This window comes from Python bivittatus, unplaced genomic scaffold (genome assembly GCF_059951505.1).
Source record: "Python bivittatus isolate LINGU-HERP-01145 unplaced genomic scaffold, Pbiv_v1 ctg000480_np1212, whole genome shotgun sequence".
Classification (NCBI taxonomy): domain Eukaryota; kingdom Metazoa; phylum Chordata; class Lepidosauria; order Squamata; family Pythonidae; genus Python; species Python bivittatus.
In genome coordinates, this window is record NW_028277075.1 from 66,799,837 (window position 1) to 66,938,204 (window position 138,368).

Below are 138,368 nucleotides of genomic sequence, written 5' to 3' on the forward strand. Positions count from 1 at the left end.
GATTTTGCAGTGTGTTACCACTAGCGTGCTCTTGATGATGGGCGGAGGTGCAAACATCAGTGGAGGCGGGGGAAAATCTTTGTGTGATAGAGCTTGATATAGATAATAGAATATTACTCTCCCTCTTGCATGTACCACTGTTGAGATTTTAAATTGATTGCAAATTAGAAACCCAGCTAATCACAGATGATCCCAAAATTACCACACTAGGATCAAACAGATGACAGATGCCTTGAAAACACATTAGAACAGTGCTGAAATGGTTTGTGAGGTTAAGATACTTTCTTATCCTGTGCATGTGTTCATGCGTTCTTTTAGATTGAAGTAAAAATAATACACGCACAGATAAAGTGTTTTATGTTTTACAAATTGTAAAATTAATAAAGAGATTACTGAGTGCAAATACATCATCCACAATGTTTTCAGTAACCATGATTTTTTTTTATCGGAGAATTTCTGTTCAGAACCCTGACAGTGGCAACTTTGAACAAATGAGTTTTTGCCAGCCATATACTGACATACGTCATCAGGAATTTCCCACCTATTTTTTGCTTTTGCACATTCTAGTGTCATAATGTGTGTGCATATTTGTGCTTCAAGAAGACAAATGATGCAAGGGGGTAGTACTTTCTTCTTTCTCCAGTGGGGACCTATGGGACTTTACAGCATTTGTCTAAATAGTGCAACTGCCTGGACAAGTCCTTGCAATTTTCTTGGCAACATCTTCAGAAATGTTTTATCATTTTCTTCTTCCTAGGACTGAGAGTATGTGACTGATCCATTACTATAGGCCTACTCGAAGGCTTATTGAGTTCAATGTCATGCTGTTAGATAGGTGGATGTGGGATTGTGTTTTTAATCTGGCTCAACCACTTGCCTTTCAAGCAGTGAGCTGCTACTAATAGCAAGGAATTAAATGTAACCCAATCAGAAAGAACATGGGCTTTTCATACATGTTTAGTAATAACATATTTTGAACAAAAAGTATAGTTTTACCTTGCCAGGAGTAGAGTTGTACAGAGAATGATTGTCTTCTAAGCTATAATGTGTTGTATGAACCCAGGTAATTATATTCAACAAAATACAGTTAACACATTTATGACAATAAAGTGCTTTTCATATATGCTTAGTAATGAAAAGCAAATGGGAGGCTGGAGGGCCATCTCATTGTCTGGATGGAAGGTTTATGTAAATATGCAGCTGTAATACATCCCATGCAATTAAGTGGATTGCAGACTTAACATCATGATAATATAATGTTCATGATAATGTCATGAACTTTGCATACATCTTTGTCATGATGACATATTTTCTTCTTTAACGTTTGTCAGTAAGCTCATGGAAAAGGACCATTATTTTGATTGCCTAATAAAAAGAACTATATTGCCCATAATGTAAAAATGTTTGCTGGTAATTCCAGAAGGTAGAATATTTTCTAATAGTGATATTTGATGTTTTTCCTGTTTCTCTTTACTTTGTGAAGATTTGTCTGGGGAGCTCTCCCAACTATTTCTACTGACTTTAAAGGGGTAAAATATATTGAGGTCTGCATCTAGATGCTAAGTTCTAAGCGCAAATTCTATTACATTAGGTCTTGTTCACACATTATGCCTGTCCCAAATCCCAGGCCAGTTGATAAGCGCAAGGCCTCAAATGCAAAAAATGATTAGCAGATAATGATTATCCAGATTTCCAGCCAGCTGCATTTGTCAATAAAGCCAGATTAAAACAAAATGATCAGAGAGAGGTTTTTGTTTTTTAATTTTCTGCTTGGGTATAACAAAAGGAAAAATGGGAGGCTCCTCTTTTGTCACAGCTCAGATGGAGACAATCAGATGTAGGAATGAGGAACCAGATGATTCTTGTTCAGAACAATGGAAGAAAATACTACCTCCAGATCTCCCTTAGGATGGCTGACCTAGAAACTCCCCAGCCCTATTCAGGGGGTACCAAAACACCTGCTTCACCCACACATACCTGCCTGTAGGAAAGCAACAGTAACTAGTAAGAGAAATAGTAGGGCTTATAGCCATTATAGACTTTTTACGTGAAACAGAAAAAAAATGGATGATTTATGATTTTGATTAGACAGGATAGATTATAGAAAAAATTGAGTTATGTTGTAACCATAGAGCAAGAGGTAGATTTATAATTGTACTTATAACTGCTGTAAAAAAACCCGGAAGGTACTTCTTTGTATTTTCTTTCTTTGCTTTTGCACTTTCAGCTCTTTGATCTTTTTCTTTCTCTTTTTCTTACTTTATACTAGTTTCTATTCATTTTTTATCTTACTTTAAAGTTTTAATAAAATTATATTTTTAATTTTTTAAATTAAATTAAATAATTACTATTATTTAAATAGTAGGGCTATGATGTCCTATTCATGGAATGCTTTCCTCAGGTCTTTTCTCAGCCAGCTGAATTTGGTTTTAATCTTTCCTTCTGTTTATTTCTGCTGCTTTGTTAATTTAATTCAGATTATTTTGTTGTGATTATTTTATTGTTTTAATTAACAAAGGGATTCAGACAGTGGAGCAGAGTTAACGAAATTCACACTCAGGTCATGGAACTCATTGCGGCCACTAAATCTCCTCTTCAATCCTGTCCTTTGGCTGTAGCAGAGTATCCAGGATGAGCACATATTCACAACGGCAAAACTATTCTTAAAAGAGTCCTAGAGATGCACAAGCTCAGTGAATTCAGCTGGCCTTCATTTTGGCCAAGTGCTAAAGCTTGTCCTGTGGCCATAGTTGGTTGTGCAAAAGGATCCTTAAGTAGCTGGTTTGCTTTATTAAAAGAACTGGAAAATATTCTCTCCTCCAATCTATGCAAACCTATCGAAACACAACTCTGTCAGGTCTTAGGGTAAAATAAAAATTGACTCATGATTGAGTTTATTAAGCTGGAAGAGACAGAGGATTTAAGTGCTTTAATTGGAACAGTTATTAAAATGTACACTTTTATAGGATTACATCTAAAAATGCTAATAGGTGAGGTCAAAATACCAAGTATTTTTTAGTCTGTAGGGCTTGACTTTTTATTGCTTTTTAAAAACTGTGTATGATCTAGCAAAAAAGCCAGTTCTTGCAGGTGCTCTGGAAGCCAGGCTTTCTGGCTTAAATTTAATGGCAGAAGTGGCCAGACAAATTGTGCTAATATTTCATCCCTTGCACTTCTATTAAAAAAACTGTTCACATAGTTTCATCAGGCTCATTGGCAAACAACTACTCATTACTTAAAAAGAAATGATTTCCCCCACCCCCATCCATCAAAACATTAATCAGCTTTGCGGATTCCCCTACTAGAATTTGCTGAGTTGCAATATATTTTCTGAGGTACATTCATTTTAATTAATTCATGTTGATTTTGCTTATGATGAGAGATGAAAGCAGATAATAAGCCATGGGGGGAAAATGAATTACTTATAGACAAACTTTCAATTAAGGTCCCATTTGAATTACAGAGCCTTTGTTTTGCTCAATTTTTTTATTTTTCAAGCTGCCATTCCTTATTTCTCAAAATACAAATATTTAGTATCCTATGACCGATGTGGCCTTGAATTACAAATTACCTACCCAAATTTACTATTCTAAGGATGGACCTGTCATGCATGACACACCTGTATCCACATCATTTCCTCTCCTCTTCTGCTCTGCATGATCTCAACTGCTTTTGAGGTCAAGCACACATAAACTGAATAAATAAAACATCTGCACTGAACAGACAGGCTGGTCTCCATTTGCTCATAACTGGTGAAAAGGGGAAGGAAAAGTCCATTGGTTGTTCAATTCTGTGCTATATATATGTATTTAGAAGTAAGGCCCAGTGAATTTACTTCTCAGTAGATAAGCACAATATTGCATCCTATGTAATAATGCTGCTATTGGGACATTGGAATTAAGTAGGACTACACCAGAGCCCAGGTGAGTTTTGGATGAGCAGAGGTGGTCTCTGTGATGATGCTGTGGTCTGCGGGATTACATTTTTACCATAGTTCAAAGAGAGGAGAAAGATTCATGAATCTTCAACAGATTTGTTGAGCTTTTATAGCAAGAAGTAGTCCTCTTCACATATCTAATGATGCACATCTTTGTTTGTAAAAGTTTGTTCTATCGTATATTTATTCAATTATGAGCCTTTTCATTTTCTTCTCTAGAACAGACAAACAGGGCAACATTACTAGAATTTCAACCATGATAAAGACACATGTGATTATGGTTGCAAAAAAATGTGACTTAAGCAACTTTACTTGGAAATAATTTGCCCAAATTTATCTGAAATCATCAGGACTTGATTCCCAACAAATGTGACAAGGAATGAAGTATAAAATTGTGATCCAAACACAATTATATCAAAGCAGGACCCATTCAATCCAAGGAATCTGACTTCCAAGTCAACTTGGCCAAAACACAGATGATGTCAAGTACATAAAATACCATAAACATTCCTTTCAAGTCATCTTGAATAGAGGAAAATAATGTGGAACTGCAAGATTTGGTGTAAAAGAGCTTCAAGAATGACTGGTTCTCCAAGCTGGTGATGTTAGACTGATGGAATCAAAAGACTACCTTACTTGTCCACAGGCTACCGGGCACCCACCTGTACTTATATATCTTCTCTTATAGCTTTAGCTATGATTCTTTCCCAAAGCTTAGGCAGTCTCATTTGGCAACCCATCATCATCATCATCATCATCTGTCACTGCTATTCTGCTTTGTGAAGAATATTTAGAAAAAAATTTTTTTTAACTCTTAGGGTCTTACAAAGTCATTGTTCCAACAGCATTGCTCTCCTGGAATTATTTACGCACCATGTTGCATTATTTTCAGTGAGGTGCAGGTACGCCCTTAGCTTTGTCGAAGTGGGTGCCACATGGATACAGGTTTCCTCAAGGTGGCCAACATTTGATTCCAATGAGTGATGCCCATGCCTCCTGCAGCCGGGCCTATGACAACATGGCCAATATTTTCAGCTCTCCCATCTTCACAGCATTCTGCGACAGTCACCCGAAGAGACAGTTCCTGTAAAGTCATAAATTAGGATTAGCAATATTGATGGCACAAAGTACACTGGAATTGTGGTACCTTCAACTGACAAACTACACTCAATTATGTAGATTAGTTTAAATAAAACAATGCAATTAGAAGGTTGAATAGAAATTTGGGGCACTTGCCCAAAGTCATGAGGTTTGCCCATCTTACCCTTTGCAAAAGCTCTGCAATGCTGGCCTAGTGTTCTCACTCCTGTGCTCCATCATCCTGTTGACACAAAAAACAGCAGCCAACAGACACCCCACCTCATTCTCTCCTTGTTTGCTTTTTGTGATGAGGGGGAAAAAGGTAAAAAGACCAAGTTGGCCACTGTATAAGGGGAGTGGCAAAGCCATCCCTCAGAGCAACTGGGCAGGATGGAGAAGACACCAGTGTGTTTTGAGGGCAGGAGGCAGGGAGGAATTCCAGGAAGCCGGTGTTGAGATTTCCCACCAATGGGACGTGACCTGCCCTGCAGCTCCAAAGGAAATGCTGAAAAACCATCTTCACAATGTTTCTTTTGGCACAGAAGTTGCACAGCTCATACTTCAGCTTTTCAAGAGCCCTGAAAGCCCCACAACATCATAGGAAAATGTGGTACTCAGTACGTTTAGCCTAAAGAAGAGAAGGCTGACGGAAGGCATAATAGCAGCTTCCCAATGCAGCACTTGAAGGGCTATCGCAGGGAAGAGGGTGTGGATTTATTCTTCACAGTGCCTGAAGACAGGACAAGAACTAGTTGGAGGAAGCTTTCAGGAGATCCAAACTCAAAATAAGGAGTAATTTTGTGACTATGAGAGCTACTGAGCAGTGAAACAGCCAGTTCAACTCATGTAACTGCAACCCCTATAAACAGAGACAGAAAGTGCAGCAAAATTTCCTCAATTGGATGTTCTGAACAGTTTGGAGCTATTCTGCTGATAATGGACTAGCAAAGCCAATGGTTGTAATTAGGAATTATGGGAAGTCAACACTTTTGCATGGCATCTATTTAGAGAAAACTGGCACAGAACATGAGGTATAATTCAGTTCGTTATTCTTTCAAGATTATCTGAGACATTTTAGGATTTTAGGATATGACTCTGCATTAGAAATTTGTATGTCCTCTTATAATCAAGTCTCATTGAAACTTGAATTTATCTATACATCTGTGTGTCTGTCCATCTGTCTGCATGCCTGCCGACCTGCCTGCCTGCCAGCCTTTTATGTGCAATTTCAGATTGTAACTTCTTGGCAATTATAACTAATTCAGATTAAAATTGATTATCTGCCATCAAGTCATTTTCAACTTCTAGCAACCACACAGATAGGTTAAAATTACAGAGCAAGTAATGCAACTCTCCAAGTTTCAAACTAGAAAGCTCCAAATAATAAACACATCATGGTGTATCAAAAGTTAAAGAACATTAGGATATTGTTTTCTATATTCTGGATGTAATGACACAAATCATAAGTTCTTTAAGATTGTATCAACCAAGAAACACACTGTTTCTTATTAGAATGTAATGAGCTGGGAGAATAACCTTGGGAGACAGAAGGAAGAGCTGCAGCCTACACAACAGTCTGATAAGAGAGATCCAACTCCAAAGGAGGGATGGGAGTGGAGAAAGCATCTCAGAAGAGACCCTCCCTAGTTCTCTGGAAAATAAAGGCAGGGGAGGGGGAAGTGCTTTCAGACTTGCAAAATTCTGTTACAGCAGTCTTACAATAAAGGTAGTATTAGTATTCATGGATTTGGTTTCCTCTCTGGACTATCTCGAAGGACTGTCAAAGAATGACAAAATTTGCCTGCAGAAGCAGTAACCAGGGTGTCTACAGGGGGATCCAAAGGGTCAAGATGGTGGCCACGACCACATGGTCAAAGCCCCATCCCTTTTTTAGATGCAGTGTATGTGTGACTTTGATTGCACAGTTGGTCACCATCTTCATTTTCTGACCTTTCCACAGATAGCCTTGGCAGTAACTTAAACATTAAGCTTCTTACAGAGAGATATTTCATATGCCTGAGTAAAAACAACAACTTAGATAACAATAAACAATGGATATGGTTTCGTTATATGTATAAAGCCCAATTTTCTGTTTTGTCCTAAGCTATTCTGAAAAGCCAGCAACCATGCAGTGGAAAATGAACTGCACAGTCTATGATCTTGCACCACAGAGGTCCATCAAGACGAAGGGAAAGAGCCATGCTTAGCATCTTATCAGAAGCCACTGCTGTTGTACAGGGATAGCATACACTTTTTAAAAAGCAATCAAACCAATTAAAATTGGTTTGGTGTTTTTTTATCCTGAATCTGACCACTCCATTCAAGAGCCAAGTTCAACTTTTATCTTCCCAAAAGATTGCTCACTGTGATTTAAATAAAGCCCTCAATCTACAGTCTTGGTTTCTGTGTTTTGGGGGAAGTTGAAGATATGTCAGGAATAGAAGGGGCAGAAAGGAAAGAAAAGAAGGGAAAGGCTGATATGGAACAAGGCATTTGACACTGAAGATGTGCTGGGCTTGAAAAACTTCATGGGAGAAATAAAAGGCATTCATCTGAACAGGTCAAGTTTTAGCAGCTTCATTTGAAGATTATTCTTTTAGATAGGGTACATTAGATTCCAGCACAAAAGCTTTTGAATGACTGAAAAGCAAATGGAATTATATATTCAGTCTACCAAGTGACATGGTGATTCCATTCACATCTCCCATGTCAGCTTTCTTCCCTCAGGATTTAATTTGAAAGCCTCTGCCTTCATGCCAAATCCTTTAAGGCAGAATCTATTTTCCCATCAAGAAAAACTTGTGAAATCACCAGGACTCAACCAAGACTACAGATGTCTGCAGAAGTGAATGCTATACATCTATTCTTTTTTAGTTTATTTACTTTTGCTAAATAAAATTTTTGTCTGGATTTACTACAATCCCCTCATTTGCACACTGCAGCGGGCTGCCTTTAATTTTAGTCTGTGGTGCCTGCAAAACCTAGATTCAGTCCGTATGATCACTGACACAAGCAGGGGGTTCAGCATGGGGTACAGGATAAATTGCCCTGTACTCACATCTGCATGGCCCCAAATGGGTCCATGAATTGGTTCTTGACAAAACTACTTCTCAACTATTTACAGACTTCCAAAGTACGGTTTTTGAAATGAAATTAAAAAATAATTGAACCCAATTAACTTTTTATCATTTCTGCTACATTTTGTAGTTGAGCATTTTGTTCCAATGATCGGGCTTTAATTGCTAAGAAAGCACAGTGATGTACTATAAGGCATCAGCTAACCCAGTGGATGGGACAGACTATTTTATTCTACTCTTGTCCTTCAAACCCTGGAGCAGACACAGAGGAGCCACAATTCCAAGTTCTGAGGCCAATGACAATGGTTCTGTTTAAGCAGTCTGTGGCTGATGTAAGTCTAGCATGGTGTGCTTACACGTAAGATAGTTATATTGACATGCCAAAAATTAACTTATGATCACACATCTCTTCACCTGACTTAGCATAAGCTGAAACGGTTGCAAGAGGAGAAAATGCACAGCTGTACATGCACAGGAGAGCAAGTAAAAGGTCTCAAATTCAATCCCTGGCATCTCCAGCTAAAAGCATCTCAAGCAGTAGGGCTGGGAAAAAGTGACTGCTTGAGTCACTGCTGACAATACTGACTGTAATGACTCAGGATGAGCTCATTTGTACTTTCACATGCAAATGTGAACCAGCCACACAGATCAATATAAATCCAGCTAGACTCTAGTAGATAATCCGATCATTATAGATAAGGGCAAGAAGGAATGTGTATCCTTCAACACCACCTGCACAGCAGCACCAAAGGTCCCAGCAATGCTTGGGCTACAGAGATGGATGCCCTAACCACCAGCGAGTTGCTGCACTGCACATGCTTGAGGCCTGTGCCTATAGCAGGGTAGTGGTTCTTTGGAGGGCACCATGTGCATCATTTGAACCCAAGGGCTCTTACCTGCAGGACAATTGCTGGCACTGAAAAAATCATGGCCTCGTTAAACACTGGATTTGTATCATCTCTCTTTATTGCAGTTTTTTTCTTGCTGATCTTCCTTCCATCTTGCAGCAAGTATACTTTGACAAAAGGATCTGAAGGGAGAAGAAGAGATCCATGGGTTCCAAGGAAATGGCTTTGGCCGTGCTGATTTTATCTTTGAAATTCTGCACAACTTCAATGGGTGCGGTTTCTGCTACTATGTACTACCTCTGTCCTTTTTTCTCTGGACATCAAGGACAGATAGAAAATATACTACCCCATGGTGAAAAATCACACACTGATTTTAAAGCATTGTGATCACTTAGACTCTTCAGGGCAGAGTGGGCTAACTTCTACATGCATGCTTGCTGACCATAACCAAGAGAAATCCAATTAATTAAAACTGGAAACTAACTGATCATTTCTTAATTCCTTCAAAGACAATAACCTCCTACAGATTTTCAATTTCTACTAATGGCTATTTAAGTAGCTTGATGCTTAGAGAGACATTCCAGAATATTCAATGGCTGTCCTGCTATGATCACTTTCTGGAAAAGACCACAGAAACTTGGCAACACAAAGCGAATGTCTGCATCCCTCTGCCAATCTCCATCTTTTCTGCCTTGAATCTTACAGTATTGGAAAAATCAATGATAAATCTATAATTTAGATTTAACAAATGTTAAAAGTTAAAGCCATGGAGGGGCATGATTTTTCTATTCTACCTGATGACTGAGATGGGAGAAATGAGATTTTCAGCCACTGTGTTTGTTCCCTTTGACCCTATGAATCTGCTTTGGAGAACTGAGGCACAGTTGCTCAGCACTCTGCCCCAAAGCTTTTACTGAGTGGTTATAATGGATTTCAATCTCCGAATTTGGGTGGCAGATGTGGATTATTCACTGCATTTAGAAATAAAATCATTTACTAATAGCACAGAGAAACTGGAATTCTACTCATAAGCAATGTAAGTAGGAACTTCACTTAATTATTCATTTTTCTCAAGATAAAGACAAAAGCTTTCTCCTCTTTGTGATGTATTAAATCGGTACTGGTTAGTTAAAAATCAATACATACCTTCCTAAAAGTTTTCGTTCCTGTAATTTCTGGTTTTAATAGGGCAATCTGAACTTTACAAAGTCTAACAAAGGTCAGTCAGTCCACCAGTTAGTAATAAATGACTTTTTCCATATTTCAGATACGTATTGTATTGCAAAGTTTTATCACGATTTATATGAGTCGCAATTTCTGGAAATATTTTTAATATTCAAATGCCATTTCACCAGACTGCAGCATATAGAAAGAATCAGTTTTACTGAGACAAGGGTACTGCTTTCCTATAGCTCTATCTCTACTGTTTTGTTATTTGCTAACATTGTGGATGTCATAGTATAGAAGTCCCTAGAAACACATTATTGCTTCTTGTCACCTCCAAAATAATTAAAATAACCAAAAAAATCTTGATTTTAATATTTGTATAACATACCAAAACATACCTGAGATTACAGGACAGGCCCTTTAAGAACATGATGTAGTCAGACACTTTTGATGTGTTACTTGCTTGGCTAAGAGCTATGAATGAACCCATCAGGGTTCACCTTTCATTTGTTGTATGCAACTGACAGTGCTAATTTGAGGTACAAGGTATTTGTGAAACACTGCAAGATGAGACCCTGGTCTTGGATGCCCAGAAGAGAATTTTTGGCTTTGGCAAGATTGCAAGTACCAAAACATGGAGCGTGAATACAGTTCAGGCTTTCAAATTAACTAATCAAGCCACTGTCTGTCCCACAAGGATGAGTAGCTGGGCTGTTTTTTGCTGAGACAGGGGCTTCATTGGACAATTATCAGTGGGGAAAAAGAAACTAGCTTAGCAATCCTCCCACTCCATCCAAATTGCTCCATACCCCAACTCTACAGTATCTGAAAAGAATGTAAATATCTGGAGATAACATTCCTGTATCTCTTTCAAAATGTGCAACATGGTCCTCAGGATTCTGTGAGACAACAGTGTAGCAGAGCTTATCATATTTTTACACAGATCTTTATAATACAGAGAATGTATTACAGACCATTAGTATGTGTGTCAGTTTTTCAACTTCCTGGTTTTGTAGGAGAACAAAATTAATCCTTAAAGAAAATATGATAAAATAGATTACAATACATTATTATTCAAACTCTTCTACTCAACTTGCAAGAGAACCAGATTGTAGTCTCAGCCATTGTTCATCCGTTCACTGAACGCTGAAGCATCATGTTTATAATTTATCCAGCATTGAAGGGGAGGTGGAAGAGGGGTCCTACTGACCTGCTGTCATTTTTCCATTGGTCCTCACAAGATTCTTGGCTTTCACCACAACCACAGTCAGTCGCTCTGCTGTGGGTAAATAGCTAAGACACAGCAGGATTTCACCCACTGAATCAGTTGCCTATAAGTAAAAAGGAGAACATTCATTACTTCATTATTCTACTAGCCTTGCAAAGGAACTAATGGCATAATCTATTTTCTTCTCTCCTGAGTCCTAGCAAGGGGAAAACATTAGAATGCCACTGAGAAAGGTGCCCTAAAATCTGAAGTTAGAAAGTTACCAAGAGGCTGAAGAAGCTCCCCTAAATGCTTCAGTTTCATCTAGTCCTTAGCAATCTATTCTGCCCAGTCCTTCTGCAACCTGACGCAACTACAGCCTCGTCCAAGGAGGGGCTTATGAGTGAGAAGCATAGCTGGTGTCTGACTAGCAGCAGAGAGATTTTCCTCCATTGCTCTTTTGACCACTAACTCATTTTCAGAGAACAACGATGATAGGACTGGAGGCTGAGATTGCTGCCTGAAGGAAGGCATGAAATGTTAAGAAACAGCCAAGTTATCTTGGCTCCTGAGGCAGAAAAATCTTGCAAGGGTCTTTTCCCTTTCATGATGGTAAAAGCACAATAATAATAAAACCAGCAATGATCATAAGTGATATGCCTTCCTTCCAGGACTCCAAATCAGTGTCTAGTGGAAGGATGTACCACAGGAATACTCTTACCTTATTCATGTCCTGCAGATAAAGCCAGGCATTGAAAGGCCGGACTAAGATATCCAAATCCGACAACTTTAGCTCAGCCACACCAGTGCTGATGTTTCTCTCATCCTCATCAATGCCAAAAACTGAGAATCTCAAGCTGTTTTCCTCCAGCATAGAAGGATCCAAGGGAATTGAAAACTTCTCATCAAAGAAGACGGAATAAGCACTTCTCTGGATCTGTATAGAGAAAGAGGATGCAGTAAAAGAGGGTTAAAAACGTTCAAGTTAAAAAATCACCTACAGCAAGGGAGATGGGTCTTTCTTTTTAAAGAGAAGTTTAAAAAAATTTTTCATGAAATAGTAGCCCCTTAATAGATGAGAAGACCTAAATAAATTTGAGCTACCCAAAACCGTAACTGAAAGTTTGTAAAAGACGTTTTACCTCATTGAACTTCTTGTTCCCTGAACTGAAGAATCCCCCAAACAAAACTTTAATAAACAAAAGTTACAAATGCCTCTAGCAGAAATCCACAGAGGCATAGGAGAAACCCACTGGCTATCATTTTGCGGGGACTGTTCCTTATCCCCACGCATAGCAGTGATATAATTATTAAAACGAGTCAACAAATCCTCTGAAGAACGCAATGATCCCAATTCTAAATTACAGGGTTTCTACACTGCAGTGCAAATTGCTCTATGGGACTGTTAAATCCTGATCTAATGAGAAACATGCTACTCCAGAATCTAGAAAATAATGAGGGGAGAGAGGGAAATCACAGCCCATTTTCAAGCAACAGCACATCTTGAATTTGCACTGCTTTTCAAATACAGCATGGCCTGTGGAGTGTCCAGGGAGTGCTTAAACCAAGAGCAGGGCAGAAGACACTGAGCCAGCCTTCCTGCAGTGGGGTAAAATGAAAGATCTATGCACAGGCTGGAAGCCACAACTGCTATAATATGTGCAGCAATGTGAATGCTACAGGGATCGCAGTTGCTGGAGGGCCAGCCAAAGAGATTCCTCAGAAACCTCAGCTCTCAAAAACACTAATGCACTGGAACAGAGAAGGCTGAGTGAGGACTTACTGTTGCAAGACCATCAAATGACAGTGGACCCCGTCAGTATATTTTCTAGCATTGTAATCACATATATGGATCTACCGCAAGAAGCACATTTGCTATTTGATGCAGAATCCCCCAGAGAAGTTCAATTCTGTTTTAAAATACTTGCATACTGCCCGGTTTCTAACTTTTATGTTCACGAATCTCAGAAGCCAGAAGGAAACTTACTGGAATGTTTGCCCTGTTTCACAGCGTGCAGAACAGAGTGATTATTTACAATCTTGCTAACAGATGTCAAAGCCCTATATCCCAATTCTCTTACAGATGGCCATAGTGTTCTCCCTTGTATCTATTTTACTCCCATAATAATCCAATAAGAGAAGGTGATAGCCTGGCCTAAGGCGAAGAGGTGGGTTTTGTGGATGAATGAAGATCTGAACCCACATTGCCCTACTCTGTTCTATCTACTACACCACAACAGCTCTCTGTATCTAAATTTGCTTTGTCTGATCATCAAAAAGATGATCAGTATTTGGATCATCTTTTTGGCTCCACTTTACATATTATCCTGAGTTACAGGGTGAACCTCAGAATTCAAGGAAGAAAAAGGTGGTTTTTATGAAAGACTTAAACTATCAGTTAAAGCTCTGCCACCTTCAGCTATTTGTCTCAGGTATCCACAGCACATCTTGTATTTCCATCTGCCAGAATTTCAACGTATTGAAATTACAGTAGCATGTTGATCCATGCTAATTACTTTTTAACTGCTTGCTGATTTTCTGATTTCTGGCCCCATACTGACAGGTCTTAGTTTATAGCTACCATCTGTTGCCAGCAGCACCACTTTCTATTAATACAAAAGCATTTTCCGGTCCTGGGGCAGAAGGGTTAGAGAAAACTCTGTACTTTTGGCCTAGGCATTGTGCAAAATCCATAGCTTTGACTTCTGTGTTTCCTCTGTGAAAAATGTGCAGTGTTCATTTTGCTGATTAGAGCATTTTCCTTGCGCTCACTCTCCAAACCATTTGCATTAAATCAGTCATGATTTCACTACTTAAGCAGTAATAGCTCCCAAAATTAGAAGTGTTATGTCAATGAATGGCTACTGGAGGCAGAGCCCCCATCATTATCTTCAGGGAGACACCACACAAGGTCATTAGAGCTATCATTATATAGTCAACAGCCTGGAGCAGTTCATAGGATTAATTTCCTCCTAGGACAGCCACCTAGGATCTCTGCTGTTATAACTTGTAAGAGCTGAGGGAGAGATGACACTTGTCATATGGCCTGGCTTTGCATGATTTAACAACAAGAATAGCCGCGCGTGCACAGGTGTGGTCAGAATCAGGGCTCTAAGCAATTTAAGGATCTGCTTCCTAAAAATGGGACCTTTCCCTTCCCTCCTGTGAGCCCTGCTAGGTAGACCAGACCAGGAAATCAATTCTGCAGGAAGTCTAAAGCTACTTTTATTGAGATTGGCTATAAGAACTGAATCTTGCAAGCCTGCCTATGCTGTACCTCCTCCTCCTCCTCCTTACAGTTCAGTGAATTAGGGAGGCGTTTGTCTCAGCCACTTCCAGATGTTATTTCATAATTCTGGATTTCAAAGATGCTTGAGTCCCTTTTGCGTAGGTAACAGTTCTTGATTATTTCTGTCAAGATCATCTTCCTTACTCTCTACACCTCCCCCCTTGCTATTGGCTCAATGGGACCTCTCTCTCCCTGCAAACAGTAGGTGCAAGGAGCTGATTCCAATCAAGATCACCTTTTGAAAAGAGCACTGGCAGAAGAGCTCTCTATTCAGGCTGCCCAGTTGTGTTGGCAGAAGGCACCCCTATCATTAAAATTCTGGGGAATTCAGCAGGCAGAGTTTTCAATCTCTTGATGCAGACAACAGAGAGGAGAGCTGCACTACATGAATAGATCTTCTAGTTTGATGTAAGCATTAAACATGGCGAAACCCTTCCCCCTTACAAGAATTCTAAATTCTAAAGAAAGCCTAAGCAGCAATGGAGAGATTTTCTTGAGTCTATGCAAGATTTGCTCCCCTGGCTCTCCTCTTTCATTCTAGTAGCTCTTGGTTTCATTTTACTGCTGTTTAATTTGCAGTTAAGTTGCTTGCTTTCTATTAATTTCATTTTGGTGGCTCTATATTCATAGGGTTATCTCTCTTTTTTTGAAAAAAAAAAGATTTCAGAGTTTTTTGATTCAAACTAACTAGTTAAATAAATAAAATTTTAATATCTGTTAAGGCTGAATTAGATGTGATGGGGATGACCCATAATCTACTCTCCAGACATCATTTTCCTTTGCATAAAAGCAGTTATGCAGAAGGAGAGTGAGGACCTCTGCATTAAGTAGTTTCCCTCTGCATTATTTCCTGAAATTAAATCACCTCCAATTTTTATATTAACGATAGAGGAGGAAAATCTTAGGCACAGTATAATAGGGACATATATAACCAATTAAATATACTAAGCAAGTATGGTCATTGGCATTTCCCTAGCACCCACTGCTGCTTCTCAAAAAAAGTGAGGGCATGTTGCAGAGGTGTTCTTCTTACCTGGTTTCTCCTACTCTAAGGAAAAAGGCCTCTATACATGCACAGAGAACTTTTGATTGTTCTTTCTGTTAGAGTGCTGGATCCTAGTTGAGCAGCAGCCTGGGATAATGATTAGTGGAGGCCCAGGTTCAAATCCCTATTTCAACATGCAGTCCACTGGGTGTGATCTTAATCTAACTGCCCTTGGAGGGAGTACAGTCCAAATAAAAGATGGGGAGCCTTGAATGGAATTAGGACTACCAGGGAGGAAGGATGGGACTAAATGTTACAAACAGAACACAATATATTTCAACAGAATCAGAACCACATATTAGAAAATGTAAGAACACTTCAGACAAAGAGACAGTTCTCTTTTTTTCTCACCAGTAAGAGAGGAACACTTCATTCCCATCTCTCTATTTATCTGCTGCAATTAATTAACATGAGACACAACACGCCAAGAGAATTTAGATTAAAAGGAGGTGCTTCTTTTGGCCTGCCCCTGAAAATGCATGGATGACATGAGCCTTCCTCCTGCTCCTCTGGCGGCTGCTCCCCCCCCCCCGCCGCTGCCTCCCAATCTTGGGCGCGTGGGAGGTTTCTGAACGGAATGATTAAGTCTGCAGTGCTCTGCGGAGGAGGTGGACTTTTTGATCTTGGAAAGCAAGTACAGTAAACAAGGTCCATTCACAAGATGGATTCCTGCTCCACAAACCCTGTCACCATCTCCATCAGCAGCTGGAATCAACTCAGCTACACTGGGGTTCTCATTTCATCCATTTCCCCTTCGGTGAAGCAAAAGCTGAGCCTTCAGGGAAAAATCAAGGGGAAACAATTTGTGAGGTTACTATCCACAGAACTACCACACTCTTCTCTCTCCCCCCCCCCCCACAAACACACATTTCCTGTAGACCTTTGCCACTGAGTTTGGTAACAGCCCTCAATCTCCCTGCAGCGGTATCTCCCATACAATGTTCAAATGGAACATTTCTCTAATGATGACTCCAGGGCCCAGTGTACTGTCTGCTACATGGTTACGCTTCTTCCATTCTGTTTCCTCTAGTGTCACCAACTGCTTGACACAGCCTGGTGCCTGGAAAAGAAGAATGAGCCCAGAGAATATCGCAAATGTTTACCGTGAAGCAAAGATTAAATTTTTGTAATTTCTCAACAGCAGGTCCCATTGCAATGGGAATTATCTTCTCTATGTATCCGGGTCTGCTGTCACAAGATGACAGTGCAGGAATTATCAGTGTAGAAAGAGATTCCAAAACTGATCTGAAAGATTTTCCAAGAGGAAAAACAACACAATTTACATGCAGGGGATTTTCATCTACCTTGTTGGGAAACAGCTCCCCTTTGAATCAGTGGCATTTGTTTCCAATTTAGCACTAGATCATAAAATAGCTGGGGCTTAGAAGTACAGAGATATCTACTCATTTCTGCAATGCCTTGTTACAACAACCAAAACCAGAATCCCTTCAGGATTCTATCTGAAACGCATCCTCCAAATGGAACCAATATATTCTAAGCTGTTTGGAAGGGTGTCAATAAGCTAAGAATGGGTGAGGGGTAACATTAAAGTTGGGAATTTTACAAAACATCAGTGAATAGATGTCCCCTGCTCCGAGCCCTAGGGAAAAGCCAGGATATAGAAATCAAATCGTAACTGACAGCTAGTTAATCTGACAACTCTTACGAATAAACCCAAATGGGTGAAAAAGAAACAAAATCCCAACAGCCCTAAGTAAATTGCTCAGTAAGATCCTACATTTGAAAGGAAAATGTATCTTCAATAATTACCCCATTCCCAAATTCTTAGCATCTCCACCCCATTTCTGGGGGGGGAACCTTTTTACTTTTCCTTTTATTTCTATCAAGGAATGACTCCATGTATTATTGTTATACACTGTCCAAGTCTTCAAGAGGGCACTGCCTTATGCAACCATACAGCATTATAAGAACAGCCAGTGAAAATAATCAGAAGCTTTGGTGAATTCGCTGAAGACAAAATCAATGACATGAAAACAAAGATAATAATGAGATATTTAACCCCAGCAAAAGACTTTTTGGAAATGGCTGTAAGGTAACAAAAACCCCAGTGAAATATATGGGATTTTATTTGATAGGATGCAACATATTTCAGAACAATTATAAGAAATTATGGAAAGAAATAAAAAAGACCTAGAAAAGTAGAAGAACTTAAAACTTTCTTGACTAGAACTCATTGCCACAGCAAAATTGAATAGATGAACTTTCTATTTCAAATGGCACCTATTCCCAATTTCAGACAAAATCCTGCAAGATTGGCAACCATCCACAGATATGTATGGAGTGGAAAAAAAACAGAGAAAGAAGGAGGGATCTTGAGAAACATGACAGAATTTGAAACACTTATACAAAACCATGATCATCTACAGGTTGTCCTTGCTTAACAACTATCCTGTTTAGTGACTGTTCAAAGTTTCGACGGTGCTGAAAAAGGAACTTTATGACCGGTCCTCACACTTACAACCGTTGCAGCATCCCTGCAGTCATCTGATTGTGATTCAGGCATCTCACAACTGGCAGGTTTTTACGACTGTTGCAGCGTCCCACGGTCATGTGATCACCATTTGTGACTTCACAGCTGGCTTCCGACAAGCAGAGTCAATGGAGAAGCTGCCAGTAAAATCACAAGTCACTTTCATGTGATGTTTTCCTTAATGACTGTGGGTGATTCGCTTAATGACTGCAGCGGAAGTGAGGTCGTAAGTCCATCACAGTCATGTGATGTCTTGCTTGACGACTGTATCACTTAGTGATGTGCTGCTGGTCCCAATTGTAGTTGTTAAGCAAAGACTACCTGTACTAGGGTATGTATATAAACTTATTGAAATATGACACAGAGAAGGAACAAATAAAAAGTTGTATAATAAAGTGGATGCAAAATTTCAAAGAGGTAACCACAGTAGAATAATGGGAGCAGTTAGGGAAGAACTCATTAAAATTCATTCCAAACTATAATTTGAGCAAAAATTAGTATAAAATGTGTTACAAATTATATATAACTCCATCAATAATTACCAAGATAGACAAATCCTATAATAAATTTTGGAAATGTCATAAGAAAGAGGAACATGTTTTAAAAAATCAAAGGTAGTGGAAACAAATGCATCGAAATATTTTAAAAATCCCAAAAATAAAATTTGGTATAATTCCAAAAAATCAAGTATAATTCCAGAAAATATAAATGAAAAACAATGCCATTTACTAAGATGTATCTTGACAACTGCAAGAACAAGCTTAGCACAACACTGGAAAAGAGGAACCTTGTCAACGATATCAGACTGGGGGATCAAGGTAGGAGAATATGCAGTAATGGCAAAATTGACAATATATATCCATAATAGGAGTTTAACCAAATTTAAGGAAAAACGGCTCCTTTACATATGACTCATTACACAGCAAGGCAAATTTAGGCATTTGGAACAGAGTTTCTAATAAAAAGTTATGAGACCAATAAAATATAACAGATGAAAGTACTTAAACAGAAACGAGAAACAATCCTTACTATTCACTGGAAAGTATAAATATCCAAATTGTGATTAGCAGTTGAGGACACAAACAACAGGGAAAGGGAAAAAGTATCAGGTTTCCCCCCAATGCTTTTTATTCATACTTAGTAGTCCTCCCTCCCTCCCTTCTTTTCTTCTCTATTTTGTTATCTTGATAATAAAAATATATTTTTAAAACAGGCATTGTTGTTCAGGTTTTGTTTTAATTTTATTAGAATCCATTCTTTGTTATACTTCACATTTTTCCTTCAGTTCATAATAAATCAAATGCTCCTTCTTCAGTCCGCTATTTGGAGGAAGAATGGTGGACTGAAGGCAGCTTTGCAAAAAGTGGAGCCAACAACTGCAGTGAAGAACGAAGAGCTGGCAAGTAGACTGGCTCTTTGAACCTCTCTGGACAAAGGAGAGGAGAGATAGCCCACAAGTGCTCCAGAGATCACCCACAAGTGCTCCAGACAGCTGCTCCTCGCAAGGAGACAAGACAGTGGTCTCCAGCGGGTTTTGAGCACTGGGAGATGAGGGAATAGCCATCTTACTCAAACCTCAGTCAGTGCCTTTGCAAGGACACTAGGTTTGCATACTTCCTTTTCTAATCACTTTTGGAAACTGCTTGTTAACTACTTTTCAGCTATTAGAAACCTTTGGATCAACAAGTTTGAAAGCACCAGGTGAGTTTGCCTTCAATCCTTAACATAAGAAAGTTTTAACTACAAGCCTAAAAACTTAAAAAAAAAAAAAAAAAAAACCAGCAAAAGGTTGATTAAACCTTTGATTTTGGAAAGCTACAAATGGACTAAGGGTCTAGATAAATTTGAAATAAGACTTTAGAATTAATTATAAAGAATCCTTCCTGTTGCAAAATGCTTTTGTTTTGAATTAAAAAAAAACATAAGATTTTAAACATTGGACACTAGAGAGAATTAAATATTTCAATTAAAGGAGAAGAACACACAAGCTTGATTAACAGATACAGAATAGTGCAAAATATTTTAACACTGAAAATATTGAAGGGCACTTTTGAAAAATGGAGTCAAAAGTTAATATTAACCATGTCACAGCGACATCTGTCTCTATGGATAGACTGTGTCCAAAAGATGTTATGGAAAAGGAACAAATTTTACCTGACAAGACAGAGACTGAATTGAAGGTGGATTTACAAATGGCAGGTTACAAGAAAGACACGGAAAAATATGTTACACTGGACATACAAAAGAAACCAGCTGATGTTTTAATAATTAAAAGGGACACACAAATAATAAACCAAGAGAGTGACCTGAATAATTTTTCTATATTGGACTTACAAAAGAGACTTGTTAAAGCTTTCAAGAATCTCGTGAGAAGGGACAAAGAAAAAATGAAATGAAATCAAGTTCTACAACATTATTTGAATGGACTAAAGATTAAGATTGTTAGAAGTAAAAGGAAGGAATATAAAGTTGGTTTATTTGATCAAGGTTAAATAGATATGTTGTTATTTCTGGTAACCCTTAATGGGCTTTTGCTGCCACCAGGACTGAAATGACAATGCTTTATGGATTTGTTTATAGGTAAGAGGTGGGATATGGGAAAAAGAGACCATTTGTTGTAATTTAAGAGGAGGTGAAAAGTTACTAAAATTGTTTATACTTGTGATGAAGGCTGGAAGTCACTTCTTTATATATTTTTCTTTTTCTTTACTACATTCTTACTTTTATTTTTTCTATTTTTTATGTCTTTTCTTTTTTCCCCCCTTTGCATCTTTTACTCTTTCTTTTTATTTTTCTATCTTTCTTTTAATTTGCATTATTTTTTACTACTGTAATTATACTCTTTAATAAAATTACTTGGAAAAAAAGCCCCTTCTTTATGACACATCCTGCTCAAGGAACTATCTCAGTGGCATTTTAACATTGGAGCTTTTGGGCAGAGTCACTAACAGCCCGGGGTAGTTAATCACCTGCATAACATAACAGAGCCTCTGTTGTAAGAACAACCCTATGCTGTTGAAGCTATGCGCTTATTTACGCTACATTTTGTATTGAAAGACTTATTGATCATTTAGCTATTAATGTTACAAGAAAAAATACAAAACAGGAACATTCAGCATTGAAGTTTTAACATTCACAAAGGAAAAAAACAAGCCAAACTTTTCTGAACTCTTTCTAAAATGTGCATTTCTACATTCTGGAGGATTAGAAAAATGGGCCTTCCCAAAACCAACTCAAGCAAAGAATGAGAGATGGCTCTGTCCAGATCCAGAGAGTGCTCCAGTGTCTTTAAGATTTACAGAATCTTACAATCTTACAGATCTACAGAATTTACAAAATGTTCTTCTTGTGACATTCTTAAGGGCGTAAAAGCCCCTTAGTGTGAAGCTTTGCCAGTGAAGAAGCCTTTATGATTGCTTTCATACCAAGTCCTAACTAAAATTAACTTAGCAATGTAATATCTTCAGTGTAAGTACACAGTCATTACACAACATTTTCCCAGGGAACCAGAGGAAAGGAAGAGAACCTCTTTTAAGGAACAGCTTAACAGGTGAGATAAAAATTAACTTTGCAATTAAGATCCTGGAGATTAAAAGATATTATATTGAGCTCAACTAGCTTTGCATAAAAAATATAGCCAAAGGAAAGGAAAGAAGTATTGAATCAGAGAAGTAAGAAACATGACCAGCCCAGGTTTCAGATTTTCATGGAACACTTTCTACAAGGATTCATCTGCCAAAGAAGTTATGCAGTTCCTTACAGTCTTATGGCATATTTTGGGAGCCACACAGATTGGATTCACACATCATACTAAGTCAGCCACACTGGTGGCTTCATACATTATGCTAAGCCATACATCATGTTCACAAACCACAGGAGTCAGGTTCATAAAATATGTTAAACCAAAACCAAACTAACCATAATATGGCTTAGTATCCTATATAAGCCTGTTCATTCTCCTATATGAAACCAATGAGATTGGCATGTACTAAGTTAGACTGCAGCTCCATCTAGCCTAGCGTTGTCTGTTCTGACAGGCAGCTACTTTCAGAGATCTCAAGCAGTAGTCTATTCATTCTTGAGGGCTAAGATCTTTTTAGCTGGATGTGTTAGACAGTAGGACTTGTCCCAAATTATCAGCTTTGTCTACATAACTGATCCAGGGGATGCCCAGGCGTGTATTATTTGATAAATGGAGCTCTCCCCCACCCGAGTTAGTGCTACGCAGCAGGGTCCACAGGCGGGTTGTGTCATCACAATCAAGGTCTCACCCCTTTGTAAGTGCATGCAATGTGCGCAGAAGGGGTGGGGCCTGGACTGTGATGCTGTGACCCCCATCTTTTGACCCTCCTGTGGATGCTGATGCTACTATGCATCATACCCTTAAGCTAGTAGAAAACGGTATCAGCCCCGTGTTTGGACTGCCTGCTGCCCTGATCATGCAAATGCAGTGCATGGTAGGCAAAATGATTGATTTAGCCATCTAGCTTTACTGCCTTCCCTCTTTAGCACCTAACTGTGAGAAAAACCTCCTCTAATCCTCGTGCTGCAGAAGAGAGGGGACAGTTTATCACAGGACCCTGTCATCTCTAAGCTGCTTCCTGTGCCCCTCCTCCTCAACCCATTCTTGAGGAACCCAAGTGGAATAAAGTTCTGAAAAAGAGAGATTGAGTCACGGAAGGGGTTGAGTCAGATGCATTTTTAATCACAATGTCTCCCATCTTCCCTTCTTTCTTTATATAGGCAACAAATGCTGAATTCCAGCTTCTTCAGAGAATGCTTGGGTTCTCGTAGCACCTCTTGAGGGGTAGGGCCACTAAGCAAACATTCTCCATGCGCATACCTGTTATTAGTGTTATGGACTGGGAATGAGATGATGGTTGAAAAAATAAGTTGCAAGGGCATGTTTGTGTCTTGGACTGCATGCAAATGGGGACGTGGCCTGAGAGCATGGCTTAAAACACCATCCAATCTTTCCTGAATCTGACTTTTTTGAAAGGCAAGTTGCCTTTCACAGAAGATCATCAGACATTACTGATCTAGTATTCTTACTCAGAAACATCGGATAAGCCTCCTTGATTCCTAACAATGAAATGCTGGTGAGCACTACTGTGGTGCACATTTTGCCCAAGATACGTGCAGCTGCTTTAGTGACCATCACAGAAGAGAAACAGTTGATTGGGCAGTTCTTTTTAAAAAATCTGAATAAATTATAATCTCTCTGTGCAAAGAAAGAGAGTATGCTGGGTTCTGAACAAAGCAAACTAGGGGGCAAAAGGAGAGAAAGAGGAGGGTAAAATAACAACATGAGAACTTTAGCACTGACTACTTATGTACTCAGTTTCTAATCAATACCACAGTAGAGTTTGCCCTGCGTATGATGTGGGGAGAGAACTTGTTTTCATTCATTTCAAAGGCCTACATGAGATGAATGTCTGCAAAGATTTGAAACAGAACCATAGTTCAGAAATGTATACTTAGCAAACACTGTGTTGTCTCCTTGCATATTAAATATTGCATATGAAATTGTAGCATAAATAATATTTCTGGGAGGACATATCTTGTCTGCAAAAGTAATTTTTATTCAGTGCCATGCAGGGGCACAATATGATCATGTATTCATATTTTTATGTCCCATATTTCGAGTAAAATAGTGCTCACTGCTGCCAATAATGCAGTATAGATAAAATAACATGGTAATAGAAATATTAATGCTAAAACAAAAACATCTAATGAAAACACATCAAATAAAAAGAAAATTCTACCAGGTCCACTTTTACTTTCAACATCAAGTGTTCCACCCCAAGCTTGCATTCTCCTCTTTGGATAATCTTGCAGAGATGTGACCAGTCGGACCACAACAAGCAGAAGAAAATCCTCTGCCACAAGTCTGTAAAGAACACTCAGACTGTAAATTGCTACTTATTTCTCATCAGTAACACTCCTTTCAAGTAGTTCAGCTCTCTTGAACATTTATGGTCTGGATCTGGACTACAGAACATCTTTAAAAAGAAGCTTACAGAACCAGGAACTGAATGCCTTCCTTGTTTAAATGGCCAAGTTAATACACAAAGTGTATTACATTCTTATGAATGACAATCGGAAGCAAGGCTATGGACGTAAGCCACCATTATCAGAAAACTATCAGCTTACCTTCTGGGATTTTCCATCACTGTACAAACTTTAGTAGAGACAGCCTCTTATTACACTTTACCTATGTTTCTTTCTACTATGCTATAAAGCAGGGATGGACAACTGTAGTTCACAACTCAGAGTCCCCTGTGACTATGACTATTCTTCACCCAGGCAAGGGAGAGTGAGAGCCCTCACTTCATTGAGCTTGTCATCTTTTATCTTTATCTTTCATGTTTTATTGATTTTATTGAAATTTCTTTGATTGTTGTGAGCTGCCCAGATTCATGGAGAGTTGGGCAGCATCCAAGTTTAATAAATTATTACTGTTAAATTATTATTGCTGAAATCTGAAGGTGATTTCCTGCTATGTTAATATTGGAAAGTGATGAACACAGTATTATAAGCCCTAAAACAGACAATTTTAAAAACACAAAATTCCCCCAAACCTGCTCCAAAACCAAGCCTCACCCACATTATGGTTCTCAACTCTGCAACAATGTTAAGTGGAGCTTTGGGCCATCAAATGGTAGCCCATCCCTCGTAGAATATAATGGAATAAGTATAAAAGGGTAATTTATAGATCTCTCTAAATATTCATCTTTGAAAGGTTTATCATAGTAGAAAACCGATTTGCTTGAAATGTTTGTTTCCCACATTGTACAAAAGTGATGTGCTAATAAACAGTGAGGGAAATAATTTACTGCCACTTGATCTATTTCATAGGTGCTGAGCGTAATGTAAGAACAGGTCACAACTACCAAACAGTAACCTTCTAAATATTCTACCAGTATACTTGTAATGGGATGTGAGAATGACATTGGGAGACAAGAGACAATTATCATGCAAAAGCAGCCCACAGAAGGAAAAGGGACATGAGAAGTGTCTCAGAAGGGGCCCTCCCTAGTTTTCTGGAAAGTAAAAGTAAGGGAGAAATGCTTTCAAACTTGCAAGATTCTGTTACTGTAACCTTATAATAAAGGTAGTGTTAGTACTCATGGTTTTGGTTTCTTATCTGGACTACCTCGAAAAGCTGACAATATTGTAGGAAATCTAGCTTCTGTTGGGCTGGCTTTTTTCCAATCTTGATCTTTGCTTCTCATGATGAGAAAAGTAGTCATCTCTCCACCATGCCTCCACCATCACTCTGCTCATTGCCATACTTGGATTCTTAGACATTCCACAATAAATTCAGTGATTTAAACATGTTCACATTAGAAAACTTCTGTGCATTAAGTGAAGAACCATTACTGTACAGAGTTTTAGCCAAGAATTTCCTGCTTTAGTGAGAATACTGTGGCCCGTTTGTCAAAAATATAGCTCAGGAATAGGGTGACTTGTAGTTTACAGAATATGGAACATGATTGGGAAAACATGGGATTCTATGCCAGTCTAAGTACCTTAAATAAGATACAATCATGAAAGAGTGAATGTTTCAACCTATCAAATAATCTGAGGCTTTCCCCGTTAAGTTGAATAACTTCTTTTGAAAGATTATTTATTCATTCCTGGACTCTTGGATACACTTCCTTCAGGAATTTGAAACTTCTAGTTTCCCCAGCAACCATGGTATGTGTAAATTGTCAAAGGATTGCATGATATAACACAGCAGGAACTGACTATTTTCTCCCTGGATCAATATGAGCATTTCTCAGCTGTGGTGATAAATAAATGTGCTAAAAATCAAATGCCTTCTATACCCTCTGAAGTCCTTGACAGATTTCCCAAATTTCAAGTCTTATGGAAGCTGTCAAAGAGAGCCGCGCTGCAGCAGGGGCCTTGGTTGCACAACCAGAAGTATGCAAAGTGACAGAACCAATGTGATGTGGAATTAAGACAAGCAAGGTGCCAAGAAATGCTATGGCGCACACATAGCAAAGCATTAGATCAGATTTCATCCTTGTGGTACTGTACAATGGTTTTTCCTGTGTGTATCTCAATAATGAATTCAGATGGAATCAAACCATCTATAACAACCACCCTAGCACATAATATGCTCTCCAAATCTTAAAGCCTTCTAATTTGATATTCTACCATAATGTAGACGGGAATACAAAAGGCTCTGGTAGCTCTGGACCAGGAACTACAACATCATTATTCATAGTACACTTTGGTGGAGGAAGCTTCAAAACCTAACTTCAGCAAGCTGTCCACCAAAATCCTACCAAAGAGAGTCAAGTATGGGATTTGAAGAGGACCTTGCCCTTTTACTCAGAAATTAAGCCCCACTGCATTTAGTTTGGCTTTATCTCAGGTAAGAATACACTAGAATGACCTTTTATCATTAAAAAAAATACTCTTGGAAAGTAACTGATGAAGCACTGAGCACATGGGAAGAATAGAGGGAAAACAGCCTCATATGTCAATAACAGAATATTCTGGAATCCAAGGCTAGCAGAAGGTTTCTTTAACACAAACACAAAATGCCTCTGCACCCACACTGCTGTGGGCCTTGTTTAGAGCTTGGGAAGCTAAGCCTATTGACTGAGCTCTCGCTCTAAATAAAAAGCTGCAAGGGCAGTCTTCAGCATTTCCACTGCAGATGTGGGGTGAGCAGCTTCCTGCTGGCGGGAACTCCCCCTTTATCATGCCTTCAGCTTCTGGGGTTTCCCTCCTCCTGCCAGAAATGCAGGCAATGTGGCATCATGGCTTCTCCCCAACTTCAAGAATGGGGATATTTAGGCACACACCATTGGTCTGGTCAATTCCCATTAGAGTGGGTTTAAATCAGTGTTTTTCAAAGTTGGCAACTTTAAGACATATAGACTTCAACTCCCAGAATTCCCCAACCAGCAGTACTAAACCATTCCAATCTGAACCCAGATGGTGTGTGCAGCAATCAGTTTAAAATATGTTCTTTAATGCTGTAACCTGCTCACTGTAAGGTGTTGTGGAATTGGAAGCTTGGGAGCAAGGAAATAGTGGAAAAAGTGGAGGGCAATACATGGACTTAATGCTTGCTTTTTTAATAGATCAAAATTGATATTTTGTAATGGGAAATTTTAAAGCTGCATTTAAAATTTCAGTTTAGTTGCAATTGTGTGAAACACTATTCATCATTCTGTTTTTCAAATAACTGGGATTATAGACTCATCTGCAGAACTTTATTTCAAGTAAAATATTCTACCTGGAAGCAATACAATCTCAACCATAATCTCTGTCTCGCTCTCTCATAACTGCTATAGTTAATAGCCACATTTTCCGAATCTTGGAAAAAAACAGTACCTGACTTTGTAAATCTCATCAAATCAAAGCTCATGATTGAAATGAGTTAGTCATCAGAGATTGTAAGTCTCTTTTACAGGCCTTCTTCTACTGAATACCTTTAACAAGATTTCATGTCCACTTGTTCAACTGATGTGACATATCCCTTTGTGCAATTCAGAAAATGAGATCTGATTTGAGAACAGCATGTTTCTGTGACAAAAACAGACTTTTTCAGATGGCTTCCAGGAACACTAGGCTTCTTGCTCATTGATCTGACATCAGCAACTTCCCATGCCTGTTTAGTTAGAAATATGTCTTACTGTGTTCAATGACTCCCACACCTAGTAAGCCTGAATTTTCCTCCAGTTCAAAGAATTGTTTTTAGTTGCTTGCCCATTTGTCTGGAGCTAAGTCTGTTTGTTTGTTGCAATGGCCAAATAAAGAACAAAAGATCATGGCTCACTGCTGCAACTCAGAGCAAATGGGAAATAACATTTGCAATATCGTACAACTGCACAGAGTAGAAAGCTTCTTCCTGTGGTTCTGTTTAAGTTTAGATGCAGGAAAATCCAGATTTAAAACCAAACTAATGAACGTGAAAGAATAAAACAAATTTCTCAAGTCCTTATGCTTTTTGCATCCAGGCTCCAAAATGTTCCCCACTTTTGCCAAACTCTTGCCCAGAAACAACATTTAAATAAATTGTTCTGCCTATAATCCTCTCCTCTGCTTGCAGGGGAAGGTAACTCTCATTTTCAACAGGGGAACAGGGCAGAAGTAAAGACAGCAATGAACTACCAGAGTAGAGTTGCCAGTGGGATGAACAGAACTGCAGCTGGCACCCACGCCAGGGACCTACAGAGCATGGATTTTGCAAATGATCAATAAAACTGCTAGCCAGCCATACATGGCAAGGAAATGGGAAACGTCACAAATTTGCCACAGAGGAAGCAACTAACAGTAAATAAACCCTACAAGCCCAGGTAAATCACAATTGTACATTATAAGAAAGACTCTCATTCTGCAGTTAACGTCTATACAAGTCCCTTAGAGCACTATTTTAGTAAAAAAAACATACTATTTCAAATATTTTAAAACAAACTGCTTTGCACCCTTGACAACTTAAAAGTGCAAAATTACTGGGAATTTTGAAGTAATAAAAAACCCCACCGCATCTTTTGGTGTTTTTTTCTGGGATCATCCAGCAGGTTATTGATGATGTTATGACCATTAGATATAATAGCAGAGACCCAAATTTTGTTAAATAAGCAGCTCTGGACACTAGCTGGATGCACTACCAGGACATCTCTCTCTCCTCTCCAAGAACAGCACTATGGCCTGTCAAGTAATGCTGCCAATATATAAGCACATCCCTGGTAGAGGGCAGTTGCTCTCCCAGTAGCGACTATAAGGGGAAGCCTGGAGTAGATGTAGTAGCATATACAATGTTTGGTATAGTGGTTAAGGTGCTAGGCTTGAAACCAGGAGGTTCCAGTCCTCCCTTAGCCATGAAAGCCAGCTGGGTGACTTTGGGCCAGTCATTCTCACTATCCCAACCCACCTCACAGGATTATTGTTGTAGGAAAAATAGGAGGTGGGAGCAGGAGATACATATGCTGCCTTGTGTTAACCAAAAATAAAGGTGGGATAAAAATCTAATAAATGTATGCATGTTTGCATGTATCTTGGAGATAAAATATGTTCACATGGTAATGTAGCAGCAGTACAGAAGGGAATGGAAAACCACTGTACCATATTTTAACAGAAAAATCATCAGTGGTTCAAGAACCAGTATCCAGGGGCTCTCAGTCCCTGGAGTATCTTAGATGGTCAGAGGGCGCAAAGAATCTCTGGTTTAGTCCTGGAAATTGTAAACTGGAACATTACGAAATTATACAAAGTGGGAAAACTTGTGAATGCTGCTCAAGATTTGGAGATATTTACTTACTAGGAATAAGAGGAATACATTGAACTGTATTTGGGCAGATTAACATGATAAAATCAGAATATATTACCGTGGAAATAATAAAAATACAAACAATTATGGAGTAACAAGAATGGTGAATAAGAAAATCCAAAGTTTGTTCTTAAATTTTATGCTATAATTGGATCAAATCCTATTACAGTTAGCACATCCTGTCAATATTATTATCCAGATGTATGCCTGTTCAGTAGATAAAATGAGAAGATATTAGTGGTTAAAAGCATGCTACAATTAATAAAAAGGCATGACATCTACATAATAAGTAACAATTGGGAAAGAGTATATATGAAGATCTGATATTAGAAATGAATGGGGAGATTGTATAGTTCCACAAAATAAAATATATAGCTAGAAATACCTTCCATAATCAAACATGTAAGAGACTGCAGAGTTAGAAAAGGTAACTGATACATAAGATGATTAACAAATATAAAACTATGTATGGCATGGAGAAAGTGAACAGGAAAACGTTTTCTTTCCTCTCTTAAAGCACTAGGATCAGAGGTCATCAAATGAAACTGTTTGAAAGGAGATTTAGAACAAAGTACTTCCCATACTGTATAATCAACCTATGGAATTAATTACCACAAAGCATAGCAATGGCCGTTAACTTAGATTCTTTAAAAGGGGATTGGATAAATTCATGGAGGACAGGTCTATTGAGGATTATTACTTCTGAAGATTCAATATTACCTTTGGTCTTGGGGAAAGCATACCCCCAAATACCAACTGCAAGGAAGCAATGGCAAGAAAGGGGCAAGTCCCCATCTCTTGTTGGCCCAGAGGCATATGCTAGATGGCATTCAACTGATCCAACAGTGCTATTCTTATGTTCTTACATTATTCCAAATATGGAATAAAAAGCTGAGTTGATTTGTTTGAAAATAATCTCCATGCAAACTTAAATATCATGAAAACAGTAAAGTTGTGAAATGATCAGAACAAAGTAGCCAATGCTTTTAATAGCAGACCCACTGCAGAAGTGATTTTTTTAGAACATTTTTACAATATGGTGGCACCACCAGCTGTTAAGTGCTGCAGATCAGCTGTTTCAGATGCTGCCAACCCTACTTTTTGCTTTTTCTTACATTGGAGCATTGGCTTTTAATTTTGGGACCTTCTACTATAATCCATCTGGACATAAATAGCCTCTCAACAGTGGCAATCTACTGTAACTACATAAATCATTTAAGAAGTTGGTTCCCAAATGTACACACCCCAGTGCTCTATATACCTGCCATGCATGCCAACATCAATTTGATAATGTTGAGCATGAATGTATGCCACAGTGAAGCTGTCACACATGCAGTGGTGTGAGCGTTGGCTTCCACATCACCCTGGACCCTACAGTATTAAGACCAAGTCTTGAAAACAGCCAAACAGCTTTGCTGCAGGCATGCAGGCCAGATGTACAGGTATCTCCTGAGCATTCCAAATGAAGAATACCTGAACTAGGATGAAGTTTGAGTGAAAAATAGGTCTTAAACCTCAGAAAGTTGAAGACTGATGTCTTAGAAACATTTTTTTTCACAGTGCCCTGAATCAGTCAGTTGTACTGCTAGTGAAACAGACATGTAGTGATTGCAATGCAGTCTATTTAAAACCTAGACAAAGTGAGGAAGCATGGGAAAATACCCAGAGATCTCACTGCAAAGATGATGGTTTAAAATGGATCTCATTATTCAGCTGAGGACAAAGAGAAGGCTTAGATTCACAATCAATATATATAATTATCCTTCTGCTCATAGGAACAAGAGAATCCTTTCCTGAAGGATCAATTAGGATGGGGGAGAAGAAACAGAGCATAAAAAAAGCTTTTGTTTTATCTCCCAATGTTGTTTAGGATTCCACCTATCATTTTCTAACTTTAATGGGAGCAATTAAATCTGCATGTTATGATGAAATCTAACATTGTTTTTAAGAGATAGGCATATACATCTTGTAGCTCCAGGTACACAAAGGCCAAGTGTAGTTCCTGACCCAGAAAAAAATGTACACCGCTCTGCTAAGCCATAAGCTACTGCTTATGAACTACAGTGGCTGTACATACACTATGTGAACCTGCTTCATGTGTTTATTCATGATAAGAGCTAGAAAGTCACTTATCATAAGTGATTAAGTGATTATCTGTCATTTGGTGTATTCACTTAACACATTCACCAGGATTTATTGCTTGGCATAAATTAATCCAAAACCCCCATCTGGTTCCTTCCTGATAATGGCTTGTTTAAAGTTTTGCATATAGTCTGCCAGAGACTTCCACTCACTGGAAGAATGAAGAGAAACAAAGAAGCCATGGTTTCTTTTAGGTTTGTTAGCAATAATGCAGTAGTAGCCAGAAAAAGTCAATACTGTAGTTAATCAATGAGCTACACCAAATAGTGGGGATGAACTTTCAGCCAGCTGTAAACCATGGTAAATGAAATTAAATGAAGTGAGATGAGGCCTGTAACCAAGGATCAGTAGGTGGGAAGACTGATTGTAGGATTCCTACAATGCTGGACCAAAGGACGCTTGAATGCTAAAGAACATTAATTTTTTTTAAAATGAACCTCTGAATATCATAGTCCCCTCCATGTATAATTACTTGAAACAATGTTCATGCAGCCCAAGACAGCCAGGAAAAGGAAAGTGGAGAAATTCATTTCTATTGTCAATACATGATTATCGCAGCAAGACTTCTCTATGCACAATTTTGGAAAACCCAGACACTACCAACAATACAAGAATGGTTGTTAAAACTGATGGAAATGGCAGAAAATGATAAACTGACTTGCTTATTAAAAGAAAACTCAAATAATTATTACCTTAAAGAATGGAAACCATCGATGGACTATTTGCAAAATGCAGGTGGGGCGAAGCTTACATGGGGATTTGAAGATTAGATTATAAATGCAATGGGATATGTTTTGACAAAGAATTATTCCTACTTAATGCATTAAAAACTAGCACTTATGATACTCTTATTATTCCTAAGACCAGAGATAGATTGGAAATTATCTATTTTTCATATCTTTTTCTTTTACTTTATCTCACTTTTTCTTTTCCTTTTCTTTATAATTCATATTTTCAATTTTCTTTTTCATTTCTAACTTTTAACTTTGTAATTTTAAAATTCCAATAAAATTTCTATTGTCAATCTGAATTTCTTGAAGTCTGTATTTGAGGAAACCCTGCTTGGTCTACATTGTAGGAACTAGCGTCCACTTTGTAAGTCACAACATTGTTCTTTTTGCCTTAACAGATCTGGCTGGAAATTGTTACAACAATTCAGCTTTAACATGAATTTTAAAGTAGGGATGCAAAAAGACCACAGAACTCTAATCTAGAACAGTCTGATCTATTCTTGGCCAAACTGCAGACTGTCCAGCCTGGTTGTGTTTGCATATGAAGCATTATTACCTAAAAAAATAGCTTTATTCACTACCTAGCCCCAAATAAACACAAAAAGCTATATTTTTGTTTGCTTCTAAGCAGATTCTGACAAAATTGGCAGGTAACATAAAATGGAATGGAGCTTGCCAAATTTAATCAAAATCAGTTCAGGGCTTTTAAAGCAATGGTCCTTTAAAATCTGGATTAGAAAAGGCTGTAGAAGAAAACAGAATAAAATGTTCTTATTAAGTGGAGCACTAAGTTAAATGAGATATATCAGGCCAAAAAAACTGCTTAATGCAGCAAGCTAAAATCACTAACAGCCAGCCTAAGATAGGAAGAATTGCTAGCAAGAGTTTGCCGACCAAAAACAAGAACCCTTTGGCCAAAATCCTATTAAAAGCAATCTTGTCTAATCTTTAAAATACTGGGAATTGGGCTGGCTGATTATTAGATGGACTCCCATTTGAAGGGCCATGCGTCAGTCACTGAAATCTAATCACTGCTACTTTTGGTTCAAAACAGATGCTGGCTGCAGAGAATGGTGAGGTGATGAAATGGTAGATAGACCACAAGGAATGTAAAAAGGGCTATAATTTTTAATTGCTTCAACCGTATGCTGATGGCTGGCAATCACAGCTTCTAATGGAGGACTCCATAGATATCTAATCCCTGCAGGGAATTCTGGGATAATTCTGGATTACACTGCAGGCTTCTCTAAGCACCACAGGATTTTAGGATTTAAGTGACTGTGAAGTAAATAGTTACAGTATTGACATGAAAAGGACAATCAGTGCTAGGCATGGCAGAATAAATTAAAAGGGCTGCAGTACCTTGCAGAATAATACAAAACCCTTGAAGGAGATCATTCCCCTTTACTGTATTCCTTAATATCCAAGAAAAGCATTTTCCTTCATAGCACTATCATTGTGCCTTGAAGCAGCAGAGCTCTAAGTGGGATCAGAAATTTGTGGAGATCTAGATCCAAATAAAAGTCAAACTAGGATAATGCCACTTCATACCAGATATCCTCAAATTGCTCTTCTTTGCCTCTGGTGTTAGGGACTGCATGAATCCACTGTATCTCTCTAGTACCTGAATTGGGACCAACAGGATGAAGCAATACTCAACAGGATGGATTCTGCCAAGGAACTGGATAAGGGAAAAATTGTCCAGCTGATCATTGTCTGCTGTATCATTTGATGATTCTGGGACACTCAACAGCTAACAACACAAGCTTATATCATGTTATATGGCTTTCATAATCTCTTGAACTATGAGAATATATGGAAACAAAAAGAAATCAGTGGTACATTTTCTGTGTGCATGTGTAAAAGGGCTATAATTTTCAGTTGCTTCAACAATTTTCCTAGTTTATAATCAACTGGGAAAGACTAGTTCTTTTCAAGCAAAAAGCTGAGAATTCAGCAAACCTGCATTTGCTTAACATTATCTGTTTTGTTTAGGAATGAAACTCTTCAGTGATCGTGCATAATCCTCATTTTCCTGTCTGCTTCAATCCATCCTGGTTTATATTCTGTGATTCTATACACCACCATAGATAAATGACATGTAACCATTTAAGTGGATTTGTTGTTGTTCAGTCGTTAAGTCGTGTCCGACTCTTCATGACCCCATGAACCATATCGCGCCAGGCCTTTCTGTCCTTCACTGCCTCCCTGAGTTTGCTCAGTTTCATGCTCATTGCTTCAGTGATGGTATCTAACCATCTCATCCTCTGCCGTCCTCTTCTCCTTTTGCCTTCAATCTTTCCCAGCATCAGGGTCTTTTCCAAGGAGTCCTCTCTTTGCATTAGGTGACCAAAGTATCTGAGCTTGAGCTTCATTATCAATCCTTCCAATGAGCAATCAGGGTTGATTTCCTTTAAGATTGACTGGTTTGACCTCCTAGCAGTCCAAGCACCACAGTTCAAAGGCATCAATTCTTCAGCGCTCAGCCTTCTTTATGGTCTAGCTCTCACAGCCATATATTACTACTGGAAAAACCATAGCTTTGACTATGCGGATCTTTGTCGGCAAGGTGACGTCTCTGCTTTTTAATATGCTATCTAGGCTTGCCATAGCTTTCCTCCCAAGGAGCAAGCGTCTTTTAATTTCATGGCTGCAGTCTCCGTCTGCGGTGATCTTGGAGCCCAAACAAATGAAGTCTGTTACTGCTTCCATTTCTACCCCTTCTATTTGCCAGGAACTGATGGGTCCAGATGCCATGATCTTAGTTTTTTTAATGTTGAGTTTCAAGCCAGCTTTTGCACTCTCCTCTTTCACCCTCATCAAGAAGCCCTTTAGTTCTTCTTCACTTTCTGCCATGAGGGTGGTATCATCTGCATATCTGAGGTTGTTGATGTTTCTCCCTGCAATCTTAATTTCGGCGTGTGATTCTTCCAGCCTGGCATTTCTCATGATGTACTCTGCATATAGGTTAAATAAGCAGGGTGACAGTATACAGCCTTGTTGTACTCCTTTCCCTATTTTGAACCAATTGGTTGTTCCATGACAGGTTCTAACTGTTGCTTCCTGGCCCACATACAGATTTCTCAGGAGACAGGTAAGGTGGTCTGGTACTCCCATCTCTTTAAGAATTTGCCACAGTTTGTTGTGATCCACACAATCAAAGGCCTTTGCATAGTCAATGAAGCAGAAGTAGATATTTTTCTGGAACTCTCGTGCTTTCTCCATGATCCAGCGAATGTTGGCGATTTGATCTCTAGTTCCTCTGCCTCTTTGAAACCCAGCTTGTACATCCGGTAATTCTCGGTTCATGTACTGCTGAAGCCTAGCTTGTAGGATTTTGAGCATAACCTTGCTAGCATGTGAAATGAGTGCAATTGTCCAATAGTTTGAGCATTCTTACTTATTTATTATTTATTATCATTATTATTATTATTATTTAAGTGGATATGGGGCAGTTAATGTTAAAAACTAACTCTAATATGGATCAGCAAAATAACCATGGCTTATTGTACCAGTTGCAAGAATGTATTATTTTAAAAAAAATAAAATACGCAAAACAATGAGCAATTAAAAAAAAACAAGCAAAATTTTATTTAATAAAGTAACTTCAAAGTAAATTGAATTTTAAAAAATTAAGCCTGACCCATTTGTACTTGCATTGGTAAGAACATGAGTAAAGCAGAGTGACTCCTCTGGAGATCATTCATACATTTCACCATACAGTGGTACCTCGGGATACGAACTTAATCCGTTCCGTGACTCTGGGCGTATCCCGAGTTGGTCGTAACCCGACGCAAATTTCCCCATAGGGTTCAATGTAAATCCAGTTAATCCGTTCCGCCCTCCGAATCTGGTCGCACCCCGAAGCAAATTTTCCCATAAGGTTCAATGTAATTACTGTTAATCCGTTCTGGCATCTGCAGACCACGCGTCAGGGGCAGGAAAACGGCCGGGCGCGGCGCGGCAAAGACCGGGCGCAGCGCGAAAACGGCCGGGTGCGGCGGGAAAACGGCCGGGCGCGGCGCAGCGGGAAAACGGCCAGGCGCTGCGCGGCGGGAAAACGGCCGGGCGCTGTGTGGCGGAAAAATGGCCATGGACCATATGTCAGGGGTGGAAAAATGACCATACCCTGAGGCGGAGTTCGCACATCGAGGTAAATTTTTGCGGCTGGAGCTGGTCGTAACCCGAAAAGTTTGTTAGTAGAGGCGTTCGTATCCCGAGGTACCACTGTATTTGGAAAGATAGCAGAAAAGGTCTTGGCTCTCTCCAGAAGTCCTCTGGCAACTCCTGGAATTCCCAGGTAGCTTAACTTTCATTATGTTGCAATCTCAATGTAGCTGGAGTCAGATTGAGAAAAGGTTATGCAACTACTCAAATGCTGAGCCTTTGGCTACAACACGTTTGATTCTGTGTCAGACTGGTGAGCAGCACAGGATTTATTGCCAGTGATCCAGACATCCTGGTGCTACTGAAACAGGAGAGCAAATCTTGGATTACAGGTAGTCCTTGCTTAACGATCCTAACTGGGACCAGAATTTCCATTGCTAAGCGATGCAGTCATCAGGCAAAACATCACGTGACCACAATGCTTAGTGATGGCAGTTTCAGTAGTCCTGCTTGTGGTCATTAGGCCAGGACCTCATACTTCTTCTTCCCTGACTCTGCTTCAACTCCCCTCACCCACCTATCTCCTCCCTCAACTCTTTTTTTAATATAATTTTATTGAAGAAATCTCCCTGCACTGCACCCTGCACTCCCACCACCCCTGCCATCCTGCCCACCACAGCTGCCGCTCTGCCCGCCACCACTGCTGCCACTCTGCACTCCACCCTGCACCTCTGCTGCCCTGCACTCCACCACCCCTGCTGCCCTGCATTCTGCCACCCCAGCCTGCCACCCTGTACCCTCGTGGCCCTGCACTCCGCTGCCTCGGGAAACCCTTGCACAACCAGCAGCTGCCTTGCGAAGGGCTAGGCTGGGCATGCCTCGTCAGCAACAGGAGGAAGACAACAGCGAAGGTCAGCAGGGGTGGCGGAGTACAGGGCGGCTGACAGGGTGGTGGGGATGGCAGGGACATGAAAGGCAGGGTGGGCAAATGGGCAGAGATGGAGGAAGAAAGGCAGGTGGGGAGAGCTGAAGCACACTCTGCGATCATAAATGGGGCAGGCTGCCAAGCACCTGAATTTGGTCATGTGACCACAAGGGTACCGTACTGTCATAACTTTGAACAGTTTGGTCATTAATCGAGGATTACTTATATAAAGGATTTAGTACTTTATTTATGATATACTTTCTGAAATGTTTCAGCACATGCCGTATGCAGCCAACTTTGTCGGGGGCTGGAAGCTAAGCAGGGTGAGGGTTAATTATAGTTTGGAACCCCCACCAGGGTTGTGCCTAATTAGTATTTGGATGGGAGAAAACCAAAAATAGAGATTAGAATGGAAATATAAGAAGGCAATGGCAATGTAAATAGCAGGAGTTATGTTCAATAGACAATAATAAAGAGACATTCTCTGTCTTAAAGAAATTTAGATCAATTCAACATCAGAGATCTGTCCAGATTCTGGAATTAACTGTAAATTGGGCAAAATTTATCCAGATCCCATGATGGAACCATTATACTTTTTATATAACTAAATATATTTATATAACACAGTATCTTCAAGATTAAGTTTTTGTATGCATAACTTGAAAGCCTTCTGAAATGCAGTCTGAGGAATTGTTAGCCACCAAGTATGAGTGGTGGAGAAACTTACCCTAGAAATGCCAACAATCTGCTCATCTGGGAGTAAACTGATGCGCACAAAGCAGGATTCAAAATTTACATCTTCCTTCTCCATAAGATCTTTTCCCTGCAGCAAGGTGATGTGCAAGGTATTAGAATTCACACTGTATTCCATATTAACTTCGACTTGTCCCACTGTGAATTCTTGACCAAAGTTATTTCCAATGGAGGAGACAGAACTTAGAGAGTCAGTGGAGACTGATTTTTTCAATGGCCCATAAGTAGTCAGCTCAAGGTCTTTGTTCATCAGCTCCAAAGAGCCCAACTCATTAATATTTTCAAAGGCATCATCCATTTTCAGGCTTTGCCTGCAGACAGGAGATAGTCTTTCTCCTGCCTTTCGGAAGTTGCTGGTCCCCCTCTGCAAACAATAAGAACAGAAAGCCAGTCAGAGGCCATGATTAACCTGAACTTCAGAATGCTCACTGCTGAATGTAGAACATATGATTTTAATTATTTATAATTATAGGCTGGCAGAAAGAAAACATTCAGAACCAAGTGGACAAGAATATACCATATATCATGAAAATAAGTTTTCACACTGTGAAAAACTGACACTGTCACCCTCTCCTTCCAGAAAACATTCCCTTTGTTAAAAATAGGTACTTTCCAACGCAAAGAGACATTGAAGGAAATTACAACTGAATTAAAAGTCAGGTCTTGCAGATGTTCACTACATAGCTGTGTGTCAGTTCAAGCATCACAACATCATCACAAACAGCAGGGGCAAGAAGTTAGCTCTGCTGTTGATACTGGAGCGCTGCCTATTTTATTGATAATTCTGGTCCCGCGGAAGTATCAAAGGACTCATGGCAATTCTCTTAAGTCTATTATTTTTAAAACTGTATTCACAATCAACAGTTGGACTTGTCTTTTTGGGGAAAGTGTAAATGTGTGCTAAAGCTAGCTTTTCATTCAGCTGTAATTTCTGAGTGCCAAAAAGAACAAATATTTTGACGGCATCTTAAATAACAAAAATATACTAATATTAGCCTTCGTAGGCAAGACACAGTTGCATTTTTTCCCCATCTTCGTCTACATTTTTTCTCTGAATTTTCAGGTCACACACATTTATTTTGTTTTCAGTTCTGAAGCCAGTTTTATTCCTTCCATTTCTTTGTGGTACACATTACCTTTATGGACTGCATTTAATCCTATCAATATTTATGAAGAGATCTATACATTGTTTTGACAAAAATGATTCTAAATTTAAGTTCTAGAGGAGGAAACAAGTGAGAGTCTTCAGAAAATGTATCTATACCAGAAACTGCGTGTATGCAATGTTGTTTAAACTATGTCTGAAACTGCACAGTCTGTACTAATTAAAAGTGCACTATTAGGAAAATGCCGTATTGAGTATCAGATTGGTGCAAATAGCTCAGTTCTGTCTACTTGAAATGGCAGCAGCTCTTCAGAGATTTAGACTGGGTTCTTGCCAGACCTACCCTGAAAATGACAGGAACTGAAATGGAGATCTTCCACATGCAAAACATGCAATTTACTATTAGACTACAACTTTCTACTGCTTGTTAATTTGATTAAAAAATCACTGACATCATCAACTTCCACACAATGCTTTAAAAATCAGATCCCGAAATAAAAATATCTCTCTTGCCTTCACACATGCATAGACAGGTAACCTAGACTGTGCTACATAATGTGAAATTAGAATTATGGCTTTACCTTATTAAACCCTCATCTGTGACGCACTGTATTAACTCAGACTGAGCATCAATAACCCAGCATATGCAGCCTCAAGTTTGCCTTTGTTTGCCAATGATAATAATCCTACTAAAGGCTTCAAAACTGCATCTAATCTCTGCTTCCTTTCTCCCATCAGCCTTCCCTGCCTGCCTGTGGATTGGGTATGAAGATAAAAACATTTGTTATATCCATTTATGAGCCAAATAACTATGGAGAAAAAAGCCAAAATTGTATTTTGGAAGGAAACGTGTAACATTCTCAAAAACCTATTGAAAGAATCTGCCAAACTCAATTCCTAATAAAGTAAATCTCAGTGAACTTGAGAATAAATTCAAATAAGAATTTCTTTATTGAAAAGCAGTCTACAGTTCTAAGTTATTGCCAAGACTAAAAGTCCGCGCACACCAAACCCCTTTTTCTTCCCCTTGCCTTTAGCCCCCTTTTCCCAGTCCATCCCTTTCATGTTCTCAGCTCCTCTTGGGTCTCAGGCTGGTATGAACTTGGTTGTCTCTGGGAACTTAATACCAGTCCACCTGCACCTAATGGTTCTTTCTCCCTCTCCCCCTTTTTTCAAAATGGCAGAAACAAAGCTGATTAACTATTTAATTGATTGCGAGGCTTCTGGCACCTATTCCCAGAGGGCTGTGTAATCTATCACAAATATGTACTCCGAAAGGAAATACAGGACAAATTATTCTCATTGATCAAGTGAATAGGAATATTTAGTATTTAATATTAATATTTAGAGTCTTTCAGATCTTAGTTCTTTGACTGGATTTTGCAAATGGATTCTATTCTCAGCAACAATTTTCATTTTAAGATGGACTCTGAATTGCTGACTTCTTGGCTGAAATGTTTGGCCTAATTTGGGACTTTTTTGCTTCTTTCCCATCCCTTGTTTTTCTATCATCTTAAATGATTAAAAGCTCCAAAGCTTCTCCGGTCTTTTAAGGCATTTTAGTCACTCTAATAAAAAAAATTACTCAACTATGAATTTTTTAGGGGAAAAAAGGCCCATGGAGTAACATAGCTATATTACTTGTTAGCCATTTATAAGAAGATACCCAAGAGAAATCTGACCACGGTCATTGACTTGTTTCACTGAATTCAAACCCACATTCCACAGTGTTGGGTTTGGGGATTTGGAAAGGAGATTGTTAAATGGCCAGAAAAACCAGTTAGAATTTATCAAACTTATTGGTCAAATCTCAGTTCATCATGCTTTTGCTAGGAAGACTGCTAACTACATAGTCAGTCTGCATTCTTTCCTTTTTCTCTCCAATGTGTATATCATAAGATTGGGGAAGGATAGAGAATGAGAATATACTTTAAGACACCTTGGGAGAGCTGATGTCAGTGGATCTGCTAATAGGCATATTTAAATTGTGCCCTCTACTTAAGCTCTTACTGAATTACCTTCATTTCCTTTGATGTTTTCTTTTAAAATATCTTGGAGAATTTCTTTTCTTTGGACTATAAGCTAATACAAAGAGAAGATCTTTTCTCTCATGGGACTTCTGCTGCTTAGAAGCCAACTGGGTCAATGTTGAGGGTTTTTTTAATATAGTTTTCTTGCAAGTTTTAAAAACAAGAGTAAAAATTAATACAAACTAAAATAGAGTAAAAAGGAAAAAAATAAAAAAATAAGAGAAAGCTAAAGTGCAAAAAAAAAGAAAAATAGAAAAAAAAGATATCAAGTAGCTTCTGATCTTCTTTACAGCTGCTTTAAGTACAATTGTAGATTTACCTCTTTCTCTAAAGTTACATCATGACTCTCTTCTTTCTATAATCGATCCTATCTAATTGTCAAAACTGTAGATCATAGGTTCATTTTTTTTCTGTTTTACTCAAAAAGTCCATAAGGGGTTTCCAGGCAGCAATAAATGTAGATATTATATTTTCTGCAATCAAACAGGTCAATTTGGGGTCAATGTTGAGTTTCCTTTAAGGCCTTCACTAATTTAAAAGTGCACTGTATTATTTTGTATTAGAATAGGCTTTTGTGTTTTATTGGATTACTTATACTATTCTGATTCATTTATAACAAGCTTTGAGTCTGTGCTTGACATGGATCTTGTCAAGGTCCAATAAATCAGGGACTGGTGAGTGAGATTTAAAATATAGCATAAAGCTGGCTGTTGAGTCCATTCCTTGCTTAGGTCTTCTCCTTAAAAAACTGTTTCCTGCCCCCTGCCATTCTTTTTATGACAGAATTATTTGGTTTGAGTGGTACAATTAGAGGGAAATGGCTAGGGGGATGGATTTAAGGAGAGCAAAGAGGAAAAAGAAAGTTGAACAATCCATCCCACTCATTATTTAGGTACATTTAAGTTTCCCCAAAGTTTCCCCAAGTGCTATTACCACTACTACTGCAAATTTACCTTTAGAATTTGGTGTAAAAGTATTTTAACCAATTCAGAATTATTATCTCACAATTTTTATATAGGATAACTGAGTATTTTAAGCAAATAAACAAGTAAATCAGCAAACGAAGAGGGCCGTGACTAAAGGGCTAAAATCCTTAGGAGCCTCTTCTGAGTGTATTTTCCATTTAGACAACAGCTGAGTTTTAAAGCCTTTACATTTTCTATGGATTTCTTACATTTATATATTGCTATTCTAGCAATGCATATAGGGCAGTTCACAGGCAAAAATCAAGTATTCATAATGTAACAGCTACAATGTAAAAAAAAAAGTGGGAGGAGAAAGTTAAGGGAGAAAAACAAACCTCAGGAACCACATGAGAGAGATATGGGAGAGGAAGTGCCAAATGGCAGCTGATTTCAGCCTTTGGCAGCAATGCTAGACCCTGTGCCCTCCCTGTGCCATCTTATGCCTAGCTGAAATAATTGCACAATTTTCATTTGTTAAACCTACCCCAGTCTTTTCAAAATATATAGTCTTGTTATCATAATCACCACCATCTCAACTTGGAATATAGAAGACAAAATTAAGAGTGGGATGTTCATTAAATGAAGTATGATGATATGCAAAGATGACAGAGGCAAAGGCAATGGATGGGCTTAACACTGTTGTCACAATTAACTGCTCCTTACCTTTTGTTTGATTTGAGAATACGTGGACCCATACTTTTGTTCTAGGTATCTGTAGTCATAGTTTGGAAATGGAGAAGGTGCAGGATAACCACCCGATTTCCATAACTTCCATAGGTTTACTCCAGCTATTCCCAGGAGAGCAAGAGCACCAGTAATATAGACACCTATTTCCCACCCAGATGGATTTCTTATGACTGGAAGAAAACAAAGTTCTAATTAGAAGAAAGCACCCACCAAAGCCTCTTTCCATCTTGCAGAAATATTTTATAATAGTACAAATATGCCTTTTATGTGATTAATGCTGTGGGAAAAAGGGGGAAATTGATATGCCCCAACTACAAGGAGATTTTTTTTTTTTTTTTTTAGAATTGTTGTAAAGTAGCTTGAATATATGGCAAAGCCCAAGTATGTTTTTATTTTCAAAACTGAATGACAGCAGCATTATGTACGCACATACTGTATTCAGCAAAAATGTAATGGCTTAATAATCTCTATTTAGAACCTCTGAAAGAACTTCTGAAACATATTTGCTTTTTTAATCTTTGAAAATCTTTTTTCAGGTTGAGTATCAATTCTTAAAATTGACCAATTTCTCCTCTTAGTGTTCAGGTTTTTTCCCACAGGATTTTGAAGGAGAATCTTTAAATGTTCTGCCTCCTTATTTGTATGGACATGGACATGAACAGCAATTTTCTTTTCAGCACAAATGTATGGCCAAGATTTCAGCTTCATATTCATGAAATATGTGAACAAATAAACTCTAAAACAGTGATATGCCAAAGGCTAATAGTATAACCATGGTAACATACAATTTCTTTGTATATCTAAGGTTTTTGTTGTTGCCGTTTTCAATTGTTTTTCTATTCTCCCCAACCCCCAACCCTCCCCAAAACCCCAAAATGAGACCTGGAAGCTCTTAAGACTACAACCCAACTGTATGCTTATGGGTGGGTGGGGGGTGGGGGGAAGAAGAGATGGAAGCAGAGAAATAAATGACTAGTAACCATTTGAGAGGTTCTGGAAGAATGACAGGTTTATGGTTTCTTTCAATAATGGGTAATCTAACATGCCCATTTATTCTCCCCATACATCGTTTTACAACAAACATCTTATATGGCACATTCTCTGTGCTTCCTAGTATGTATCACTAAGTTACTCTCACATATACGTTAATAAACTTATCTAGTTTGTCCTTTAGAGCTGAAATGATTAACTAGAAAAACATGGGGCAGATGTTGAAGACCACATACTGTTTAAATGCCCTTATTTATTCTTGGGATAAAATAGGTTCTCCCTCATTTATGGATGCTGAGTTCACAAATGCCTGCTAGACAGAAGGGACATCACTCTTGTCAAGCAAGGGGAAATTCACCTTAATGAACACTTCTAAATAATGTCTGAACCAGTTCATTAAGTATTCAAGATACTCACCATTGAGTTGCTGGTCAGCAATGTCACTATCCATGGTGACTACTGCAAATTATACCAGTTACCTGCAAGAACATACAAAGAGAAGCCAAGGCAAAGAGATTATAGTATTGTGACCATGCAAGATTGTCCACAAAGTACACAAGGCTTGCCTTATATGTAGGGTCACTTAAGACCACTGATCTTTTTTCTGGTTGACCCCATACTTCTTCCACAGTCATTATCACAAAAAAGAAATGTCATTCCACCACAATTTATCACACATTTATGAGACTGTGAAAGCAACCCTTTTAAATTTGAACTTTTTTCCTGGAGAACATAATCCTCTAATGCTACTTACAGCAGTGCAAACAAAAGCCTTTGCGCCTACCTTTAATGTGTGCATCATCCCATGAAGGTGATGGAAAGATGTGAAGGCAAGCAGTAATATTCAATCACATTACCATTTCCTCATCCCATTATGCTACTAGCATAGTGCTATATCAGCTCTATATAGGAGCTTATCTTCATTATTAAAAAGACTCCTTATGTGAAACAACCATTCAGTAGTAGACCAGTACAAGATCCCTCATTATTGTTAGCATAACGCCAAAAAGGGTCTCACTTTTCCAGTTCTAGGATTCTAAACTCCAACACAACCATATAATAAAACACAGGCTTTGGTGTTTAGTCTCCCCCCCACCCGCCGTCTCTGTGTATGTTGCTTTAATGCGTCTATTTCATTCTATTTTATTTAAGATTTATTGGGTTGGATTCAAACTGAACTGTTTACACTTCGGACTCTTAAAATTAATGGGTTAAGTTAGTCATGAGTTACTATAGAATTGATTTATCATCTACTAAACTTCAATGCAATTCAAATCAATGTTACCAAAGCATTATTAGCTTTCAGTCCATCAAAAATAGATGGGGCTTATTGTCAAATAAACATGTATACCATTGCAGCCTTAGTCAATCCAACCCACTATGTTTACAGAAAATTCAGATGATTAAGAGGGCTGCTACCTGGTTTCCAGACAAGTTACTGGTCCTTTAATAGATGTGTGATGGCCAACAATTCAAAGACTGCAACTTTCCCAAATATGAGCTGGGAGAAAATTGATTTTTGTCAACCATGCAGGTATTATAAATCTGTGCCAGAAAAAAAGAAGTGTATGGGGAACCCTACTGGTTAATAGCTAGGCTGATTAATCTGCATCTTGAGAGCATTTTAAAATTCTGCTGTAGACATGACTATTATGGATCAGTTGCTGCTGAGAATTCAGACTACAGAGGTTTCATTTCACGCAGTCAGCCTTATGTTAAACACTTCAAGCTGACTGTAACCAAACAGTGAAAGCCATTGGGGAATGTGGAAAGATTCAATGACAAACTTAAATTCTGTAGTATGATTCCCTATGGGAGGGTTGTAACCCATTTTTTTTTTAAAAAAAGACAAGTTGGCAAATACAGAAAAGCTTTGAGGAAGAGAAAATGTGTGTGTATTATTTTAAGTTTCTAATTTTTAATGCTAATACAAAGTTGCTTTAATTGATGGAGCTCATCACCAGGGTTCCTCCCCTTACACTAATATGGAACAGTTTCCATTGGGAACTATGGCAATCATATTAATTAAATCTTGAAACCTGTATTATAAAACTCTTCTTAGCATCATTTGTGTCCTGAAACAAGTTTAAAATCTCAGTTACTGTCCTGGGGATTTATGTGAGACTTATCTTTCCTATCTTTGGCATTCCATGAATCACTGCTACATGATGTTTTGTGGCAATATTTCATTAAGATTTGATTCTCAAATAGGATTGGAGGTCACTGACTGCTGAAACCTTGCAAGAGCATTTTAAGTAACCTGTCAATGGGGAAGTTCTGTTTTATTTTGCATCCCTGATGTAAAGCTCTTTCTTTGTTTACTGGTGTAGAATCACTACATTATTCCATTTCATATCCAGCTGATGAATTGTTTGATAAGGATTTCCCTGAGATCTTCCTGTTTAGCCAATAATCTTTTCAGTAGTTCCCACTGTTTAACACAAATAATTTCTATGAAGATTTTTTATTACAATGTTAAATGGTCAATTTCATATTCTGAAGCTTGGGAAAAGAATGTCCTAAAATTCCTGAATCTCAATATGCTGTGATGTTTGTGTGTATGTCTGTGTACAGCATACATATACACACAGACATACACTTTCATTCTCTCTCCCTCTTTCTCTCTCCACCCCCCCCCAGCCCCCCTCAAGACTTCTGGCAAAGTAACCACAGTCTAATTAGGTCTATCTTGGAAAGTTTCCCAGGCTGCTTCACACGCAACTGATCATGGAACAGCAGAGACTTCACACCAGTGGATGAACATCCTGCTACAATCCTGAATGTGAGATTCCATACATAGGAAGACTCTCATGAAAGATAACAGGCCCAGCCATAATCAGCCAATCAGTCCAGTCAAGCTGGATTTGCAGGACCATGGAGAGTTCTGAGTAACAACTTGCTCCAGCATTCAACTGGGGCTTTAGAGCTCCTCTAGATAAATCAGATTACCTTTTCCAGTCTCTACTTTCTGATGGAAGCCAAGTTTTTAAACAGTCTCTGGGCCTCCTGTCAGTTTCCACCTGCCTGAACATCACATCATATTGGCAAGAAGGCAATCAGATGAATCTGGATCAGGAGGCTCAGTTTGGTCTGCTCCCCCAAGGAGCTGTTCAGTTTTGGTGTTATAAAGTTTTGGTTTGCATCCACCACCTTTATAATCTGCATTACTAGGTCACCTTATCTGTCTTGCTCCTCTACTTCTGAATTAGAATTATGTTCACTAAGGTTAGGCTCAGGCCAATGTCAAGCTGCCCATTCCCACCTTCCAAAAAGAAAAGGAAAAAACCCTTGAAGTTCAAATAAAGGTTATTTTAAGTCTAAACCCAGGTTTCAGTTTACATAATCTTTTAACATTTCAGTTTACACAATCTTTTTATACAGCAGACTATTTTGTGTTAATCATGAGGATCACAGTATTTAAAGTAGTAGGAGACTTAGTGGCATGTCCTTGTACAATTTTGGCTTTTTATAATATAAATATTAAATATACTTACAACTCAAGAAAGTATCTGTTTTTGGTAACTATAATTTCAAAGTTTTCACAAATTTAGTTTACTTTACACACTGAGTTACCAAGTAAAATAGAAATACTGTGCAATCCAGGCACATTACAGCGAGGTGACAAACACATACCATTGTTAGATACAAATTCAGTACACAGTCAAGATTCTCCATACAGATACAAAGGGAACGTATGCTGTTTGTGTTTATACAAATTCTACAAATTAATCAATATATTACATATTCATGTATTGAAATGGTGGTTTATTTATTTATTAAATGTACCAGGCTGCCCAACTCTGTTGCAACTATGGGAGGAGTACAATATAAAACAAATAAAAAATACAAACAAAAGAGCAGGCATCGAGGGAAAAAATCTCACAAGTTCTAAAACGAGCAATAAAGCACACAAGAAGTTCACACCTACTCTAGCCTAGAGCCTGGGGGAAAAACTAGGTTCTAAGAGCTTTTTTAAACAAGTTCAAGGTGGGACCAAACACATTTCTGGAGGAATGCTCTTCCACAGGACAGGCACTGTGACAGAAAAAGTGTGCTGCTTAGGTCCCATCAGATGATACTATTTAATGGATGTGACCTGGGGCATGCCAACTCTGTCTGATTATACACAACAGGTAGAAATCATGGAAAACAGATGGTCCTCATATAACTAGGCTGCATGCCATGAAGGGCTTTATTACCAGTATCAGGAGCCTACTGGTAACCGATTTAGTTACAAAGCAGTGGTGTTAAATGGGCATTTCATGGCACCCCTATAGCCACCCATGCCACCCCATTCCGGACTAGATACAGCTTCTGAATGGTCTTCAAGGGTAGTCCCATGTAGAGTGTATTGCAATCACCCAAATGCAAGGAGACCAAAGACTTAAAAGCTTCCTGGCCCAAGTAATGGCACAATTGGTGCATTATATGGATGTGTGAAAGCCTTCCTGGTTACAGCTGCCACTTGCTCGTAGAACAAGATCTATGAGCCCAAGAAGACCCCCCCCCCCCCAATTGTACACCACTTCCAAAAAGGCAAGTGCAACCCTGTTGAGAGCTAAAGATGGAACATCTCCAGTCCTGGCTATTCTAAGTATCCACAGCCACTTGGTCTTGTCATGAGCCTGAGTCTGTTCCTCCCCATCCGGACCCAGGACAAGATCTTAACAGCATTGCTTGATCAGCCTGATGCCAAGATGTACAACTGGGTATTATCAGCATAATGATGATAATTGAACCCAAACTGATGGATGACCTCACCCAGTAGCCTCACGTAGTTGTTAAATTGAATGGGTGAGAATATTGAGCCCTGCGGCACCCCAACATCATGGCCCTCAATCTCGATCTCTCCTGCTGCCAACACCAACTGGTCCTGACCACAGAAAAAGGAGATTTACCACAACACTAGGCACCTCACTCCTGAATGTCATGCAATCTGGGTGGTCCAGAAGCATACTACAAGGATGCCAAGGTTGCTGGTATCAGAGATCAAGGAAAATCAGGATGGTTGCACTAGCCCCATCCTGACTCCACCAGGTATCATCAACAAGCACCACCAGTGGTCTTTCAGTGTTATCTGAAATGTGACCCAAGGAATCTAGATAATCTGTTTTCTTCAGGGCCCTCTGAAATTGCAAACCAACCAACTTCTCGACAAGGAAGAGGTTGGAGACTAGAAGAACTATAGATAGCCATGGAGGGGGTTGTCCTGGCTATCCTGAAAGAGGCAGTGGTGTGCCCCCTCCTCAAGAAGCCATCACCAGACCCAACAGTTCTGGACAATTTTCATCTAGTCTCCAACCTCTTCCTTGTTATTCTTACTGCATATATTCCTTACTTCTTTCCTAATGTCTACCAGTCTCCCTGTCAGGATTTTCTTTCTCATGGGAAAGGATTCATCCCAATATCTTTACAACAATAACAAATAATATTTTGGCTACAGAGATCATGTGAAAAACACCTGTTATTGTGTGTTGTGTATTGTGCTATTTACTGCCACCTATTGGCGTGTGTATGCTAGTTACCCAGTGGGGGTGGCATAGAGCTATAATACAAGGAGAGGAAAATGTTCAGCCTCTCTGAATAGTTGTTAGTTGTTTTAGTGTTAGCCACTATGTAGGTTTTATGGGCTACGTAGTTGTAACAAATTACCAAGTAGTGTACCTCTTCTCTAAGAGTTTGTAGCTAGAGATTTTGTTAAGCTTGTGTTGCTAATAAGTCTTGGATGCTACATTAAATGAGAAGATGTGTTTTTCTTTATATTTTGTATGATATTTGTATTTTATGGAATTTTGCATTTTTATCAATAAACACCAGTTAGTATATATTTTCTGACTGGATTTCTGTGGGAAACAAGAAATGGACATTACATTGTGTTTGCTTTCATGGCTAATATTTTCCTGGAGTTTTTGCTGTGCTCTGCACAAACAGGAGTGTTTGTGATTATCACTCTGCCTGACACTCCCCTCTCCCAGTGTTAAATGCTTTGAGTCAGGGATCTGTACAGTGCTGTGTACACTGATATCAGTAACGCTACAGAGCCAAAAATTGAGTTTAAATGTAAATATACAAAGCATACATTTTTTGAGCCTAGCCCTAAATGGCTTACCAATTCTATATTGCAAAAGCATATTAACACTGCATTCAACTGAGCAAAAAAGACAATAAGTTAAATACTATCTAGAAGTTGACCAAATACATTCATGCAGTGTAAATGAATTTGACATCTGGCAGCTTTACTTCAGTGTAGACAATGAACAATTAAAATACATTCTTGCACTAGATTTATAGTCTAGCTAGGTTCCAAAGCTCAATATTTTTATTATCTCATTTATTTTCAAAATTACCCAGTAAAGTAGCTCGCTATATTATTTCCAGAACTCTGGTAAGAAATATTCTAAAATCTACCCACCAAAGCTGAGTTGGAATCAAGATTTCCTAAGTCCAAATGCAAGTTTCTATTAACTGGGCTATAGAGATTTGGCTTGCTAGAGTGCTAACAAAAGTTGCAGAGAGATCATGTTTTTTTGTTTTTTGAAGGAAGAAGAAATGTGGTTTGGGGAGAAAAATCTGTTTTATTCAAACCTATGGTTTAGTTAATGTTTATTGCCTGGGTATTTTTATGTAACTGACTCTGTGAGATTCATCTGAAATCTCCCAGTCTGGAAGCATTATAAATAAAGAAATTAACATACTTATATGAGGAGTTATTCCACTATCAACTCATCTGAAATCTTCCCAAGCCAGGAATTGATGACTATAGACTTCAACTCCTGCCCAAGGCTGCATACATTTAATTTTTAAAACGTTATATAAGGGAGTTGAATGCTGTAAAGCATCTTTTAGGAGCACCTGTATTTCCAAGAGTTCTTCTGGATCCCACAAGAACTCCAGAGGTATTCTTATGTAATAAAAATGGTGGGTTCCTTATTTGGAAGAGTTCTCATTTGCTCAGGACAGGAACATTTTCATGAGTGTGTCCACAACTTATTCTCAACATTCTAAATATTCCCCACTGACTGAAAATGGTTAGGGAGTCCCATCTAAAGACACAGAAGAGTCAAGCCATGTTGCCTCTATAACTCATACATGGCTCATTTGCTGGGTTCCTGAGTCACTGTAGCAGCAATTCAACTCTGAGATCAGGCCAAGAAGTCTTGATGGCTCTAAGCGTCTTAGGAGCTAGACAGCTAGCTAGGGAAAGAGGTTCTTTCACATCAATTATGCTTAAAGACTTTCTGCTGACATCCTCCTCTACATACTGTAGCTCCTTTATCAGGATATGTCACTTAACTACACATCAAAGCAGTACTTCCTGTATCTTCCTATAAACAGACTTACTTGCTACAACATTTTCACTACCAAGGAAAAGCACTCTTATTTATCCAGTTAATGCTATTGAGCTTTTATTTTTTAACTGGTTCTATGCTACTCTGAAATTCAAAATTAAATGGAGTGAAGTGCATATATATTTTAAGTAAATATTTTAAAGTTAAGGAACAATCCTACATCTTGAAGTTTCTATTCAGAATAGCCTAGGATGAAAACAAACCAAAAAAAAAAACCAAAAAAAAAACCAAACCCAGAAATGTTCCAGATAAGGCAAACTTCCAGTAAATTTCAGTATTTCATTTTTTTCTTTCCACTGAACAATTTCTTTTATTTCAAAGTTTCCCTTCATAGGTGTCTTCTTTGACAGCATTTCGAAAGAAGGATGTAATTGCACCTTAAATGTTATTTCTCTCCTACTCCAAAGTCTGAAGAAACTGATCTTTAATGGGTGAATGCCAGCATAATTCTTCTACTTTAAAAGTATTGCTTTATTTACACAACTACACTTAATTCATTAAGAATATTTTATATGGTGATTTTTCTGCTTACTGGCTGAAGTGCTGCTTTCAATCACTGGTATCTCAAGGCAAAATGATCATTAAGATTTCTTTCATTTGTAGCCCTTGGCTTCATTCTGGAGAGCTGCCAGTCGGAGGAGACATTCCAGAGTTACATGGGAAAATGATTGGAAGCATTATAAGGTAGTTTCATATACTCACGCAGCGTTTTATTTTCCCTTAAAAAAGAATGTTTCTCTGTTACTGTTCCAGGGCTTCATGTAAATATCCCAGTTGGCTTTCCAACAGAAACAGTGGGTTGTTGGTGAAGTTCTGTTTTCATATCCTGAAGCAACATTATTTAATAGTGTACTGACAATTTGTCACTAGTAGTTTCACTAAAGCACGGATGGAGCCAGTAGTGGGTGATGAAAATCTAATGAAGACAAAGGCGATTGTAGACAAGATTCTCATTAGTTTTCTTTACGAGTTGCTCTGGCCTAGAGTGTGATGACAGGAAGCGCTAAATGAAGCCAAGAAAAACACATACCATTTGTCGTAAAGAAATAATAAACATTTTGAAATGGGTGGCAAGGAAAAAATATATAAAGAACAAAGACTTCCTGAATCAAAGGAGCACTTAGTTTATCTCAAAATAGAAAGCACAAGCTTGATTAAAATAATATCTCCTCTGGACCTACCCAGCTAGCATCAAGTGAATCTGAGCAACTATATCTTTCAGATGCCTGGAAAATGCTTCATAATGGCCCTTAGATGCCTGTCTCTGCCCATTAGGGTTTGGGTCACTTTAAAAAGGGCTGTCAGATGGCAATCTGTGGATTCATCAGAGTGGAAAAATATTGATATTTCATCACTCTTATTGTCATAGCATAAGCCTGAATGTAGGCTCTTACCCATGTTCAGTCAGATTGTAGCAACAATGGTGTTCTTTTGAGTATAACACACAGAAAATGGAGGAAAATTATACACAGAAAAGGCACTGACACATTAAATGCAGTTTCTATCAAGTTCTTCCTAGTGCAGCCTTATCCAATCTGATGCTCTCTAGGTGTGCTGGGACTTGAATTTTCAGAATTCCTAGCTATAGTGCATAATTTATAATACAGGTTACACTACTAGAAAGTATAATCCTTCCTTGTACCACAAAATTTGTAAGTGTCTTTTCATTAATTATTCCATTTCCCAATTTTGTGCTTGTGAAACCAAAACAACCCTACCCTGCTCACAAGAGGGATGTGGCAGAACACTCAGGAGACCCAAAGATTTGCAGAAGTACCCACCCATCCAAAAGAAAAAAAAATAACAGCAATCGGATCTCTGATTAAAACAGGACTACATCTACTACTCAATCAGGATACTCAATCTAAGCAGAAACTTCTTCAGCCTTGAAGTAATATTTAAAAAACAAGCTGACTAGAACAGAGTTAAGCAAGAGGGAGGGGAGAGCAAATGGATATTCAGGAGGGAAGCTGAGAGGAAACAAAAGAGAGAGGCACAGCATGGGGTGGGAAACAGAAGCTGAACTAAACTGCCAGGTGAAGGGAAAATAGGGGAATTGGGGGCAGAGAGGAAAAGACAGCACAGGTGTGATGGTGGTGACCTCCAAGTAGCAGCTGGTTCCAGAGAAGTGAGCATTTTTGACCAGGGTGGGGGTGGGGCAATTGCTTCCATCAAGCAGAACTGAAAGACTGAAGATAGCACACAAACACACATTTTCTCACTGGTCCCATTTTAACTCCAGCTGTGTGAATGAGGATGAACCATGGGAAGGTCTCAGCTAACCACAGTAAGCCATAGAGCTAGGAGCTAGAGAAGCTGTATTTATGTGTGACAAGACCACACACTGCAGCTTCAGTGAATTATTCCTCAAAACACAGGTCAGTATTTCGTGGCAGACCCCAACTTATTATTATTAAATGCCAACACATTTTGATCATAGTTCTTCCCAAATATTTTGCTGCATTTTTAAACAGCATGCTTCTGCTCTCTACGGCAACAACTCATAACTTATTAGATGATGAAGACATACTACTACTGGAGTTAGGCTTCTTTGAGAGACATTCAGGAAAAATATAAATGGGGGAGATCTCTGAGGGAGATGGGTGGCATATAAATTTAATAATAAATAAATAAAAAATCATTACAAGAAGGTACTGAACTCACTCACTCTGGCCTATAAAGTTCACTTGATTTTAAAGTTCCAACTCTTGATCTACGCAGAAAGACAACCAGGGTTAAATCTTTATGTAAAGGAAGACAAATGTAAAGGAAGACAAGAAGCCTGTCCTAATAATGTCACAGCCTCCTTTTTAAACTAATTTCAGAGCTGAGGTGCCTCACTGGTATTTTCCTCTTGACTAAAGAATCTATCAGTGATTATGGAACATATTCTAAACAGAAGATGACATGATGGTAGTCAAGAAAAACAAGGTAAAACTACATCTACATCATTCTTCAGGAAATTCTGACAGTATTAAAGCTGCTCAAGGCAGCATCTAAACATACTGCATGGAGGAAAAGCATGCATGTGGTCAGGAACATCTGTAGGGCAGCTTAATAGTGTAAAAACGGTGGGCACAAGAGGATTTTCTTAATGCAAGCGTCCCAAATTTGGACAGGTGGACACATCTGGAATGTTGAGAACAAGCTGGAAATTCTCTCATAAAATAGCTGCTGGTGGAGTGATTGTTCCTTCACAAAAAGGGTGCCATGGGAACATAATCAGTCACAAAGCACTGATTTGAAAGATTACTACTTGCCATTCCTTCTCCTAGCCCACTCCATCTCATAAGGTACTTCATAATACTCTTGCCTAACTTTGCCCTTTGGAAGCATGCGGGCATCCTTAAAAACAATGGACTGTTCTCCATCACCACCCTGCCACCTATTCTTATTCTCCAAAAAACCTTATAGGACCTTTTGGGATCCAAAGACATCCCTGGAAAATAATATGATGATTCCTCATTCTAAACACACCCAAACACACATTAATATGAAAAGTCTGGCAAAGCAAAGAACCTGTTGGTCACCAAGGCAGATATTTATAGATGAAAAGAATCTGTGAGAATTACACTAGGTATCCCAGATTAAACCCCAGATTTAATGTCACACAAAACTACTTGTCTCCCAGCTTTTATTGCTTTAGTAAAACAGCAAATCTAAAAGGATATGAGTATCATGCATCAGTATGAAAAAATCCAAATTCCAGTGGTAACACTTTATCTCACATAAGGCATATAGTCCCATGGAAAATGTAATTTATATGCATGCCTTCCACTGACAGATTTATGAGCCTGACATTACAAAATCTTCCCCAAAATTCCCCAGCACTAAAGCTCATAAAAGATGAACAAAGCTTAGATTGAATATTCTTGAAAGAGCCTAAAACCAAATGATTTTTTTTCAATTAATGTCTCAGAACAGTGAGGGTCTGCAAACATATACAAGTACATAAATAACCATCACACTATTCCCTTTTGGGTTAAGCAACCATGCAAAGCACAGAAAAGAAGAAAGAAACAATAAGCAGAGGAAATGAAAGGCATAAGATAATACCTCACTCTACTTGTCTATTTTTTATTCTATCACAACCACATGTAATTCCAACACTGCCTTTTATTCTTTAAAATTCTCACCTCTCCCCTTTTCAGGATCTCCAATTCCATCCAACAAGGACTTTCCTGGTCTTTCCTTCCTCTTAACCAGTTCATTTTTCCTCCAAATATTTGTTTTGCAATTTGATCTTCATTCATTTTCTCTACATGACCAAACCATCTTAATGCTCAATGTTCTTTTATACTGATCATTCATTCTTGTTTTCAGTCCACATTATTTCAGCACCCCTTATAATTTGATTCTATCACATCTTGTTTTACCACAGATACTTCTTAAATAACTCATCCCCATTGCATTCAACTTAGTTTTATGCTTTTCCTGAAATGCCAAACTCTCATTCCCATTAACAAAGAGAGCACTCTCCAACATTAATTCCCATATATATCTCTAAAATACTCTCTCTAGCACTCCCTCACCTCAGCTTTATCCCAAATGATTTAATCATATTTATTTTTAATTCCATTCACTCTTCTAGAGGGTCCATGTTTAGTTCTCTTTACCCACTTCTAAAACATTTTAAAAATTTCCATCAAAATTGCTCTGCATTTTCTCTGCCTCTTTTAATCTCAAGTGTTCTTTGGTCTTTATGTCTACATTCTCAGTAACTATCTTTCTCTGGCTATACACACTGGACAATGTTATTCGCTCATTTTTTGCAGCAATAATTTTCATATGTGCAGTTTTCCTTAATCCAGTACCTCTTTTACTTCATTGCTCCAAGCACCCTTTTTCAGACTTTCCATTAATGTAGTTTCACACTTTTGTGGCAATCAGTAACAATTATTTTTACTTCATTCACTTCCACGTCCTCTTTCCTTACAACTACTTTCCATTTTGTTGGGAGATTAATTTATCTGCTAATACTTTTTCATACATGTCTTGTGCTTTCTTCCTCTTCCTGAAGTCTTCTTTCACTCCTTTCCTCTTCCTTCATGTCCATTTTTCCCAGGAACTACTCTTGACATTGCCAGATAATGGTTTCTCATCCTTGTATCCTTCATTAATTCTCTAAATCATTCATCATAAACAATCAAAACAATCAATTTTTTAAATTCATTGTTTTTCCATGTGTACAGATGAACAGACTTATGCTTAAACCATGTATTCAAGAGACCTTTTTCTAACAGATGCCCACCAAACAAGCCTAATTCTTGGGGCACCAAGCAACCCAATCACTTTTGCTGTGCTCTCTCATCTCGTTCCCACCAAATCCTTCCTGTTACTTAATTTTTTTTTCTGTATGTTCTCACATTCATTCAGAGTGCTGCACAATTTTTCCATATTCTCATCCTTAGTTCTTCCATTATCATCATTCACTACAGCGTAGCATGCAACTATTACTAACCTACCAATTCCTATTTTTGTATGCATTTATAATAATCTAGGTGACACCAATTCATACTTTCTAACATGTATTTTAACCCTTTCATTCCTAATTCAACCTGCAGCTTCACTTCCCTGCATACACTCATCAACTCCACTACAGAAGATCAGAACTCTTCATTCAGATCCATCACATCCTTTCCCCTTCCTCTTAGACCATAGCACAACTATTTGTATTCATTTCATTTGTCAATTCATGCTCTCTATCATTTATCCTCTTAAATTTCAAGTCACAATCTTCCACAGATCATGGTCACCACACAGGGGCATAAATTCTGACCTCAGCCATCCATCGTGGAGGCTTTCATGGAATGCTTTTTAGTAAAAAGAGAATAAGCTTTTGTTATATTGAGGCTACATGCAGCATTACTGGCTAATGGCCACAAGTGCAACCAAAACGTATGCAAGCTAGGATCTCTAGAGGCTACCTTGAAAGACAGCATACTGTTGCCCATCTTCATGGTAACTAAGAGGTAAATGTGGTATACTGAAAGAAACTCAGTACTCAGGAGATAACCTGACATGATAATGCATTTTTATAAAATAAGCAGAAACTCATCTTGATCAAACGTACTGAGTAACATGTACAGACTATGCTGCAGTATATGTAACTTGACTCCCTTGAATTAAAGTGATCTGGAGAATTTTTAAACCTCTGTTAAAATACGCAGACACTTTTTCCTAGTGTAACTACTTTGTCTGCAGCACTTTGTTGTTCACATAGTATTAAAACAATTCTGGAATATGGTAGGTATAAAATGAATCTTGCTTTAGCCTGTGCTTTGCACTTTCATACCTCAAGGGTTGGTATAATTTTGATCAAAATGATCCGTGTGGAAACAGTGGAAACACTAGTTATAGAAAATAGCTGTAGAAAATGGCTAGCAATGGTATTTACAGGTCATTTATCATAAAACTTTGTAGGAGAGAGGAAACTAATTATTTCTACCTCTAAGGCCACAATTTCCAAAGTAGAGTTTCCTATAGAAATGCACAAAGGTACTATGAAGTGTGTCCACTCCTTTGCTTGGGACCATTTCCATATCTACTGTATTCCTCTTGTATTTATAATCCAAACAGTGGGTTTGTAAATAATCACTCCCTGCCTGTGGCAGATATGGTATGCTTCAAGCAACATTTTGTTAAATTAAAAAAAAAAAAAAGAGTAGTTTGCTCTTCAGTCAGCTGTTTTGGAAAAAATAACTTACAATAGTGTATTCTAGCAGGCTGGCTTAGTAAAAATATGTGCAACAGAAACTTTAATGCTGTCAGTAGGCTGGTAGATACACATTATTTTGCTTTGGAAGAAATAGCTAGTTAATTTTGATGCACATGTTCCTTCAAATTGAATTCTACTGTCTTAGTAAGTAGCAGCAGCTAGTCAATCTAGGCTCAGAAGCTAAGTAGGACTGGCCCTGGTTAATACTTGGGGACCCTAAGGGCATTCCAGGGCCTTAGGTTAAGAGAAGAAGTTAAAAAGCAGCCTAGAAGAATGCAACAACAAACATTTCTACACTGCTATCAAAAAGGTACATGGATCTGACTACAAAGTCACCAGAAGCTGAGCTCAACTTGAGGGTGTTTTTATCTTAAATCCCGCCATGTCAGTGAACCTTTCTCCCAGACAAATGTGCCTGAAATTATATAATCTTAAAGAGATTGTTTCACTAGGGAATGGTTGAAAATATCACTATTATCCCAACCAGACGTTTACATTGTGAAGAGAAAATGAGTAAAATATAATATTGCCCACTGGGATGACCTAACAGAAAGACTAGGTGCTAATAAGGAAAAATAAGTCTTGTTAATGAAGGCATCTTCAGAGAATGGGAATACTGTAAGCAAATTAGTAAAATAAATTCTGTTCCACTTTGAGAGTTCTGAATGGATTTTGTATTTCCCTGTGCAAATTGTTAGTCTATCTCACATTCTACTTAATAGCTTTCTTGAAGCTGATGCTGATCAATAGCATGGTTTACATGTGCAAAATGTATTCCTTCATTATTCAGGTGTATTGCAAATCCTATTTTCTACAAAGCAGACCGTTTTCTTAGGAAGGAAGGACATAAAACAGTCAGGATGCCTCTACAGGGAAAACAAACCTGAGTGTCATTTATGGGAGTCCTACTTCAACATTATCCGGTCTCAGCAAAGGTACTTTATCTGTACCCAGAACCTCGAAGGGGAAACATCTTCACCCCAAGGCAGCCCTGAAGTGAAGCTGTTTCAAAAGCCAAGTGCTTTTGAGCAGCCATCTCTTCTGCCCTTCATCCTCTGTTAGCGTCAATCCGCAGCCCCCCGCCCCTTCCCCCTACCTCGGGCTCCCAAAGATCTCGAAATGGCTACGAGCAAGCCACTCCGTATCCTTGCTCTTGAACCAACCGACTACGCAAACACCGAAAGCCCCAGAGCCCAGTGTTGCCCGCTGGCGAAGTAGGGAAGTCCCATTTTAACCCCTGGCAAGTTACCCTCAAGGACAGGAAGGCCTGGCGCAATATGGTTCATGGGGTCACGAAGAGTCGGACACGACTTAACGACTAAACAACAACAAGTTACCCTCCCTGGCCCAGATACCAAAGCTTGCAAGGTTTCCCTCGCCATCCTCCTAGGCAGAAGGAGTGAACTTCCAGGAAGGATCTGCGTGGCGACCGTTCCTGCACACGAAGCAGGTCTGCCGCGTAAAAAGAAACCTTTGTGCTTCCGAGCGCGTGGACAGCCTACAGCATCCTGCGGGGCACGCTAAGCTGCCGACCCCATTCGCTCAAAAAACTGAAACGGAGGTTCACTGAAAAAGGAAGCTGGGGGGCGGGGGAGGTTTCTGCCGACCTTAGGAGCTGTGCAATAACATCGGGGAGATTTGTGGGTTTATACATTCTGGGGTCTTTGCATTGCAAAAATAATGCAAGTTTTTAAAGGGTACACCTTACCCCTTTGAGGCATGAAAGGCCCTTGCCCGGGCTTTATCCCAATCTGGGATTGCAAAGGTCACTTCTCCGAATCTCCGTCCTTGGCTGCCTGTAGCGCCTAGCTTTCTTACTCACGCTCAATGGCCGTCTGATAGCGCACTGCTAGGCCAGCTGGACTTCTCCGGACAGTTCCGCCTCCTAAGGTCGGTCCGGCGGTCAGGCACCCCCAGCAACCCGCTCCCCTCTGCACAAGTACACGGAACCGAGGCGCGCATTTTGCAGTCTCCTTGTCTTCCACTCCCACCAGAACCCGGGTCGTCCGTGAATCGGAGCCGTCCGGGAGACACCAGCCTGCAGCACACTGGCGCTGATCACATGGCGCGCGAAAGCCTCCCAGGGCATCGAAACTAAAGAGCTGCTAAGTGCAAAAGAGCAGCGCGCGTGCCGAATGGATTGCATTACAAAGCAGCCGCTCCTCCAGAGAAACGGCTCTGTTGGCCGGGTTGGCTGCTCCTACTCGACCGCCAGTTCCACCCGAACATAGTTCCCAAACCCTTCAGCAGTAGTAGCAGCCGCCGCGGCGCCACTTACCTCGCCTGGAGTTTGGTGCAGGACTAATGACCAGCAAACTCTGCTGCAGCTCGGCTCGGGCTCTCAGCAGCCCCTCACCGACATGCTTGCCTTTGCTCCGGCGACGGCCTGAGAAGGAGCAGAGGCACAATTCTTCTGACAGGGCTCCTCCCATGAAGGAGCAGCGGCGGCGGCAGCTTGGGTTACCCCGCCCCCCGTCTTCTCCAGCTGGGAAGGAAGCCGTAGGCTCCCTTCCAATAGAACGAGTCCAGGACTGGCGATTCGCGGGGGGAATGCGTCGACCCCTTCTTTTCCCGCCTGCCGCTCTGAGCGGTTTAGCTAACCTCGCGCTGGCCAGCGGCTTCGGTGCATTAATTGAAGCTACCCCCTGCCTAACTGCGGAGCGCCACCGCGTCCCCTGCAATGACTGAAGAGACCGCTCAGCGCGCCAGCATAGCATCCTCGCTCTGCTCTGTGGAGGAGATCCCTTGAGGAGATAGATGCACGAGGTCAAAGGGGGAGGCCGGAGAAACACAGGCGCTGCGCTCCGTCCCTGCACCAAAAAATGCCCTTGGTAAAACTTTCCACCGGCGGAGTCCGGTCACTAAAAAAAGCGCCCCGAGCCCGCAGGGCCCGGCGCTTTACCTGCGCCGTACGTATGCCTCCTGACCTAGCTGCAGAGGCTGCCAAGCGGGAGGGCGAGGCGAGGGCGAGCAGCGGGGTTTGCTCTGCCCTTCTCCAGGCGACTCCCTTCCCAACTGGAAAGAGCTCAGTTGCAAGGTCATTTCTGGCAGCTGGCTTAGGCCGAGTACAAAGAGGGAGCACTTCACAGTGGGGCAAAAATGGGGAATTAAGAGGGGGGAGAGAAGTGGCACCTACCCAGGGTTCACTCTTTGTCAGCCCATAAACGGATGCAGCCTCGCCTCTGGATGCACCTGGCCACTTTGCTGGCTCAAGTTATTGCAGAAACTATAAATGGAAACAATGGAGTTTAAATGACTTATCTTTTAATGGCTGGCCAGTACATACTGCAAATGATCAGCCATCTCCTGCCTAATGGCAGGTGAAGGCTGGTGCTGCACATTGAATGAGAAAGGACTGAAGGAGGCAAGGGAAAAGAAGAGGCCTAACTCTGTTCTTGCTGTTTTTTCCTACTGTTCTTTAGAGAAGAGTTGAATATCAGTGGCCTTGTTGGAGGCACTTTCAGACACACATGTCCAAGCAACCTCCCACAACAGCATCGCGATGCATTTCCTGCCTGGATTAAACTTGGGGTTTTCCAGATCAAACCATGTGTTGTGAGCTAGGGACATTCCCAGATCAAATCTTAACCTTGGATTTTTGAAGCAATTTCTTTCAGGTCTTACAGACTTTGTGTTACGGTATAATAATATTGAGCTTAACGGTGTTTGGATAGCAGATTAAAGAGCACAGATAGCACTGATTGTGGATGTTGTTATTCTTATAACACGGCTGAATCCAGTCCAGATGCAATTTCTCCTAGGACTGAAAGCCTCACAAAAAGTAGTAAGTGGCCTGTTTCCAGCAGTTTAGCATTACTCTACTGCAGCTGGATGCCACATTCTGGCTTGGATGGATGGCTGTTAGCAAACCGTAGGAAAAAAAAAACCTGTTTGTTGGCTTCTTTCTTCTGTAAGATAGAGAATAAAAACGTTAGCTAATGATGGCTGGTCAAAGTAGGGGAAAGAAGAACCAGGAGTCAGGCCAAATCAGGCAGCAATTATTTCAATTTTGGGTTTTTTACACTGTAATAAGCCTGTGTAGCATAAGTGTCTTCCTAAAATTAATGTCTGCTGCATCCTTTTAAGAAAGCAACATTCTTTTTTCAAGAACCTACATTTGACAACAAGCCCAGCACCAGAGGGAACACGGGACTTCCCAAATTTTGTGAGAAGCAAACAATGGCACCCCTGTGAAGTGGAAGGAAGACTGTGAGTGACACCTGCTGGCAGGATGGGGAAGGGCAGGCATCAGATCTCCACGATTCCTCCGTCCCTAAGTGGGTATCTTTAGGTGGGTATCACCTAAAGCTATCTCCTTCACAGAATAAAGAAGAATTTGGATGCCCTTTTGTAAAATTCCTCCTTCTTGTTAATAGACAGATTGTGTGGTATCACAGACCTAGCAAGCCTTTGTGCTTTTCCCTCAGGCAATCTCATTATTTCACCTAGAAGAGTCTTGTCACAATATGAAACATGCTTTGGGATGAGCACAGTGGGAGGTTGGGCCCAATCCACAGCTTAATTAAGAATTCCTGTGCTAAGAATATCTGAATATAACATCCTTCTTCAGCTTTCTGCCCCCCCCCGCCCTTGCAGAGGTGTTAGACTATAACCTCCATAATATTCATCCATTCTGAGAAGTGGGAGCTATAGTCCAACACAGGAGTAAAGTGCACCAGGCTGGGGAAGATTGTTATATGGTATTGGGTGTGCTGCTGCTAAGTAAAGCGTGCAGTTATAGGAAAACATATTATTAGGAGGGAACATATTGCTTTCCCAACAAAGGACCAGGTCTAGATAAATAGGAGGCCTGGTTTCCATGGAGACATAGCTGCTGTCCCCAATAAAGATGGCTCCCTTGTTAATTTATAGACCTCGGACCTCATAGTGGTCAATACACATTTCTTTTAAGACTGTGTCAGTGAGTCTATAGGTTGTTTATGTAGCTCTGTATTTATTGCACTCTACTATAACTCCCCACTCAGAGGTATTCCCATCTCAATTTGACAAAGAGGAAAGAGTGATGGAGTACATGGGAAGTCAGTTTGTAACTGTTTATATGACAGCTTAGACGAAGGCAGGGAACTAGGTAGTTGTTATAAAGTCTTCATTGAAAGAGTAGGTTTTGAAGAGGGAGCTGAAAAACTCCTGTTACACAGACATCCTTCTTTCCCCAGTTACAAGGAAGGACCAAAGGAGCATCTTCCACCTTGACACAAAGCTTGCTGCTGAGCAGACCATGAACATTTGACTCTCGTGTCCTCAATTTCCTCCCCACCAGCTTCCACGGAACATTTTCTTGGCTCTTGCCTTTTACATAATATGAAGGTGGCTGCTGTGGTTCTAAATGGTCACTTTCCATTATTTCTAAGCAAGGTAAAATGAGAACATCTGCAAGTGGGAGAGAGAGGCCTTCCTAATACTTAATAGGGGATTCCTTTGAATAAACTCCACAGTTCAATCTTTGCAGCTTGGTTCAGTTTCTATAACAACTCAATTACTGGTCCCACTTTATCTGAATGTTGTCAATGCCTGGCTTGAATTATACTTGAAGCCATTTGGGTATCACAAGTAAAAATAAATTGCACATCAATAATTCAAGAGCTGGCAGATTTTTCTCACAAAACAACACTTTTTGTCAAAACCAGTGGATCTTTTATCACACTATTAGGGTGCCTGTCCAGGATTATTTATTTATTTATTACATTTATATTCCACTGCAATCCAGTTAAGATTTCTCAGCCATTTATTATTGTTTATTACAGTACTTGTAGACTGCCCCATTCACAAGACTTTAGACAGTGTACAATAAAGCAGAAAAAACACAAACAACAAATTAAAACAAGACAGGCACCAAGATGGAATGCCCATAATCAGTCTATTAGGGCCAAAGGTGTAATGGAATGAGAATTTTATCCATTTTGTAAAATGCAAAGAGGAAAGTGCTATATTCCAAAGCAGGGGGGCCACTACTGAGAAGGCCTTGGGCCAAAGCATACCATTAGTGGGACTCTTTCTTCCTTGTTGACTTGCAAGGGAAAACTGACAAGAGAGCAAAGGGGGGGGGGTGACATTTCCTCTTCTTTTTTCATATTTTTAATTAAAGATTTTAGTTACAATAGTAACAGCAAATACAAACTAAACTCAGAAGGAGAAGGAGAAATAGAAAAAAAATAAAAAATGTGAAAAAAGAAAAGAAAAAGAAGAAAGGCAAGTTTACACCTTTTTTTCTTTTTCTGCCTGGAATCTTTAGTTCTCTCTAGTGTCCAATTTCGGAAATCATAAAGTCTCAAGGTTCAATTTTGACTTAACGTAGACAAAACAATTTGGTTCCCATGAGATGCTGTTTATTTTATTTAATTACAAAATCTTATAGTAAAATCTCAATGTTGCAAATTATGTCTGGACCCTTAATTCATGTATAACTTTCCTAAATCAAAAACATATTTAGCTTTTTGCCATTTATTTCCAATTCTTTAAATTCTTAAATTTATAGTTAATTTTTCTTTTGTTCAAGAAGGAAGGTAGACTCACCAGGTGGTTTTTCAAACTCGTCATTCTAAAGATTTCTTTACAGTAGTAAATAATTTCCAAAAGTGATTAGAAAATGGAGTTAGCAAACTCAGTGTCCTTTAAAAAGGCTCTGTCATGGTAGTGAGCATGACAGCTGATCCTTTGCCTCCTGGCACTCAGACCCATGGGAGACTGCTGTCCTGCAGTGTCCTCGTGAGGAGCAGCTATCCAGGGCACAAGTGGTCAATCTCCCGTCCTCTCCTTGTCCAGAGAGGTTCCAAAGAACCAGTCTGTTGCCGGTTCTTTGGTCTTTGCTGCGGTCGTTGACTCTGTTCTCCACAGAGACGTGTTTAGTTTGCCATGTCTTTCCCAGAAGTCCCACATTTCCTCTTCTTCACTTGTAATTTACTTACTCTGCTGTTCTGGCCCACAGGAAAAGGGCAAGTGGGTGAGTGAGTTGATGGCACTGATGAGCAGGGGAGACAGAAGCAGAGGTCAGAGGCTGTTGGAGTGTTTCAGAATAGGCATGGGCCCTCAAAGTGTGCCAGATTCTTATGCTTATTATGATTGCATGTAAAGAGTCTTTTCTCACAGAACCTAATCTAAATTCTCAGTGAGGACTGAATACTCAGAAACTGCTTCAGTACTCAGCTTTCTATCCAAGGAGAAAGTAGATGCCTGTGTCAGCCTTTGTCCCCAGCCCCATGCTCTCTTACTCTTCTCCTGGAGTTTCATTGCCTTCCTTAAATATTCAATGGCTCTTTTGATGTCTGTTGTTCCTAAGGAGCGACAGCTCAACCCCTAACTAGCAATGAAGCTTGTTACTGGGAGTCAGTTCATGTGGCTCCTTGTCATAAGAAACTCAGAACATAGACCAATATTGACAGGTGGGCATTAGATTAGCCCATTCTGTGACATCTCTAACCAGTTGCCTGGTAATAAATGGGAGGCCTTTGTGTTTCAAAGTGACTAGATCTGCTACTTCCTGTAACACCATTGGGCAACTGCTCTCTATTTATAAATAATGTGAAACATTTGCAGGGAGGGTTTAGTTAGCTGAAAGGAGAATGAAGCACCAGGTGGTGGTGGGGTGCTGTGGCAAGCGTATGCAGGCTGGGGAAGGGTACTGCAGCACCTCGGGAGAAAAAGCAGCGGGAGTGACTTGCAACCTTCCCTGCTTGCTTCCCCATTGACTCCCCCATTGACTTTTCTTGTGTGAAGCTGGCAGGGAAGGTTGCAAATAGTGATCACATGATTGCGGAACGCTGCAACCATCGTGTGTGTCAGCCTTCCCAGGTAGACCAGACAGGAAACACGACCAGATGAGCTAATTCTACTTTATTGTATGGCTACATTAACAGAATCTTGCAAGTCTGAAAGTACAAATCTCCAGCTGTTTCCTTTACAGTCTGAGAAGCTGCGGGGGGGGGGGTCCCTTCTGAGCCTCTTTCTCTACCCATTATGCAGCTGCAGGCTGTGCCGTCTCTTATCTGAGTGTCCCCTAGGCAGCATCTCTTTGGCCCATCTCTCAAGGTCTTTCTTACATACTATTACAGTGTGAGCTGGTTGCCAAGTGCCCAGATTGCGATCACATAACTGCAGGGGTACTTATGACCCGGAATTTCAAGGACGGGTCATGAGTACTATTCATTCAGCGCCATCACAACTTTGAACAGTCACTGAACAAGTGGTCATTAACTGAGGACTACCTATATAGTCATTACATAATTAATATTATAAAGAATCATATTTTTCTAGAATGTGGAGTGAGTTTAAGCAAAATACTGCATTGCTGGATTTGTGTAAATTAGCACATGGATTTTAATTAAGAGCCAATGCTTGATAAATGCTTGGTCATTCTTTGTTATGTTATTGAGCAAATAAATATGCTATATACAGTAAGTCTGTCTGTGACTTGCTATACCTTTATATCACAAAATAACTCATTTCTGACTAAACTCAAACATAATCTGTTTTGTTTTTATAATCATTTATATCTATTATTGTGATTCTGGTTGTGGTTGTTGATATTGTTATTAGTAATAGTCAACCATATAGCACCTAAGCTTGGAATAACAGTATTCCTCTCTCTAGCGTGTTGATGAAGGATAAAATAATTTTTAAAAAAAATTATAAGAAAAAAAATGGATAAAAAAACACAGGCATGCCACACATACTTTGAAGAAAATCTAGTCAAATCAAAATGGATTCTCTTTAAAAGTAGTCCCGTCTTATTCCTGTCTTCTCTCATACTCTTCAGTCAGCCATCACTGTTCAGCCACCAAAAGTTAGAAATTTCAGTTAACCAATGAAAAAATTGTTCAGTGCTGCTAATTTAAGTTCAAGAAGATAAAGCTGGTTGATTGTTCATAATTGTTAAAATGAAGTGCTTTATTTTTGGTTACTTTTGAACATCCAGTTAGGTGCATCAGAAATAGCACCTGTTAGATAATGTTTCATGTGTTTCACTTATGACTTTTCAGAGTTCAGATTGTCTTAACATGTAATTCTAATTCAGGCGCTGTATTCCTATTATTCACATACAATTGCAGCATGGCTGTAACTAAATCTAAATGAAAAAAAAATTATAAATTGGTATAGATCCCTTTGTAAGCAGTCAGCGTAGGACCAGGGGGGTAGATAATATTGTCAATTAGCCAGGACGATAATGGCATCCATTGTTCTTCTCCCCATAATGGGGACTGTTTGATGTATAAGAATTAGCAGGTAGTTCTTTTTATGATACTGAACTGAATATGTTCACTTATAAATTGCTGCAGATCAAAATATTTCATTGAGTAGTTGGTTCAAAAGTTCTTATCCTTAAGCACAGAACGTGTCTGCATCGGAGACAGCCAGGAAAGCAAGGCCAGCACAAAATGTATTTGTTCACCTAATTGTTTGGTCTGGTAGTTCAGGCCCCAGGCTAGAAAGCAGGAGGCCGTGAGTTTTGGTCCCGCCTTAGGCATGAAAAACCGGCTGGGTGACTTTGGGCCAGTCACTCTCTCTCAGCCCAACTCACCTCACAGGGTTGTTATTGTGGGGAAAGTAGGAGGAGGAAGGACTATTAGGAATGTTCACCACCTTGAGTTATTTCTAAAAATAATAAAGGTGGGATAAAAAAAAAATCTTTAAAAAAATCTGTCTACTTATAACAGCAGGGGTTGTCTATTCCCTTTACATTGCTAGCAGTTATCACCATGACAATCACTCCCCCAAACCTGATCCACCAATTAAGCCCTTCCCTAACTAAGAACTCTCCAACTAGAGCCTATCATCCCCAGCCACTATAGCCAGTATGAATTGATTTGATCATCTGCTAGGCTTATGTTAGACTGGAACTGCTCAGAGTCTGAACAACTGACATTGATACATGGCAGTCAAAGGGCTACCTTTAAGGGAACATTTTTGGTAGATAATAACTCCAAAAATTTTAAAAACCTGCTCTGCACTTGCCACTTCTTGTGCCTTTAGGAATGGACTAAGGATGATGGAGCGCCATCATGCACCTCCTCCCAGGGACAGTGTACGTGGGGAAAATAGCCATCCAAAAATACCATTTAAAAAATATGTCATTATGGGGATATTAGCCAATAGCTGACAGAACCATCTATGAATGAAGAGACATTAGTGGAAGAGCTTTTGTTGAGCCAATGAAGGATGCAGGAAAGTTAAGAGTTATCTCTTACCAATGTCTTGCATAGGCTAAGGGTTGTATGCTGGGTTACAAGCATTCTAGAAATTAGGTTATGTTATTTCTAAGAAAGCCTTTGCTTTGCACTTGTTAGCTTGTAATTAAGTTTGTTTTAATTAAAGGAATCTTAACAAATCAGGTGGGATCTACAGCCCAGCAGGCACCAAAGGAGAATTCTGTGGGCACCATGTTGGAGATCCAAGGATAGCAACTTTTTTTGACCTGGAGATGTACTTTCATTTTCTGCTCTGCCTGGGGGCCAGGGGGGCATGGCTATATTGGATATAGTGAGGTAAGCGGAAGAGAATTTTTAGAGGGCTTTCGGATGAAGCTTCAGTGAAGAAATTTTGCCCTTTAAAGTTTCCCCAAACAGGACTGGTTAGTCCATTTTGGGGTGGGGGAGGGATTTTCAGGGTTTAAAAGGGGTGTATTGATTATCTGAAGCGTTTGAAGTTCTATAGTGTTTTATGTAACATAGATGGTTCTCCTATCTTGACTTTGTCATCTGATTTGGACTAGTGGACAATTGCATATGCATACACACGCACAAAGATGTTGGCAATTAAACTTGTCAAATTAGCATAAAGGAAGAAAGAAGAAGTAAGGAAGGCATTAGAGAAAGCTAAGGAAGCCTTATGAGTAGCTAAAAAGCTGCCAGGAGTCTTGCTATAAACATTCTGTAAGCAAAATCTTTAGATAAACAAAATGAGAAAAATTTTGATATGGTTTGCATGGATATGCATGAGCTTTCCTGAACAACTTTTTGCCAGCCTAGCTGGGTATTGTAATCCCAGAAGATACTTGGTTGGGAAAGGCTGAATATAAAGCCTGTAATAATACTTAATATGTATAATAATGTACTGTATACTTCAAGTGTTAAATAAAATTGTTTCATATACAGTATTTTAATCATCCTTAAATCATCCTGTAGAAGACTTGGGCCCCACTCACATCTGGGCACAGAAATCCTGTTGGCACCCCATAACTGATGAAAGTCAGAATTTGTTTTTGTTAAAATCAGTCTAGATTTGTATTTACATGTGAGTATTGAAATAATGCAGAATTGTATCTTGTGAGCTTGGCACCAGTCTTTTTATTACTGACGTATAATGCTCTTGGAATTGTCCGCCCATGGTTGAGAGATTTCAGAAACATCACTGAATAAGGCTTGGAAAAATGGGAGGAAACAAATTCAGCCAAAACATTTTAATGAAAAATACGACTCAGGGAAATGTCAGTGCAAATGGAAAGTCATTAAACAGAAGTATATCTATTTTTCTCAACATAAACATTAATGATATGGTTTGGAGGAAAGGATATATTCTGTCCATTTCCAACAGGAGTGCTACTTGGTTATTAGTCCAACTGCATTTTTCATTCTCTTGACAGTAAGATGCTAATAAGACATGCAAGCTATAAAGGATTAACAATTCCACCAAGATATGATTCTTTTAATTGAGCCAGATCTACAGAGCTATGGTTTGGGGCAGAAAAACCACATCCTGAGCTGGATGAAGTCAGGAATGGTAGCAGAAACTCACAATTTGAAGTGGGTCCTGAGGGAGGGGCAAATAAGGAGAATACCAGAGAGGAATCTGGTTTTGTTCCTTCAGTGAAGGGCATGAATAAGTCTCCTGTAGGATTGGAACAGGAGAAACAGCAATCTAGAGTAGTGCAGTCTCCTAGGGAAAAAGCAGGCAAACTTCACCCCTCAGGTCCTGTGGGATTACAACCTCCATCATTTCTGACCCCTGACCCTGCTGGCAGGCTAGGGCTACTGGGATTGAAGTGCACCATAAGGTAGAGAACTATAAATTCCCCTTTCTGAGTTGGATCTATACTGTCAACTCTCCCATTCAGCTACAAAATTTACCAGCCAATTACTGTCTCTCAGTCTGACTACAATGCACTGCTGTTCTGAGGATAAAGTGAAAAAAAGGGGGGGGGGATAAACCCTGGGTACTACACTGCCCTCTCAGGAAGAAAGGTAAGACAAATCTACTAAGTAAATAATAGAAGGTATGTCTCCAAAGATGGGCAGAAATGCCTTTGCGGGTCAGCTAAGTAATCACAGCATGCGTTCGGGACTAAGGAGGCTCCCTTCAACTCTCTGCCCCTTTGATCAGGCCTGCTAACATTGAAAAAGGAGCCCTGCACTACGTGAGCTTGGTGGCTTCACCTAACAAAGTAATATTTCAGTCAATGTAGGCCTACCCTTGCTGTAGATAAATATCAGGGAAAATGAACTCCCTTCTTTTCTTGCAGTGTAAACTATTAGGAAAACTTGGTCGGCTGCTGTTAGAAACAGAACTGCTCTTTTCTTGCAAAGCAAGTTATACATGTGTATGTGTAGGTAATAACATCCACAAACTGCAACGCTGTATAAATGTATTCCTTGGTCTTAGGAGGCTGCTAACCAAAGATGGGGATACTGCATTTTGCAGTTTCTCTGTCAGGAATGCCTTTAGACTCCTGCAATGAGCAGAGGATTGGATTGGATTGGATTTATGGCTCTTCCAATTCAGTGACGTTGTAGGAGACCAGCAATGCTTGTTTGTGATAGGCATAATTCAGAAGGAGCCTGATAGCACCTTTTCAGACTAACACGTTTTATTAAAAGGAATAAGCTTTTGTGAACTGTAGCTCGCTTCCTTAGATGCATGGAGTATTTAAACATGTAGGATTTAATGTGGGAAGACACAGGGAGGGGGGAGAAAGGGTATTTGTGCAGATGTGGGTCATATGTGGGACAGATTACAAGTACCTCATCAACTAGCAATTGTAATGTGTTGAGACCATTGTGTTTGTGCCTGTGACAGTCTGAAACATTTTGGAACAATGAAACTCTACTAGCACTATAGAGTGAGTGACTGCAGAATTCACATCAAAAGGTTGCAGTCTATCTCAGTCTGAACGATAAAATAAAAATAATAAAATCTGTTACAGTCTGAAAAGGTGCTACCAGATTCTGATTTTTTCCAGTGATGTGAGTCTTTCCCTTCTACCTTCAGTGGAAACAGTATGCTCTGCCAGACTAATTCAAGGTTTTAATCTACTTTAAATTCAATTTCTGAAATGGAAAGATTTTTTTACACTTCCCTTACAGCTATAGCCTAGGCTTCATGGAAACATGTATCATGAGTAATTTTGTAACGAATTCTATAAACTGGTACCCTAAAGTTTTCACTATCTTTCACCAATTATTTGGTTTCTTGAACAGTTGTACACTACTACCCTCTTGTGGATAACAGGCATATTTATTAAACTTTAAAGATATGCTGAGAACTAGTAAGATTCCCAATTGTCAGTATCATCCTTTTCCTAATTATTCTCCAACAACCTGCAGCAGTAGAAGGGTAGAATTTCGATTAGTATTGCTTCCACATCAACTAATCTAATAGTATCATCCTTGCGAAGTAGACCAGGCAGGAAGCACGGCCAGATGAGCTTATTCTACTTTATTGTAAGATTACATTGATAGAATCTTGCAAGTCTGAAAGTACATTTCTCCCTCCATGCCCTTTACAGTCCAAGAAACTAGGGAGGGTCCCTTCTGACCATTTCCTTGGCTGCGTCTCTTCTCCCTGTCCCTGCAAGGTCATTTCCACATACCATCACAAATATCATTTTTTATTCTGATACACTTTTTCTTAAGGACTTTCTGGTTGAGCACTGGAATTTTAATTATTTAAGCCCCTCCTGTTGTGGAAAACTCAGAAGTACAGAGCACAACATGTTTGTTGCAATGATTGTTGGGTGCCTGGTTTACAAGGAAGAGAGACCCCGAACCATGGTAAAGCAAAGCTTTTATACAAGTTGAGGGTTACAAGGTGGGAAATCCTAGGGATCTGATTTGCTGGCCAGTCTGGGAAAGCTAGGAAGGCCCTTGTCCCTGTACCTATTGTTTCTATTGTTTATTATTTCTATTGTTAGGCAAAACAGGCCTTTCAGGAGCAGCAGCATTGCTGAGGAAGCACATTGTGAAGGAGAGGGAATGTTGAGGTCATCAGCTGATAGAAGATGGAAGGTTGGGGTTTCTCTAGGTTGCAATTATTATTTTATTTTAAACTGTAACTAAGGGCTTCTTGCCAAAATATCTGAAATTCATATAAACTAGGCAGACAACCAAAAGTGGCTTTCAGAGCTGAAATTCATAAATGTTCAAAACTGAAAACTGGGTTTAGAAACCATTTTTTGAAACATCTGTTACAACTCAATAATCCCACTGATCTCTGCAGTCAGAGCCGTTTTCAAACAGAATCTTGTTTTCTCTAGGGTCATAGAAAACAATGAGAACGTCAATGTTCCAGACATAGGAGGTAGTGAGAACTTGGAAGAAGCCGCTGCTCCCATTTTTCACCTTAAGGCCATAAGAGTAAGCAGGATGATGGCCATGCTTAGTCTTACCTAATCTCCAAAATGCATACAATTTGGCCATAGTTTTTAATGTTTAACAAATGTTTTAAAAGTCAAAATAAATTCCCATTCCAATTTTCATAGCTACACCCTTGCCTATAAAAATCAGTTTCATTAGATAAAAATTTGTTACCTGAAATGTCCCCAGCCCTTTCTCAACTGAAAGAACAGAGGTCTTTTAAATGGTTAAATAAGTCCATATCAACCTTTGCTGCAGACATAACAATACATCTCAACTGTCCAGACCAATGTTTCTCAACCTTGGCAGCCTGAAGAAGTGTGGCTGGGGAATTCTGGGAGCTGAAGTCCACACATCTTCAAGCTGCCAAGGTTGAGAAACATTGCTCCAGATGCTTAACTCTGTACTGTATTCAGGAATATATTTATAGCAGAAACTCATAGATACAACATAGCCAGATTAATTGAAGAGCTGCCTTTTATGGTATATTGAAAGGTGTATATATGTGTGTGTGATTTCAACGCAAACTTTAAATTTTGAGGCTTTTCATTCCATTCTTTCAAGTCATCAGAAATTTGGCTACTCTCTTCCAATCTTGAGAGGGGGAGGCATTAGTATAACACTTCTGTCACATCTGGAAAAACTGTTCCTTATACCCTGGAACATTTAGCGAACACATTACAGGACAAGAGAGTACATTTCTTAAGGCTTTTGTGAATAAGATATCTCCCATCCTGGGGGGGGGGGGGGACAAGCCCTGTCTGAAGATTTAGAAAGCATTTGGCGTAAGTTGAACTTTTATTTTTTTTATGAGGTTTTCTTTACCTTTTGATTATTTAAAAATAATCATGGCAATTTTTTCTCTGAACTATTATCTTGTCTACCTACATACACAGTGAGATCAAGCAACAATTTGCCCACCTTGGGGGGCGGGGGCGGAGAGAGCCTGCTCTGAAGAGCAAAAGGAACTCTGGTTAAATTTACAGGTGGCTGCTGGCCATAAAAGGGGGAGGGGAACTGTTGGTGTGGCTTAACTGCATGAATAATATTAACACTGCAACAATAAAACAAAAGCATGCAGAATGATAGGCCTAAAAAGTTCAGTAAACCAGTTTTTTGATCTTTTAACTTCATTAATTTTGAAAGAAAATAGTTTTTATCTTTTCATACCAAGCATCACTTTTTAAAAAGAAATCATATGAATGAAATGAAATTGTATGAATGAATGAAATCGTATGAAACCCTGCAAGCAAAGTTAAGATAAAATATAAAAAATAAAAGATAAATATAAAAAGATAAAATAAAGGGTTAGATAAAACCAACTATTTCTGAGCTCAGATTAAGGAGGAACACCAATGAAGCACAGTTCATGGTCTGCAAATCCAATCTCAGTATCTTTGGCCTGTTGAAATTTTCAGCTCTACCATAATATCTACATAGAAGTATTTAGAAATATATAAGGAAATGTCTGCTAACAATCTTTAAATCAGTGGTTGATCTACCAGAGTTTTCCAGCACAGCTTATGTGGAATTCCATTCCCTCCATCAACTGCAACCACCATAATTCAGTCCTATCATACTGGTTACCCAAATTTCTTTTTCCTTCCATGCTGTCTTCCCTTCCACAATAGAATGCTTTGTTTGGACAAAGCCTTAACTTAATCCAGACTTATTTCTTCTGGGCATTTTGTAGTACAGTAATATGTTTGCCATAGCATTTGACCAAGCACTGCTTATGCATTCTGTGGCAAGAATAATCAGTTTGACCAACAGTTTCCTAATATATATTGATAAAACTATAATCTCCACTTCAGTTTTCTAATTTATAATTGGAACTACTCATTCTTAATCTGTGTTAATAGTACTAGCATAAAATATAGGACAGTATAAGAAGCAACAACAATATTAGTTCATTTTAATGGGTTTCTTCAAATGTGCTGCTTATTCAGATGCAAACGTGTCAATTACACAAGTCTGTTTTGGGAGAAGTGGGGGCTATCTGATGAGCCATAATTACTTTTTATTATTTCTCCTTTTTACATTTGCAAAAGGTTTTCTGATGTTATTTTATGAAGGTGATGTTGTTTTCCTAAATCAAACTTCAATTAAAATCTATCATAATAGAAAGAATAGCCATTCTATTTATTTCTGTGTATATTTTTCTATACTCTGTGACATTCTTAACAAATCCTTTCCAAAGATCAAATACTAAACAAGTAGTTACTGCCTTATACCCACACAAATATTTTTTCTTTAAACTAGATAGATGAGGAATTGAAATTTACTGTTAAGGAAAAGCTTCATATTGACAACAACCTGGCATGCATTCATGACTCCTGTACAGTTGCACAAGGGTTATGGTTACAAACAGATGGCAGTTCACATGCCTTTACTTACACAAGTGGCTAAATTAAACTCCACAATAAATAACATTAGTAAGCGATAAGACAGCTGCAATTCATTTGGAACTGACCCCTATGCCCTGGTTTATGGCACTGCAACGTAATTCCAGTTGAATCCTTAACTCTTAGAGGATTCACTGCTGGAAGAGATCATCCCAGTCATATTGTAGAAACTCCAAAGAAGAATAAAGACTTATAGTTCTCAACTCTACAGTATAAAGTGATAATGGATAGCCAATCTTTTTGCTACAGTGGCCACAATTCTAGGTTGGGTGTTAAGCATGATGAATGGAGTGTGAAGAAGTTATTTACCTAATATACTAGACTATGTGAAAAGTATACTAAAATGGTTTTCAGAAATAAGCAACTGGGCAACACTACGCCATTCTTGTCAATTAAGAAATTCTGAATATATTAATCAATCATATAATTATTATTATTTGTTATATGTCATAGCAGATTCATGCTGTAAGTTAAGAAAGCATCCCCTTACCTCCAGCATTGTTCTTTCTCATGTCTAGCTAGCTAGCTAGCTTTTTTGTCTTTTTTTCAAATCAGTGTTTCAAAAAGAAACTGTGCAAACTCTTTGATGCTTGAATGACCTGCATTTTAGAAAATGCTTCCCTTTCTAAATTCTTGTTTGTATTGGTTTTCTTTCTATGAGGCAACTAATTGGACAAAGAAGTTATATTGCTCAATCTCATATAACAAGAGGCAGGCAAAACCATGATTCCCACAGAAACCTTTTTCTTTTGGTTCTGATTGTTTGCTGATACTTGACAGTACATACTGCTGAACTATCATGGCATGGATGTTTTGCTTTTCCCTCCTCAAATAAAAAAGTAGCCTCCCAACCATAAAAAGTTTCATGTTACTAGCCTACCAAAAAGCCAGATACAACTAACCTGCCCCATCTGTCATAAATTGTAGATCTGAATGATGTGGAACAAAATGCGTGTACCAAAACTGAGAATCCTAGATATTGATGAAGTTAGTAATGCAGGATTACTGAATTGTACGTATGTGTATTTATGTTATGTACCAATATTCTGTCAAGCAAGTAAATGGCATTACTACGGGGGGATATGAAGATTGCTGACACCAGCTCAAACTGAAATTACAATTTCTATTATGTAAAATCTCTGTGAAATCTGCTAGCCTTAATATTTCATCATTGCAGAAAATCCAACGTTACTTCATTTTTTAACAATATTTTAAAGGATACAATCAGCCCAATGACTTTCAATCAGCATTTTGACCCTGGAACTTTGATTCAATAGATGATTGGTTTGACTTCCATGGGAAATTAGGTATATTTGGATAACTTTACACAATCTAGAGGTGTGCACATCATCCACAAGATTCAGTTCATGGCCTAATCCAGTGGTTTGGAAAAAGTACCTAGTTGATTTAGAGGCTGTCTGTTTTGATCTAGTACCTGATACAAACCATGCTTGGTGCCTCCCATTATCTAGCATGGGAAAAGCGTAGAGAGTCATAACATATTTTTCAATTGAATGAGATGAAAATTCTAAGCATATTAGATAACACTGTCCAATTTCACAAAAATAGGGGCTTTAAGATAGACATCTTTACTTTTTGATTGGTTAATTTTGATGTAAATGTCTGTCATATTGTTTTTTCAAACAAAATTAGTATTTGCAGGCATCATTGCCTATTTAGTAGGAATAACTCTGAATCACATTTCTGATAATATGTGTTCTGTGAAAAGAGGATCGTGACCAATTGAGGGGGAGATTCATTCATTCACTTCAGTGGACATTATCTATGAATTAAATCTATGAATTGTACAGAGGTCCATTGTACAATTGTCTATGCAAATATTTTGATTTGGGGACACTTCCTAAAGATGTAAAACATCTATTGTTCACCTATGGTACACGATAAATGTTGAGTTTTAATTTGAAGGTGGTCCCTAAAGCTTTTCTGTGATTTCTTGTGGCCATTCATAATGAAGCAACACATTATAATGGCCATTTGGGGTCCTTTTTTAGTATGTTTCATTTGTTATACAAAATAACTCCTCCAAAACAATGTGATTTGAACATCCCAGATGAACTTTGCTCTGGAAGTAGAATGTAGTCATGCCATTCAGTTGATTCCATTTCTCTGCTTCCCTCTTTCTGCATATTTGGTACATCAGAGGCAAAGAGAAGGTAGTGTAGTGTGTGCTGGATGATGATATAACTGACAGCACATCGTATGAGGTGCTTCAGACTCTGCCCTGTTGCAGGCTTGGGGAGGGGCCCAGGAACTGTGGACGAACCTCTTCCTGTGATTAGAAAATAGTCCTTAGACCCTTCATTATAATCCTTTGCCTCCCTCCACTCTCATTCTTGCATTTTGTAGATATGGAAACAATTTGGGGGGGCAATCACAATATCTACCTTTCTGCAGAGTTACAAAATGCATATGAGCCCACCTAATTCTGTTTGGATAGTTTATTAGAAATTCCATTGATTTGGTGGGATGCTTGGTAATCTCTAAATTAGTAATCCTAGCCTACATAGGATTCTTGAGGCAAAACCTGAGCTAGTTACACTTGTGGCATACTGGTCAAAATGTGCCTAAACTGACCAGTACTGCCCTTATCAAGGAATACAGCATGTAGTATGGGTAGAACTAAGCTGGTAATCCAGTCAACACCTTTTCTATCTTGCTAAAAAGTGTTATGTGAAAGCCTTGATTGTCCAAAGCCATGATCGGTAGTGTCAGTCAGAATATATTGGCCTATAGAGTGTATGGAAGATTGCAAATTGGAATGTAAGAATAAATATAGAGAGCATAATTTAAGAAATGAAACAAATGAAAGGAAAATAGATGTGTATTTATGGAATTAAGAGGAAAGATGTATCAGATCTGAATGAAGATGATCTCATCATATGAACTGAAGTTGTATGTTTAAGTATGAATTGAAAGGGCTAACATGTTAGGAAGTGTGGTGTCATCTAGAGGGCTGTAGGTTTATATGAAGGTAGAAAGTAGGAACCCATAGGTTGATTGTAGCTGCATATTATAATTCAGTGAACGCTGATAATGGAGAACTAGGATGGGGTTTGGTTAATATTGTACAGTGTTCTGCATGAAAGCCATCCAGGGGATGATCTAATTTTGTTAGAAGACCTGAATGAGTGGGAGGGAACAAGGCAAGGAAGTAAAGAAAAAGTGACTGGACTACTCAGACTCCAAATGAATGAGAATGGCAACTGATGAATATCTGTTTACAAAAAAATAAACATTAAGTCTATTCAGATGTATGAAAAAAATGAAAAGCATGACTGATTATGATGAAAGACTGAGAGAATGAGTGAAGGGTACAAGGGTAGTGAGAAGTTGTGAATGTGGGGCAGACCTGTATTAGGTAGTGTCAAGAATGGATCCTGGGAAATAATGGACATGGAAGAAAAATAAGTGAAAGTCAAATGAAGGAAGAGAAAGTACATGTCCTAAATAGAAAAGTGTTAACAAAGAGATTGATTTCCCAACAGAATGAATAGAGAATGGTGAAATTAAAAAAAAAAATCTAGGAAATGCCTTATGTCCAGCAAGAATATGCACAACAGATTTTTTTCTCTATAGCAGGTCACTATGAATATGAGAAATGCTTACTATATGATGATTTAGAGAACACATATAATAAAATGAATAGGTTTAAATTATGGAATATTTTGCACAAACATGGAATGACAGCTGGTTGCGGAATATAGTAGTAGTATATAACAAAAATAAAGCATGCATGAGAATAATAAAGTACTTAAAAGTAGTTCAATGTTAAACAAGAAATAAGACAAGGATGTGTGATGATCCCTTAGTTGTTTAATGCATTTATATATAAATGTGGTGAAGTTAGAGATGCGTTGGCTGAGGGCATGAATGTGCATGGACTTTTATCTGCAGATGATGCTGTGTTGTTGACTAAGAACTTGAATGATTTGCAGGAATCAATCAATAAATTGTATGGTGCAATCAGGAATATGGAACTGAAAATTAATCTATCAGAGACCTAATAGTTAGATTTGACAGGAGAAATGGAATGAAATATTATGAGTTATACAGAGCAAGTAGATGAACTTGTGTATCTTTGTGGAAGTTTTATTAAAGATAGAGATATTTTAAGATGTGCAAATGCTGGTAAAAAGGTAAAGAGTAATATGTGGTCTATTGTGAGAAATGAATGTTGAAAAAAGCAAAAATGTACACTTCTGCCCAATTATATGGTAGTGAGAGATAGGTGTATCAGGAGAAACATAAAAGAATGCAGTGGAAATGAAATATTTAAGAACTATGTATAGTAAAACAGTAAGAGAGTCAAGAAGGAGTAACTGGTAAATAAATATGGGGTGAATACAAAATGAGCAAGCAGTACAAATAAATACAGTGAGGTGGTTTGGTTATATAGAGGGGATGAATGAGGATTAAATCACAAAATAAATATATATAACAAGAATGAATGGGCTGAGAGGAAGGAGAAGACCATGAAAGTTGCGGTTAGATAGAATTGATGAGAACTGAAAAATTTAAAAAACAAAACACAATGTATGAATCAGTGATGAAGTAGAAGCAAAAATGGTGTATAATACAAATTTTATAGATAGAAAAATAAGATAAAATAGAAATTTTTTTATCTCATGCCTTTAATTTATTTTTCTTACTACTCGTCTTCTTCTGTGCTTTTGCACAATATTGCTTAACCCAGATAATTGCTGATGGTTATGTATATATGTAAAACTACCCATATGGGAGCTAATGAGAACCACTTCCCTTCCCAAGTAAAGTTTGTAACTCAAAAGTATACCAGCAAATACCCTTTTATTACATTTGTTAAATTTGCCATACTATAATCTTAAGACTATTTCCATGAACATAAAGATCAGTATGAAAGTAATGGTTTGAGCATAAGTCAGCTTCAATTTTGAAAACAAAAGTAGTATTTTTCACATACTTCAGTTTTTACACAATTACTTCCTCAACAAAAAACAAACAAAATTATTTTCAAGTTTTTCCCCATTGCACTTGTTACCACCAGAATTACATGAAGGACTTTACAATACAAAATTACAAAGAGGGGCAGAATCTAACTAGTACAAAACAGATGAGGACTACGTAAGTCTTGAAGTGAAATGTACTGAGTACTCAATGAAGAATTTCAACCTGTAGCTTCTGGTGAGCTTTTCAACATTTATATGGATTTGTTTTTCTTTTCCTGAAAGTGTCCATTGTTTAAGAGGAGAATATTAGTAGTATCCTGGAAACAAGACAAGGACAGACTTATTTTGCAGTTCAAGGATTGTCATAAAAGGGAGTCAAGATCTGTGCACTGTGCTTTAACCAGCGGCATTTTGAGATCATACAGGGAGAAAGGGCAAGTAGAAATATAGCATTTTAACTTATATGCATGTCGAAACAATAAAGCATTTCAAAATAAACTCCCCCAAGTCATTTGAGATCCAATTACAATGTTAAGATGAAATCAGTGTTACTTGTAAGATAAATCCACCTAGCTGTTTTAGAAATATGAAAACAATTCAATAGGTTCATAAAACAAACATTATTTTGAGAAGAAGTGACAACCAAGACAGCTGCTGCCCTTGGCCTGGAGGCTTGTGAGAGGATAATACATTTCTATCAGCATCTAGTGGCTGATTATGCCCATAGCACTTGCCTGTAAATATTCCTGCCTTAATTTCTACAACAGAGATGGGCAACTCCCACCATCCCAAACAATTAGCCATGTTGGCTGGGCTGATGGGAACTGTTTGATAACATCTGAAAGGACACTTGGGCCCATCCCTCTTCTAGAAGTAAAAAAATGATTCTGAACATCCCTGTCATATATTCTGGTTTATTCAACAGAGGAGCAACACCCAAACACAGTCCTGGGAAGAACAGAAAGAAAGTATCTCATCTGCAGAAGAATAAAACTAAGGTTCACTTTGATTCATATGACTAAGACTAGGACACGCGTCTACCTGCTTTAGCCTTCATTTTCACTATTTGGCTAATCAGCAGCATCCTTTCTAAAGAGATGCTTTTCCTAAAGAGATGGCTGACAAAGAGGTATTTGAGAATGTAACGTACTAGCCAGTTGTTCAAAGTAAAGCACCTTTGCTTTGAGACCCAAGTAGCTAAATCCAGGACTTTCAAAGGCTGGCTGCAGTAGCATACTGTGCAAATGTTGCAGTTTGTTCTCATACATCAATTGCATCCCTCTTTTTATATTGTTAAATGAATCGTAAGAACATGAACATTATCACCATAGCTTGAACGAGTTCCAGCAGAAAATATCAAACTGCTTATCACAGTGCACATATTTCATAAAACATGTTCATGATGTCCCAAATGGTAACAGTTTTCCAGAATGGGGAAGCTACCAGATTGCCTTTATACCTGCTAAAGCCTCCCCGATCCACCTCTTTGTGAGGTGGCACCCAAGTTTACCACGCTTCGTTTGAAGTTCCACTGCGGAAAGAGCACTACTTCTATGGTTAGTTGTAAACACTTTCCTCAAAAGAGATTAAGTGGCATCTTTTCCAACAGGATTCTCACACGAGAAAATATTGAAAATTACAAAATGAGGGAGGGTTAAACTTGCAAATCAAGAAAATAACCCTCTTAGCCCTTCACTGATTACTCAGGATCAAAGTTTTTTCTCTCTTAGTTTATTCTTCATGTGCTCATTTACCAGTACAGATTGTCCATCACCATTGCTTAAATACTTGTCCTTTCCGAACTTATGTTCTTGCTTTTGCCTTCTTATCTCCTTATACCGTAAGGTGATGTCACTAAAACAAACAAACAAACAAGTTAAGAATTGTAACTTTTTCTTAAAAAAAAAAGCAATAAACCTCTGTGGCTCCTTTCATTTCTCTCAAATAATTATAAACTAAACTCTGAGAATATCAAGCATTTCTTAATTCTGTAAACAAAGTGCTATAAGGTTTAAACAGCCTTCCAAATAAACTAACTGGGAGTTGATCCACACTGCCCCTCCCCAACTCTTTTGAGACTTCTTAACAGAAGGTGGAAATGTCTGGGCAGCACTTCAGATCTGATCTCCAAAAAGTGTTCCAAAGCAGGCAGCAGTATGAATGTAGCATCCCTCTGCAATACCTTGAAGCAGCTATACCTTTTCTTGGAATCCAGTGCTGCTACATGATCCTAATAAAAAATTGCAATTCTCTTAAGGTTTTTCAGAAAGCCATTATGTTCATACTCCTGCATGCCTCAAGGCACCGTCTGGAAACTGAATCCAAAGTGCTACATAACCCTATTATGATTCCTATATATTCCACTGTGAATATGGTAACATGAAGAGGGGAGAGGGAGAGAATGAACTTGAAAATAGAGTACAAGGAGTTTGCAGGTTCTACTGTTTGTCCAGGTGAACACAGAGGAATTGATTGGGATCTCACTTTCAGCTGCTCTCTACCTAGTATAGGGGAGTAAAAGAAAGTTAGAGCAGTCCTCCTTTCTCAGAAGTGGGGAATATATTTATAAAAGACGACCTAGCCAGATGGAGTACATTCTGCCAAACAGAACCTCATAACATAGAGTTTGTGGTGGGATTCCTCTCTGTTCCATTTCTCTATTTCAGTTAGAAATAGCAAGAAATCTTCTGGATTAGAAATTTCATTTTGGAAGTTAGTACAGTACAGCATACTACTGCTTCTGTCTTCTTTGGATCTAATGAGGACAGACAGCGTGCTTCTTTCAGAATTACAGGGCAACTGTGACAAGTGGCTACAATTAAGGCTCTACCAAAGGCCTGTAAACAAAAGTTTATTTGACAATCAACAAGAAAGTGAGTTTATATTAGTGAGTCTCTCAACTTTGGTGTTTTGAAAATATGGATGTTTGTATGTTTAATAACTTTTACGATAGAATTTTAAAATTCCCATACAAACAGTCTAAAGACTACAGGCCTAGCTAGTGCAGTCAGGATTCAAATTCTTCTTACTGAATGAAAAAGCGCCAAACCGTCCAGGCAAGCACAAGCATGATTCCAAGGATCCAGCACTGAGTAATGTAGAAAGGAAGTGACAGTGTTAAAGTGTAGGGATCATATTTTATTACTATAAGGAACTCCGTAGCTGTGATAGCAGCAACCAGCCAAGCTTGCTGACCCAACTTCTTATGAAATTTCCTGCAATAAGACAAAAGTATTAGAATATAGGTACAAGATAAATCTGTACTCAAAATGTTATTTGCAAGGCAAAAACAGAATATGCGTTACTCTTGAAAATGAGATTAAATTGGATTACTCCAGTTAATATCCATTTCATGCAGTTAGTATTATCAAAATGTTATCTTGAAATGCTTCTCTATACAGTATAGCTGAAGCACCTACTTTTCAGACACTGCCCCCAAACTCTAACCCTATAATACAAATATTGATCAGAATGGTAACCCAAAGTTCTACGTTGATGAGACGTTTCATATACATACAGTAAATTCTCAGATTAACAGACCTTGTTCTAGTGGTTTGGTTACAATGGGCATTTCATTCCAAAAACATTTGAAAACAACAAGCTTATCTGTACTTGGGGAAATTGTCTGTACAGTGGCTGTGGCTTCTCCTGCAAAATCGGTATGCTTTTGTGTGGTTTCACGGTTGAATGAAACCATGAGGGAGGCAGGAGGGACAATGCTAGGAAGACTGAGCAGGATATGTGCATATCGGCATACATTTTATTGTGCTTCGCTTTATTGTGCTTCGCAGATATTGCAGTTTTTTTTACAAACTGAAGGTTTGTGGCAACCCTGCATCAAGCATGTCTATCAGTGCCATTTTTCCAACAGCATTTGCTCACTTCGTGTATCTGTGCCACATTTTGGTATATAATTAAGATATGTATATTGTCTTTTTAGATATAATATTGTTGCACACTTAACAGAGTACAGTATAGTGTAAACATAACTTTTATGTGCACTGGGAAACCAAAACATTTGTGAGACTCACTTTATTGTGATATTCACTTTATTGCGATGGTTTGGAACTGAGCCTGCAATATCTCCAAGGTATGCCTGTACTTCATACCAGAGATCTTGGTGAGGGGAGAAGGCAAGGAGGGGAGACACTGCAAATATCTGTCGGATGGGCGGACAGTGTGCTGGAGCAGCAGCTCAGTCAAGGTAGGGAGGCTGGGAAGGTGCTCAGAAGTTTGAATGAGCAGGGTGGTGACTGGTGGGAGAAAAACGGTGCTGGGAAGATGGAGTAGATGTGCTGGCTGGTGGATATATGCTAGGATAACAGCTTTGGGAATCCCTTTCCCCGGTCTGGCTCCTGCCACAACCTATGCTTCTTTGCTGACAACAGCTGGAGAAAAGCGATTCCTTCCCTAAAGCTAGCAGAGGGAATGATGCTTCATAGAGGGCTGTTTCTAAGTGCCTGTGGTCAGTCTCTAGGAAAAGAAAGAAAGAAAGAAAAAAACAATACTGGGGGTGGGAGGAGACTTTCAGATTTAACAGATATTTGGGTTTAATAGACACTTCCTCCTTGAACAGTCTGTTAAATCAAAGTTTCACTGTATTGCAATATTATTACATTATAACTTAGCTACAGGAAATTTCAGTATTATATAATAAGTTGCTGCTCTCATTTCTACTTTTTTAATAAAGATAAATTATAGCAATTTTGCATGGTTAATTATCTATAAACAAAGAAAGAATCTTGGCAGATCATTTTGCTATACTTACAAAGCAGAATTATGACAAATTCTGGTAAACTCTGAAGTGACAGCTGTAACAAAATTCTTAAAATCAAGTATTTGGGGTACCTGTTTTCACATCTAGTACCTAGTAGTTTTATACCAATTACTCGTAGAGTATCTAGCTTCTGTTGTTTTAAACTTAATACCCTGGAAAAATCTACATGAGAGAATGCTGGAAACAATAGCAACTGCTACAGCAAGGAATCTTAATCCTATAACTGTTAATCTATTTCCTAGCATAAAAAAAACCTGCTGAACTGGATTGTCACACTTTTCTAAGTATGACCCTGTATTCTATTTCCCCAACCAAATACTGGCCCTAATGGTGGGGGTATTCTTTTATCACTCTTATTCCAGCAGCTATATGCAACACAGAGAACAAGCCACAGGGTGCAAAAAAGTATGACTCATTGGCATTCCTTTTATAATCACCAGAGCCCACCCAGAGTGGATAAAGCCAAGGCCTTGGGCCCCTGTCTTGTACATTTTTCAAAAAGTGTGGTTTGAAGGAGAAAAAAACCAGACGCTTGAAATATACATTTCTCCCCTTAAAAATGTCTGAACCCCACTTCCAAAATGACCCCTGGCCCACTGCTCTCAACATATCATGCAAAGCCTGATTTGGCCCTGAAACTGACAGAAAAGTACTTTTAATGTGCAATATGAAATCACCAAATGATAAAAATCACTAAAAGGTCTTCAGTTAAAAAGCCACTCCTTATCTCTAGCTGCAGAGGGGACTGCCCACACAATCTCTCTGTAGATCATTCTACAAATCCAATTATGATGTGTCACAAGCAGAATAGGAACAAGAGTTTTCACTGATTTAAAATAGGCTGCAAAAGAGGTAGTTTGTGATTGATCAGCCATGCTACAGAAGGAAAATCACTCAGCAGCTGGTCTACTCACAACTGAATGCCCAGAAAGAGCAGGACATTCCTCAAGATTGCAAGGGATCTCCTTGCCTAATTATTCACAATTCAGGGTATGTTCCCACAATCTTTACATTTTATTTATGATTTATCCTCAACCTGTTTTAGGCTTTGGATGAAGCAGGTTTGCCAGGTTACTTTCCAAATACTATTATACAGTATAATTCTACAAGTCCAAGTTCCTCCTTGGGAGCCTTGCCAGGAACTCCAAAAGTCAGTTCCAGTGTTTCTTCATTGACATATCTTCTCTAGTGGTCCTTTAGTTAGGAGGAAGACTCCCAGAACAGTACCTCTTCTTGTTTTTCTTCTTCCCAAGGGTTAGAAATGTTGCACACAATAATGCAAATAATTTCCTATATTTCCCCAATCCAATTTTCCATCTTTTTTTCCAGATTTCAATGCATCATAAATTACAAAAACTTAATTATGGTAACCATAGATATGCATGAAATAACTACTGGGGCAGGGATGAAGAGCAGCATGGTAGTGAAAAGGAATTAAAAAATTATTTAAGACTGAAGAGGTAGCAATGTATTATGTCAAAGTGTTTGCCTGAGAAAACAAAGGGACTGAATAGCAACAATGGGGTGCCTGGACCTTCACTTTCCTGCTCTTTTCATGCAACAAGACAGACATTTACCAAGAGCCAGGCGACTGGAAGAGGAAAGCTGCTGTTCACAATTGCACTTAGGCTACCAAGAAGTTCCTTCTCCTTCCAGCAGCTTCTTCTCCTATAAAAGCTAGTTATAAACATTACTACAGAGTACATGAATTGTACAATCTTAAGATGCCTATTTAGTTTATTTGGAAACTTCAGAATGTTTTAAGCCTTATATTTGTTCTCTCCAGATTTTTCTGGGCTGACTTATATACTGTTGAATTACATTTTCCTATTTCTCTGGATTTTTCCCTCTAACAATTGGCAAGGTTATGAAATGATGCAGCAAAAGCTACTAATCTTTCACTCCTACAGAGTATGCAATAAGGAATCCATTAATTCAAGAAGTGACTATAAAAATGTTATTGCTTTGCAGCCAATGTGGTCATGCAAAATCCTTATGGTAAATTCATTAAAGAAACTTATTCAATCAGACTTTAAGATTAAAATTTTTAATTTATAATTGTGTAATTGTCCTTGAGAACCAGATGCCAATGTATAATTACTTAGAATGGTAGAATTAACTATATTGAGTCACATATGGATACTGACAAGGTGTGCTTGAAGATGGCATTTACTACATAGCAATTTCAGAATTTCTTAGGTTAAACTTAAAAAGTGATTTATTTAATCTTGATTACGCAAAGATAGATAATTTTCACAAACTGAAACCAATACAGGAGCACTGGGTTTTCACATACAAAGACAAACCACAGATCAAATATAAAGTCCTAAACAAATATATCCCTCCAAGAAATTAATATTTCACTTTCATATATCTTTAGTCTTGTTTGTCAATCATCAAGTTCTCAGGCTCCAAACCAAGTTTTCTCATAATTTTGGTGGCATCACCAGTGCCAAATGCTTTTTGCCTGGAAGTATACCCTATTTTGCTGCCATCTTCACACTATAATTCTGAGGTTTCCAGAGCCTTCTTGTAGAAACAGATAAAGACATTCAAAAATGTTTCATTATGTAAGTTATTGTGAAATTTCATAGAGGCCTTGCTCTTCTTGCTACTGGTGACTGTGTTTAAGAAGTAATGGACTGTTGATGGATGAAGTATGAGTTTCTTGTCATACTGAGAGCACTTTTAAAGTCTATTCCACATGCCATAAATAGAACAACCATTATTGGTAAGTCTTAGGTAAAGTATTGTCCAGAGCAGAGGATGCATGAAAATGCTACTGGCTAATTCAAACACCCCCTACAAAGGGAAATTTGTCAGAGAAAACCAAAATATCCTTATCCTTGTAGCAGAAAGATCACAAAACAAGAAGATTCTTGCACTTTGGTTCAAGAAACTGCTTATTTGGGCTTACACACTTCTAATGACACTAAAGATGGAAAATGTATGAGAATTACTGGTAAAACATTACAGGAGGAACATATACAAATTAGTTACATCAGGCAATGAATTTACTTTGCTTTAACTGTACAGCTTTATTGTTGCATGGCAACAGCATATACGCACAATGGTGAAATTTTGCAGAGAATTCAATGAGCATTTTAGCATCTGAAATAAAATGCTTCCAGCAGTCTTGTTAAAAAGTTTTTCTGGCAAATTAATCTTACTTATATTTAAAAGAAGTTAGATAAATCTTTTAGCTGCCTAACAAAATGGTGTAGTAGAATGGAAGAAAAAGTCTTTGTTAACCTTCAAAAATACTCAGAGACAGAAAGATGCCTTTATATATGTTTTACAAAGGAACAGTTCTGTAGACAGTTTGCTTTTAACTTCCTCCCACTGAGAAGTGTAGGAGTGAAGAGATTCTTCTTACGTTCATGCAGAAATTGAAACTTCGGTGGAATTGGGAAATGCTGACAAGTCACTTTCTTTATAATAGAAGTTAAGAAAGTTAGGAAATTGTTAACCATTGGATCATTTTTTGGATTTTTCCCCTTGGTTTCTGTTTCTTCTGTTAGCAAAGAATGGCAACATAGTGAATTGGTAATGAGGCATTGGTGACTGATGAAACTCCCCTGTTCCAATGCTATGCCATGTGGTTGAACAGAGGGCAGAAGAATATAAGACAGATGCTTTTTCACCTCAAACACAAGGACCAGAAGATGGGCCAGGATGCTGAGGAAAGGAGCTCTTTAATAAGAAATGAGACCTCTTCTTACTTTGAAGCAGGAAGTCTATTCCATATCACTGGGTCCAACACAAGGGGGCAGGGAATGGCCTGAATGCCATTGCTCAGTATCCTGAAATCCAACTAAAGTACCTTTAGCCCGTCTTCCCAGCTCTTGGAGTCAAAGACTTGCAAGTGATACTATCTTAATAAAGTATTGGAACCCTAGATACTAAACACAGACACTTTTCTGATAGTCAGAGGTGAAAGAGTATGCTGAAAAGTTGTGGGGTCAACCAGTTTGCTTCATTTTCACCAAATTTAAAACAAAAGTACAACAAAACAAAAACCAACTAGATGGATCTGATTCTAATGTTTGATAAACAAAAGAAACAGAAATAACAAATCATAAGCAGGCAGGTGTTTAGTTCATGCATTGCTTAGTGAGGGCATACTGTTGCAAAATATGAATAATGCACTGAAAAATAGCGCCATTACAGTTAAAGGACTGTTAGAAAACCAAGACTGAAAAAATCTTTAGGCTAATCCAGATATAACAACATTCTCAGGCTATGGCACGGCTTTTAAAACTCTATCCAAAATTATCCTATGTGAAAACTAATTGTATTCAAACTAGTCTGAATCACAAACTTCATAACAGGTGGTTCTGTACTACTATATATTTGAAAACTGCATCCAGCAAAGTGATGTTGCAGTAATGCAAAAATGTTAATTTGTCAATCATTATATATCTGATGCCTGAAAAGAAAGTACTATGGTTTTCTTTGAAGGAACAGATGGATTCATTCATTATTTTGATATGTTTCTCAACAAATTGCAGGAATTCTCCCCAGTCATAAAAATAAAGCAACTGAGTTTGAATAAGAGAAATAACTTACGGATCATCCATGAAATCATAGATCTCTCTCATGGCTACTCCTCCCACATTCACATAAAAGACAAGTCGCAGCAGGACCAAGTAGTGTTCTGGAGGCATCCATAGGACAAATTTCAAGTAAAATGTGTTCAACTCTGCCAATAAAAACTGACACATTCCATTCAATCATTTAGGAATTTCCTGTTATTCAAACCTAAAATATGTCACAATTCTTCAAAGTGTATAAATTTGAGTGTGTGAAATGTCTTGCCAAAGTGATACAGTGGTACCTCGGGATACGAACGCCTCTACTAACAAACTTTTCGGGTTACGACCAGCTCCGGCCGCAAAAATTTACCTCGATGTGCGAACTCTGCCTTGGGGTACGGTCATTTTTCCGCCCTGACACGTAGTCCGCGGCCATTTTCCCGCCCCTGACACGTGGCCCGCGGCCATTTTCCCACCCCTGACACATGGTCCGCGGGCATTTTCCCACCCTGCCGCGTGGCGCCCAGCTGTTTTCCCGCTGCGCGGTGTGGCCCCCGGCCATTTTCCCGTGGCGCAGCACCCAGCCGTTTTCCTGCCGCCCCGCGCAGCATCCGGCCATTTTCCCGCCCCTGACGCGTGGTCCGCGGATGCCAGAACGGATTAACGGTAATTACATCGAACCTTATGGGAAAATTTGCTTCGGGGTGCGACCAAATTCGGAGGGCGGAACAGATTAACTGGATTTACATTGAACCCTATGGGGAAATTTGCGTCGGGTTACGACCAACTCAGGATACGCCCAGAGTCACGGAACGGATTAAGTTCGTATCCCGAGGTAGCGCTGTATTATCAAAGTTAACAAGGTAGTGTTTCCATAAAACAATTTTAAAAAATAAAACTGTATTTTCAGACATCATCCCCTATGTCTTCTTGGATGCTGCTGTTTCCTATCCTCATCTACTACAAAATGGAAATTTGATACAATGACCAGGCACTTCAATGTCCAAATGAGAATCTGGTTGTCCTTGCAACTACTGAAGTTCTATATTCAGAATTATGGAAGTGAGTTGTTAGAAAAACATAATTATTCAGTACAAAGTTACAAACTCAAAACCTAATCATATTATTCCAGGATTGCCACTTCTGTTATACAGATTCAAAGGATCAACTTTTTAAACAACCATATTCAAGCAATAAAGTCAGATCCTCATTCAAGAAGATTAATTTCTCTTGCAAATGCAGGGAAAAAATGTTCTTTTTCAAAGACCCCCTTTCTTTTTCTCCAGATAAAAGTTCATATTTGATTAAACAAAGAACACCAAACACATTCTCCTCTCTGACTACAGAATCAGAATTACCTTTCTTTTTCTATCAGTTGTCCTATTCAAGCAGTTATGTGCACATATGAATGAACCACTTTTGAAGGAGAGGATTTCTACTTCCCCAAGTCTGTATTATCAGGGAATTCATTTACTTACAGTAAGTTGACCACACCTGCTTTGACATTGTAATAAATAACTGAAATAAAATGTGTTTCTTGTATGTGAACACTCATGCTTTAGTTTATACAATTTATATATTCTTTAGTATTTCTATAGTCTTCTAAATTAAATGGGACCATCATAGCCTCTTCCCTCCTCACTTCTCCTTGATTTGCTCTTAGCATGAAAGCAGGAATTCTGCCAGATAAACTGTATTTTTATTATATCAAACTTAGGGAGTCTGTGGGAAAATGCAAAAAGCCTGTTTACAATATTTTGAAAAATAAAACCTATTTGGAATATTTATGTTAATTTGTTGAAATAAATGACCCTTACAATAAAAATAATACCACACACTGCTAGCCATCTGCGAAGGCTGGATGCTGGCTTCCACTCAAACTTAACCCAACTGTACGGTGTGAACTGAAAGGCAATTCTCTTCATTTTACCTCTGGAAGTGAAATTAAAAGTATCTCATGTTAAAATGTTTTTATTTTTCACTTTTTAATTAAACAAAATGTGATGAACAAAAACATTGAAAATGTTAAAACAGCATAAATAACAAAAACAAGAAACAGGCCCAGAAGCAGTACAGAAACTAAAACTAAAAACAAAACAAAAAAGTTTTGGGAATATATAGAAGTATTTTTGTAATTTAAGGAACGAAACAAAACTTTAAACAGCATTTCTATACAAAAAGACATTTGTGTAGATGGTAATCATATATCATTAACCTATTAATTTATTTCAGAAACATATCATTTCATAATATTTATGAAACGGTTATAATTATTAATTTATCCTTGATTAAAACTTGACTGCACCCAAATAAATTGGGTAGCTCACCCCAAATTAAACAATTTAGGATTCATTAGCATAAATAGTGATAAAAGTTCTAAGATTTGCATTTTTCTGCCTTAGACATAAAATTTTGTAACTGAACATACTTATATGTGGGAATATTCCAAAGTCCTTGCCATTTATATGTTTTCAAAGAAAGCCATCCCAATGTCTTCATTCCACAGTAAATGCCAAGTCCATTACATAAGATTACATCCATAATCCACTGCAAATAATAATAATAATAATTTAATGATCCATCACAATCTCTGTACATAACTTGTGACTACAGCAATAATGGTACTGCAATTTCTATGCATAATACGCTTTTAAAATATATAATATGCTGTCCTTATAATATGCTACATAATATTTTAAAATATCAATTATATATAACCAATATTTTAGCAAAACAGACTGTTTCTTAGCCCATAAAATGATTTCATCTACAAAATCAGCATGTTATCTTCTCAACAGGAAATGATAAAAAGAATTCCATCCCACCCAATTTTCACATACTTCCCCTTTACTTGCAGTACCAATTAAGGAGTTTCTGTGATGGTCAATCTGTTATTTTCCATACTAACCAGCTAAAAGATACAGTATATCCTGAATTTCTAGTTATAAAGTTTGGGTTGTTCTGAATACTTTCTTCTGTCAAGACATATCATCTGTTCTTTCCCTAGACTTGCACATTTTGCTTCATCTTTGAATCTTTCCTTGGTGATCTTTTTTGTTGCCAGGTTTCCACTATTCAGTTCAGAATGCACCATTTAACAAAAAATAAAACTTTTTGTTTAAAAATGTATTTATTATTATTAAATTAACATTACATTTATTGGCATGCATCTTCTTCTATTTTTCTTATTACTAATCTTAGTTTATCATATCATCTATTCTAGAACAAACTGTTGTTAATCTTTGTTGTTCATATTTAACTTTGGTTTAAGATGAACATAAGCCAACTTGAATCTAAAGATGTTCATCAGATTAGGCCAAATCTCAAATAATGAGTTGAAACAGATGGATTTAGGTTGAATTTGTGACCACATGAAGGAAAGTGCAATACCTATGAAGCAACCGCAACCAAACACAGAGTTTTTGTGAATGATCTGGGGTTTCCAAGTACTTCAGAAAGATGGACAATGAGACAACAACCCCCTCTCCCCCCAAAAAACCTGGTTGTATTTCATCTCTCTATAAACTTTTATGATGAGGAAAGGGGGATGGTGGCAAATAAAGTTGAGCAAATTATGTTCTACTCCTATGGAATGATTTGGGGGGAGCATTCATACACAGCAGTTTCTTCTAAAAAGAAAGAAGCTGAATGCCAATTGCAATTAATTCATTTGCTCTGAATAGCCAAGGAAATCATTGGAAGATTTTAAATATTAAGTCCAATAGTACTAGTTGTATTTTTTAAAAATCAAAATATCAAATACCGTATTTTTCCGACTATAAGACGATACTTTTTTCTAAAATCCTTACCCTAAAAATTGAAGGGCGTCTTATTCAAGGAAGTCAGCCGAGGAGAGAACCGTGCGGTTGCAAAACTGCCCATACTTTGTTTCTGCAAAGAGGCTTCCTCCTATTGCTAGCCTCCAATCACGAGTGAAATAGCTTGTCTCCCAAACAGACTTCCTCCAATCACGAGCCTTATGTAACTGACGTCAGCTGATGCTGAACAAACCAATTAGAGGAAGTCTGTTTGCAGAGACAAGCTATCGGCAGTTTCACTCGTGGTTGAATGTAATCAGTTATGCAAAAGAGCATGGAAATAGAGCTGCAGAGAGACGGTTTGGACCTCCTCCCACCGAGTGTATCAGGTAAATGGTAACTAATTACTAAATAAAAATGTGTTCTGCACTATCTTTAAAATATTGATTTCTTAATTTTGGGTTGGAAAAGTGGGGATCGTCTTGTACATGGGGGCATCTTATTGACGGAAAAATACGGTAATCTTCCTAATGAGTACCACATAACTCCCCAAATCAAGAAAATCTCTAAAACTATTTCACAGAATGGTTTATTAATTAGCTGTGTATTGTTCTTATTCTTTTGCTTCCTGCAATTCTGCTCAAGCATCATTGCTTGAAAAAAGGGGAAGTCTAATTCTCCTTGTTTCCAGCAATCCTGACTAAAAAGGCTTGGTGGAAGAGGGAAATGCTAAGACTTCCTCTTCTCAGTCTAGTCAATAGGAAATATGAATCTTGCACATTGCTGGGTCTCAAGTCAAAAAGAGTAAGCTAGACTCCTAAGCACTGAATTGGGCTCCCAATAAAATAATATGGTTAGTGTATGTCTCCTACTTACTTTTTTAATAAATGAGAATTAAGATGAATGAAAATTACAGAGGAAAAACATGAGAATTCACAGCTTGCCTAGTCACACTAACATAACAAAATATTATATTTTATTATTACATCTAAATTCAGCCAATTACTCTTATGGAAAGCATAACTAACCAGAAGCCTAGTTCATGTGTACCTTACATCAACTATTTAGATAAATTAGTAATAAAAGGAACTGCACATCATTTATGAATCCAACTATATCAGAGTTCAATGCTACATGGTCTCTAGACAGGAGAATCTAAGAAAAATTACTCTCACCGAAGCTATTCATATTTAACTAGTGACTAAATCCTGTGAAGTGGCTTTTTGAAAAATGGATTTGAGCCACTACATGCTGAATAAATTTTTAAGAAAGTAATTAAGACTTACATGATCCCACCAACATTCACTGAAATTTGGAAGTTGATGTTCTAGACTGTATTCCAGAAACTCAAACATTACACTGATAATCATGCACATCCACCAATCTCGAATCATTAGTGTCTAAGTAAATTATGAAAGAAACAGTTATTCTGCAGATCAGTCCATATTTGCATTATCCAATATTGAAAAGAAATAAGAAAAAAGTCTCACTGACATTTAACTTCTGAGTAGGGGTAAATCCTTATCACTCTGTTTAATTTTAAGACTGCTGGACAATTTTTTTTCTACATTTATCTTTTTTCAAGCATCATATATCTGCACTAATTTATAACATTTTAAAATAAGCATGAGTATTCATACAATTTCATATGCACATTCTCATATGCAATGCAATATATCATTTAATAAACTTACTAAGCAATTTCTTTTAATACTACTTTCCCTCATAATTCACATTTTTATATGCATGGTTTTGACTGCAAACACCAAAGGACAATAGTATTCTGGTTCATGTATTAATTCAAGAAGTATAAATTAAGAAGGCTAGTATTAAAATGTGAATCAATTTAATTTTTTCTCCAGTTTTAGATTATAATATATTATAGACTGCACACCACATTTCAATATTCCTTTGAAGATAAGAAATCCTAGACTTCAGGAACAAAGGATCTCAAGAATCTCCAACAGCACAAAATATTAAGCCTACTTTCAAGCAGGAACTAATTATTCTTTAAATTCTAAGTATTGACCTGAACAGTCCAATGAAAGTAAACTTGGATTCTGTTATTCTGTTTTGAACAAAAAAAGAAAGAAAAATTATACTGGTATCCTTGCATATATCAACAAAATAAAAAGCAGATGAAACAGGCTTGACCAGCCGCTTAGTTGGAAGTGATTGCTCTCAATAAATACTATTAAGTGCTGAGCAACATAACTGGTACTGAGAGAGAAATGCAAGATTTCTATAGTGATTATTTTGCCCTGTGCTGTTGAAGCCTACAACTGAATTATAGTGCACAACTTAGTAGCAGAATGCAAACTTGAACCATCCTATTTGCTCTCTAATGGATAGTTGGGTTATGGACTCCATCCTTTGATTCACTCTATATATTGTATATTTTTCTGAATTGTTTGATTACTTTCTTCCATCTCTGGTTATATAAATCTTTGTCAATGAATACTTTCTACTTAATTGCATTTTTCATTCTGTATTTAAAATGATACAGCAATGTTCTTTGGGTAGATTGTTTTTAAAAATATAAAATGTATATTCTTAATAATTTAGGAATAAGTGCGATTTTTCTAAAGAGCAGACTGCTATACAAGTCCAATAAAAATAGTAGTGTCATAACTGTATAATAATAGTAGCATCTGTAATATCACTAGCAACTTTATTAATGAAGATGTTGGAATAATGAGGATGCAATATAAAGTTTTCAGTATTCTGATAAATGATATTTTAAGTGAAGGAATGCTGTTTGATACTAGGATATCAATCCAACACCCCAATAAGAACACGTGTCCCTTTTAATATGTAAAGAATGATGTAAGCATTCAAATCAATGAGCTGTGAACTTTTGTACAGAAATTATATGCATGTTGAACATAACCTCTGAACATTACTCATGCAGAGTTTGTTACTAAACAAGAATTTCCCAGAATTATGCTGAAATCAAATACTTAAGATATAATTTCTGATGTCAACTGTTGATCGGTAAATTCCAGGGCAATAAGAATATGCAAAATGTTATTGCAGAAAGTGCATTACAATGCAGCACCAAACTTTAGCTTAAAAGTAGAAAAATGTTTTCTTATGCCAATCTGCAACTAACATTCCAAATGCATTTCCCAACTTCATGAAGTGCCTGAAGTTATTAGCAACCCGAAGGTAAATATTAAGAAAAATGTTTGCCTCAAATGATGTCTTTCCATTACATTCTAGAAAAACCATGGGGAGGATTATGACTTTCAAACTGGACTCAGATAATGATATCAACTCCAATTGTAAAACAGAACAAATTTGACATTCTTAATATTTATTGTATGGGTAAACACTATTTTTTTAAAATTAAAGTAGTGAAAGAAAGGATACATAGTGTTTTTAAAGTTCAGCTCCGCAAGACTCTAGTCCACAGACATGATAACTAAGGACACATACTGTATGCCTGAACTGGTTTTTCTGCTCAGCAGACAGCATCACAGTGTAGGGGAGGTCAGGCGTGCTGTTATGATAGCAAAAAGCAACTAAAGTAGCCTTCACAGATGAATTACAAAGTTATAGTCAATGGTGAATAGAAATTTTAAGACTAAAATAAATTTGAGTCATTAAGAAGACAAAAAATAGTTTCTTAGCTATGAAAACATAATCAACAATTTCCTTTAGCAACATTTACAAAGCAGAACTGCTTTGACTTCATTACTCAGAAAGATTCAAAGTATTTTGTATAATAAGAGGGAAATAGAGATGCATGTATACGTCTATTAGTTTAATCTTAACATAGCTAATTATTTTAAATCTTCTAATAAAATAGCTCAATTGATTAAGATTTAAAGATATTCAATAGCAAAACAAAGAATTTTATTGTCAGAAGGTTATTTAAAAAAGAATTCAGATGATCTATGGTAATAATAAAGAATTTGCCTTTTTTTTTTTTTTTTAACAGATGACTACTGTATATCAGTGAATATGCACACTGGCAGTACTGACAAGCAATGAAACTTCAGAACTGTAATAAGTAATTAAACAAAAAAAGGGCCAGTTCTCACCTTTAAGTACCAACCAAGGAAATGAGCAGGAACAAATCCATCTAGTTTATCCTGTAATTCAAGTAGATTATACAGATTAGAGTTACTTTCTGTTTAATAAAATGGATCAACATAAATGACCACCATGACTACTGAAGCATATATACAACATGAAACATCTCTCACAAAAAATTTAAAATATTTAAAATATCTGCTAAATGATTAAAAAGTATTTTTACATCTTACATCTAATGTACAGTATAAATTTTCCTATCATCCAGATAACCAAAAAGATTAATCTTCTTCTTGTTTGCATTTTTATAATCTATCTAGAAGGTGAAAAATGGGTGCTTATCTTAGACAATACAATATCTAACTATCGAATATTCCTGAGATGATACCTTCTGCTGTTGTATACATCTCATCCCAGCAATACCAGAGACAAATACAGTTTTCTTAACTTTCAAAAAATGCACTAATTAAAAAGTAATTACCTTTGATCCATGGAGTCTGGAAATACAGCATTAGTCCCAATCTGGTTTACAGATTTTGGGCATCAATGTTTTGGATCAGCTTTTTAGTCCCATAAAAAATAAAAGCTTACCTAACATATAACACAGTTCACATTTTTACAGATCAGCAGCCAACAGACTGTAGCCTAGAAATATGGACTTTAGCAGCAGCAGATAACAGATATAGAATTCCTTCAATATATTTCAAAAGTATGGGAGTAATTAAATAATTTAAGTCTTAATATACTCAATTACAGAGGAATGGATAGCATGATCAGGTTACTACATAGGTAACCCGATATAGTTACATAGTTACAGAAACCTGCATACGCTTTGTATTACAAAAAAAGATCCACATTCAAAACATTAGATCTAGCAATATATATAAATCAATAACATTGGAAAAAAACCCTTTATCTTTGTTGTACATTTGGTTAGCTATGAGAAAACAACAACAACAAAACCAAAGCCCTGTGCAAGGCCATGATATCTTAGCCCCCATGCACAGGAAATAACTTTTATGGCTTTCAATATTTCATTACAGGTAATCCTCATTTAGCAATTGCCTTGGATAGCAACTATTCACAAATACAGCGGTAATACATGGTAATTAAATATTCATTTTCTGACTACTGCCTGCATTTAGGACAACAAATGCCTTCAGTGTGAAACTGATTAAGGTCTGGTCAGTTTCATGCAGCAGCTGTGAGGGCTGGAGGGTTGTAATCCACTAATTAAGGTCACAGAGCTAAGCTTGTTAACTTGCCCTTAGCACTTTTTAGGGAAGTGCTCAGCTGGGGAGAGCAGCAGCTCATGAAGAGATAGCTTGTTTAAGCAAACTCTGCCCTGCAAGGGGGAAAAAAGGGGGCGGGGACAGGTCTGGCACAGGACACTGTACCAGAGAACTTTATCTAAATGAGATGGCAGCAATCAGTGATCTTCACAGCATCTCTCTATCCCTCTCAGAGACGTGTTCACTTAGCAACCATTCTGCTTAATGACTAAGTTGTCTGAACCAACTGCAGTCACTAAACAAGGACTACCTGTAGTATATCTTCCTAGTAAAAAGCTGAAAATTTGTTTTTAAAGAAATGAAACCTGAAATTCTTAGAAAGTTGAATTGGAACTCATCTATGGAAGCACTGATGACACACTCTTAGTTATGAAACAGTTGATGTTGGATTAAGCAACAATTATCAGGCATCCATGGTAATCAAAGAAGTAGAAAATCTTAGAACATGAAAATATTGTTAAATGAATACAAACTCTCCATTTCAGCATCTTACCCAAATATTGTGAAAGGCATCTGTTCCATTATCTGGGTCATATATAAGGCAATTTCCACCATAGTCTCTTTCAGGCAAAGGCACTCCTAAATTAGGATCAATAAATTTCATAAACTGTCTTCCATCATGTACAGTCTGCAAAATTAAATATATGTTCAAGAACATCAACATTTCTTTAAAAAAGTTACATTTGTTAAATTGGCAATACAAAAAGAAAACCCTTTTAAAACTTTAACCTTAAAGCATACATAATGGCTCTCCTGACCCTAAAAAGAGTTGAAGAAAGAAACTTAGATGTCTAGTAAGGCCATACACAATATTCCAAGTTTGGAACAGCTATATTTTGAGTGCTTTGAACTATGAACAAGACATCACTACTCTGGACATTTGTCTTAGGCTTATTTCATTCAACTTGTTCAAAGTGCCCCATAATCCTGCAAATGGCTTGTTTACTTTAAAAAAAAAAATATTCCAGCTACAAAGACTTCAAGACTGCATTAGCCAATAAAACAGCACATGTTGGTTCAATCTCTGCTGATACTGGCTGGGGCTGAGGACAAAAGGAGAGTGTGCTTGAGGGACAATTAGTCAAACACCTAGATATGCAAAAAAGAGTGCTGCCTGTCTAATAATTAAATTTAAGCATGCTTTACACTCTTTGTTATTAGGTATTTTATTATCTCTTTTTCAGGCACTTTTCCAAGTATACTGTGCATATGTAGAAAATGCAAAAATGTATTATTTTATGGGCTGGGCTTGGCAAGTAGATTGCCAGATAAGAAAAAAGTACAAGTGAATAGCTGGAAAAGTGTATTTTTGCCATTGTTCAGTGAATGACTACTTTTGCTTCTTTGTTGGGAAACACTTTTTGGATGTAGGCACTTGTTGCAGAGAGCATGTTTAACTGTTGCTTTATCTGTAAGGATTTTTTTGTAAAAAAAAAAGTATTATTTATTATATTTAAGATCAATTTAAAATTTTCTTTGCTTTGGGTGTTGAGTAGCATTCATCATGAACTACCATCCAATCTACTTTTGCAATTCTGGGATGAAAAAAGTAAGAGAATAAAGTACTTATTCCAAGTTTCTGTTATTCTGTATGAAGGAACATTCAGAACGTTTCAAATTTTATTCTATTGGACCAAGCTTCATTCAAAAAGTACTATGTTCCATGTTCTAACAGGCCATTCTAAATATTTCATTCCAAATATTTTTCTTTTTCATGTATACCATTAATGTCCAGTTAGTGCTTATAAATAAAAAATTAAAAATCAAAGTAATTTTTTTTAATCAATCAGTTTTCTACAGACTATGGCCATCCCTAAGAAAATATCCAACGTTTGATTCTCCAAACTTCCCAAAAATAATTGCTTCACTGAAAATTCACATTAACAGTATCATAATTAAAATAACCCTCCCTAATCCTGACTGGGTTTTGGTATTTATAAGACACATTAACTTCATCTATGATCCAGTTAAGCATGTTATATGAATGTATAGCCATTGTTTCTGCTTGAAAAATAGAGGCAAACTAGCTGTTATCCATTTGAGATTGATGTGATTTCTTCTTTCAGAGGATGAACTAGAACCTGGAAATAAGGGCTAAAAATTTTCAGCAGAATAATTATCTTACTAGCTAAAAGGTTTGTTCCAATACAGAAAGCAAAACATCCTAAACTTTCCAAAGGAAAGTATCACTCAGAAGTGTTGTTTGATTGTTTACATACGTGTCAAAAACAAATGAGTTAAAAGTACATTTTGACTCTTGCTTTGTAAACCAGAAGGGACAATTTTATCTGTAGAAGGTCTAGATTAAATCCTTAGAATCTTCAGTCACAAAAAGTTCAGTAGATGATGATGAGAAATACCTCAGCCCAAGATCCTGCAGAGTCACTGCCAAACAGATTAAACCAGACTTTTCCAACCCACTGCTGAGAATTCTGGGAGCTGAAATCTACAAGATGCTTAGGCTGGGGAAAGCTGCATTATACGATATAATACTAGAGAGCTAGTTTAATGTAGTGAGGATGCTGGCCTAGAAATCAAGAGACAGTGAATTCTAGGCCTGCCTTGGGCATGAAAGCCAGCTGGGTGACTTTGGGCCAGTCATTCTGTCTCGGGCGGTTGTTGTGGGGAAATAGGAGGCAGGAGTATCAGGTATGTTCACTGCCTTGAGTTAACTAAAATGTATTAAAAAAGTAGGATAAAAATCTAATCATAACAACAACAACAACAGTCAAATGAATTAAAAGGTTTCAATTAAAATGATGTCACTTGTGCATTTGAATGCAGTATGCTTTCATGGTAAGAAGTGAAGTTGGTGATTATGGTCTCTAATTTTTATCTCTAAGGTTTTCTTTAAAATATAAACTTTAAATTCCTTACCTGAAAGAGTATGAAGATGAGGAAAAGCTCATATACAACACTGACACATAGCCAAAACCGCCAGTAAGCTAGTAGAAAAAATTAACCAAAGAAGAAAAACATAGATATATTACAGTTTGAGCATAGGGCTAAACTAGTAGACAGAAATACTGTAGGATCTTTAGGAATAAGAAGAAGCATCATTTGCATGGAACTGTATGTGGTTTGAACGAAGTCTACAAAGCCTTATTAAAAAGAAAAATACAGGAGGCCCAAATGGCTAACTGGAGAAGGTTAGTGCAATCAGTTATAGAGAAAATTCTTCCACATTTTGAGGATTTATAGTTCACTCATCTCCAAAACGAGATTCGGGGCAGCAAAATACTGTAGAGTACTTTGATCAATTCATATGAATTAAATTTTAGTGGGCTCTTTGCCTTAACTTCTTTTTCTACTTCCAATTATATATTTTTTAAAAAATCACATATTTTTTAAAATTAGTAATAAAAATGAAACAGGGTTGAAAAGTAGGGCAAATAGCCATTGCAATTTGGCTAATATATCCAGAACAAGGCATTCTTACATAACAAATATAATTTTATCTTGTAAAACAGCTGTGAATTATAGTGAAAGTAGATCTGACTTCATCTATATTGCACATCTCATTTATTCAGCATCATACCACAACATCATTTCAAAGTGGAACGGTTTAAAGTCAAGGAAATTACAGATGAGGGTAGTGGCAGCAAATAAACATTCCAAGAACTAATAAAAGGGCATTCTGGAAATACCAGAAGGTTTACAAGAAATTGAACAATCAGCATCTTGTGCTGCATTTACTTCATGTATCCTATTTTACTATCAAGAAAATATATCTTATTTAGACAGGTAAGACCGATTTGTTGGTCACATTGGTCAAAATAAAGAAAAAGTGAACTTAGCTAAAAGAAGGTGCCCCCAGAATTACTCGGAATAGTTTCTCAAAACTTAAACTAATCCACCCTGATAAATTAGAATTTGCAAGTACTTTCTTTAAGGAACAGCAATCTACAGGTGTGAGTTTCAGAAGTTCCGTTCAGGATAAAAATAACAGTTCTGATAGTATATTTATTATTTTAATTACTACAACTGTTATCACATAAAGAGGTTACTGGCACAGACAGTTGTAAAGGGAAAGTGTACTTCATAGGCATACCTAAGCATTACAAAAAATTACCTTAGTGTCATTAAAATTAATTCTAACTATACCTATGTTGCATTTTTAAAATTATTGTTCTGATATTATACCTTCCATTATGAAGATGCTCCAATATGTTATTTAGCTAAAGAGAAGTTATAAGCATATAAAAAGAAATGTTGGAAATATTTAATAACACCACTATTAGAATGTCTATGCATATGTTCAAAAGAAACATGGCTTTGCTTGTTTCACCAGCACACATGCTTATTGAAGCATCCTTCTCTGCCAAGGATAATAATGCTTGTAGTGGGAAGAAAACTCCTCCAGGAAACTGGACTACCCACTGCCCCTTCAACTGATATAGCTGGGCTTGGGAAAAGACAAGCAATGAACTGGAGACTTCAAACCCCCATGAGTACCTTACAAGTGTTCATATGAACCACTCGTGAAACATATATCTTCTATTAGCAGTTTCATGACACACTCACAAAACTCAAGTCACATTTGCAACAGTCATTGCAGTGCTTAGCACTCATTTATTCACAATAACCATTTCCTCACTTATCATCGGTCCTGTTATTTTTATTATGGTAAAGAGTAAGCTTTCATAAATGTATGAGTAATGGGTAATATTAGATACATCTCTAAATTATTTGACTAATATGGTTTTTAACTTAAACATTACTTATATATTCTTCTAAATATGTCAAATTAAGCAGTAAATCGGAAAATTTACATCAATATCCAGCAGTATGTTGAGTTCACAGAATTTACTCCTATATAAGTGAATACATGGTTAGTCTGGACAGCGATCAGATTAAGACTTTCAAAAAGCTATGATAGATTTTGTTAAGGAAATCTTGATAGATGGTATTAAAAATGACTAATTTCAACATTTATATATGATTACTTTATCAGTCATATTTTAATGCTATGAGCTATTTTGATTACCTGGATGAGGTCTTGAAAATGGACCATCTTTTGCTTGAGTGACTCCAAAACACAAAAAAACTAAAATGCTGGCTATAATACCTCTGGAAAACATTAAGAACAAAATACTCCTCAGTATATTGTAACAATACTTGCATTTATTAACATGTTGAATGTTCATGTAATATCTAAAATTAGGAGATATGATTAATCATTAATTCTATCTTGGCTAGTGATTGGGCCAAAATGGAAGTTTTGCCTAGCAGACTTGGCCCCTTTAATGAACCTTGACAAATATCAGTTGGACTGGAAGGCAGCTTCACTGAACAAACTGCTATCACATAGGCTATCACCAGAATTTCTGCTATCAATGAAATGTAAACAATCTATAAAGATTCTTAAATAATGTGTTATGGACATAGATTATAAAACTATCTAAACCTATTTTCCAGTGACATTAGGTCTTAGAAATAGATACCTCACTACCCTGGAATTGCCTAGATATTGCAGAGGCCCCTCTTGGTTTCCCGTTAATATATAGTATTGCCATCTGCCTTGGTGGATGGCTAGTTTACTAAAATTTCCTATGAGGAAGAAACATCCCATGTGAGTCAGATGCAAACAAAACAGCTAGCTATGTCTTCTTTACTAAGAATATTACAGAAACATGTAGAGTAAGTTATTTCACTTTTTTAAATAAAATCTTCCAGGTTGTCCAAACAATTACTATGTCACCTTCTTACTATCAAATAGGAATCCACACTTTACACATAACACAGTCAAATTCTATACAGCAGCATTTAGAGCTTGATATGAAGTAACAGTGGGCTCTTCATAATATTTCTATGCAATTAGTGAGTTTGATTAAACTGTATCCAATCTTGATATAGTTAATATGTCAGTATTATTTTTTGTTTTCTGTTTGTCTTATGCTTAACATTGTGGGGGGTTTTTTTTGGAACCATGATAAAATTAATGACTGAATGAATGAAACTTTTAAGGCAATCCAATCTTGATGAAGTATCATGAAGTTTGCTTAAGAGACTGGCAAACTTTAGTTTGCAAGATTTTGCATCTAGTAGCGATTGGACTTGATATCTACATATCCAACTCTGTTTTTCTACAGTTCTATTTTTACAGAACTGATCTACTAGAACCAAATACTAAATGGTGGCAACATAGAAATGATTCTTTTCAGTCTCAGAAATGAGTTTGTAGACCTGGCCAACCAAGCATTCCTCCATCTCAACAACTCAGTTTAGACAAGGGAGAAAAGTCTTTGTGTTAGTGCTATTAGAAATTGGAAATCCTGGACGAACTAATGCAGATGGCCAAGAAATCTACCAAAAGACTCTGATCTATCTAGCTTCTGGCCATATAATCTGATAAACTGCCTGTTGTAAAATATGCTTCAGAATGAAAGCTTGTAACCTGGAAATAAATTCAGGTTTATTTTTATATTAAACTATTATAAAGCTTATTATCATAAGCCAATAAATAATTCAATCTAATAATAGTTCAATCTAACCAAATTATAACTCCTACTCTATTAAATCCAAACTAATCCTATTATACAAAAGCAGACATCTTTTTAAAAAGGGGAGAAAGAGGGCCAACCTTACTGAGATCAACTTAGAAGAGGGTGCCTCAAGTAATTATCTTGATGATTTTTATTTCTAGGCTAGCTATATCAGTAAGAGGAAGATATTCTCAGAGATACACTCTGGACCAGAAATATTGGAACAAGGATAACTTTTCTGGCATTTGGCCTCTGTGCACCACCACACTGAAGTTGAAAGGAAACACACCCAGATGGGAGTGAAGTCAGGACTTTCAGCTGTAATTCAAGGGGTTTGACAAAAGTGGGGCACTAACCATTCAGTAAGTACAGCCAGTGCTATACACATACACCCACAGTTGGTGGCTCATAAATAATGGAACAAACCAACATCATTACAGACATAAGGATTGCCTTTAATACCTGGATGAAAATCCTTTGCAGTCAATGACTGCCTGAAGTCTGGATCCCATGGACATGACCAAATGCTGAGTTTCCTCCCTCAAGATGCTTTGCCAGGCCTTTACTGCAGCTGCCTTCAGCTGCTGCTTGTTTGTGGGTCTTTCTGCCTTCAGTCTTATCTTCAGTAAATGAAAAGCATGCTCTGCTGGGTTGAGATCAGGTGGCTGACTTGGCCATTGAAGAACATCCCACTTCTTTGCCTTGAGAAACTCTTGGGTAGCTTTTGCTGTATGTTATCCATCTGCAATATGAAATGGCAGTTTCATCAGTTTGGTAGCATTTCACTGAATCTGAGCAGAAAGTATAGCCCTATACACTTCAGAATTCATCCTGCTACTTTTATCAGCAGTAAGGTCATCAACAAACACCAGTGACCCGGTTCCATTGGCTGCCATACATGCCCATGCCATAACACTGCCTCCACCATGTTTGACAGATGATGTGGTATGCTTTGGATCATGAGCTGTTCCTTTCCTTCTCCATACTTTTTTCTTCCCATCGTTCTGGGGCAAGTTAATCTTGCTTTCATCAGTCCAAAGAATCTTATTCCAGAACTGGGCAGGCTTTTTTAGGTGTTTGCTGGCAACGTCTAATCTGGCCTTTCTGTTCTTGAGCATTACCAGTGGTCTGCACCTTGTTGTTATAAATTTACATTTATAAAGCTGTCTCTTGATTGTAGATGTTGACAATGACATGCCTACCTCCTCAAGAGTGTTCTTGACCTGGCTAGATATTGTGAAAGGGTTCCTCTTCACCATGAGCAGAATTCTGCAGTCATCCACTTTAGTTAGCTTCTGTGGTCTTCCAGGCCTTTTGCTGTTGTTGAGCTTGGCAGTTAATTCCTTCTTTTTCAGGATGTTCCAAACTGTTGTATTGGCCACTCCCAATGTTTTTGCTATCTCTCTGATGGGTTTATTTTGTTTTCTCAGCCTAATGATGGCCTCCTTCACTCCCATGGACACCTCTTTGGACCTCATGTTGAGAGTTCCAGTGAACAGCTACCAAATGCAAATGTAACACTCAGAACCACCTCCAGGCCTTTTATCTGCTTGATTGGTCATGGGGTACCCGGGAAACAAGCCACACCTGGCCATGCAGCTGCTTGTCAGCCATTAGTTCCATTACTTATGAGCCACCAACGATGGGTGTGTGTGTATGCCACTGGCTGTACTTCCTGAATGGTTAGTGCCCCACTTTTGTCAAACCCCTTGAATTACAGCTGAAAGTCCTGACTTCGCTCCCATCTGGGTGTGTTTCCTTTCAACTTCAGTGTGGTGGTATACAGAGGCCAAATGCCAAAACAGTTATTCTTGTTCCAATATTTCTGGTCCTGACTGCATATAGAAACAGGGATCTAAAGACAGAAAAAGTTTAGTAGGATTTTATTTATTTTTAATTTTAAAAGTTTACTTGTGTCCCCCAGATTTTGTTCCCAAAAGAAGATAGTCTAGACTCTAGGTGAAGAGGAGGTAATCACTGAATTAAATCTGCCAGAGGGAACTCCCAAATACAAGTGTATAGAGTTGTTCAGCAAGAAATGGACTGATTTCAATCAAGACAAATTAAATCACCAAGAGCAGAAGTAAGTCACCTTTCTCGATTTAAAATTACAGTTTCTTGTATAAACATGTATACTGACTTGTTAGAACAGAAGCATTATTCAAACCCTTGATTAAGCAATCTACGGAAGCTGGGGGACAGTGCTATTAATATTGACCTATTTTTCTCCCATCTCAAGGATAGAAGAAAAGCACATTAATATGAGTCTTTCTGCAGATGGTCAGCCTTAACAAATCTAATAAACAAAAAACATGGATGTGAAGAAGAGCACTTTGTTTTAGAGGGGAGAATTTTGCACACCCTGGATTTGGGAAGGAGTTAATCTGTGATAAGATCCTGCCACAAAGCAACAGCCCATTCTATTGTTTTGAAGCTGCTATCTCCCACATTAGGCTCAGGCATTAAGGGAGCAAAATAATGAAATCAAAGTAAATAAAGTCACTCTCGCTGAAAGGCCACCCGCTGGAAGACTTTGATTTTAAAAAGGAGGGAAGGTAAAGGCCTAAGAGTAGAGACCTGGAAACCAGGCAATCTGCCTCTCTGCATGTAGTTGGCTATTGCATATTTATGATCTGAGAACTGAATACATTGCAGAATTCACATAATTTAGAGAACCAGCACTGAGTCCCTGATTATCAGAGCCCAGATGTGGTGGATGGGATGCATCATTAGAATGGATGACCACCATATGCCTCGCCAGTAGCTCTATAGTATACTGGAGTCTGGGAAGAGACCCCGAGGTCAACCACGCAAGCACTACAAAGACAAGGTGAAAAAAACCCTATGCCACTGCGATATCCAGCCAAGGGAACACGAAACTGTGGCTGCTGACAAAACCTGCTGGTGAGCCTTGTACTATGAAGCCTCCACCAGCTTTGAAGACAGGCGCCCCCAAAAACGGATAGAAAATGTCACAGAATAACACCCACAGTTATTATAACAATGGACTTCCAATGCCCATATTGTGCTAGACTTCGCTTCCAGACTGGGACTGCAAAGCTCTATGTCCACAGATGAACTGCACAACAGCATGTCTTCTTCAAACCAGAAGGACTAGCGTATGTATAGAGAACAATCTAGCATCTAAGCTCTATGCCAACTGAACATTCTATACTACAAATGTAGGTAGCCCTACATAGAACATGTTACAATAGTTTTAATAGTTTCTTCCAGAAAGAGGTGCAGTTGGCACATCAACCAAACCTGATAAAAGGTGTTCTTGGCCACTGCCTTAAACTGGATACCAGAGAGAGATTCCAGATGTGCCCCCAGAGAGTATAGTTACACATTCAGGGAAAGTGTGACCTACATCCAGAAACAGATTAGGTGAATTCAGTATACTGATAACAACCAGCTCTAAATTTCCTGAAACTTTCTTCTAACATGCAGATACTGAAAAGGACTAGAGACAAAATGAGGCCCTGAGGGACATATAACAGCTCTCGTTTCAAGGAGCAACTATATCCAAGTGACACCATTTGAAATTACCTAAGACATAGTGCTGCAAAGATGTGCCTCCTATTCCCAGAACATTCAGGTGATCCAGAAGGATACCATGGTATTAAAAGTCACTGAGATGCTGAGAAACACCCAAAGAGTCATTTCCCAGGCCAATTCCCAAACAAAAATCATCCACAACCAACTAAGCTATCACAACCCACAGTGTGTTCTGAAACCAGTTTGAAATGGATCAAGCTAATGTCTCATCTAAGCAACAGATGAGACCATTTTTTTTCTTCATATTTGTTTCCGTTTAATGAATATCTAAAGGTTCAACTGAGAGAGGGGAAGTATCTCAAAAGAACAAACTGTATCATGAGAGAGGCCACCAATTTAGTTCAGTCCTTTAAAAAAAGTTGAAATAAAGACTTGCAGACAACATATCAACTTGACACTCTCTTGGATAAGTTAGACTGCTTAAGGTAATAACTCTGGAAGAATTCAAAACAACTAGTTTCTCTTTCTAAAAAGCAATAAAACTATTGTATTCTGATACTTCAATTTTTATTTTATAGGATCAGTAAAAATGTACATTCTTTGCATTCAAGCAAGACATATAAAGCTGTCCCTTAATATTTTGACAGTGGATTACTGAATTTTACTGAGTTTAGATGTTGTCAGCAAAAAATTATGTTTAACAACACAGAGGCAGAGATGATCTCAGCCCCGCCCCCTTGGGAAATGGGAGACTCAAACATTTTATATATAGTAGAATTAGATTTATCAGAAAGCAAAAATGGCATGTTACTATGTATGCAAACACCCTGTTTAATGTCTAACATAATATGTGAAAAGAATCTATAGCTCAGGTAACTTGCCATAAATCCTCACTATCTTCAGCTTTCCAATGGGCAATTCACTTGCGTTTTGATTAAACATCTATGAATTTGAATTATTATACAGATTGATCAAAATCAAAGTTTATTTGATTTAGAAAGCAGCATACATTCAAAACAGCTTATTGTTTGTGTTGACTACAACAGGGAGGATAAAAATCCAGCAGCGGCAAAAAAACCTTGTAGACAATACTTGCCTGGGTTTCAGGCCTAATTAGTCTTTCCCATAAACAGCATGGATTTTATGGATATTAAACTATTAATAGAAATGTAATTTTTTTAAAAAAGAATAACATATGCAAATTGCAGGATTAAAAAATTATAAATATACATCCTTAAGTTAGTTCATAGACAGATATACTATATTTGGTTATAACCCTGAAGTTTAGCATTAGGAATTAATTTCATCCAAAGATCACATTTGTCTCAGACATACATAAAACCTTCCCTACCTTATGCTTTCTTCTCCAGCATAACAACAAACATCTCAGCACCCAAATGATTACTTGATACACTCTTATTATTTACTAGATTCATATCCTGCCTTTTTTTAAGGAACACAAAGCTACATACATGGCATTGCCTCCTCCATATTTTACCTCCCTAAATAACAACCCATGAGGTAAGTTGGCCTGAGAAACAATGATTAATCCAACATCACTCACTGAGTTTAATATTCTATCTTATTACAAAACTAGTGACTGTTTGACAGATAATTTGTATCACAGTAGAAGAAGGAATAGGGCAAAGTTATGTTTAGGTACATTAAACTGAGATATGGTAATTCAAACTAAGTTATGAAGCCTAATCACTCCAAGTGCTAATATGAGTCAGCCGGATATACAGTGGGGCAAAAAAGTATTTAGTCAGCCACCACTTGTGCAAGTTGTCCCACTTAAAAAGATGAGAGAGGCCTGTAATTTTCATCATAGGTATACCTCAACTATGAGAGACAAAATGGGGGAAAAAATCCAGAAAATCACATGGTCTGATTTTTAAAGAATTTATTTGCAAATCATGGTGGAAAATAAGTATTTGGTCAATATCAAAAGTTCATCTCAATACTTTGTTATATATCCTTTGTTGGCAATGACAGAGGTCAAATGTTTTCTGTAAGTCTTCACAAGGTTTTCACACACTGTTGCTGGTATTTTGGCCCATTCCTCCATGCAGATCTCCTCTAGAGCAGTGATGTTTTGGGGCTGTCGCTGGGCAACATGGACTTTCAACTCCCTCCAAAGGTTTTCCATGGGGTTGAGATCTGGAGACTGGCTAGGCCACTCCAGGACCTTGAAATGCTTCTTACGAAGCCACTCCTTCGTTGCCCGGGCGGTGTGTTTGGGATCATTGTCATGCTGAAAGACCCAGCCACGTTTCATCTTCAATGCCCTTGCTGATGGAAGGAGGTGTTCACTCAAAATCTCACAATACATGGCCCCATTCATTCTTTCCTTTACACGGAGCAGTCGTCCTGGTCCCTTTGCAGAAAAACAGCCCCAGAGCATGATGTTTCCACCCCCATGCTTCACAGTAGGTATGGTGTTCTTTGGATGCAACTCAGCATTCTCTCTCCTCCAAACACAATGAGTTGAGTTTAGACCAAAACGTTCTACTTTGGTTTCATCTGACCATATGACATTCTTCCAGTCCTCTTCTGGGTCATCCAAATGCTCTCTAGCAAACTTCAGACGGGCCCGGATAATGTACTGGCTTAAGCAGGGGGACACATCTGGCACTGCAGGATTTGAGTCCCTGGCGGCATAGTGTGTTACTGATGGTAGCCTTTGTTACTTTGGTCCCAGCTCTCTGCAGGTCATTCACTAGGTCCCCCGTGTGGTTCTGGGATTTTTGCTCACCGTTTTTGTGATCATTTTGACCCCACAGGGTGAGATCTTGCGTGGAGCCCCAGATCAAGGGAGATTATCAGTGGTCTTGTATGTCTTCCATGTTCTAATTATTGTTCCCACAGTTGATTTCTTCACACCAAGCTGCTTGTCTATTGCATATTCAGTCTTCCCAGGCTGGTGCAGGTCTACAATTTTGTTTCTGGTGTCCTTCAACAGCTCTTTGGTCTTGGCCATAGTGGAGTTTGGAGTGTGACTGTTTGAGGTTGTGGACAGGTGTCTTTTATACTGATAACAAGGTCAAACAGGTGCCATTACTACAGGTAACAGGTGGAGGACAGAGGAGCCTCTTAAAGAAGTAGTTACAGCTCTGTGAGAGCCAGACATCTTGCTTGTTTGTAGGTGACCAAATACTTATTTTCCACCATGATTTGCAAATAAATTCTTTACAAATCAGACAATGTGATTTTCTGGATTTTTTTTTCTCATTTTGTCTCTGAAAATTACAGGCCTCTCTCATCTTTTTAAGTGGGAGAACTTGCACAATTGGTGGCTGACTAAATACTTTTTTGCCCCACTGTAAATGTTTTAGTACAATTTTTGCCTCCAGAATTACACTAGGAAAAAAAATAGCAATAATTCAGTTGGCAGGCTGTTCCAATGAAATGTCACGTAAAGTAGCAGATGAAAGTGCAATCTCAACGTGTATATTTATGCTTATATAACGAATTTGCCACCTACTTAATGTGTGTACTACCTTTCAAGAAGGAGTTCACAAAACACCCTTCCACATTTTCACCCATTATTGTGGCCCTAATAGTTTAGTTTGAATCTAAGTATCACTGGGAAAAAAAAGCGGAGGAGTGATTAAACTAGACTGTTGTTGTTTGACTGGTGAAATAATTATTCTTTCTGTTTATTTATATTCCATTTCAACATTACAATATCCTGCTTCTCACAACTATCAGATTCACAAGTAGCAGTTTTTTTTTCAGTACTGTATACTCTGGCATTCAGTAGTTTTGGGCTTATAGAAAGAAATCAGCTGTAGTCCAATATTTACTTCACTGAAAGCAGTATAGAATGAATCCTTTCTATCCTGATTTTGTACAAATGCATTAGTTCTCAATCTAATTTAACAAAACATTTGCTCTAGGATACAATCAAAAGATGCCATTTGATTCATGAGGTAACCCAATATATCTCTGCCTACTTAGATATCAGTCCTTGTAAGTTCAGTGAGACTTCATCACAGAGAGAAATATTAAAAAAACATTTTCAACTTGAAATGATCTTTGGAGTTATCAAATTGCCTTGTGATTTAATAAACAGAAACCTCTATTTAGAACAGCAGGATTAATCGATACAGAAAATTTAAATTATATTTTTATCATCTACTATACAAATAATATATTTTAGAAATAAGGCTGGAGAATTTCTAAATATGCAACAGACTGTTGCAGAAAACAAATCCCAAATATAAAAGTACTGTAATTGAAAAAATGGTATTCCAACAAACTAAACTAATTAATAAGTTGGCAACACAGCATTTGCTTGCAATAATTCTGTAAAAGTTAGTTACCTCTTTGTGTTATAGGCTGTGTCCTGTGGTGTTTCTTCAAGCAAGGTCACGTATCCCAGGGTACAAGTAAGGATAAACAGGACTGTTAACGTGTGAGCTTGCCTGTTGACCAGGAAAAAAAAAATCAACTTTTTCTGAAGCACTGTTTATAGTTGGCTCAGTATTTTCACCAGCAAAAATTAAAGCTTTATGTGTGCATGTATGTGTATCTGTTTGTAAATACACATACCCCTAATGTAAAATGCATTAATATACACACCCCTAATGTAAAATGCATTAATATACCATTTAAAAGGCAAAGTACCCCGCTAACACACCCCTAATGTAAAATGCATTAATATACCATTTAAAAGGCAAAGTACTACAAATTCACTAGCTACATGTACAAGTTCAGAGGAGTCACCCATTAGTATCTCCAAAACAGGGGGTTTTACACCTCTTTTGAAAGGCCCTGAAGAAAATGCTGGTTTCCATGGGGAGAACTGTCCAGAGCTTGCAAGTACTGAAAAAGCCCTGCTTATAGTTGTCGGCTATTTTAACTCACTTAATGAGACTAAATGGATCAAGCCTGAACAATAGCTACAATAGAAAAATCCATGATATGATCATCTCAGGCAAGGAAAAGAATAACATCACCTTAAACTAGACTCACAAGAGAGAAAACAGCAAATGCCTCAAAAGTATATTTTCACTCACTCTGTGTATTTGGAGTTGTACACTTTATACAAGCTGAAGCTTAAAAAAGTGTGCAAAAGCAGTCAATAAAACAGCAGCTGATCACTGAGGTAAAGAGAGAGAGAGAGAAAAAAACCTACAGTAAAATCCTTCTGAACCAAAACATTCAGAATCTGACAAGCTTATAAAAAAGCTAGGGATTGCCACTAGCTGTTTTCTAGGAACCAAGCAGAATCTGAATGCTCTCAAAGCCTTTAGAGGTGTAGTTTCTTCAAGAGCAATAGGACTACTTTCATATTCTCTAGATTTCACTTTATCTTTTTATTGTTTTTTACAGAACATCCAACCAACTGTGGTGGAATCTGTCTATATCAGAATAGGACTTTCTCTAATTTAAGAGGGATTATAGAAGATTCTGTCCTCTCCATCCACTAAGTAGTATTAAGTAATTGGTCAACAACTTTTCACCTAGTAAAACACCCACTTTGGAATCTAAAGGCTTTGATATTTTCACAACTGGAAAAAGCCACCATTTTCTTGATTCTTGAATGCTATGCAAACTAACAAAAGCATTCAGTCTACAAATACCAACTTAGAACTGAGCCTGAATTACAAAAACACCCCTCAAAGCTATAACATCCAACCTAATTTTTGAACTTCCTTGCTTTTTCCACATCCCCTGCCTTTTACAAAGAAAAGTTCTGGAAAACACAAATGCTTACGCCTTCTTTTCTGTCATTTTAGCTGATCCCAATACATTTATTGTCCAACCATGGAAGTTGAATTTCATAAGGATAACTGAGAAAACCTCATAATTTCAGTTGATGGGCAACTGTTATTCTTTCATTCTCTCAGTGCCAAAGTTGAAAGAATGACAGCAGATCCATGTGGCAGCCAAGAGTCTCTGATAAAGCTGTGGTGGCAGCTTTAATGCACAACCTGTACCAGAAGGTTGAACTATTTCCTTGTCTCATACAATCTCTTCAAAACTGCTTTTTCTCTCTTCCAAATGGGTTTGAAGACCAGAAGATAATCCCATGGGAAAAACAAAATGGGATGAGAAAGTTGAAGGGGTAGATGAACATTCTTCCTTTATTTCATATTTCAGTCGCAACATTCCTCTTCAGTCTGATCCAGGCTCAGTCACATAACCATGCCAGCTACTTCTACCCTCAACTGAATCATATTAAAATGTTTCATGTTGTCATACAGGTAGTAGACTCAATATTTACATATATGCAAGAAGATAAATGTGTAAGTCTGGTTTTTAAAATGTAAATTTTCAGAATCAGTGAGAAAATACTTCACTTTCCTAGACCAGTGTTTCCTAAATTTTCTCTCTCCGAGGACCGCTTCCCACTTTTAAAAATTATGGAAGACCCCAAAAGAGATTTTGTGTGGGCTATATGTATCAATATTGACCATACTAAACATTAAAATTGTTGCATTTGTAGAATATTTATTTAAAATATTTATATCACAGCGGTGTAATATGGGCAAATGTGAAACACCCATAACTGCATTCCATAACTGCATCCTCCCCCTCATTCTCCCCAGCTCCTCTCATTTTCAGACTAAAGGGGCCCATCCTATCCAACAACAAACCACAGGGGATGAATTAGACTCCACCCAGGCTACCAGAGTTTCTGAAACCATTAGCACTTAATCAAAGCAGTGCCTCCCATCCCTCACCCACACCATCAAACCTACTGAATCCTCCCTCTGGCCTCCCTATTCTCATAGGGAGAGAGGGAGTTCTCTCTAGTTCTCCCTAGAGAACTTCACATCCAGTAGGCCTGGTAGACTGGGCCTCATTCCCGCCACTGTCTCTCACCCAGGGGCAGAAGGCATGACCAGCTCCCTCCAGGCCCCACTCCAACAAAACAATACAAAACACACAATATCCTTGCTGGTCCAGGTCTTCCCTTCAGGCTGTCCACCACAATAGTCCATCCAAGTCCTGAGTCCCACAAAGAGGGACAAAACTACCAAGATGGCTGTTGGGTCATGTGGCTGGCCAGTTGGCAGCTACAGGATGCAGGTCAGTTCTCCCACAGCACAACTGCCCACTCTTTCTCCCACTGCCACCATCAACCTGGGCATCCAAGTCCTCCAATCAGCCAAGACTCCTACTCCCAGGGCTGTAGCCCAGCCACCTCACTGCAGACCACATTTTAAGAAACACTGGTCTGTGAGTTACAATTCTTCAACAAAAGAATGCCAAAGACTCCAATATGAAATTGTTGACTAATCAGTAAATTATTTTATGTATTTAATGTTTAACTAAAATCATGTTTTCTTCTCCTACAGGAGGCATTACTTTACCTCTGGAAAGTTATGTTTCTGCCGTTAACTATCACTGTGAACAGTTATTGTGCTTATCTCTGTATCTATTTGAATACTATAGATGAAAGGCCTGATCACAAGAATCCCTTACTATATATTTTCTATGAGTGAAGATGGAAAGTAGATTGCGCCAACTGCATTATTATTGCCACCTGGGTCTACAAGCTAAGCAGAAAAAGAAAAATCCTTATGCATTCAAGTAAAAGCATAGATTTTCATTCCTGATATTTCATGACTGTATGTACTTTCAGGGAGGGGCCAGTAGGAACAGTTTTGCTCCTTCTTCCAATATAAATACAATATAAATGGAGCATTAGTTAGAAAACAACCCTTATACTTCTATTCCATGAACACTTAAATTACTTTTTTTCTTGAAATAGAAGACATTATATTTATTAGATTGTATTTCATGGACTGGAGACTACTTCACAAAATGTCTGTTAGCCTTTAAAGTGCTATAGAGTTTCTTCTTTTTGTTTCAATAAACAAAAAAATTAAATACAGTACATACATATTTCTGAAATTCATGCTTTACATTTGTACTTATATAATCAGTATTATAAACTAGCTTGGTGGCTAACTTCTTACAGGACTGCCTTCCCCAACCTGAATAAGCCCATCTATTATGTTCTTCCCAGAAGAAGCTTTTGGTCATACCTCACTTTTGTGAAGTATTGTAAAGGGAATGGAAGCCAGGAGGCACTGCTCTCAGTTGCTACTCAGGCCTTGTGGGATACAGTCTCCTTAGAATTAAAGCTTGCTCCATCGCTTCTAATGTTCTGGAAGCTACTGAAGATGTTTTTTCTGAAAAGCATTTGGTTGAATAGTTTCTTATCACCACCTTTAATTTAATTTACTTATATTAATTTAATTCTTAGTATTACTTAATTTGGTTTTCTTATCACTTGTTTTATTTATTTATTTTTTCCATTATATTATTATTATTATTTAACTTGTATTGTTGTAACTTAGTTTTTGATTGTTTTAATTGATTCCTTCTGTCAACTGTTTTGTAAACTGCCATGAATCTGTATTGATTTGTCAATACATAAGTAGAATTGCATCAGCCAAAAAAAAAAACAAAACCCAAAATTTGAGAGCTTTTGATAGTTTATGACAACATTTATATAAAGATACTTTAATTACTAACATTATTCCACTAATGAATTCCAGTTTACTAGCATGAAGTAAATTAGATCTTTACTACTGTAGTTGCTTTTTCCATCATCATTGTAACTCTAACTACTAAAAATGTAAGAGTATCAAATTTCATTTTTAAATGCTCAGCCAAGTATAAGAATAACTAAGAATAAATAGGGACATCAAAAATAGGAGACTCAAATGGACACTTCTTTGAAATAATACTTAACCTACAGGAAGAAAAATCTTATTGCATCACAATATATACTCATTTCCAAGTATAATTATATTATGAACTGTTATGGGAAAAAAATAACGCTCAGCAGAAGTAATTTTACAGGAACCTGACAATTTTACCTACATTCTCCATTTAAAAGATGGCATAACCCAAAATGTCAGTAAGATCCAGTTACTAGGTCACTATTTTTGCTACCACATAGTATGTTCCTAATGTACTCTCTATAATGCTTCCCTAACCTATAATGAAAGATGGTGTTCCCTAAATCGCAGAGCACTAAATACTAGGGCAATGAATTCTTAGTTACTACGTTGGAATGCAACAACCTCTAGGATTGTTCTAAATTTGTTGCTGACTATCGGTGTATCCCTCTTACTGCCAAGATCACAAAGTTCATATCATACAAAGCCAGTTCAGATTCTTCTATTTGCCAAGTTTTTTGTAGAGCCGGACAACTGTGCCCCCTGCAATATGAAGCAAACCATTTTTTTTTTTAGTCTACAGCTATTTTATTCTCTTCTCTGTAAATGGTGCAGGTAAGAAAAAAGGAGAGTTGCATGGGAAGTACTGCAAGATAACTGGAAACACACAACTTTCTGCCCTTCTATTTGCAGGAAGCATATTCTGGATCCAATCCATCTAGCTGATGCCAAGACTTGTGATTAACATACATTATCATTTATTATAAAATTCATGGGTGCTTTTTGTATAAAGACTTACAAGTGCAATTGTAAACATATTTTCTAACCAGTGGAGGTGTCACTAATGTCATTTTTCTTATGTGCAACAAGGATTTTAAAACATCAGCTAAAATCAAAGGTGTAAGGGAAAAAATAGCAGAAATTTACTATGGCTCACTCAGAAGTTATTCTCTCAGGTAGTGTTCTTATGTACTTTCTTCAGGGATTACTTGTAAAGTAATCAAGTTGCTTTGTCAATCTCTTCTTTTGGTACACTTCCATTCTTTGCATGCTCTCAGCAATAAACTTTCTACATAATTCAGTTTCTAAGGCTGCTAATCTAGAAAATAATTTTACAATCTTCTCCCATTGCTTCTTAAAAACAGATGATCATGTAGAAAACCTGTACAAACTGGGTAAGAGCCAGAATAGTATGAATCTGGAGAACCATCAGAAACTATTTAGAAAAGACAAAGAACATAAAAATGGATTTCCTTTTCCCTAACAGTCCAGGAAAACATCCCATCACTACTACTGAAAAAAGAAGGGCATAAATTCAAGCACAATGTTAAACATAGTTAAGGGAGGCAGTCTCAATTCCCCTTTATTGATGCAGATTAAATTGGCTCATTTCACCAGAATGTTATTATATGGCCCAACATCCCTTATTCAGTTTATGACTTCTAGTGAGTCTTAACAGATTCAGGAGCAATACAGCAGAGAAAAAGAGGAGGGAAAATCCTTGCATTGTGGGAATAGTCTTTAAAGCAATCTTAATCGGGTTTACTGATTGAACTGGTGACTCGCTCTTCAACAGAATTAAGTTCAGTAACAGCATTAGTAACTGTAAACTTGTTTACATCTTCGATAGCAAGTGATGAAAAATGACATCCGAGACAGCAATAGCTATGGAGCCAAGTCAGCAGAGAGCAGGGGAGGGGCGATTTAAAAAAAGGTTTGTCCTGAACCTAAGAACGTGATGCTCCATCTCTTTCAGAGAACATACACATCTCACTGGAATCAAGTACTAGCTCTAAATCCTTATTGAACCCTCGCCTCTGTTGCTGACATTCTGACTAATCGCCCATCAATCCTTCCCTCCAGATCCAGCTATTCTGCCACCCTCTGTGCCCTTATCTTTATGTACAGGGTCTAGATGCGTGTGCTCGTTCTGCCAGCAGGGCAACCCGGCGGAGAACAGGAGCACACGGAACACGGCCGCCCCTCTCACCAGAAGAAGGTGTTGGTCCCATCGTCGTACACCTCGGACTCGGTGCTGCGCCGGTCGCCATGAGTGACGACAGCGGCGTCTGGCGCTGCTGCAGCTGCCACTGGCGGCGGGTCCCCGCGCGGCCCCTCCACAACGGGCCGATAAGCGCCGTTGGGGGGAGGCAGCGGAGACGGAGGCGGCGGTTGCCCTTCTTCGAGCGCGGCTTTGCCGGAGGCGCCTCCGTGACCCTTCCGCTCGCCGCGCCTCATAATGAGACTGATGGCGACTCGCTGGGCTCAAGCGATGCTCGGCTCGCGCCCCGCTGACCCCTCCGCGCGCCCCATCCGAGCGCCGAAGAACCAAATCACAACAGCTCTGTGAAGGCGCCTGCTCAGCACTCGCTCGTGACCCCGCGTTGGATGAGGTTGAGGGGCGGGGCCGCTCTCGGAGGCGTCGTGAGCGGCTTCTGCTACGGGACGCATGCGCGCACCGAACCTCTCCCCCCCCCCCCGCTCGTGCAGGCATCGTCCAGCAACGCTTTGGAGCGCGAGCGATCGCAGGGCACCTTCTGTTGTAGACAATGGAAGCGAACTTCAGTGACAGCAAGCCAATGCAGGATGGTTTACATGGAGAGAAGGACGTCAAGATGGAGCCTTTCCTAACGATTGGCTGGCTCGCAAAACATTTTTAGATAGTTTAGGGCTCTGTTGGTGAACTCGGTAGAGTTAGTTTATGGTCCCGTGTGTTAAGTAAACCCAGGTATAAAAGTGCAGTAAATACATTAATAGAAGGCTATTGTGTCTAAACACAGACAATATACTCAAAATTTCAGGCTTAAACAAGGACGGGAAGAGGAGGGAGAGTATACCCTCCAGTCGCTGTAAGAAGAGTTCCTTCAGTAGCGCGGGAGTCAGCTTTATAACAAGGCCTTACTGGCCCCCTGCCTAATTTTAAAAGCTCTCTGCAAATGACCACTTCTGGTTTTTGGAAAGAGCCATTTATTTTTCCCCCCACACAGCAACCTCTGAGCTGAGGGAAGAGAGAGAGGTCTCTGTCATTGGACTAGTAGTTGAGTAAAGATAAAAACAACCAAAAAATCCTGCAAAACTACTTTAGAATTAAGTGATAAAATAGTAGAATTCCAGTAAAGAAGCCGAGGTCACTGTGCCTTTCACTGACCTGTAACAGGGAGAAATGCAGCGGGTGATGATCTTTTTAGCCTGTTTCTGTACCAGAGTAGGGGTGTATGTTTCAATTTCTGTCCACCTGCAATATATCCACCACAGAGTACAGTGAAATCTTGAAGACCAACATATTTAATGTGGCATAAGCTCACCCAAACACAGAGTCCTATTTTTACTGGAGAGGCTATACATGACACACCCTGCTGTATAATTATGGCAACCTTCACATTCGCCGCTGATTTTCCAGCAAGATTAGGTTGCTCTCCCACAGATACCTGTTGCCATTTTTAGGATGTAACTGTAGGAATATTTAGTCAAAAATCCATTTGAGCTCATCAGAACTTACTTCTGAGGAATATTCATATGATTGCATTAGATCACATTGCAGGTAAATTCATTTGAGGGCTGCTGTCACCTAGTACTGGGCAAGCACCTGTGGCAATTAGAGTAATTATTAATTTTAATATATAATTGTTTATAATATTTATTTTGTGAACTTGTTATCTTTTCTGGTTTTAACAGTATTTTGAGTTGTGGGTTTTCTTGTAAACTGCTGTGGGTTGCCAGATTTGGTGAGAAACAAATGTGATAAATAAATCCTGCTTTAACACTGTTGGAGTTTTAAGAAAGTATTTTTAGGATGGTACCATCTATGTCATGTCCAGGATTTCTGCATTTTGGCCAATGTAAATGTGCATTGCTGGCTTATAGTTGTAGACATAGTAGAATCATGCAGTTGGAAGATATTATTGCTCCAATTAGGTTGTTGATTATTTAAATCCCTGTATTATATTTTCCTTAATTACAGTGCCAATGGATGTTTTATGTTCATACGCAGCTATGAGTTGCATCACTGTGGTAGTTTAGAAATCAAATAAATTTAAAAAATTTAGTCCCTCAAGTCCAATCCCCTGTTCAGCTGATGGTCATCTTCAGGTTCATCCTGATTCCTGGTGACATCATGGACAGATCCATGCATTGATAGTTGCCACTGGCTTATTCCAAAACTTGACTTCTCAATCTGGTGGTCTACAGTGCTGGAATTCTCTTGTTGTTTCCCACCAAAATACTAATCAGTTCAGTTCCTGCTTTGCTTCCAAGCCCAGACAAGGTTGGCCAGGAATTCACACTAAAACATCCACAACCGAAGTTTGCTTGTACAGTTCCAATGAAGGGAAGGTCACCACCTCTCTGGGTAACTTATTCCATTGTGGAGCTGCTCGTACTCTGCAGAATTGTTTTCCTGCCATTCCAACAAAAAGTGCCTTACTATAACTTAAATCCATTATTCCTTGTACTGCCTAATGGGATGACAAAAAACTTGTGTCCTGCGATGTAACATGCTTTCACTATTTGATGAATGCTATTGCATCCCTACCTTATTCTTTTCATTTCATCTCTAAATGGTCTCAGTTCCTCTGATCTCTTCACAGGACTTCATTTCTAGTCCCTTGATCATCCTTGCTGTCTGTGCTCTGAACCTGTTCCAGTTTCTCTGAATCCTTCTTAGTGTACGCTCAGAACTGAACATAAGCATTTAAGACTAATACAGGACCAAGTGGGACAATTAGTTTTTGTGGTTTAGAAGCCATATTCCTGGTGATGATGTCTTACATTTCATTTGCCTTTTTTGCAGATACAGTATATGATATTGCTGATGCATATTTGGTCAGAAATCAATTAGTATGTGAAGTTCTTTTTCATAAGTACTATTGTCAAGCCCTCCACCATCACCATCACTACCCAGTCCTGCCATGGTACCTCATCAGAGCAGTGGGGTATTTCTGGGCACAATGAGCAAAGAATTCTAGGAGTGTACACCAAACAGCATGTATTCCTAGCAGGTCCACCCAAGGCAGGAAAGTTATCCCAGCTAAAGCAAACAGGCACCTATATCCTTGTCAGTAAAGAAGTGAGACAAAGCTGTGCACTCACTTCTTATTCAGTTTATATGCTGAATGTATTTTGAGGAAGCTTGACTTGAAAGAAGATGAGAAGTGTGGTTTTAAACTTGGAGGAAGAAACATCAGCAACCTGTGCTTTGCTGATGAAACTACTGATAGCTGAAGTTACAAATTATCTGGAAGCTCTAATAATTAAATTTAAGGAGCACAGAAAAAAAAAAGGGACAAAGTCAACAGGTACAATCACCAGCCTTAGAAATGACAATTAAGATACTGAAGTAGTGGATATCTTCTGCCTCCTGGGATTAACTATCAACAGTAAAGGTACCAGCAGTCAAGAAATATACCAGAGACCAGCAGTTGGTAGGAGAACAATGAAGGTTGTTGAAAAGATGCTTAGATACTCATGATGTGTCTATGCCTACAAAGATCAGAATCATTTGGCAACAGTTTTCCCTGTAACATGTTGTAGAAGTGAAAGACTTTGAAGAAGCAAGAGAGAAAGAAGATTGATGCTTTTGAGCTTGGTGTTGCAGAAGACTTGAAAAAAAATCACAGATAGCCAAGAAAACAAAGGAATAATAGAAGAAATCAATTCAGAATTCTCACAAGGCACAAATGACTAGGCTCAAATTATCAAATTTTGGACACATGCAAATATTTTATTACTGTGGGTTATGGGTACATTGTTGGAAGAAGGGCCAGGTTGGGAACAGATTATCCTAGAGAAGGTCTAACTATGTGGTTGCTAACAGTCAACATTGACATGAAGCCATGTAATCAATCAATGACTGCCAAGCCAGGTACCCCCTCACATCCTATATTTATGCATATGATTTTTAATTTCTAAGTAGAGAATTTTGCATTTATGTCATTTAAGACCCATTTCTCTAATCTATAAATATGGTTTTAAATTTTATTTACATAAATAAAATATGAGGTATCCTACTGAATTTGTGATTGACAAATTGATTCCATTTACCCATCTGAGTCACTTTCAAGTGGATAAAAACATCAATGTTATGGATAGTGTTGTTTTGTGGTCTAATTATGTTATTCACATAACCACTGTTTTCTTCACATATTGTGCTAAGCCATAATTTTATTAATCATGTTTTGTTAAACAAGTCACAAGGGTTAGGCTCATAAATAATGCTAAGCCCCAAACAAGGTATATTCTGGTTTAGTACAATGTGTAAAGTCTACACATATACGTATACTTAATTCTGAAGTTTGCTTCTTCTGGGTGTTCCATTGTTGTTTGAGGGTGAGCTTTGTTTATTCATCAACATAGATTGGTCCTCATTTCCCAGGATCATTCTAGGATGATTCATAGATTCTTAAAGTTCTGAAGTTACGTTATGTGATAAAGTAGAGTTCATTGACAGTTATTTTTAGAGCTAGTATTTCAAGTGCTATATTTTTGTTGGAAGGTTTAGATTGAGTTAATCAGTACAACTAAATTCATCTTTTTTTTCCCTGGCTTTGTCCTGTACCTGATGATTCCAGGTACTCATCTAATCTTGGCAATATATTCCTTGTTTTTTAGCAGTTTGGAGATGAATACTTGAAGTGTCTGGGAAAAATTTGAACCTATCCATACAAATAGCAGGAGCATGTCATTAGACTTAATCAAGAATTATAGTGTGGTTATTGTAAGAGAAGCTTTACTAAAGCATTTTTCCCCCCCAGGATGTCTGTGGTGGCTTCCTCAACATGGTTAACACAGACAACTATATAAGCTGGAAGAAAGATACTTCTACTCTCCAGTTCATAGGATAGTTACCTTAGAAAAAACAGGCTGGAAAATTTTCTAAGAATTAGCTCTCTACAGTATCCTATAAATATTTAAGGTTACATGCTCCACTTCATTTCACATTCTTATAATCTTAAGTACCTAAATGCAAAGCCTGTTTCCCAGACCTGAAAGGCTTGCTTAATGTACCAAGGCAATCATCACACTACTATCATTCTTGTGTCCCAAAAGTCTGCCTTGGGAATATATTTGAAATACTGCGGATGCAGTAAGAATGCATTGGGTTTTTTTTTTCCCACATACATTTGCGCATCCATTCAAAAATTATAGAGATTCAGCTATGGGTCACAGTTAAAAAGCTTAGTACTGTATAAAAAGGTTAATAAAAACATTGGTCCTCACCTGGAAGTCTCGTTCTCTTTGCACCCATCTCTCATTTAGCAGTCTTATCTAAATTATATTGAAATGAGAGTCTCTCCACAATCTTTGTTTGCTTTTGGAACTGGTTTTTAAAAGCTTTAGCATCCAGATATGAATTCCCAATTATGCAGAGTCAACTACAAGACTGAATTAATCATTATACTAAGTACTTTGAAAAGTTGATCCATTGCCAAATGGAGGTTCATAGATGCTCTGGGAGTTCTTCCAATATGGATATATATACTCATCTTGATACTTGTATTGCAGGGTTTTCAGATTCCTTGTAATTCAGAAAATGACAACTATTATTTTATCATAACGAGAAATGGAATATTGGGATCATGGCTGGCTCAAGCTATAGAATGCTTTGAATTACAGGACAATGGGTATCTGGAGGCAAATGTCTATTTCTAAATGTGAATATTGACATTTTAGGAAGCAGAATTGGGGCACTAGAATGTGCTTCTGTTTTTCATCTGATTATAGACTTCACCATCTTAAACCAACAAGCCTTGTTTTTTTCTAGTTAAAGGCCAAGATATTGGTAAATTCATCTTCAACTGTAATATTCTGTTCAAAAGTCCATGATGACTATATTCTTCTGTTGTTTAACTCGTGCCACAGCTGAGCCAATTGTTGCTATGCTAGGCAGTGGTCCTACATTAGATTCTCTGGTGTTAAAAAAAAAAAAAAAGGTATGCAAGTGACTTGTTGTAATAATATGACTGATTAAGTACTTGCAGCAAGCAATATCTGATAGCTTCAAAGCTAGCCAGTAAGGCATTTAAACAGACCAATATGAACACACAAAAAGGGATATACAGCCAAAAAACAATATAAGACAGTTGCCAAAAACTGTAAGGATTGTGTCAGGCAGGCTAAAGTATAGATGTACATCCTAGGACACTGAAGAAACTAGCAGAGGTAATTGCAGAACTGCTAACTTTAATTTTGAGAACTCCTGGAGATCTGGTAAAGTTCCAGAAATTTGGAGGAGTGCAAATGTCCTATCCCCAAAGAAGGGAAAAAGGAGGTCCTGAAAAATTACAGACCTACGAGTTTGACATTCAGTCTGGCAAGGTTCTCAAGCAGATTTTTAAATAGCATATTTGTGAACTGTTGTAGGAATACAACAGTTAACAAGAGCCAGCATGGGTTTGTCACATATAGGTCATGCCAATTAACCTTTTCTTTTTTGACTGAGTTACTTGTTTAGTAAATCCAGGGAATGCTGTTGTGAACATAGCGTACTTTGGCTTCAGCAAAACATTTGACAAAGTTTTGTATGATACTTTCATTAATAAAATAGTAAATGATGGTCTAGATGATTCAACTGTTACGATTCACAATTGGCTTAATGACCACACTCAAGGCATATCATAAATGGGTTCCCATCAGACTGGAGAGTACACTCAAGGGACTCTTTCCTGAGCCTTGTGCTGTTCTACATGTTTATTAATAACCTGGATGAAAAGGTTGAGGGGACAATTATCAAATTTGCAGATGGCACAAACAAGGAAAAGTGACTAACAGTTTAGAAGAGAAAGAGTAGATTAAAGAAGATCTAGACAGGCTTGAATGGTGGGTCAAAATGAACAAGAAGAAACTTAACAGGGAGAAATGTAAAGTTGCAAATCTGGGCAGAAGAAAATGAATTGTATTGGTATAGTATGGGAGAGATCTGATTTGACAGTAGTATATGTAAAAAGGATCTGAGTGTTCTAGTAGATCCCCAGTTGAACTTGAGCCAACAGTGTGATGCAGCTGCTAAAAAAAACCCCAAATGCTATTTTAGAATGTATTAACAGGAACACAGAATACAGATCAGGTAGCTGGCACACTCACTATTACCAAGGGAGGGGGAGTCAAGATGGCAAGGAGTGCACACATGTTGTCTATGTGCTCTTAACATTCTTTTTTTAAACCTTATTTTACCTTGCCATTTATTTATTTAACTAAAGACAGTAGGACAGGCTGCACCAGTTCATTTTAATAGTGAACCCTTTTAAACACTTTGTGGAACAAGAAGGAGTATGGGGAAAAGAAAGAAGCAACACAGAATGAATTCAGGAACAACCGTCACTTCAAAGCCTCCAAAGCAACCAAAAATTGCCGACTATTTAGCTATGAAGAATGACTTACCAGTAAGTAAATCTAATGATAATACGTATATGAATTGACAAGATGCCTTGGAGTGGGATTTGCAAACAGATCGAACAACAATTGTTCGATCTCTCTACCTCTCTTCAAGAAGATCGCCAAACTGCTTTTACAACACACTCCTCTCCTGAGGCTAGTGCCGTCCCTCCGACAACTTTCGCTCCCGTTAGGGAGTGACAGGTCAAGAATCTCACAAATGAGATTGCCACAGACTTTATATCAAGACCATGCCTTTTAACAGCACAGACTGTACTCTCTATTTTTGACTATGTAACAACAATAAACAATATGGATTCCTTTAAAAAGTCTTTTGAGGCTTTTACTCAGAAACATTTAGACAAACAGACTGCACTTATGGAGGAACAAATTAACACTAGAAGAGAGCAGCCTGCATTTAACAGCAAAAAATACTCGAACTCCAACTGTAACACCAATAGGAGAGAGGACCGTCCATTAGTGTGTGATGAGAAGAGGGGGACGGGAATTGGGAATACTCCAATCCTTCAAACAAAGCAGGTCACCCTACATACTTGTCTTAATAGAGCTAACGGGTCATTGGGATACAAAAAGAGCTATAGTTCTGTCCTTCAGTCAGCTCCTCCACTGTCAACTCCATCTGATAGATTTACAGGCAGTGGAATAGCTACCCACTAAAAGGGAAAGTAAAAGAGTTTATTTAAAATTTAAATGCTCTACAATCCCTAGAATGCTTCTTAAAATGAAACCTTTTCTTGGTTCATTTCAAATATTCCCATGACATGTGTTTCAGGATAATAAAATATGCTTACTTTTTCCATCCAATTATGCAAGCTGAAGATCTCCTTCTAGGCTCTAGGAATGATAAGTTGGGAGTTTGATCTTGACAAAAAGCCACTCAGATAAACACGTAAAGTCATGTGGTGACAGAAAGGTTTCTGATGAAGCTCTAAAAGCACAGCTGATTCACTGTTTTGGAGCACTACCAAATAGTGAGCAAAATGAAACATTGAGAAAACTAAGGAATTTACAACAGACACTATTAACAACATACAGCAGCAGATCTTCTGACTGAATTAGTGGCAGTATCTCCCAAAAAGTGTTGCAATAACAATCTACAGACACCTCTGATACATTTTGATCTGAGGATTTTCAACAGAAGAGCAACCAGAAGGAAGACAATCTTGGAATTCTAACAGATGAAGGAGTGAACCTGCAGCACCCAATCAACAACTGTATCACGTCTGATGGTAAGTCCTGGTCCATGGCACACCAGTGCTTTGCTTCTCTCTCAGGCCACAGTTCTACCAAATGGACTGCAGGTTATAGCAGGGTTCCTCAACCTTGGCAACTTTAAGACGGGCGGACTTCAACTCCCAGAATTCCCCAGCCAGGCTGGCTGGGGAATTCTGGGAGTTGAAGTCCGCCCGTCTTAAAGTTGCCAAGGTTGAGGAACCTTGGGCTATAGGGACCCCTCAGAACAAAATTCTCAATTCTTTGGATGAACTCACTGCCATGAACAATTTAGCAACACCTCTATCCCAGCAAACTAAATCAAATATTAGAGACCATCAGACTCCCAGGTACATTGGACCTAAGACGGATAACCTAACAAGTGCATTAGAGTGCTAGGTGAAGACTCACAGGGACACCAGACAAAATGTTATAACAAAAGAGAGTCAACATGGTGAAGAATCACATAGTCCTGGTAAGCTGCTTCGCTGTGTAGAGTCTTCAAGGAAAATTCAAGCTGCTAATCAGTGTGTGTATACCTCAGGTTCCCTTGATCTCATATCTTCAGATGAATGACTGAACAGGGTACATTACAACCCACCCCTAATTAGTTTCTCTTCTTGCTCTCCTATAGGTATGATTAATGATACTATTCAAATTAACTTGGAATCTAGCAGGATGGAAGAACAAACTATGTGATTTACAAGAATTTCTGTCCAATTTTGGTCTGATTGCAGTACAAGAGACCTGTTAACTGCTGGAGATGAACAGATGTTGATACCTGGCTTCAAGTCCTGGGTCACCCCAGCATGTAAAATAAGAGAGAAAGGCCGGGTGATAGCAGGTTTGCCCATATTGATCAAGGAAGAACTAGGACGAAAAGGCACAGATCAAAGGTGCCTCTTTACCTTTTTGCTTAGCTGTTAAATTCCAATATAAGGCCTTGGACACCATTATGTTTGAATAGAAAAGGTCTGTTTAAGACAGCATGTTGTTGGAGATGTAATAAGGATAATGTTTCTTTAAAAGACATGTTTTTACAATGTCCTGTACTTACTAGATTCTGGGAGAAAGTACTGGATTACCTATGACTGTGCAACAAAAATTACAATTTTCAGAAGATAATATTCTTTTGAATTTCTGTACATACCTATTACATGGAAACTGACAACTGGACAACGTAAATGGATTCTCCATGCTCTTACTATGACCAAAAGACTGATATTGCAGCATTAGAAAGATAAATGTAAGGCCCCTTTCACTCAATGGATTGAAGACCTGATTATTCTTGCCACCTATGAGTGGATTATCTATAGACGTAGACTTTGAATGGACAAGTATAATGAAATATGGAACTAATTTATACAAAATACAGTGGGTTAAAGGCAAATGATAGTTATATACATATATTAGAAATAAATATATATATATATACTGTATATACTTAAATTTTATTTACACTAGATAAGTTTATATAGAATTGTAACGGTTGTAATGATATACTATTTTTTGTTTTCCTTTTCTCACCCTTTTTTTAAAGCACTCTATGCATTCTTTTTTTGAGAATGTATTTGCACTGTAATTATTTCTGTGTTTTTTTAGTTTCCTTGTTTGTTTAAAATAAAAAAAATCAATAAAAAGTAGATAAAATCACCATCATCATCATCATCATCATCCAATATAAGGCCTCTGTGGTTGTGATGTTAAACATGTATGTGCCTTGCAAATGTCTACATATTATTCCCCTGATATATGGGTGAACTTACCTTGATAGAGTTAATCTCAAAAATTCCTAAAACAGTCATAATTGTTTTGGGAGATTTTAATGCAAGGCTAGGGCCTTCTATACAAGATCATGAACATCCCCAAAGAATTCCACTCCCTACTACCTTTATGGTCTTTTAGGGACCAGAAAAGAAATGCTACTGGTACATAGTTGTTAAACCTGATATGCAAGTGTAACCTGCAAATTCTAGAGGGCAAGGACCAAAGTTTTGTTTACCCCTTTACTTACCATTGAGAGAAATCAAGTAGCACTATAGATTATATATGTGTCTCCAATAGTAATGTGTCCCTTTTCTCAGACATCCAGGTTTATGTAAGAGAGGACAGTACCACAAACCAGTTGTTGTTGTTGTTGTTGTTGTTATTATTATTATTTATTAAATTTCTCCCCTGCCCATCTCCCCCCAATGGGGGACTCTGGGCGACTCACACAAAACATTAAAACCATAAATATATATAAATACATCAAAATTTTAAAAACATTACTAAAAAAAAAGGAAAAGGAGAGTCTAAGTAGATGAAGAATCTGGGGCTGAAGACAGCAGGCTTCTATGGGGCTAGCCATCCCCACACTTGAAGTATTCCCTCCCCACCCCAGTTGCTGTAAATTTCTATGGGCATTCAGACATCAGACCGCAAATGATATATGGGTTTCACTTCATTTAGAGACCCACCAGGATAGAAGGATAAAATGGGCCAGAGTGGATGCGATGACTCTGACTGAATATATGCATTCTGATCAAGCCCTGATTCTCGTAGACACAGTTACTTCTCCTTGCACAGATGCTGACTCTGTACTTACACCCCATGAAAACCTAAGGGCAGGACTAAGAAATTTTTTAACTGAAAAGGCCCTTCCCAGAAGGTCTCAGATAAAAGCCCCTAATTGGTTTGATTCAGAGTGTCATTCCCTGAGAAAAAGATTAAGGCTAGCCATGCTTTTAGCACAGAATTATCCATCAAATAATAACCATACTGCCATGTTAGTGCTTAGACAAGAGTACGAGAAAACTATCAGGCACAAGAAGTCTCACCTTTTGTCCTCTCACTGGTTCAATTTAGAATTAACAGCCCAAAACCCAAACCCAGTCTTTTTTGGCATTCAGTTGCAGGAATATTGCAGGAACATAGGTTCTCCCTGAACATCTCTATACCTGCTTCCATATGGGAGGAATATTACAGCCAATTATTCACTGCCTCAAGTTGCAGTTGATTAGAGGACTCACAAAATGATCTACAGAAAGTCCGTCCCCACCCTGGCCTCTGGAGATTGAGCAGAAGACTAGAGGACTCATTCAGACTCTGAAGTCCAGTAAGGCTCCTGGGGAAGATCTTCTACCCCCTGAATTATTCAAAAGTCACATTAATTGGTGGGCTCCCTTACTTGCAGGTTTATTTACTCATATAGATAATTCCTGCCAAACTCCAGCTAGTTGGGAGCTTTCCATTTACAAAAAGAATAATAAAGGTGATCCCTCAAATTAAAGACTGATTAGTCTAACTGACACTGTAGCAAGATTGTATGCCAAGTATCTTTTATACAAAACTGAGGACTGGGTAACTGAAAAGGCTTGCTACCCGAAGAGCAAACTGGATTTAGATCTGGTCATTCCACTATTGATAACTGTTGTATGTCATCTAATAGAAAAATATACAGCTAAATGGAGCCAACTGTTTACAACTTTTATAGATCTCAGTGCAGCATTTGATTCAATAAATAGGGACCTTCTTTGGAAGAAACCTACAGACCTGAGCATGGATCCTAGACTCCTCTCTTTAATCAAGGCATTATATTCAAATTCATCCCTAAGGATACACCCTGGAGTGCATAGTTCCCTAACAGGGATAATGAGAACCAATAAAGGGGTGAGACAAGGATGTACACTGGCCCTCATTTTGTTTAAGCTGTACATTAACGATATCCCAAAGTCCCTTCATTCAACCAATATGCATATGCCTAAAGTTAAAAATAAACATGTAAATATTCTGCTTTATGCAGATGACATGGTATCAATGTCATTCACCCAGGTAGGGATGAGAAGACTGCTGCGCAGGTTTAGTTCATACTGTGCACTCAACTACCTGAACAGCAATAAGTCCAAGACCAAGGTAGTTGCTTTCGGGAAGAGGAAGACTAGGTATAATTGGATAGGGAACATATAAATCAGGTTGTCCTATCTATACTTAGGACTTGTTTTTACAGAAACAGGTTTATGGCTCCCACATTTTAAGAAGAAATCTTTAAGAACTACAGCCTGTGCCAACGCCATAAGGCAGCTCACCAATCACAGCTACTCAGGTTCTCTAATTCCAAACATAAAGGTATATAACAGCAAAATAGTCCCAATGATTACATATGGTGCAGAACTGTGGGGATATATAAATGCCCCCTTATTGGAACAGATACAGTCTACTTTCTTGAAATACATCTTGGGGGTAGACAAGTCTACACCAGCTCCAGCAGTAAGGGCAAAGTTGGGTATACCCCCTACACAAAGCCATCTAGTAATTAAAGTATTCAACTATTGGCTGAAAATCTTAACTATGGACCCAGATAGATTACCCAAGCTTTGTTTTGAAGGGTAGTTGCATAATATGCCTCCTTGCACTTGGGCTATCCAACTTTCAAATGCCATCTCATAATATGGATTCTCCATCCAATTCTCAGTCCAATCAGATCTGAAGGCCAAGAAAAGTTTCCAACAAAGAGTCGTGGATGTGGCTGCCCAAGATGATATTGCATCCCTTAAACATGTTAAGTCCTTGACATGGCTGGCTCAACACAAATCAGCCTCCCAGTTAAAAAAGTATTTAACAACTTATATCCCTCAACATCTTAGAAGAGCTTTTTCTAGAGCTCATTTTGAACAACTAGATTCCATGGTAAAATATGGGAGGTTTCATGGAGTTCCATTTGAAGAAAGACTGTGTATCTGTGGTGCACCAGCTGTTGAAGACATTGCACATATCCTCTTTGATTGCAAACTATATTCTGCATGAAAGGACTGTTTACTTAGATTCTTATTTAAAAAACTAAAAAATACTGGGGCACCCAGGAGAAACTGTTTTACTTTTTGCAGGGAACGAACCTCCATATCACTAGTAAGTGCACTCTTTATATCAAAGGCCATTTCAAAGAGGACAAACTATCTAGATTAGATTGGGGTTAACTGTAGGAGTGATGACGTATTATGAACATGTCCTGCTGTTTTCTTTGTATTTACTTGTATAGGTTTTATACTTTTGATATGGTCAGATGACTAAATCAGTAAAGTGTCAATTAATTATTAAAGAATACAGATCAGAGATTATAATTTTTTTGTTTTGTTTTATTTTACTTATGAAATTTAAAGGCTGTCCCAATCTGTCACAACTCTGGACAGCTTACCAAATAAGACAATCAAAACAAAAATGTAAATAACTTTTAAAGAAAGAAAGTTCAGAAAAGGCATCTAATAGATTCTATTATGCCTTGATGAGACCCCGCTTGGAATATTATATCCAGTTTTGGGCATCACAGACTAAAAAGGACATCTCAGTTTAAAAAGGACATCAGCAAACTCAAGTGAGTTCAAAGGAGGACTATCTACAAGATGGTAAGGGACCAGAAGTCAATTCCAGTGAAAAGTGGTTAAAGGAGCTGGGTATGTTCAGCCTGCAGAAGAAAAGACTGTGGAGAGATATAATAGCAGCATTCAAATATATAAAAGGGAGTGGACTTCTTTTGCCACAGGGAGGGCAGGACCAGAACCAGTGTATTGAAACTACAGGGAAGTGGGCTCAGATTAGAAGTTAGGAACAGCTGTTCACCAATAAGCTGCCTCATGAAGGGAAACAAGTGGAATGTTTCCCTTCATGGGAGGTCTTCGAATAGAGGCTGGGTAGCCATCTGTCCAAAATACATTAGCAAGTCCTGCACCATGAAGAATATTGGGCTAGATAGTCTCAGAGGTACTTTCCAACTCTATGATTCTGTGACACAAGCATGAGCTTACAATGAAGCAGTTAGTGACAGACAATTTTGGCAAAATGACAACCCACAAGGAGTAGGAAGCAACTGAACAACAAATACTTGTAGCTTGGCCAAAACCACAGTAGGTGGTGCTGTAAGATAATTCAGTCCAAAATACATCCCACACTATTAACCATAGTCTCCGCTTCTGGACAACCTGTATAATTATTATGGATATTTCCTAATTCCTATCTATTCCTCTACTTTTCTAGCTATCATTCAGAGCATACCTATGATTCAGTGTCTGAGTTCACATATCCTAAGCCATGTTTTGTTTAAGACCTGGATTGTTGAATAAGCAACAAAGCTGGGTCCACAGTTAACATTAAGACAAAACCTATCCGCCTATTCTGGTTGAAGAGTAACATATGAACCCAGGCTGCAGGAAGCTTCTTAGCAAACTTTCCAACAACCTTTACAAATACAAGGAGCTACTTCTACAACAAACTGGTGCTTGTTTGCATCTATATTCTGTGTTTGCATAATTGCTTTGGCAATACTAATAATAGGACCAAGCAATTTATCATCATCTTCTAGTCATAACATCTTCTATTGTTTATGAAGAACTTATTTAATTTGTGTAAATAGCCTTTCATCCATGAATGTGCCTAGTCATTTTATTTTAAAAATCCATCTGAGTTAGAAACTTTAGCAAAAAACTAATGGCTCATGCAGAGAAGATCAATTTGTACCCCATTTTTCTGTGGCCTCTATAGCCCACACACCCCACCCAGGGGTGTGGCACACTAGGGATGTGTCATAATTCTATGGGAAATCACTTGCACTTTAAATTTAGATAATCTAAATCTAGTGTCAAATTCACTGGATGTCTGAGTTTTAAGACTGAAAGATGCCAAGAAAGCGTATGTGTCTACTTCATAATAATTTTATAGATACGTTTAAATGGAGAATGTTGAATTTTAATAAAATAAAACTGGATGAAGATGCATTCCCCATCAGTTTTCTGCACTCTGTTCACTGGTGTATATATAGCTGTAATATTCCTCTCTCAATAATATTTAATATTAAATTAAAGAGCCCTGTAGTACCATTAGGCTTTCTCTATAAAATTCATCTTTCAGGGCAGATTGAGCCTGGAACATCTGTATTTTTTTTTAAAGTGTTTAGCTCTTTTAAATATAGCTGGTTAATTGCTACCTTTATAGATTGGGTATCATTTAGAATGGGTGACTGAAAAGAATACAGATTTAAGATATAGTTCAATACTTCATTCAATAAATATAAATGGGTTATAGTCCAGTAGATTTGCAACTGCTTTAATAAGGGCACCCAAATGGTGCTCATAAAGGGTTCTATGTCAATAGAAGAGAAGTGTCAGTTGGGGTCCTACAGTCTCTCCTTGCCTCAGTGCTATTCAGCAGTTTTGTAAGTGATTAGGAGGACAGAATCTCAATTCAAAATGACCTTGACAGGGCAGAAAATGGAGCCAAATCCAGTACTGTAGGATTATGACATATGGTAGCAAGTATGGTGTCCTGCACCTTGGTAGGAAAAATCAAATGCACAGGAAGAGGATTGGAGAGATCCAATGGTGACTGTATAAGAAGTACAGGTAGTCCTCACTTAATGACCATTCATTTAAAAATAGTTTGAAATTACGACAGCCTCGGAAAGGGTGCTTTATGGCCTGTAAAGCACTTCTGGCCATCATAAAACATTGTGCCGCCCCCCCCCCCATGGTCACGTGGCCGCATTTTGGGCACTTGACAACTGGCTCGCATTTACAACCAGTTGGCAAGCGCCCTGCAATCATGTGATCGCCATTTGCAATCTTCTCTACTGGCTTCCCCATTGGAAGCTGGCAGGGAAAATTGCAAGTGGAGGGGATGCAGTGGTGAGCAGTTATGGAGCTCAGATCTTCAGATCTGAGGTCCATCCCTTCACACCACTGCAAGGTTTCCCCTCCCTCTTCAGCAATGTAAAGGCATGAACCTCAAATCTTCAGGATTTGAGGTCCCTGCCTTCATACTGCAGGGAGGTTTCCCCTCCCCTTTCAGCAGCGTGAAGGCACAGACCTCAAGTGTTCAGGTGCTCCATTCACCACTGAGAGAGGGAAGGGGAAAGAGAACAGAACAAAAGAGTGACAACTCTTCTTTCTTTTGCTCTGTCCTCTTTCCCTTCCCCTCTCTCAGTGGAGTGCTCTGTTCACCACTGAGAGAGGGGAGGGGAAAGAGGATGGAGCAAAAGAGCTGTCTGCTGAAGGATTTCAGCTCTGTGCGGAGCTGAAATCCTTCAGCAGGCAGCTGTTTTGCTCCATCTGCTTAATGACCCGGGAGATCACTTAATGACCACAACCGGGAGTGCCTGGTTTGCAGTTGTTGAGCGAAGCAGTCACATGGGTGTCTTGCTTAATGACCGCTTCACTCAACGACTAAGATTCCGGTCTCAATTGTGGTTGTTAGGCAACAACAACCTGTATCTGAATGATTGTTACACAGAAGTGGACATTCTCTATTGCCTCAGAGAACCAGAACAATTGGGTTGAAATTAAAAAAGGAGATTCAGGCTGACTACGAGAAGGAATTTTCTGACTGCAAGACTTGTTAAACTATGGAACAGTCTTGTTGAGAAAAATGATGGCCTTCTCCTCACTGGGAATTTTCAGATGGGAGCTAGCTAACTAACCATCTGTTGGGGAAGGTTTAGTGAATTCTTTCACTAAATGCGGAGTTGGAGAAGATGACCTGTAAAGTTCCTTCCATGTCATATATACTATGGTTCTATGAACTTTGATTAATAAAATTGTGTTTTATCAACAGGTTATGTAAGCTGAATTTTGTACACTTGGACTGGTTTACCGGAATAATGCAATATGTTTGATTCTAGTTTGGCATGTTTTGTTAATATAGCCCTTGTAACTTGTAAATCAGGGTTTATGGCCTAGGGTATTGTGTGATTCAGCCTTGTGATTTTTAACATCAATTATAGTTAAGGAAATTATAGCTTAGGACAACATGTGACTGATTTTGGCATAATTAGATTGAAGTTTGATTGATGGGTAATTGTAATCAAGGATTAGGCAATGAAGCCATTGTTTTTTCTTAGGCAAGAGGAACAGATGTTCAGGTATGGGAACTGTCTTCACCCAAGGGTATCTGCCTACCCATGGCTGATACAGAAAGGCAAAGGCCTATTCATGACTAGTATGTGTTTTTCTAGCCCAGAAAACGCCTTCACTTTGCAATCCATGTCTATCCTACCAGTACTACTAATTATACTACTAGTAGTAGTGCATTCCTGAATGTATTACAAAGGAATCAAATATTAATATAGATCAAAGAATTCATTACAGATCAACATTCACAATACGTACACCAAGCTCAGTGCAGTTTCTGCTCTCGGTTCCACCTTCTCATCATGTGCTGCTGGGCAGAAAGCACCAATGGTTTTTCAATAGGGAACATACAATAAAAAAGTCAAGGAATGCTACAGGCCTTTACAATTAGCCCAGCGTCTCTAACAGCTGGGAAATATGATTGGGGCTCCAAAGCTAAGCAGGTCAGGCCTGGTTAGTACTTAAGATAGGAATCACCAGGAAATTCCAGTTCTGTGGAGTACAAAAGCATCCTACTCAGGATGTCAGTAGCAAACTACTTCAGTATTGTTAACAAGAAAACTGCATGGATGTGTCCCTCTAGTGACCAGGAATTGAGTGTAACTCAAAAGTATCTCTATCTTTATTCTTTTTCTGGGAATTGTAATCCGTCAATCTTGAGGGCACGAGGAGAGATCCTTGAAAGCTCTAGCATGAAAGTCATCAGTTTTACCCAATGCTTGGTGACCTTTGCACAACTCATTGAACTGCCCATTTTTCAAGCAGCTACAGTAGACCCAGTTCAAAATAGTCATCCTTGTTTAATAATAATTATCACACTAAGCGAAAACCAGGCAAAACACAAAGAGGCTTAGTTCACACATAGCACTATACATTGTATATGAGTGTGTATGTGTGTGTATATATATGGGGGGTGATTTATTAATTGTGGTTTATTCACTATGCCATAATAAAACAAACTGATTTAGTACAATGAATTAACCTAGTCCAAAGGTAACCTATATACCAACTATTTCCCATTTTCTTTCGCTATACCTAATGAGAGAGAGAGAGAGAGAGAGAGAGAGAGAGAGAGCATTCACCAATGAGGTATAGTGATTACTGTAAGATATTGGACTAGCACTATCATAATATATATATATATATATATATATATATATATATATATATATAATATAATACTTATATTATATATAAGTCCACTATCAGCCATGGAAATTTCTTGGGTGGCTTCTAGCAACCTCTCTCAGCCCAACTTATCATACAGGATTGTTGGGAATAAAATGAGGGAAGAACCCCATGGAAGCTAACTTGAGCTCCTGTAGAAAAGATGGGTCATAAAACCATAAATGAAACACACATACACAATAAAAATAACACCTAGAAGCAAATACAAAAACAGTCTATTAAGTATTCCCTTTCTCCCTGAAATGAGAAGCATTGCTTACCTGGGAGTAAATAAATTGCACAATGAGAAGATATGGATAAGACTGTATTGCAATTTATATTACAGTCATGAACCTTCTTATACACTTCCAGCACTGTCTCTCTCCTCCAGTAAAAGACTGGATTCATAGTGTGCTAAGCCACTGTTTAATCAATCATGGATTACTGAATGGGTAATCATACTATGGTGTACAAACCACAATAGCTGGGTTCATATTACTGAACCCAAACCTAACATGCCACTTCAGGACTATAAGAAATTTTGGGGTCCATGCAATACCAGGTTTGGAGATCCTCCTGTATTCTAGATTAACATTTCAGGTGGATACCTGCAAAAATGAGGAGGAAAAGACTGCTTCGTAGAGGAATGAACCGGATGGCCTGACTACCCGGCACACTTACCTTCCCAGATCTTCTCAGTCTAGCAGTTGACTAACACAGAGCTGCCATGTTAGCCTGCGGGGGATCTGCCTTCCCCAAAACCTTCTCAGCTCGAGCCTAACGCCTGGTGCAGAGTAGTACTTTTGCGCACCTGCAGATGCTCACC

At 38.2% G+C, this 138,368-nt stretch overlaps 2 protein-coding genes across 3 annotated transcripts; both read right to left on the reverse strand.

The window, feature by feature from the left end:
• Positions 1-3,008: 3,008 nt before the first annotated feature.
• Positions 3,009-60,347, reverse strand: SYT12 (synaptotagmin 12). The gene is made up of 8 exons (XM_007430109.3): positions 60,218-60,347; positions 44,290-44,351; positions 42,859-43,052; positions 38,070-38,459; positions 12,038-12,253; positions 11,320-11,440; positions 8,991-9,124; positions 3,009-5,021 (listed from the first exon to the last, which is right to left on the reverse strand). The coding sequence occupies exons 2-8, from the start codon at positions 44,321-44,323 to the stop codon at positions 4,848-4,850; spliced, it is 1,263 nt and encodes a 420-aa protein (XP_007430171.1). The 5' UTR covers positions 44,324-44,351; positions 60,218-60,347; the 3' UTR covers positions 3,009-4,847.
• Positions 60,348-79,570: 19,223 nt separating this feature from the next.
• Positions 79,571-119,278, reverse strand: PTDSS2 (phosphatidylserine synthase 2). 2 transcript variants are annotated; one of them, XM_088146134.1, is made up of 12 exons: positions 118,891-119,278; positions 112,581-112,682; positions 103,260-103,342; positions 101,150-101,217; positions 98,766-98,900; positions 96,989-97,039; positions 94,229-94,342; positions 91,613-91,731; positions 91,002-91,116; positions 89,219-89,364; positions 82,902-83,087; positions 79,571-81,726 (listed from the first exon to the last, which is right to left on the reverse strand). In XM_088146134.1, the coding sequence occupies exons 1-12, from the start codon at positions 119,136-119,138 to the stop codon at positions 81,582-81,584; spliced, it is 1,512 nt and encodes a 503-aa protein (XP_088002260.1). In that variant the 5' UTR covers positions 119,139-119,278; the 3' UTR covers positions 79,571-81,581. The 2 variants fall into 2 exon arrangements, with proteins under 2 accessions (XP_088002260.1, XP_088002261.1); XM_088146135.1 differs by lacking the exons at positions 112,581-112,682; positions 118,891-119,278 and adding an exon at positions 105,220-105,461 and having other exon boundaries at positions 79,574-81,726.
• Between the last annotated feature and the right edge of the window lie 19,090 nt (positions 119,279-138,368).

Excerpts from the sequence above, each read along its gene's own strand:
- SYT12 (XM_007430109.3), bottom strand. The coding sequence starts at position 44,323 with ATGGATAGTGACATTGCTGACCAGCAACTCAATG. Across the intron at positions 38,460-42,858 it reads ATTCTCAAATCAAACAAAAG|AGGGGGACCAGCAACTTCCG; the intron begins GTAAGGAGCAGT and ends TATTGTTTGCAG. Across the intron at positions 12,254-38,069 it reads AGATTGTTGGCATTTCTAGG|ATCCAGAGAAGTGCTTATTC; the intron begins GTAAGTTTCTCC and ends TTCTCTATACAG.
- PTDSS2 (XM_088146134.1), bottom strand. The coding sequence starts at position 119,138 with ATGAGGCGCGGCGAGCGGAAGGGTCACGGAGGCGCCTCCGGCAAAGCC. Across the intron at positions 103,343-112,580 it reads ACAGCCTATAACACAAAGAG|AGGTATTATAGCCAGCATTT; the intron begins GTAACTAACTTT and ends AATGTTTTCCAG. Across the intron at positions 81,727-82,901 it reads GTTTGGCGCTTTTTCATTCA|TGACATCACCTTACGGTATA; the intron begins GTAAGAAGAATT and ends TGTTTGTTTTAG.